This window comes from Emys orbicularis, chromosome 7 (assembly GCF_028017835.1).
Source record: "Emys orbicularis isolate rEmyOrb1 chromosome 7, rEmyOrb1.hap1, whole genome shotgun sequence".
Classification (NCBI taxonomy): Eukaryota; Metazoa; Chordata; order Testudines; family Emydidae; genus Emys; species Emys orbicularis.
In genome coordinates this window covers 61,972,251-62,116,429 of record NC_088689.1, presented here as the reverse complement: position 1 = coordinate 62,116,429, position 144,179 = coordinate 61,972,251, and positions in this window count along the sequence as shown.

Sequence of the window (144,179 nt, the reverse complement as noted above, 5' to 3'; positions counted from 1 at the left end):
AATGGATTTAGGAGGTAACCAAATATATTTATGAAACTGGAGAAAATCTAGTTAGAAAGAAAGAAGGTGGTCGAGGTCAGTCAAAATGGGACAAGGCATGGTAAACCACAACTTCTTACTAACCCTCCATGTTCATGACCCTTCAGTGGAGTAAAATGCTCCTTGTTTCTAGGGAATGTTGTGTTACTTTTTATTTCTAATATTTAGACCCCTTAGAAAACCTTTTAAGAGACCACAGCAAGAGCAAGGGACTGCGAGTCAAGGACTCAGATTCTGTTTACTCGAGGCTGATGAGATGTGACAGTGCATAGCTGAAACTGGCACGTAAGGGTGAACTCGGAACTAGAATCTATTTGACAGCAGCAGATAAAGTTCATAATATGTTTAATTCAAGGCAAACAGTCAGTGCCTTTCCTGAAAAGTCTCCACTGATTCTAGTTCCCATCCTGCTACTGACTCTCTGATCATATTTAACCTCTCTGTGCCTGTTTCTTCAGACCTACTTCTGTAAAATGCTTTGAGATCCTTGGATGAAAAGTGGTACAGAATATCTTTGGGCTTACCTACTTCCCTCCAATGCATGGATGATGCCCTTACTGAAGATATTTTGGGGTCCAGACATCTCGCATTTCATCTGTGACATTAAATTGCATTTGCAGGCCTTGTCTCCTAAAATCCTGATTCCCATTCAGAGTTTATTGTTCCAAATTCTATATATAGCAAACATCTTGAATGTTGGTATCCTAAATAACTTTACACCTGTCATACTTTTAATCCTTTTGGTTAAATCATGGATGTATATTACAAACAGGAGAGGTCCTTAGGTTGACCTGATATTACACTCCTTTTAATCTCTTACCAAGAAAGCTGCCGCTAAAAGTAATTCTGAAGCAATTTCCTATCAAACAAGCAGGCTTATCCCCAACTTAATGACTCCATACCTTAGCCAATAATCTCTGGTGTGGAACTAAATATCAGATGCTTTTAGAAAATCAAAGTATACAATATGCTTCCCTTGTCTACTGTAGCAGCTATATCACCGGAAAGAAAAATCTCTACAAAGTTAGTTAAGCATGACCTCCCTCACATAATAAACCAATCCTGACTGGCTGCTAAGTGATGGCTTCAAGGTGCTCTTTGATTCAATCTTGGAAAATTATTGGGGACAATTTTACTATGACAAATGTATAATGGACTTGTTTATGTTCATTGGGTGTAGCTGATGTGTTCTTTGGTTTCCTTTTTTTAAGTGTTTTGTTTTTGATGCTTTACTGTTCTCTATGCTCTGTTCTGAAATTAGCAAATGTTTATAGCACAGATTTTTAAATTAGCATCCTTAAATATGCCCACAAAATTTGCTGTTGCTTCACCAGATGCGTCTTTCCCCATTAAACTGCAGTTACCACATATAAACACTCATTCTGCATGTGCACAAAATGTAGAAATATACACTTATGAGTTTTTTTTCAGGAAAGCCCAATGTAAAATATGTCAAATGATTTAAGGCAAACTTTTTCTAATCTCCTAATGGGTATATGGTATCTAAGGGTATGTCTACACTGCAAAGTTGTTGACAAAACTTTTTTGTCTTTCACGGGTACTTAAAAAAGCCCCCTTGCGAAAGACAAAAGTTTTGCAGACACAAGTGGCAGTGTCTCACCTTTCGCTGTCCCCCGTGTCCCTCCCGGACTCCAGTGCCCCTTTCTTTTGGGGGTTGCCCCCTGGCAGTACCCCCCACGGTTTCCGGGAACCCCCACCCACTATACCCACCTCACCTCAGTATAAGGCTACTGCCAGTCACCATCTAGCCCCCGTTCACAGGGGCAGACTGCAGTCTGTAAAGGCCACTCATCACAGGCAAGGGGGGGTTTGGACCTGCTGCCTCCGCCTACCCTTGGGCTGCCCCCTGCAACCCCAGTACCTATTTGGCCTTGCACAAGGCCGACAGCCTGGGGAGTTGCCAGGCAGGAGCTCCCCAGCTCCTCTCGCCTTTCCCTAGCCCTGCTCCACCTCAGGTATGCTCCCCAGCAGCCAGGCCCGTCTCCCCCCCACAGCTAGAAGAGACTCAATCTCAGCCTCTGGCTCACAGCCCTTTTATAAGGGCTAGCTGAGATCTGTTCAGGGCATGGCCGCAGCTGTGCCTGCTTCCCCAATCAGCTTGGGAGCTGCTTGCCCCAGCCACAGCCTTCTCCTGGGCTGTTTTAAACCCCTCAGGGCAGCAGCGGGTGACCACCCCGCTACAGAGTCGCACTACACCAAGGGCATCTATATTCAAAGAGGACCCTTGCTGTGGATCTCCACAATTCTGCATGGACGTGGAGTCCACACCATCTTGATGGCTCCACCACTTCTTCCTGGGACTGTCCCCTGGATATGGCATCTGCCCATCTTTAGGAAACAGAGCAACAGGCATGGTGCTACTTGTGGAGGAAGATGGTACTCACTGTGAGGATGCTACAATGTAGCCCACAGTGAATTTATTCAAAAATTGAAATGAATATTTGTGGGAAATTTGTTGCACTTGTTCACCCAGATTTCATTGTAGGGGGTGTGTAAGCTATTTTTTCCTCATCTGAGGCCAAATCTTAGAGGTGGTGACCCAAGAAAACTCCAGTATCAGTGAAATTTCCCCTTGTCATACTGAGACCATGTATATCAGACAAAATATTAAAGAGAGAGGAAAACAAAGTGACCTCCCACTGACTGGGGGAATTACAGAAAGAATGTTCTGTATGTCTAGGCCTCTGTCCAGGAAAAATCCAGTATAGGCCTCTGTGTGATGTCACAAGAGAACTCCGATAGCAGTAAAACAAATACATTTCAGCTTGTTTAAGGCCAAATATAAAATAAAAATAAGATGGTTTCCATGGTAATTTAAAAAAGGAAATAAATATGAGGCCAGTTCTTGTCAGTCAAACACAGGGACTAAGCAGAAAAGATTTTTTTCCCCCCATTAGACTTTTCTAGATGGTTCATGGGCTCAAGTGAAATAAGAATGGCCGTATTGCATCAGGCCTGGTCTACACTACGAGTTTAGGTAGACTTTAGCCGCGTTAAATCGAATTAAGCCTGGACACGTTCACACGACGAAGCCCTTTCTTTCAACTTAAAGGGCCCTTTAAACCGGTTTCTTTACTGCACCTCCGACGAGGGGATTAGTGATAAAATCGGCCTTAGGGGGTCGGAATTGGGGTAGTGTGGACGGAATTCGACGTTATTGGCCTCCGGGAGCTATCCCACAGTGCTTCATTGTGACCACGCTGGACAGCACTCTCAACTCAGATGCACTGGCCAGGTAGACAGGAAAAGCCCCGCGAACGTTTGAATTTAATTTCCTGTTTGCTCAGCGTGGAGAGCACAGGTGACCACGCAGAGCTCATCAGCACAGGTAACCGTGATGGAGTCCCAGGATCGCAAAAGAGCTCCAGCATGGACAGAACGGGAGGTACGGGATCTGCTCGCCATATGGGGAGATGAATCAGTGCTGGCCGAACTCCGAAGCAGTAAACGAAATGGCAAAATATTAGAAAAGGTCTCCAAGGCCATGAAGGAAAGAGGCCATAACAGGGACGCACAGCAGTGCCGCGTGAAAATTAAGGAGCTAAGGCAAGCCTACCACAAAGCCAGAAAAGCAAGCGGAAGGTCCGGGGCTGAGCCACAAACATGCCGCTTCTACGCGGAGCTGCATGCCATTCTAGGGGGTGCAGCCACCACTACCCCAACCGTGTGCTATGACTCCCTCACTGGAGAAACACACAGGGAAGAGGGTTCGGAAGAGGAGGATGGAGGAAATGTAGATAGCTCACAGCCGCAAGGAAGCGGAGAAACCGGTTTCCCCAACAGCCAGGATATGTTTGTCACCCTGGACCTGGAACCAGTAACCCCCGAACTCACCGAAGACCCTGAGGGCACACAGGGGACCTCTGGTGAGTGTACCTTTGTAAATATTACACATGGTGTAAAAGCAAGCGTGTTTAATGATTAATGATTAATTTGCCCTGGCAATCGCGGCCAGTACAGCTACTGGAAAAGTCTGTTAACGTGTATGGGGATGGAGCGGAAATCCTCCAGGGACATCTCCAGAAAGCTCTCCTTCATGTACTCCCAAAGCCTTTGCAAAAGGTTTCTGGGGAGGGCTGCCTTATTCCGTCCGCCATGGTAGGACACTTTACCATGCCAGGCCAGTAGCACGTAGTCTGGAATCATTGCATAACAAAGCATGGCAGCGTATGGTCCCGGTGTTTGCTGGCATGCAGACAACATCCATTCCTGATCGCTCTTTGTTATCCACAGGAGAGTGATATCATTCACGTTCACCTGGTTGAAATGGGGCGATTTTATTAAGGGGACATTCAGAGGTGCCCGTTCCTGCTCTGCTGAACAGAAATATTTCCCGCTGTTAGCCACGCGGTGGGGGGAGGGGTGAAGTGATCATCCCAGAGAATTGGGTGTGGGGGAGGGGAATTAGTTGGGTTTGTGCTGCATGTTAACCCTGAAACCGCAGCCCCTCCTTTTACATTGCAAACCCATTTTAAATGGCCAACCCAACGGGTGCTTGGTATGGGAAATGAGAGCACTACTGTTTGAAACCATTCCCACATGTTAAGAAGGTTAAAAAAGCCAAAAGACTGTGTCTTACCATGGCTGCCTGCAAGCTGAAATCTGTGGCCTGGCACTGCGTGAGTGATCTCTCACACCAAACCGGCAGGCCCTCAATATAAGAGGAAAAATGCGACCTTGTAACGAAAGCACATGTGCTGTGTAATGTGAACAGCAAAATTTAACGTGAAAGAGTGTACCCATTGTTCTCTAAAATGTGTCTTTTTTAACCACCTCTCCCTTCTCCTCCACCAGCTGCAAATGTTTCTCCTTCACAGAGGCTAGTGAAGATTAGAAAGAGAAAGCGAAGGAAACGTGATGACATGTTTACAGAACTACAGATGTCCTCCCACGCTGACAGAGCACAGCAGAATGTGTGGAGGCAGTCAATGACTGATTATAGAAAAGCCCAATATGAACGAGAGGAGAGGTGGCAGGCTGAATCGCGGGATGAACAGAGCAAGTTGCGGGCTGAAGATGATAGGTGGCGTCAGCTTGCAGACAGAAGGCAAGAGTCGATGCTCCAGCTGTTGGAGCATCAAACTGATATGCTCCAGCGTATGGTTGAGCTGCAGGAAAGGCAGCAGGAGCAGAGACCGCCGCTACAGCCCCTGTGTAACCAACAGCCCTCCTCCCCAAGTTCCATAGCCTCCTCACCCAGACGCCCAAGAACACGGTGGGGGGGCCTCCGGCCACCCAGTCACTCCACCCCAGATGATTGCCCGAGCATCAGAAGGCTGGCCTTCAATAAGAGTTACAGTTTTAAACTGCAGTGTGTCCTTTTCCTTCCCTCCTCCCCCACCCATCCCGGGCTACCTTTGCAATTATCCCCCTAGTTGTGTGATGAATGAATAAAGAATGCATGAATGTGAAGTAACAATGACTTTATTGCCTCTGCAAGTGGTGCTCGAAGGGGGGAGGGTAGGGGAGGGTGGGGTGGTTGGTTTACAGGGAAGTAGAGTTAACCGGGTGGGGGGGAGGGGCGGAGGGTTCTTCAAGGAGAAACAAACAGAAGTTTCACACCGTAGCCTGGCCAGTCACAAAACTCATTTTCAAAGCTTCTCTGATGCGCACCGCGCCATGCTGTGCTCCTCTAACCGCCCTGGTGTCTGGCTGCGCATAATCAGCGGCCAGCAGATTTGCCTCAACCTCCCACCCCGCCATAAATGTCTCCCCCTTACTCTCACAGATATTGTGGAGCGCACAGCAAGCAGCAATAACAATGGGGATATTCTTTTCGCTAAGGTCTGAGCGAGTCAGTAAGCTGTGCCAGCGCGCTTTTAAACGCCCAAATGCACATTCCACCACCATTCGGCACTTGCTCAGCCTGTAGTTGAACAGGTCCTGACTACTGTCCAGGCTGCCTGTGTACGGCTTCATGAGCCATGGCATTAAGGGGTAGGCTGGGTCCCCAAGGATAACGATAGGCATTTCAACATCCCCAACGGTTATTTTCTGGTCCGGGAAGAAAGTCCCTTCCTCCAGCTTTCGAAACAGAGCAGAGTGCCTGAAGACGCGAGCATCATGTACCTTTCCCGGCCAGCCCACGTTGATGTTGATGAAACGTCCCTTGTGATCCACCAGGGCTTGCAGCAGCATTGAAAAGTACCCCTTGCGGTTTATGTACTCGGTGGCTTGGTGCTCCGGTGCCAAGATAGGGATATGGGTTCCGTCTATGGCCCCACCACAGTTTGGGAATCCCATTGCAGCAAAGCCATCCACTATGGCCTGCACGTTTCCCAGAGTCACTACCCTTGATATCACCAGGTCTCTCATTGCCCTGGCAACTTGGATCACAGCAGCCCCCACAGTAGATTTGCCCACTCCAAATTGATTCCCGACTGACCGGTAGCTGTCTGGCGTTGCAAGCTTCCACAGGGCTATCGCCACTCGCTTCTCAACTGTGAGGGCTGCTCTCATCCTGGTATTCTGGCGCTTCAGGGCAGGGGAAAGCAAGTCACAAAGTTCCATGAAAGTGCCCTTACGCATGCGAAAGTTTCGCAGCCACTGGGAATCATCCCACACCTGCAGCACGATGCGGTCCCACCAGTCTGTGCTTGTTTCCCGGGCCCAGAATCAGCGTTCCACGGCATCAACCTGCCCCAGGAACACCATGATTTCCAAATTGCTGGGGCCTGTGCCTTGTGAGAGGTCTATGTCCATGTCCATTTCCTCATCACTCTCGTGGCCGTGCTGCAATCGCCTCCTCGGCTGGTCCTGGTTTTGCTTTGGCATGTCCTGGCTCTGCATATACTCCAGGACAATGCGCGTGGTGTTCATAGTGCTCATAATTGCCGCGGTGATCTGAGCGGGCTCCATGATCCCAGTGCTAGCTATGGCGTCTGGTCTGAAAAAAGGCACGAAACTAGTATCTGACGGACCAGGGGAAGGAGGGAGGGAGGGAGGGGCGAGTGACGACATGGCGTACAGGTACAGGGAATTAAAATCAACAAAGGTGGCTGTGCATCAGGGAGAAACACAAACAACTGTCACGCAGAATGCCCCCCCCCCCCCAAGATTGAACTCAAAAGCCTGGGTTTAGCAGGCCGTTGATTTCACGGAGGGAGGGGGGAAGCAAATGAATACAGAACAAATCTATTTTTTACATCTTAAGACGACGGTGCAGCATGACTGATAGCCCTCGGCATCTTCTGGGTGCTTGGCAGCAAATACTGGGCGCTTGGCAGTTATGATGACGATGGCCTTCAGGCCTATTGCACGATCTGCTGCTCAGGGAAGACTCTGCTAATGTGCAGTGATTCAACAGGGCGCTTGGCAGAAAATGGCATACTACGACTGATAGCCATCATCGTCATTGTGAAGGCAGCAGAATATGACTGGGGGGATGGGGGACATACGGAGTTCCAGCCACTGCTGTACGACGAGGACGGTTACCAGTCGTAATAAACCATCTACTGCCAAAAGGCAAAAGGCAAGGGCTGGTGCAATGCAGCCCTACGGCTGCCAGCCCCACAGCTGCCAGCACCCAGATTGCCGATGAAGGCTACCAGTCATGCTGCACCGTCTATCGCCAAAAGGCAGTTAGCTGCTGCTGCTGTGTAGCAATGCAGTCCCACGTCTGCCGGCACCCAGATGACATATGGTGACGGTGAGCTGAGCTGAGCGGGCTCCATGCTTGGCGTGGTATGTTGTCTGCACAGGTAACCCAGGTAAAAAGGCGCGAATCTATTGTCTGCCGTTGCTCTGACGGAGGGGGAGGGGCCTGACGACATGTACCCAGAACCTCCCGCGACACTGTTTTGCATCATTCGGGCATTGGGATCTCAACCCATAATTCCAATGGGCGGCGGAGACTGCGGGAACTGTGGGATAGCTACCCATAGTGCAATGCTCCGGAAGTCGACGCTAGCCTCGGTACTGTGGACGCAGTCCGCCGACTAGAGCACTTAGAGCATTTTATGTGGGGACACACACAATCGGCTGTATACAACCGATTTCTATAAAACCGGCTTCTATTAATTTGACCTAATTTTGTAGTGTAGACATACCCTCAGACCAATGGTCCATCTAGCCTGGTATACTGTTCTCTGTTCATTCCCTCTGAAGCATCTCGCACTGGCCACTCTCAGAACAGGGCAGTTTTGAGTGATCCACCCCCTGTTGCCCAGTCCCAGCTTCTGGCAGTTGGATGTTCAGGGATATGCATGCAGCCTTTATCTATGAGATGCCATCTGAAAACTACTCCTGCTGAACTGTGCTGACCCTCCTGGTTGCACAGAATGGGCTCAAAGAACCAGTACTATAAGAGAAACACCATGTAATTTCTATCCTGTGATCTATCCCAACAAGCATGCACACAAAAATATACCAGGAACAGCTTGAAATATTTGTGGGTACCCAGCTAGAGCAAAAATATAATCCTCAATGTTTCCACAGTTAATAGGCACAGATGTCAGACTCAAACTAAATCTGATTTGGAGTACCCTGGTGGTTTGAATTTAACAATTTATACTGCAGCAGTGAATCCAGGAGTAGTTTCCAGGCTAGTATTAAATAGACAATTTTATTTGTTTAATGTGCAGATATGACCAAGTGATATGTGGGATTCCACATTTATTTCTTCTCAATGGCTTCCATATTTGTTCCATTCCAAAGATCTTTCCTAATTGCCCAGCTCTGCAAACTCAGCCTAGAATCTGAAAAACTAACTGTTCATTCTGCAGTCAGATCTCAGCTGGCAGTTCCTTTGGGGTGGGAGACAGAACCAAATCCAGTTTACTTGTCCATAGTTGTCTTGGCTCTGCATGGCTAATGAGTAAAATTTGTGTTTTCTCCGTTATCACTCAAAACTCAGGAGTAAAATCTTCTTTTCTCACTTATTACTCAAAGTAATATAGGGAGCAGAATATTGTGCATGTAATGTGCCATGTTTACATAGTTGCTTTCTTGACTATTGCTATACTTTCCTAGTCTACTTTTCAGAGAAATACATTGACTGAAAGAAAGTATGTAAGGGAAGAGTGATCAAAATCTAAAAGCACAACTCTAGTACTCAATAGCATCAGTGAATGGGGAGATGGGAGAGGAGTTATTCAAATAAAAGCATCATAAGAAAGATGGTATTTTAAATAAATGTAGCATGGAAAATCAAGTGTTTGCTTGATTTTTCAATGGTGTCATTTTAAGCACTGGCACCCTCTGAATACTTCCCGACTCACTACTCTTCTGCTCATATGGGACAGTTATTGTAGAGGAAGTGTTAATAGTATGGATTTACCCATTAAAACTAGTGAGCAGTACATTTGAAAGCTGTGATCATTTATCACTTTGATGTAGATCTCTCCGAATTTGTCATCTTGCCAATTCCATCCAACGAGAACCTCTGTTCCTGCTGCTGTTGCGTACTAACCAGAATGATGTCAGTGCTGCGCACATACAGCTGCAAAAAGTTCTCTCTCAACTTCCTCTGTGTCTCCTTCCATGTGGGTCCCGTGCATAGCGGGATCTCCCTGTGTTCATTCACAAGGCCCCTACATTGTCACAACTGAGTGTGTTTCTTAAACACCCTTTTCTGCCATGCTGCTTATAGTGAATCAAGTAGGTTGTATAAACAATCCCCATTTGTTGTTGCTCTTCCTTTAACCTCTGTCTACCTGTTTGTCCTTAGACTGTGAGCACAGATGATTCCTTCTTGAATTCTGGGAAGGTGCCAAGCACTTAATGGGCGCTACCATAAATAAACACAGAACTGAAGATTTCATTCCAGCTGTGATCCAGAAATAGCCCCACATCCCACAGTTTGGATGTGGATCCTTGGGTGCTTAGATTAACTCTTCCAGTTCAATCCATTGCACAGAAAGGCTCAATCCACAAAGTTCAAATCCAAAACTGGGTTTTGAGAGTCTTGGGACTTGAGCCTGCAGTTTGGATCTGACATTCCAGTTCAGACCTGTCTCTAATTTGAATGAGCCCAAAAGTCAGTCACTAAGTTTCATGTGGATTCACATTAAAATCATGTGGCATGGCAAAATTCTCTCACCCTCACACAATAAAACTGTCCAACGCTGCCCCGGGTTCAGAAACTTGAGCATGAACCTTCACATGGACAGAATCTGAGTTTCTAGTTTGTCACAAAACTTCAGAATCAGACAAATGTCCCAGGATTTGTGGTTTCATTCCAACCACGTGATAGGGCTTTATATCATACTCTTTGAGTTCTCTGTTTTATACTGAACAGAATCATAATTCTGGCTATTTATTAAGTCTGTAACTGTTTCATACCCCCTATCAAGTACAGTGTGTTGACTACCTTGGCAGATGGGAATTTATATGGTTTCCATGGTTACAATAATAAATATGATGTTGATCTGCCCAGAGTAGCTCTTGTTTTTTTCAAAAGAGTCTGTATGTTCCTTATTTGTGGTCCTTGAATTTTACAATGGATTTCTTTTTTGCATATCTTTGTACAAATGTTTCTAACCAGACAGTTTGGAGTAGTCCTTTCAATCACAGTAGCTTTAGTGACATCACAATTTCTGTATGATTACATGATCGTGCGTGTCTTTAAAACATGGTAAGTAGTAGGGGTGAATTTAAAATATGTTCCATTCGTGACTTAACAGATGCTACCCAAGTAAAATATACCCAGACCTTCACAGAAGTAACAGATATAGACAGTGATGAATTGCAATTTCTCTGTTTTTATTATATGTAGGGAATTATACAATTATATTGGTCACTGGAGCTGGTTGAATGAGGAAAATGCTAAAAAAAAAATTGCTGGTTGCTCAAATTTCTGTAAGCTTTTTAGCAGGAACCATGTTTTGTATTTGTGTACTGGGGTAAAGAGAGGGATGCTGAGGTAATATTAGGTTCAACTCTGACAATCCCTTTTTTCAGCCCTTCAGTTGAACTTTTTGCTGAAGTACAAGCCAGAGTTCTCTTTCCAGAAATCATTAGACAGAGTTAAACCTCTAGGCTATTGTATGTAAAGCCCTGAACATAGCTGTTAATAACTGTTCTCAGTCAGCTTCAGAGAGAGAGAGTACCATGCAATTTCTTAGTAAACATGCATTTAATATACATAAACATTATAAAGAGTATTTTGAACTACTTATGAATAATTTTTAAACAAGCTACTCGGTAGTAAGTCTACCAGTCCTTATATAAACTTCCCCACTGTGTTGCTGTTGCATATATTTAAACGCAAAGTTTCATCATAACACTGACACATCTATACATTTAGAATACATCATCTTTCAGAAATGATTTCTCTATAGTGTGGCCGTAACACGTAGAGTGAGTGAGTGTGTGTGTGTGTGTGTGTGTGTGTTTGTGTGTGTCAGTCACCTGGATTCTTCGAAGTTTGAGTAGTATGGTAGCATCTCTGCTCTTTCTAAACACTTCAGAGCCTTGCCAGCAAACAAAAGTCTGGGGATCCTTATAATGTGCCGTCATTTCAGCCCTAGGTTTAATAGTTGGCTAGTTTCCTCAGTTGATGTATCCAAAATGGTATAGGTATTGGAGTCATCATATAAAATAGCCCTTCCATGATAAGGCTCTCATTTTATAAAGCACTATCTTTTATCCATAAACCCAGCTAAGACAGGTAAGAATATTATTTATATACCTTCACCTCACCACTCTCTCTTGAACTGGGACCAAATCTCAATGTAAGGCTGTTAGCTAATTACTAAATGTAAGTCCCATAAACTATGTAGCCCTGGGGCTGATAGATGCTTCCCCTCCCAGTTTGCCCTCCAGGTCCAGAAAACACACCACAGTGGCTCAAATATTATCCAAATGTAGAACTTGCCTTGTAAGTAAAGATGAAATAACAGCTACATGTATCCAAAGTGGTACAGAGATTGGCACCCAGCCTCTCCACAGAAACATCTCTTGGTCCTGCATGAATCAGCCACAGAGTTAACAGGGCTGTCTTTAACTCCTGTATCTATTACTTTTCCCCGCTGAGGTTTGATTAGCTCAGTTCTCAAATGGCAAATATGGGTGGGACCTTCAAAACTGCTGCCTTGAAATGAAAACTTATACAACTTCAGACAGAGGTGTTGGGCATGTCTAGTAACTTCTGGAGGTTTCTGAGCTCTTCTAGCTCAGTTGCCACAGAGGATTCCAACTAAACTCCATGTCTCCGCCCTACTGCTTCTCTACCTTTTGTTGGACTTTAAAAAAATAAATAAATAAAACACTGCAATATAAAGCATGTGGGTTTGTCATGGAGGCTCAGTAGAGGCCCAAGCTCCAGCCCGAGAATTCAGTCTGAGAGTGCTCCAGCGCTACAGAAGCAAGACCCAAAACTGATTTAACCCAGGAGCAGAGTGTTTCTGGTGGAGTAACTGACTGAAGCTTTTGTTTGTTTTGTGCTGGCCTTTCTATTAAATAAATCAAGTCCTTTAATGCTCTTTAATACTAGAAGGGCCAGCCTGGATTTATTTATACCCTAGGTGAGGGGAAACAGGCAGGTGCTCACGTGCAGCACTGCATCTGCCCACAGGAAGTGTACTGGAGTGACTTCCATGCCATTACAGAATTACATTTGTACAGTGCCTAGCACAATGGGGCACCATTGTAGACCTATTAACCCTACAGTAATAAATAGTAATCCTTTGTGCAGAGCTGACTGGATAATAGGCAACATTTAGTCACAAATACGTTATCTGACAATGGGGGGGGGGGGAATAGCTGAATTATTTATTAATACTAGTCAACTAGCTCTAGTGGTCACCATTAAAATTTTAACAATATTGCCTTTTACACGATTGACCTAAAGGCAGCAGTCCTTTAGTGAAGGTCATAGTGCAGTTAATGGAAGTCTATGCAACTGGCATATAAGCAATTTACTTAGGAATGTAGAGACACTTTCATCTTGAGGATCTCAAAGCATGACATAGAAATCATGGCGTCAAATGTGGTAGCTATTTACAATGCAAAGCAACAGTCGTTCTGGGCAGGAAGTGAAGACAAATACCATGCCCAGTTTAAGTGAGAGAGGGGAATTTCAGGTAGGCAGAATGTCATTAACCATAGGGGAATCTGACCAGAATACTAGAACAACAATACACGAGAGACCTGTGCCATGTTTTAACTGACCACAGGTGACCACCAATGTAATGTTCAGCAAGCACTCAGGTGAGAAGTTACAACACTTTTTTTTTTCTTAACTGCACAAGCAACCATTTCAGGCTGACTTTGCCCATTTTTCTGAACACATCTAGTCCACACTAGGTAGGCTCACAGGCTTAACACAATTTACTCCATGCTAGTAATTGAATATTTCTCTTTACTGTCAGGACTTTTGTTTCTGCATCTCATCTTGAAAGCTGGCACTTCCAGTATCCCAGCTCTTCCACACACTGTGCTGAAGGCATTGTTTCCATACACAGCCTGATTTGGGAGGAAGTGTCAGATACTTAATCCAACCACTACCAGCTTCCAGTAACACCTGACTGCGGGGTTCTTTCTCTCATCCAAGTAATGACCAGGCTTGATCCTGTTTTAGATCTGACAGAGGCACAGCTTGAGGTAGTGATATGGTTGTGGACTGAAACAGCAATACTAGCAAACAAAGTATGATGATGACTAGAATTACAAGATAACAGATGGATTATTTTGGGGGGCTGGAAGCATCCTTCCTAGCTAAGCTTTCATGAGTAGCTGGTGTGGTGTGGGGGACTATGACTGTATAACACTGTGAACTCCATTTTTGTATCCTAGCTTCCATTTTGTGTGCTAATTGGCATTGTGCAGTTCTGTGTTGGGGGGAAAAAAGCCCGATCTTGATGAGGTCAATCTATTCCAGATGCTGTCCTGCTAGGGAAGCACGTGGGACACTTCGGAGAGGACTAACAATGAGAGGGCCATCAAGAGCTATCCACCTGAATGGCTCTCAGTGACTCGCCTACTCAGGGGGCAATGGGTTTGCTTCATGTGGGACTCACGTTTTGGGGGATTGGAATTTCCCAGCTTGGGCTCAAGGCAAAACAGGATCAGAGACCATATTTAAGGGAGATGCTCTCTGAGAATGGTAGAAATCCACTGCCAAATGCCAGAAGACCAGACTGGAGAGAGAAAAGAAAGCAGGAAGAACTCTGCATACTATTGAAATGCTGACCAAACCTCAGACTCGCACTCTGGGGTGAGATCAGAGTAAGGTTGAGGGGGAGATGCACACCTGGAATGCATTATTTTGCAAAGATCTGTAATTCCTAGTGCTTTCTTAAGAGTAGAATGTCTATGGTTAAGAAATTCCTTTGTCTGTGTTCTTTTCTTGCCTGCCACCTTCTCCCTGAAGGTGTTAATTAAGAACACCCACAGCAATGTGGAGTGTATATGAACAACTGGGAGTTGAAGAGGTCTAAGGTACCATCTCAGGTGGCTGGGATGTAGAGCCCCATGTCCCAAGAAAGAGTGACAAACATGAGGTATGCACCTGGGAGCATTCCTGAGATCCAGGGTGAAGAACAGTGACCCAGCTCTGCCCAGACACAGTTAACTTAGGATCATGTGGGATTCAGTAATTGAATACATTAGCAACAAATGGGGACTGGGCCAGGTTGTGACAGTGGGTATGTAGTGGGATCAGTACCTGCCTCTAATGTTTCAGAGTGGTAGCCGTGTTAGTCTGTATCAGCAAAAAGAACGAGGAGCCCTTGTGGCACCTTAGAGACTAACAAATTTATTTGAGCATAAGCTTTCATGGGCTAAACCCCACTTCATCGGATGCATGCAGTGGAAAATAAAGTAGGAAGATATATATACACAGAGAACATGAAAAAATGGGTGTTGCCATACCAACTGTAACGAGAGTAATTAATTTAGGTGAGCTATTATCAGCAGGAGAGAAAAAACTTCTGTAGTGATAATTAGGATGGCCCATTTCCAACAGTTGAAAAGAAGGTGTGAGTAACAGTATGGGGGGGAAATTAGCATGGGGAAACAGTTTTTACTTTGTATAATGCCTAGATCTGGGAGCAATGGAAAGACTCCAATTGACTTAGCTGAGCATTGGAGCAGACCCCAAGTTTTATAGAAACAAGAATCTCAAGAAAGGGGAAAATAGTACTCTGTCTGAAAGCAGAAGAAATCTTAGATTTTGTAAATAAATGAATACTGGGTGTATCTTGACACTAACAGCATAACTAAGTCTTGTTTTAAAACAGAGATACTGGAAGAGCCAGCATCCTTGGATGGAGGAGTTTCAACATCATAATGAAAAGATGAAGTGTAGTTATTCCTTTGTAATGTTGTTAGTAAGCCCCTTGGATATTACAGGCAAACTCTTTTTCTTATGTCTGAGATTCTATACTTTGTAAATCGTATTACATGTCAATTTCATGTAACTGGACATATTTCTGAACTTTGTTCCACAGCATGGATGGCTCGTCTTCTTTTGGAAAACATAATCTAAAGTTGTACTTTTGAGCTGGTACTCGTCCTTAACCTTAAGAATAAAGAAAGGATACTATACTACAAAGAATCTGCCCTTTTACTGCAAGTAAAAATAACTGAATTGAGTGATTCTACCTCATAATGATCAGCTATTTACTGTAAGGCTTTTTTTTTTTTTTTTTTTTAACTCAGAGCCTTGAGATATGAACTAAACTGACAAATTTAGAGTGCCTAAAGGAGGCCTTAAAGAGGGTTGGGAATTACTGATGAAACCAGTTGTACACAAAATAGCTGGTGAGAAGATGTAACTCAGTACACTAAACTCTTTGTGAGTCTATAACAAGATGTTACCTCTGCCTGAAGTTGTCCTTGATTAGCAGAGTGCCACAAACACTCAGACACAGGGGAAAGTCATTAGTGCACATTGTTATTTAAAGAGATACTTTGAGAATGGTTAGGAGACTATGAACTACTAAAAACATCTGATACTACTCTCATAAGGCATGTAAGATAGGTAGTAACCCAATAAACCACATAATAACAATTAAAAACACTTATCAAAAAGACCACAAAGTTCTTAGACTGACTCAGAAAAGAATGTCGCTGTAATTTGGGGATGGGTTCTTAACTACTTTTCCAGAAGGAGGAAAGAACCATAATGTACTGGCAACAGTGCATCTGATGAAGTGGGCTGTAGCTCATGAAAGGTTATGCTCAAATAAATTTGTTAGTCTCTAAGGTGCCACAAGTACTCCTGTTCTTTTGGCAACAAGAAAGTATTAGCAAAACATGTGAACAATGGTGATCACATGGGACAAACTACAAAAGGGGGAGCCAAATCTAGCAAAGATCTAGATACATGTTTAGTGGAAATAGTATTGGGGGATATTAGTGTATACAGACCCTAATCAGGATCTGGGTGAGCCTATGTGTAGAGTTAAATCCTGGCCTCATTGACTTCACTGGGGCCAGGATTTCATCCATGTACTTATTTTCTAATCACATAGTTCTGAAACCACAAATGTGAATTTTCTTTTCTTCCCTCATGGTTACAACTTTCCTTCCGTACTTCCTGTAGTTGAAAGGCTGTTAAGCATGCACACTTTTTCTGATATTTCCTTCTTCCCCCATCCCCTGTGCCCAAGTGGGGATTTTCCCTTGTTATGTTGCATATGAGCCTCATTGTTGAGCCTATGTGAGTTTTACTGTTTTTTGCATGAATACAGTGTGTGCCTCAGTTTCCCTGAGTGCTGCATGGGGTGAAAGTAAGGCGGTACGGTGTACCGGTAAAAAGTGGCCGCCTGTATCGGCCTGTACCGCTGACTTTAAAGCACTGCCACGGCAGCGTTTTAAAGGACCCTGCTTAAAGCGCTGCTGCAGCAGCGCTTTAATGTCCCTGGCCCTTTTGCCCCCCCGGTCCACCGACGGGGGGGGAGAGGGGGCAAAAGGAGCAGTTACCCCGGGGCTGGCGATTTAAAAGGGCCCGGGGCTCTGGCCACTGCTGCTATCGTGGCAGTGGCTGGAGCCCCAGTCCCTTTAAATTGCTGCTGGAGCCCCAGGCGGCATGGGCAGGCTGTCTGGGGGACGCTGAATCCCCACCCCTTCCGCCCAAGGCTCCGCCCCTTCCAGGGGGGTAAAGCTGCTTTTCCCCCCTCCCCCAGCTGTACCGGTAAGAGAGAAATTTTTCTTTCAGCACTGGTGCTGCACCAATGCCTCGGTGGTGGGAATAAGTGTGTGTGACTTTGTCTAAGACCCTCTGGGGCAGGTGAGGCTGCTCCAGCTGCCTGCATGTATGCTCTGGCCGGTGCCCTTCGTAACCTGGGACCCAGGAGGGGGATGCAACCAGGTGATGGCCAAGTGACTATTTGCCTGGGAAGCAAGACAAAGACAAGGAGGAGGAGCAACGGGGGGGGGGGGGGAGTCTGAGGTTGGGTCGCTGGAAGCTTCTCAGTCTGCTTGCGGGGGATGGGGAGAGGGGGAGTCCAGGGCATCTGGCCTAGGATTACCCAAAATGGACTTGGCTGAAAGTCACTGATTTCTGTGCTAACAAGCTCTGTTCTATGCTGTGTTCCTGTCAACTAAGAAACCCTTCTGTTCTACATGCTGGCTGAGAGTCACGTCTGACTGTGGAGTTGGGGTGCAGGGCCCTCTGGCTTCCTCAGGACTCCAGGTGGACTCACTGCGGGAAGTGCACAGTGTGGAAAGGGATGCTGAATACTCCAAGGTCAGATCCAGGAAGGTTGAAGCTGTGTAAGCTTCTTGCCCTGGTGACAGTATGCTCAGAGAGAGGGAGGCACTAGATTCCTGGCTGACTTCATACAGAGTAGTTCCAGAGCATTGCCCAGTGGCTCCGTGACAACTGGTGACAGAGGTGGGATAAACTGCACCCTGTGGAAAGAGCATCCTGCAATAAGTGACTGGTGAGCAGTAAAACGAAGGGGGGGTAGCAAGAGACGTGCGTGCTGAAGGCTCAGAGAGGTGTGGTTCCAGGAGGTGGAGGAACCTACGGCTTAAACCTGAGAGAGAGTGGACCCCCAAGAAGGGCTGTCGCACTGAAGGGGTTCCTCCCAGGGACTGTGGGGAGCTGAGGGAGCACAGGCCTGTGAGTCCTCCACAACTTGGGAAGAGCGAAGAGATGGCCTATAACCATCTCCTTAAGAAGGACATTGTAGAGTTGTGCAGAGAGAGAGAGGGCTGTGCATTGGAAAGTTCACCAAGGCACAGCTAATTGCTCAGTTGGAAGAGGATGATCACTCTAAGGAGCCGGTTCCTGACCCAGCTGGGGCTGTGAGAGAGGCTGGGAGCAGCCGGGCATCCCCGAGACCTGCATTCCTGACCAGCAGGTGGTCTCCCTTGGGTTCCCCGTTGGTGGATCTGAGACGGATGGAATTGGAGCTGAGACTGAAGGAGTCAGAGGACCACGAGAGACAGGGAAGACATGAAGCAGAACAGCAGGAGAGACAGCGGCAACATGAACTAACGATGGCTGAGCTGAGAGGCAGTGGGACCATCCAGGGGTGAATGGGGATGGACCCCGTGGTGCCGATTCTGCAGGGAAACTCTATATTAAATTGTTGCCCTAGGTTAAAGAGGGGGGAGATATAGATGCCTGTCTCACGGCCTTTGGGAAGTCTTGCAATTGGAACCAGGCTGACCCTGCAGATAGGCTCCGGTGTCTAGCTCCCTTTCTGGGTCCCAAGGCCATAGAGCTGTTTAGCCAGATGGGCAGGATGGCAGATTCGCTCCCACTCCCGGCCCCAGCATCTATGTCTGCATGGACTCTCCTGGGCTCAGGTCCCTCGGACCCCCAGTGGGAGCGGAAGGTGATGGTCAATGGGGAGACATTCCTGGGCTGACGAGATCCTGGGATAGAGAGAACTGTTGTCAGGCCCCGGGTGATGCAGCCTCACCAGATGCTGAGGGGCTGTGTGACCTGGATGAAGGTCCTAGGGATGAAGCCATTCACCCTGCTTATGGCCCAAATTCCACAGGAGGGGTTGGGCTGGCTCATAGTTGAGGTTCTCCAAGATATCACCTGTGACCTCCTGTTGGGGGATGACTGTCTCTCTTTGGGACAGGATCCAGGCCCTGCTCCTGTAACAGCTGAGGATTTGAATTTAAATTTGAACCAATCACCTGAGACTGAAGCAGTCAGTGTAAATGCAAATGACCTGGCTGGCATGGGGGAAGAGTTGTTAACCTCAGGTGCCCTGCCTTTCTGTAATCAGACCCTTGGAGCTGAGTGGGATAGAGAGATGCTCCCTACCCCCTTGAACATGGGGGAGGTGGCTCACGCTGGCTCTGATGCTATGAGCAAAGTAGCGGGCTTGCTGCCTGCCCTCACTGGGACAGCAGGGGTGAAGCTGAGCCTGGGGGGATCAACGACCCCAGCTGAGTGTGGGGAACCACAGCCAGGGCCGAATGGCTACCAACTAGGGCTGCCTTGTCCAGAGGTCCAAGAGACCCCACGGCAGGGGGAAGCCGCTAAAAGGATGCTGCTGGTGACGGACCCACTTGGTCAGAGGGTGGCCAAGATCAAGATGCATAGGCGCCGAAGCACCCACGGGGAAAAATTAGTGGGTCCTCGGCAGCCAAGCTCCCCTCGTCCCGCCTCCTCCCCCTTGGGTGTGCCGCATCCCTGCTCCTCCACCTACCTCCCAGCACTTCCCGCCTGGCCGCCGCCAAACAGCTGTTTGGCCGTGCCGGAGGGGAAGGGGGAGGAGAGGGAACGTGGCATGCTCAGGGGAGGAGGCAGGGAAGAGGCAGGGCCGGGGCGGGGATTTGGGGAAGGAGTCGGAATAGGGGCAGGGAGGTGGCGGACTTGGGGTGGGGACTTCAGGGAAGGGATTGGAAATAGTGCGGGGCAAGGGTAGATGGGGGCATGGCCTCACTGAAGGGATGGAGTTGGGGCAGGGCCGGGGGCAGAGGGAGGTCGAGTACCCACCGGCGGGAGCAGAAGTCGGTGCCTATGTCAAGATAGGGGGTCTTCACCAAAAGATCCTGAATCCCAGCGCTCCAGTCTGGAAGGCTGTGACCGCAGGCAGCGAGAGGGAACTAGTTTCACGCCCCTCTCCAGCCGCTGAATTCCAGGTTGAGTTGCGGAAGGACCCCTCCTTAGAGAAGCTGAGGGAATTTGCTGACCACAACATGGCGAAACCCCTTGGGGAAGGCTGCAGGGAAAGATTCCTGTGGGAGAAGGGATTTCTGTATTGGGAATGGGCTCCCCCAGGGGAAGTGGAACTGTGGGGGGTCCGGAGGCAGCTGGTGGTCCTCCAGAAGTACTGCCGCAGGCTACTGGCCCACAATGTCCCTCTCTCGGGACACCAAGGGATCCAGCACACCAGGCAGAGGCTGCTACAGGTCTTTTACTGGCCCAGAGTCTGTGATGCTGTCCAGCAGTACTGCAGGTCCTGCAACCTCTGCCAGAGGGTGGGGAAGGCCTGGGACAAGGGGAAAGCAGCTCTGAGATCCCTGCCTGTCATAGAGGAGCCTTTTCAGAAGGTGGCCGTGGACATAGTGGGGCCCTTCAGCAAGGCGACCCAGGCAGGGAAGAAATACATTCTGGTCATAGAATCATAGAATATCAGGGTTGGAAGGGACCTCGGGAGGTCATCTAGTCCAACCCCCTGCTCAAAGCAGGACCAATTCCCAACTAAATCATCCCAGCCAGGGCTTTGTCAAGCCGGGCCTTAAAAACCTCCAAGGAAGGAGACTCCACCACCTCCCTAGGTAACGCATTCCAGTGCTTCACCACCCTCCTAGTGAAATAGTGTTTCCTAATATCCAACCTAGACCTCCCCCACTGCAACTTGAGACCATTGCTCCTTGTTCTGTCATCTGCCACCATTGAGAACAGCCGAGTTCCATCCTCTTTGGAACCCCCCTTCAGGTAGTTGACGGCTGCTATCAAATCCCCCCTCATTCTTCTCTTCTGGAGACTAAACAATCCCAGTTCCCTCAGCCTCTCCTCATAAGTCATGCGCTCCAGACCCCTAATCATTTTTGTTGCCCTCCGCTGGACTCTTTCCAATTTTTCCACATCCTTCTTGTAGTGTGGGGCCCAAAACTGGACACAGTACTCAGATGAGGCCTCACCAATGTCGAATAAAGGGGAATGATCACGTCCCTCGATCTGCTGGCAATGCCCCTACTTATACAGCCCAAAATGCCGTTCGCCTTCTTGGTAACAAGAGCACACTGTTGACTCATATCCAGCTTCTCGTCCACTGTGACCCCTAGGTCCTTTTCTGCAGAACTGCTACCTAGCCATTCGGTCCCTAGTCTGTAGCTGTGCATGGGATTCTTCCGTCCTAGGTGCAGGACTCTGCACTTGTCCTTGTTGAACCTCATCAGGTTTCTTTTGGCCCAATCCTCTAATTTGTCTAGGTCCCTCTGTATCCGATCCCTACCCTCTAGTGTATCTACCACGCCTCCTAGTTTAGTGTCATCGGCAAACTTGCTGAGAGTGCAGTCCACACCATCCTCCAGATCATTAATAAAGATATTAAACAAAACCGGCCCCAGGACCGACCCTTGGGGCACTCCGCTTGAAACTGGCTGCCAACTAGACGTGGAGCCATTGATCACTATCCATTGAGCCCGACGATCTAGCCAGCTTTCTATCAACCTTACAGTCCATTCATCCAGCCCATACTTCTTTAACTTGGCAGCAAGAATACTGTGGGAGACCGTATCAAAAGCTTTGCTAAAGTCAAGGAATAACACATCCACTGCTTTCCCCTCATCCACAGAGCCAGTTATCTCATCATAGAAGGCAATCAGGTTAGTCAGGCATGACTTCCCCTTGGTGAATCCATGCTGACTGTTCCTGATCACTTTCCTCTCCTCTAAGTGTTTCATAATTGATTCCTTGAGGACCTGCTCCATGATTTTTCCAGGGACTGAGGTGAGGCTGACTGGCCTGTAGTTCCCCGGATCCTCCTTCTTCCCTTTTTTAAAGATGGGCACTACATTAACCTTTTTCCAGTCATCCGGGACCTCCCCCAATCGCCATGAGTTTTCAAAAATAATGGCTAATGGCTCTGCAATCTCATCCGCCAACTCCTTTAGCACCCTCGGATGCAGCGAATCCGGCCCCATCGACTTGTGCACGTCCAGTTTTTCTAAATAGTCCCGAACCACTTCTTTCTCCACAGAGGGCTGGTCACCTTCTCCCCATACTGTGCTGCCCAGTGCAGCAGTCTGGGAGCTGACCTTGTTCGTGAAGACAGAGGCAAAAAAATCATTGAGTACATTAGCTTTTTCCACATCCTAAGTCACTAGGTTGCCTCCCTCATTCAGTAAGGGGCCCACACTTTCCTTGACTTTCTTCTTGTTGCTAACATACCTGAAGAAACCCTTCTTGTTACTCTTAACATCTCTTGCTAGCTGCAACTCCAAGTGTGATTTGGCCTTCCTGATTTCACTCCTGCATGCCTGAGCAATATTTTTATACTCCTCCCTGGTCATTTGTCCAATCTTCCACTTCTTGTAAGCTTCTTTTTTGCGTTTAAGATCAGCAAGGATTTCACTGTTTAGCCAAGCTGGTCGCCTGCCATATTTACTATTCTTTCTACACATCGGGATGGTTTGTTCCTGCAACCGCAATAAGGATTCTTTAAAATACAGCCAGCTCTCCTGGACCCCTTTGCCCTTCATGTTATTCTCCCAGGGGATCCTGCCCATCTGTTCCCTGAGGGAGTCAAAGTCTGCTTTTCTGAAGTCCAGGGTCCATATTCTGCTGCTCTCCTTTCTTCCTTGTGTCAGGATCCTGAACTCGACCATCTCATGGTCACTGCCTCCCAGGTTCCCATCCACTTTTGCTTCCCCTACTAATTCTTCCCTGTTTGTGAGCAGCAGGTCAAGAAAAGCTCTGCCCCTAGTTGGTTCCTCCAACACTTGCACCAGGAAATTGTCCCCTACACTTTCCAAAAACTTCCTGGATTGTCTGTGCACCGCTGTATTGCTCTCCCAGCAGATATCAGGGTGATTAAAGTCTCCCATGAGAACCAGGGCCTGCGATCTAGCAACTTCTGCCAGTTGCCAGAAGAAAGCCTCGTCCACCTCATCCCCCTGGTCTGGTGGTCTATAGCAGACTCCGACCACGACATCACCCTTGTTGCTCACACTTCTCAACTTTATCCAGAGACACTCAGGTTTTTCTGCAGTTTCATACCGGAGCTCTGAGCAGTCATACTCCTCTCTTACATACAACACAACTCCCCCACCGTTTCTGCCCTGCCTGTCCTTCCTGAACAGTTTATATTCATCCATGATAGTACTCCAGTCATGTGAGTTATCCCACCAAGTCTCTGTTATTCCAATCGCATCATAGTTCCCTGACTGTGCCAGGACTTCCAGTTCTCCCTGCTTGTTTCCCAGGCTTCTTGCATTTGTGTATAGGCACTTAAGATAACTCATTGATCGTCCCTCTTTCTCAGTATGAGACAGGAGTCCTCCCCTCTTGCGCTCTCCTGCTTGTGCTTCCTCCCAGGATCCCATTTCCCCACTTACCTCAGGGCTTTGGTCTCCTTCCCCCGGTGAACCTACTTTAAAGCCCTCCTCACTAGGTTAGCCAGCCTGCTGGCGAAGATGCTCTTCCCTCTCTTCGTTAGGTGGAGCCCGTCCCTGCCCAGCACTCCTCCTTCTTGGAACACCATCCCATGGTCGAAGAATCCAAAGCCTTCTCTCCGACACCACCTGCGTAGCCATTCGTTTACTTCCACGATTTGACGGTCTCTACCCAGGCCTTTTCCTTGCAAAGGGAGGATGGATGAGAACACCACTTGCGCCTCAAACTCCTTTATCCTTCTTCCCAGAGCCACGTAGTCTGCAGTAATCCGCTCAAGGTCATTCTTGGCAGTATCATTGGTGCCCACGTGGAGAAGCAGGAAGGGGTAGCGATCCGAGGGCTTGATGAGTCTCGGCAGTCTCTCCGTCACATCGTGTATCCTAGCTCCTGGCAAGCAGCAGACCTCTCGGTTTTCCCGGTCGGGGCGGCAGATAGATGACTCAGTCCCCCTGAGGAGGGAGTCCCCGACCACAACCACCCTCCTCCTCCTCTTGGGAGTGGTGGTCGTGGAACCCCCATCCCTAGGACAGTGCATCTTTTGCCTTCCAATCGGTGGAGTCTCCTTCTGCTCCCTTCCCTCAGATGGGTCATCTACTCCACTCTCCGCATTAGTACCTGTAGAGAGAACATGGAAATGATTGCTCACCTGTATTTCCGTTGCTGGTACATGGACGGTCCTCTTTCTCCTTCTGGAGGTCACATGCTGCCAAACTTCTTCATCATCCATCTGTCCCTGCTGCGCTTGCTCTGAATCTTCAGAACATTGTGGCCGTAGAAGCAACTCCTGACGTCTGTCCAGGAAATTTTCATTTTCCCTTATGCAACGCAGAGTCGATACTCGTTTCTCCAGACCTCGAACCTTCTCTTCCAATATGGAGACCAGCTTGCACTTTGTACAGACAAAGTCGCTTCTGTCCTGTGGAAGACAGACAAACATGGCACAACCTGTGCAGGTTACAACAGCTGATCGCTCACCTTCCATATCACCTTCCTCTTAAGAGCTTCCTCAGCTGTTGCAAGAACTACTCAGAGAAACCTGCAGATGAAAGCCTCAGTGAGCTCTCCCCAGGCGAACTCCCTCTGTTAGCCTCTGCTGTTCGCCGCTCAGCTGGTTCGCTGCTGACTGCCCTTATATACGAGTCAGGCCCACTCAAGGCCCACCTGGAACAAAGCACTCCCAATTCACACTTTTCAAACAAACAAGCAAGCAATCAAGCACACGGTCAAACTGACAAACTGTCCCAGCAACAGACACTCAGATACTCACCAACACAGCCCCCCTAATGCAGCACTTAGCGTACCTCCTCTCGGACAGCTCCCAGGCAAACTCCCTCTGTTAGCCTCTGCTGTTCGCCAGTCGGGGTAGATTTTGTTACTCTTTATTCAGAGGTGGTGGCTCTATTCTCCATCAAGGCAGACACTGTGGTGGACATGCAACTGACCATCTTCAGTAGAGGGGGGGTTCCCCTGGGAGGTCCTTACAGACCAGGGCTCCAATGTCATGTCAGCCCCACTCCAGTGCTTGTGGGAGAAGTGTGGTGTCCAGCACACCTGGGCCTCGGCCTATCACCCTCAGTCCAATGGGCTGGTGGAGAGATTTAATGGGACCCTGAAGATGATGCTCTAGACTTTCTTGGGCCAGCATCTGCAGGACTGGAACAAGTGTTTACCCCACCTGCTGTTTGCGGACAGGGAAGTGCCCTAGGAATCCATGGGATTTACTCCTTTGCAGTTACTGTATGGGAGGAGAATGAAGGGACCCCTGGACTTGGTGAGGGACCAATAGGGAGGGGAAGGCCTCTTCAGATGGAGAATCAGTGGTGGAGTATGTACTGACTTTCCAGGAAAAGCTTGCAGAGCTCACGGATCAGGCCAGGGAGAACCTAGCCGGGGCCCAAGGGAGGCAGAAGGTCTGGTACAACCGCTCAGCACGTGCCCGCTCCTATGTCCTATGCCCTTCACCTGCAGCACCAGTTTTAAATTGGAGGGTGGTGAAGCACCGGAATGGGTTACCTAGGGAGGTGGTGGAATCTCCTTTCTTAGAGGTTTTTAAGGTCAGGCTTGACAAAGCCCTGGCTGGGATGATTTAGTTGGGGGATTGGTCCTGCTTTGAGCAGGGGGTTGGACTAGATCAGTAGGTCTCAAACTTTTTTACTGGTGACCCCTTTCACATCGCAAACCTCTGAGTGCGACCCCCCCCCCCATAAGTTAAACACACTGTTTAATATATTAAACACCGTTATAAATGCTGGAGGCAAGCAGGGTTTGGGATGGAGGTTGACAGCTCACGACCCCCCATGTAATGACCTTGCGACCCCTTGAGAATCCCTGACTAGATGACCTCCTGAGGTCTCTTCCCACCCTGATATTCTATGTCATCAGGGACCAGGTGATGGTTCTCATCCGGTTGAGAAAGAATAAGCTACCAGGGATGGTCCCTTCAAGGTCATCAAGCAACTGAATGAGGAGAACTACATGGTGGAACTGCCCAACCGGGCTCACAGCCACCAACTGTACCATGTCAACATGATGAAGCTGTACTGTGACAGGCAGAGGCTGGTACTGGCCATATGTGCACAGTGGGAGAAGGGGGAAGATCCCCTGGTGGGTCTGTTCCCTGAGACAGGAGCCAGCCTCCCACTGGAATCAATTCTTCTCTTGGACCAGCTAACCCCTGCCCAGCACGCAGAGATCCGAGAGGTGCTGCATTTCTACCCGCAGCTGTTTCCCAACTTGCTTGGGCTCATTAACCTAGCTGTCCACTGGGTGGAGACAGGAGCCAGCCCTCCCATCAGTTGTTCCCCATTCAGAGTAACTGGGAACACAGCCCAGGCCCTGGAGAGAAGGGTCAGAGTCATGCTGGCTTTAGGGGTGATCCAGCCATCCACCAGCCCGGGGGCCTCTCCCGTGGTGCTGGGCCTCAGGAAAGAGGGGTCGATCCGATTCTGTGTGGCCAATTGGAAGCACAATGCTATCACCATGTTTGGTGCCTGCCTAGGGTGACCAGGTGTCCGGTTTTCGACCGGAACACCCAGTTGAAAAGGGAGCCTGGCGGCTCCGGTCAGGCCTTTGACTGTCTGGTTGCAGCGGAGCAGGGCTGGCAGACTCCCTGCTAGCCTCCGCTCCCTGTGCCTCCGAGTCCCTGGAAGCAGCCGGCGTCTCCCCTCTCTGGCTCCTACGCATAGAGCAGGGGTGGGGAACCTAGGGCCCGTGGGGCAGGAGCCGCGAGCAGCAGCTTGTCCCGCTGTGGGGGGAAGCCCTGAGCCTCTGTGCTTCCCTCCCCTCCTCCCCGCCGTGGGGCTGGAGCCGTTGCGCTGTCTCGTCCCACTGCGGGGGGGGAAGCCCTGAACCTCTGCCTCCCCGCTCCCCAAACCTCCCCACTACAAATCCAGATGGATTTTATAGCTGGAAGGAGCTTCAAGCACAAATGCTAACCTACAACATGGCTTCTTATTGCCAAACCACCTGGACTTTAAAACAATTTATGTGCTTAACAGCTAATGAGCAGGATTCATTGCTGGCTTTCAGGCCTTTCTGTGCAAAGGTAAACTGAAGTCCTTTTCCACACTGCAGCATTCCTCAGAGACTAGATTTAACTGAGAATCCTCCAGAAGTAACACACACCCATATTAGGGCTGAGAAATTAGGGTTAATAGGGGACAAGCTATTGCAATCTGAAAGCCTGCAGTACAGTAAGGAACAAACACACGCAATATGGAGCTGCTTCCCACCAAATTATTGCAACCATGCTGGAAGCACATAACTGGGCTCATACCCACTAAGTGCTTTCCAAGGGTCGAGATGCTCAGCTGTTGTGTGTGTCTTCACAGCCCCTTGCCCTGGAATGGGAACTTCAGGCCCCACTATGTGCAGTGATATATCACACACACAGAGACACACACACTAGTTGTAGCAATGATCACACACACACACACAGAGCAGCTGTAGTAGCAGCAGCAACACCACCGCCCACAGCACCTTCCTCCTGGGTGGGATGTGGGAGCTTTACCTGAGCCTGCTCTTCTCCCCCAGCTTGGGCAAGCTGCTTTACACCCACACCCCGAATGCTTTTGGAGGCGTGATAAATCACACACACACAACAGCAGCCTCTCCCCCTGGTGGGAGCCCCAAGCACCAGGGCCCCCTGGAGCCACAAGCTCGACCCACTGCAGGGGGAAGCTCTGAGCCTCCGAGGCCCCTTCAGGCCAGTGTGTGGTTCACGATTGATTTGTTTTCTGTGTGTCAATGGCCCGTGACAGAAAAAAGGTTCCCCACCCTAAAGCCCGCACCCCCAGCGGGAGCCCTCACTCCCTCCCACACCCAGCCTCCTAAGCCAGCTGGGGGAGAGCGAGCGACAGAGGGGGGGAATGAAGAGAGTGGGGGCGGGGCCTCAGAGAAGGGGTGGGGAAGGTCAAAGCTGTGTAAGCTTCTTGTCCTGGTGACAGTATGGTCAGAGAGAAGTAGGCATGCTCCCCCAGAGTCCTGGCTGGCTTCGTATGGAGTAGTTCCAGAGCATCGCCCGGTGACTCCATGCCCCTTCCCTTTATACTAAATTCCCCGTTCAAACCCATGAACTGCCTGTTCTTTCCTGTGAGATAAATTTCCTCAGAGAGCTGTGTTTCAGAAGAAAGAGAAATGGGTTCAGAACTTGGGAAGCCTGCTAAATCTGGTTTTTATGTAGCTCGATAAACACAATTTTCACTAGGGCTCAAAGTTCGTAGTAAACTCTGAGCCTAGCTGTCACAAGGACTCAACAATCAATATTTTGTTCTGCTAGTCTGTTTAGAGTCTTCTAGGGGCAAAAATCAAATCGTTTGGCCTGATTGTTATACAGCCTCCATATGGAAGGAAACCCCCTGGAAAGTACATAAGCATTAACTTAGCTCCATCGTGTGATGAGCTGATGTTCCTTTTCTCACTGAAGAGCATAAGAAGTTATATGACTCTTGATTTGAATTTTTTTGGCGGGGGCGGGGGGGGGGGGGCTGACCAAAATACCTGCTAATAATAAATCCTATTAACCTCAGTTATAGAGATGGGTGAAGACAGTGACGCAGACAGAACATAGTTACTGGTCCTTCACTCCAGGGGAACTTCAAAAACTGTTCCTGCTAGAGTCCTCCAGGACTAAATGCCAACATTTGTAAAGTATGGCAACTTGCTAATGGACAGAGGGGACAAATGCTGATGACCGCATATTGGGCTGCGTTAGTAGGAGCATTGCCAGCAGATCAAGGGAAATGATTATTCCCCTCTATTCGGCACGGGTGAGGCCGCATCTGGGGTGTTGTGTCCAGCTTTGGGCTCCCTACTACAGAAAGGATGTGGACAAATTGGAGAGAGTCCAGCGGAGGGCAATGAAAATGATTAAGGGGCTGGGGCACATGACTTACAAGGAGAGGCCAAGGGAACTGAGCTTGTTTAGTCTGCAGAAGAGAAGAGTGAGGGGGGATTTGATAGCAGCCTTCAACTACCTGAAGGAGGGTTCCAAAGAGGATGGAGCTAGGCTGTTCTCAGTGGTGGCAGATGACAGAACAAGGAGCAATGGTCTCAAGTTGCAGTGGGCGAGGTCTAGGTTGGATATTAGGAAACACTATTTCACTAGGAGGGTGGTGAAGCACTGGAATGGGTTACCTAGGGAGGTGGTGGAATCTCCATCCTTAGAGGTTTTTAAGGCTCGGGTTGACAAAGCCCTGGCTGGAATGATTTAGTTGGTGTTGGTCCTGCTTTGAGCAGGGGGTTGGACAAGATGACCTCCTGAGGTCTCTTCCCACCCTAATCTTCTATGATTCTATGACTCAATCACAGCTAACAAATCAGGACCTGTCCTGTGGAGCAAGAATCAAACCACTTAGGACAATTTTGCATTCTGTTTTGGAGTAGTTTGTTTCCATTTCCAACCCAACGACATCCTTAGGTGGCAGACTGAAGCAGAGTCCAGAAGAAGAACACACAGTAGTTCTTCTCGTCTTCCCATTAAAGATTATCAATAGCTCCTTTGAGGCTGGGGAAGGAAAAAGTTAAACAATTTTTCTTAGCAGAATATTTATATCTAAAATTCCAAACCCCTCTACGCTGGAGAGAGAGAGAGAAAGAGAATTTTTGGTCCTAATTCCTCCTCTTCTTGTTTGGCTCCTTTATTTTCTGCTTTTCTTGTTTAGTTGGTTTTGTTCTGGGACAGAAATGCTCAAATTCTCTAAATGTGTTTTACATCATATTGGGCCTAGATATGTAAATGCTTCCTTCCGCACCGAAGTGGGAGGATCCAAAATCCAGGGAGAGAGAGAGGGAGAGATCTGTGCTGGTCTTGGTAAGGACCAAAAAGCTTGTATATCACAATTTGTTCTAGTTAATATCATAGAGCATTTTAACAGAGCTGTCTACAGTTCCCTGATCTCTCCCGGCAGGCTGGAGCCCAAACTTCCAAAATGGAAGATGAACTTTTGTCTCTGTGCCATACACCACATCCTTTTGCAACAGTGACACCTGCTCTACACAGTCACTCCATGACTTCTCAGGGAGACTCAATGGTTATGAAGGAGGGTTTCTTCAGAGGGGGAGGGCATAGGACCAGTAGATGACCCTTCACTGCAACCATGACCATCACCACCCCAATCATTCTGCAGGATTTCCTTTCAGAAAATCATTTTGCCCAAATCAGTATTTTCTCCCCCTGGTTCCTTCTAGTTCAGACACATGTCCCTCAAAGGAGATGAGGCGGATGGGGAGAAAGAGCAGTGTTGGAGGCACCTGCCCACAGAGATCTGGAACAACATCTTGAGTAACATTTTGGGATGTTTGCAACTTGGATGGGTTGCATTCCCTGGTGGTAAGGGGGCACTCTTTGTAGTGAAGGATAGTCCACTGTGTATTCTGTTTGGGGTGTCTGTCTCACTTAGAGCTCAACCCCTGATCATTTCCCTGTGTGCCTTTCTGTAGCATCATGGAAAGCATAGGAAATCCCTTTATGGACAGTCATGACTATATACGGAGGCATTTCTGAGAGTTAGTCCTTAATATTCATGGTCCTGTGGATACCTAGATCTGTTACACACACAGCAACACCCTCCCCTTATCTTCCCTCCTAACATAGTACCCTTCCCCCCAAGGAACAAAATGCAGAAATTCCATTTGCTGGTCCCTAGGTGGATAGTTTTCAACATAGAGGATGGCTTGACCTTTCATTAACAAATACACACTGTCAAATTTTCTAGTAAGTCTCTCCTGCTACTACTAAGTAACCATCCTACTAATTCATTGAGGCAGATATCTGAATGAAGGGTAGGCATAATAATTGTTCCTGCAAGGAAATGGACCAAAAATATGTAATTTTAAAAAAAAATAAACCCAAGTCTCTTTACTTTTTGTTAACCGCTGAGATAGAACACATAAGTAGCTCTCATTTAATCTGATGTGGATTTTTTTTTTCAAGTGAGCAAACTGAGATCCCTATGTGGGAAGTACAGCTTTTATTCAAACACATGATGTTTAGCAGTACACCTGTCAACTTCCCTTTAAAACATTCCAATTGTGCCAATTTCAGTGGCAATCCTGAAAGTGGGTGGTTGTGACTTTCATTGTTCTCATCAGAACCATGAGCAGTCATATCAGCATTAAGTAATGACATCCTAGAGCTGACAGGCTTCCAAAATCTCTTTTGTCTCACAACCAGTACAAATTCTTATAATTGATTTGGATTGTGGGGCTGGTAATATAGCACTGACTAGCAATTAATGCTAACATTTTCGTCTCATTTCATGCTGTCAAATACTCGACACTTTTTTTATGTAAAAGATTGTCAGGTATAAAACCATTTGTCTCATTATATGTCGATTTGCCACCTCCCCTTCAGATCACTGTCATGAGTGATGCAGGTGAAGCTTCCACTTCTTTTAACTCTTAGCTCAGTGGTTATATGAGAGGAATTTGGAAAGTATGTACCTATTTACTCTTGTAAATAAATCAGATCAATTACCAATACCGCATCATCAGCTGAAGACACATGAGAAACACCTAATGATTGTTTGTATTCAACTGTGTTCAGAAATGTTTGTTTTGCATAAATGAGCAAACATTAAAGACATGTCCTTTATTAAGATGCCATCTGGAAATGGGGATGTGTCAAACCATGGATTATGCTTGCTGACATATAACCCACTAAGGTGCAAGGCTCTGTGACAGGTCCACCTGAGATGCAAAGTACCTGCAATCGATGCTCTACCTTGCCCAGAGTCCATAACAGGCTTGGAAAGTGAGTTGTACTGCCTCAGGATGAAGTGTGTAGCCAGAATGGGTAGGGGGGTGATGATTCAGGGCCATTAAATGGGAGTTTTATTGTTGACTTTAGTGGAAGCAGGATCAGAACCCCAGAGCATCTCTTAGGCAGCCTTTGTGGAAATTCAGGCTGCCCTCTCTTGGTGAAACTGCAGTGAAGGCTGAAGAGTCATCTCTCCAGAAATAAGCAACAGAGGGTCCTGTGGCACCTTTAAGACTAACAGAAGTATTGGGAGCATAAGCTTTGTTGCTTTTTACAAATTCAGACTAACACAGCTACCCCTCTGATACTCTCCAGAAATGAGACCCTCTGTGGTGTGCCAGATGCCTGTTGATGCTTGGGGGTACAGTATTCCCCTCTACTCAATATGAATTAAGTCCATTTTTGTGAAACTGGGCTGGGATTCTTTTAGTGTTGCATAAAGTCTGGTATGCAACAGTCAGAGTCAGTTTAATAACAAACTACCTCAAAACTCTGTAATCTTTCTGGATGTTCCTTTACCTGTTGAGTGTATGTCCTATTTAGCTGATTCAGGACTTGATTCTGAAGTCCCTATTGAGGCATTCGTTGGCTTCATTGAAAGTTGTGCTTGAGTGATTCGGTGCAGGCTAGGCACCTTTTAACTGATCAGTGTGATGCTATCAGGTTTTCTACAAGTATATAGTTGTTAAAATGGGTGTTCTCTATTTATGAAAAAGGTTAGCGCCTTTGCAAGCCCACTGAAACATTTATTACTGTTGTTTCTACTAGCATGGAAAATTTTTGCACATATGGTAGAAAAACTGCTCTTGCAATCGCTTCATCTCTTTCACCTCAACTTAGGTATGTGCCAGTGTCAAACAGTACATGTCGGTTTCAAAGAGTACTTTAAGAAATTAAAACCATGACATGGAAAGGAATACAAGAACTCCTGATAAGACAGGGATCATGAAGAGCCTCTAACAGATGTGTGAGTGCCTGCCATCTAGAGATATTATTGTTGGGCCTTTTTGAGTATCAGTGGTCTTTGCACACAAGTATTGATGGGAGCAACCGGTATACATCCCGTATCAGTTGACAGCACAGTGGACTCCACAGCCTAGCTGTAGATTGCTCATTATTTCTTCCTCCCTATATTGATGACTCTGACAGTCCTGGCTCAGGGGTTGGTTGGTAGGGTAGCATCACGTAGTGGTCAGGGCTTAGGCCTGTGACACGCAGAGGGCTTGTTGGTAGGGAGCCCGGACCCTCACACTCCACTAGGCTCTGACCCAGGGCCTTTTGAGGGCTGTCAGTGCTGTGACAGCTGGGGCTGCTTAAGGCTGCTCTCCCTGGACCACTTCCTATCCCCGCCGCAATTGTCCCAAGGTTGCTGTCGGGGTTAAGGTGGCATGAGGATTGTCTGCTCACCACAAGGTACCTTCTGGTGGCTGCGTGTAGCGAGGTCTCTCTCTTTCTCGGGCAGCCACTGCCACCTCCTGCAGTATGGCCCTCCATATGGGGTAGTCCATATGAGAGGGAGAGGGGAATGCTTCCCTCTCAGGCTCTCTCTGTGTCAGGTCCACACTCCCTGAGTGGAGGGACCTTTGGGCAGTTGTTTACGGAGAGATTCTGCCTTCCTTCAGCTCTTCTGTCCTGGGGCAGCAGGTCACAGGTCTGCTCTCTTCCTGGGCTGCCACCAAATGAGCAGCTGCTCCTCTAGTTGGTGCATTTACTGCAAGCGGGGCGGGGTGGGGCTGGCTGGGCCCAGAGCAGTTCTTTAACCCCTTGTTGCCCAGTGCGAGATTTGTATACCCTATCCCAATGACATTTTGGAAAATGTTCTGTGTCAATACTGAGCTTTATATTCTGACAATAGTATAATGATGTAGTCGGGGCATCTTAACCCATTTTTAAGTTTATTCAAAAATAGGTCTAATTTATTGTTAGCACAGCTGTGTACCACCTTGTGCTGTGAACACTAGGTAAGCAGGGTTGCCTTCGAACAGCGTTTCGGATGGGAGACCCGAAAGAAGCGCTGCAGGAAGTGAAGCTATTGCATGAAGAAGAAGCATATTTCAGGGCTGGGCAAGCAGGGCCAGGGGAAAGTCCTTTGAGCTTCCCCAAAATTCTGACCAAACAAGCCATTTGAAAGATACAATATGAGGGAGGAGATATATAATAATAATTTAGTTCAAATCCCACCTCACCCCATCCCCACCTAAGAAACACATCACTTTTTTCCCCACTGTCCCCAGAAGAAACTAATCTCTTCCTCCTCCCCCAGACCTCCAGAAATCCATCTGCTTCTGTCAACTCTCCCCACAAAAATCCATGTTCTCTCTTCACCCCACCACAATCCATCTGGTTTCTCCTGCCTCCTCCCTTTTCCATCTGTCCCCCCTCCAAACCATCTGTGTCCTTCCACAATTTGATCTCCAAATCTCCATGAAAATTTCTCCAGCACGCATGTGGCTGTAGAGGAGGGAATCTTCTGCTCTGTGAGTTGGCTGTGGGCCGCAGTACTCCAGGAGGGTTGTGGAGCAGAGGAGCTGGCTTCATCAGCTCTGGTGCTCTGCAGAGCAGGAATGAGCAGTAACCACTAGCAGATTCTTTTACCTGTGTGAGCTTCCTGAGTCAGGCCTGCTTCACAGGCTGTGACTGGTGGGCAGCAGAGAGAGGCTCAGATGTTAACTTTGCATGCAGGCAAAAGAATGCAGCACAGGCCCAGTGGCCTAAGAAAAGGCTGGTGGTCCAGTCCCATTGCTCTTCCTTCTGGATCTGTACTGTGACTTTGCTGCTCATAGACACGCAGCCTTTAGATGATCATGATGATCTCCTCTAGCCTTAGTCTGACCTCCTGCACATTGCAGGCCACAGTACCTCACCCACCCACCTCTGTAATAGATCCCAAACCTCTGGCTGGGTTACTGAAGTCCTCAAATCATGATTTAAAGACTTTGAGTTACAGAGAATTTACTTTACCTCAAGCCTTCAGACATAGGTGCCAACTTTCCTTGGCGCCGGTGGGAGCTTGCACCCCCTAGGACTGCATAATCCTTTTTCACATCCGCATCACATTGGTGGCTCATAGTCATCCTGTGATCGACCAATACACCCAGCTCTTTCTCCTCCTCTGGTGCTTCCAACTGATATGTCCCCAACTTATAGCAAAAATTCTTATTATTAGTCCCAAGTACATGACCTTGCAGTTTGCACTACTAAATTTCATGCCATTTCTATTATCCCAGTTTTCAAGGTCATCCAAATCTTCTTATATGATATTCTGGTCCTTCTCCTGTATTGTAAATATCTCCCAACTTTGTGTCATCCACAAATTTTTATCAGCACGCTCCCCTTTTTTGTGCCAACATCTTTAATGAAAATGTTAAATACAATTGCTCTCAAGTCCAGTCCCTGAGGAACTCCACTAGTAACCTCCCTCCAGCCTGACATTTCACCTTTCAGTATGGCCCGTTATAGTCTCCCCTTTAACTAGTTCTTTACCCACCCTTCAATTGTCATATTATTAATCCCCATCTTCTCCAATCTAACTAATAATTTCCCATGTGGAACTGTATCAAATGCCTTACTGACATCCAGGTAGATTAGATCTACTGCATTCTCTTTGTCTAAAAATTTGGTTATCTTTTCAAAGAAAGAGATCAGGTTGGTCTGACATGATCTACCTTTTGTAAAACCATGTTATATTTTATCCCAATTACCGTTTACCTTTGAGTCCTTACCTACTTTCTCTTTCAAGCTTTGTTCCAACACCTTGCATACAATTGAGGTCAAACTGATGGGCCTGTAGTTTCCCAGATCACATTTTTTCCCCTTTATCAGAAATAGGTACTATATTAGCAATTCTCCAGTCATAGGGTACAACCCCCTCCTCCCAAGTTTACAGATGCACTAAAGATCCTTGCTATTGGACTTGCAATTTCATGTGCCACTTCCTTTAATAATCTTGGGTGGAGATAATCCAGGCCCCCCAATTTGGTCCCATTAAACTGTGTTTGCATTTGACTTCCACCTCAGATGTGGTAATTTCTGTTTCCATTAGCCATCCTGCCACTACCTCTAAGCTCCTCATTACCCTTATTAAAAACTGAGGCAAAATATTCATTTAGGTATTGGGCCATGCCTAGACTATCTTTAATCTCTACTCCATCCTCAGTGCTTAGTGGTCCCACTTCTTCTTTCCTCCTTTTCTGTTTTGTTTATATGGCTAAAGAACCATTTACTATGGGTTTTAATTTCCTTTGCAAGGTCCAACTCTGCTTGGCTTTTGGCAGTTCTGACTTCTCCCCTATACTTTCTAACTTCTAAGTGGTAGTTTTCCTTACTGATCCATTCCATCTTCCATTCCTTGTAGGCTTTCTGCTTTCTCTTAATAATATGCTTGAGATGCTTATTCATCCAGTTTGGTCAGTAACCCTTCCCTACTAATTTTTTCCCCTTGCTTGGGATGCAATCTTGAGATAGTTTCTGCAACTTTGACTTCAAGTAATTCCAAGCCACCTCCCCATTTAGATCCTTGAGTTCATCAGTCCAGTCTACTTCATAACTACTTCCCTTGATTTTTTTTTAAAGTTTGGTCTTTTGAAATCAAGGACCTTAGTTTTAGACCTATTTTTTGTTTATCTTTCCATTTACTCTAAACTGAATTAGTTTATGATCACTTGAACCGATGTTGGCCTCTACAACCAGTTCTTCTATGAGGTCCTCACTACTGACCAATACTAAATTTAAAATGGCATCATCTCTTGTTGGTTCAGTTACTGTTTGGTGGGAAAAAATCAGTCAGCTATCCCATCCAGGAATATCTGGGCCCTACCATTATTAGTAGTACTTGTCCTCCAATCTGTATCTGGGAATTAAAGTCTCCCATAATCACACAATTCCCAGTACTATTTATTTCATTAAAAATATTAAAGAGGTCTCTATCCATATCCACACACAAAAAACAAACTTAAATTTTTTTCTCAAAGTTTTACTGAAAATTTTTGGTTGGGTTTGATTTTTTTTAACCTTTCCTCCTTCGACCTTTACTTCCCTCCCACTGCTTTTTCCATTTTGCAACTAAAAAAGAAGGGAAAAAATCCTAAACTGAAAAATAAAAAAGCAAAAACTGTTCAGTTTTTGTTAGAAATACTTAACATTTAAAAAAAAACAAAATATTTTTGTTAAACTTTCAGGCCATTTAATGAGGGAAAGAAAGTTGAAAAATTTTGACCAGCTTTGGGTTCATTGAAGATCCAATAGCATTTTTTAAAACAGTAAAGGTGTTAACCTGGATATCATGGCCAGACTTTCATTCTTTCAACCCTATCAGAAATTTTCACCACTCTTTCATCTGGAGAAGGTATCCCTCCACTTCCCATCCTAGCACTGTTGTGCAGTTTTGCTTTACACTGTTAAACAAGTTACTTGTTTCATTCTTACAAAGCGGCAGAATTTTAGTGGTGGAAGAAGAAATAACTTCAATACTAAGGTCAACATTTTGGTGCCTCTTGCTTTGTTCTTCACTGCCAAAGTTGTCTAGTCGGTATCATTGACAAGAGAACTAGAGTCATAGCTTCATCAGTGTCTTCAAGTATAACAGACAACATAAATGAGTGTGCTGTATATAGCATCTGGAGGGGGACTCTGAATTAATGTGTTATGTAATTTTAAAGTCTCTCTAATCTCTTTCCTTTGTACACAAGTGTAGCTACTTTAGAAAATCCCAACTGAGCTAAATTATGTTAGATGGAGTCTAATGAAAGCTTTATTTCTTGCTGTTAAATCATATTTTATTTAAAAAGCAAACCCACTGCAAAACAGTATTAAAATGGCATACGATGCAACTGCTTGGAATTCACCATGCTCACTCTCTCTCAGTAATATGCAAAATGGTACCTTCTTCCAACCATTCTGCTATATATAGTGAGGATATATTGCAGCTTATTACTATTATAGCGTATCCTTAAAAGCAAGGTTCTTTTTCAGACAATCTCAAGCAAGCATTTATCAGTTTTATTCCTTTAATGACTCAAACTTCTTTTTTCCATGATATGCTATTTGGTACATAGGATTTTATGGATTTAACAGTTTTATTAATTTAAGAGGTTTCCACTGAGCAGTAAAATGGTTCAGTATGACAAAGAAAGTATCATAAATGAATTGATTTGTCACCTATCAGAATGTGATCCAGCAGTGATTTCATTATTGTGGTTATTTCCCTTCAATTATCTGCAAACTTAAAATGCTAAATAACATCCCCATATCAACTGAGAAAAAAAATCCCCTGAAACAAATGTGACCGGATTTCACAAATTTCCTTCAGATTATTGATGCCTCATATTAATTTGTATTCCTTAAGGCACAATCTTCCTGGAGATAAACAAGATATTTTATTCAAATGTTTTGTGTGAGTTAGGTCTTCAAGGCAAAAGGCAGATAAGCTGTAGAATATTTCAGTACAAAAGCTGGAACACACAATAATGCTGTTATAGAGAACTGCATGTGTCCAACATTCTATGGTTTTGCTGTAGGATAGAACTTATACTGCTCATGTTACCAATTAGATCATAAAGATCCAATATAAATACAAGGTGTTCTTATTCAGGAAGTCATAGCAGTAGAATTTAAGAAGTTGTTTTTGACCTACAGGGCTGGAATTTTCAAAGCCGCAGCCCCACTGAAATGCAACAGGATTGAGATGCTGAACTTCCTTAGGCTCTTTCAACAATCCCAGTGTAAAGCTCTAAATTCCATAGGGCTCTGGCTATCTAAGGGACTTGTGCAGTGGCTGAGAACCACCATGCCAATTGCTATCGTTGGAGACACTTGAGCTCATGCCTCCTGCTGGGCTGACACAACTTGTTGCTGTCTCCACTGACTGCAAAGTCATATTTAACGTCATGTTAGTTAACATGATTCCTCAAGGTCATGTTCTACCACTACCTCATTTTCTAATGAAAACAAATCCCAGGAATGGTCCTCGACACTTATTTTTATTAATTATTTGTATTGCAGTAGTGTCTAGAGGCCAGGGCCCCGTAATGATAGGCACTGTACAAACATATAACTAAGAGATGGACATTATCCCAAAGAGCTACATATGAGACAGCAGGTGGATGCAATTAGGACAGGAGAAGCACAAGGAGCCAGTGAAATGAAACTGGGCAGAGATTTATAGATTGAAGACCAGAAGGGAGTGTTATCATCTACTCTCGGCTCTTGCTATACTACCTCACTCTCAATAATTTCTGCGTGGAGCCTATAACTTCTCTTTCAGCTCTAGCTTATCTTTTAAAAAAGCATCCAGTCTTTATTCTGACTTCATGATGGAGAATCCACCACAGACCTTGGTAAGTTGTTCCATGGTTAATTACCCTCACTATTAAAAATTTAAACCTTATTTCTAGACAGAATGATTCTAGTTTCAGTTTCCAGCCATTTCATCCTGTTATACCATTTGCTGCTAGATTAAAGAGCTGTCCGCTATCAGAAATCTATTCCCTATGTAGGTACTTGAAGACTATGACCAAGTCATAACTTTCTCTTGGATAAACTAAATAGACTGAGTTTCTTAAATTTCTCCCTGTAATGCATGTTTTCCAGACATCAAATCATTCTGGTAGCTCACTTCTCATCCTTTTCAGTTTTTCCACATCATTTTTTGAAATGTGGATGCCATAACTGCTCACAGTATTCCAGCAATGGTCTGAAATGGTGTGTACAGAAATAATACCACATCACTACTCCTATTTAATATTCCCCCTGCTTATGCATCCCAGGGGTGTGTTACCCTATTATCTACTGCTGAGAGCTTATTGGTTGGTTGTTTACCACCTACCCCTGGTGTATCTTTTTGTTGTCAAACATAATGTGAAGGAATGACATGGTCACAGTGGGTTCCAAATAACTGTGTTTACTAATTATATACAACATGCAAGGCCTAGCTACCTATATATACTGCTAGTCTAGCAGGGTTCTGGTGGCTTCTAAAACAGACACCAATCTCTGTATCATCTGCAAATTTTACCAGGAATGTTTGTATGTTTTCTTCCAGATCATTAATGAAGATATTGAATAATATTGAGCTAGGAACAGCTACCTACAGGACCTCACTAGAAACTGAATGACGATTCCTCATTTACTTTTTGTGATCTATCAGTTAACCAGTTTTTAATCCATCTGTGTCTACTAGACTTGGACTTGCTTCCCTCTTGAGTTCAACAGAACCCAGATTTCTTGACCTTCAGGACACACTACAAGGCTCATCTCTTTCTGGAAAGATGAGATAAGGGTTTGTGGGGAGCCGTATGCAGGCATTAATTATTGGATTTGTCAAGGTACTTAAACTGGATTGCACTATAATTATTATTGCAGTTTGGGAGGCAGCAGTAACTTGTCTTTAAAGTTTTATTTGGTTGCATAATTATAATGTTCAGTCTGAGCACCTAGGATTAGGATAGTCACTTTAAAAATCAAAGTAAATACCTACATAAATATAATCGTTGTGTGTTACTAGCATCTAGGCACACATACAGGCACACATACAGCCATAGTGGTGATGGGGTGTGTGCGAAGTTCTTACTAGGCATACTGTAAGATGACAGAGTACAAGGACTAGTAAGGGCACTGAAGATGCCCACTAGTGCTGTCTCTACTGCTCCACACAGGCAGCCACCAGCAGCAGCACTGGGTTAGTGGCACTGCTTTTCCATTAATACCTTTGATGCAAAACCGTGTACTCAATGTGATATGACAGCGGACACTTAAATGTGTAACTGAGCCCAAACAGTTGGGGACCTTATCTCTGCAAAATCTATTCTCTTCTCTTCTATATAGGATCTTATCCCATGCTCATCACTGTGGAATCTGAATGCCATCCAGTAGTGCATTAAGCAACGTGACTAACATCTGTCACAGTTATTTGTTCTCTCATTCTCTCCCCAGCGAGAAGTGTGAACAATGGAATGTCTTGGGTTGGTAGTGGATTTTGTTGTCATTGTTGGGTTTTCTTAATATAAATATACTTGCTGTTATGTGTTTATATTAGAGAAGGCAGTCAAGGAGATTTGTCTTGCACTTGGATCAGAAGTTGGTATGGTTTGTGATGGTCCTTAGTTCCTGGGGGAATTCATTCCACAGTCTCCAACCACCACTAGAGAAAGTTCTGTCTCCCACACAGAAGAGTTTTATAATTATTTTTATGTGTTCCATTGTGCCAGAGAAGTGTAGTTGTCTACCATGATCTTCATCCTGGAGTTTGAGGCTTTTTAGGTACCTTGAGCCCAGGCCATGCAGTGCTTTGAAGATCAGGACTCGAGACCTTGAACTTGATTAGAAATTCCAAGGGAAACCAGTGTAGAGATTGGAGGTTTGATCCATTTGCAGTAGCCTGTGTTTCTGTGGAAATGCTGTACTGTATTCTGTGCTCATTGGAGTTTCCTACATGCTGAAGGCTTCATGCTCAGGTATACTGTATTGCTGAAGTCCAGCCAAGAGGTGATGAAGGCATGTACAACTGAAGCCAGGTCTTCATGTGCAGGAGAAGATGATGTGTCCTTACCAACTAGAGATGATAGAAAGTGTTTCTCTGGTATGCTGCTGTGTGAGAGCTTAGCGTCAGTGAGGAATCCAAGAGTGCTCCTAGACTGCAGACTGAATTGACCAGTTGTGGGTGTGTATCTTCAGCCAATGGAGATTTGCACCATGGCTGCAACCTCTTCAAAATACTTTCCTCTCTCTAAATCATGTCAAATAATTCTAGCTGAATATATATATACAGGAAAAAAAGGTGGGCTCCAGTATGGCTCAGATGGAGTGGAGACATCCTCATGTCAGGGCAAACATATTGACGTATGAGCAGCAGCAAGATGGCAAGCCACGGTTGAGAATGGGCACCATATAGCACCATGTACACTCAGGCTTTTTCCTGAGTACCATCTATGCAAGGATGATGGCATGTGACTTCTTGCCCTTCCCCCATCTAGAGGTAGAAAGCTTCTAGAAATTGACGGCTGCTGCTGAGCCCCAGTGGCAAGTGCCATGCCATAGTTTTTCCCCAGTGAAAAGGCTGTGCCATGGGTTTGCCAACAATTCAGATCTGCCATATGGCAGGCTCTTGACAGCTGTGAGGGCAGGCACAGGCATCTGACTACAGACATGTGGACTGGTGGACAAACCTCTGAGAACATGCCCAGTAATTCACACAGCAGGGTACACATGAAACAACACACCGCCAGCAAATACTGCAGGAACTGCAATTGTCATAGAGGAATGGTTGGGGTCATGCCAGTTTCCTTGTTGGCAGGTTCAGCTGTGAAGATAAGATAAAATGGAAATGGAAATTAAACCAACATCTTACACCTACAGGTGTGTAAGGATATCTGTGCCTATGTGCTCTGTGTAAGGAGTGAGGTATATTGGCTGCAGTATGGGGACGCTTGCATGGGATAAACAGAGGTCTTATGTCTCCAACACTGTCAATCTTTTGCCTTTCACCAGCTCTTAGTTCTTGGGAGGCAAGGGAGAATATTAGAAATCACACAATAATATATTTAAAGAGGATTTTTCCCCAAAAAAATTCTGGACTCACTGAGTTGACAAAGATCTCATTCTTTTAATCTATAAAAGCTTCCAAAACTATATTGAAAATGACAAAATAAAACATCTAACGTGCAGTATGGCTGTGCAACATGAAATTGCATGAGACAGAAAGTCTGAGCAGATCATTGATACATTGGTGGGATAGAAGAATTAAGCTGGTGAATATCACACTAACATAATATAACACTAGATCAGAACTATGGAATATATGGCATTTAAGTTGCAAAGACGGGTGTATTCGTGTCATGTTGGTTTTTCCTATTGACCTTTGCTTTCACATACTGGTGTATGGTTACATCAAACTATTCATGTGCACTAATTCTATGTTTCATTGGTGGGGTTGAAAGATGGGAAGAGACAGATTGAAACATGGGGGAAATGACTAAACCTGAAATAAATTCAAGGTGAACGATGATTCCAGCTTTCTACCTTGAACGTTTCATTGCCTCCCTGACCTCTAAGAGCTCATAAAGCTTTATATTATGTGTGGCATTAAAATAGCCTGTCTAGTGCTACAGAGAGTATCTGCTCAAATTACTTCTGTGACACGTAACAAATGTCTCCATTAGCCAATATCTCCATGTCAGAACATTTAACTTACCTGGGATAGGTTAATGCCTCAGAAAACTCACAAGTCAGATGAAATAGCTTAGAACCTTGTGTCAATGTAACTGACTGGAATTTCTCAGCAACCTCTAAGGAGTTGACACACACAAATTAAATCTCTTGAAAATGTTGCCAGTTATCTTCTGACAAATTGTTATTCTCACTCTTCACTTACACTGTTCAAAATTTAAAACATTTTTGATTGTTAGTATGTACCTTTTTCTCCAATGACTCATTTTGCTTTGCTTTTATCATAAGTATTGATTCCAGATGATACAACAAGACCAGGATGTATTTAGAATCTCAGTGATGGTGGCTGATCTGTGAAAAATTACTTATCTAAATCAGTTACTACTGCACGTGGTATATTTTTTTCTTTTGAAGATCCACATGGTAAACTCTGATAGTTGCTGGATGTTAAATGGTGCTATATAATACAAATACACACATGCATACAGAGAGAGAAACCGATATCTCCAGCAACAAACTAACGTGTTTATGGAGAATAGGTAGCAGCATTTTTATCTCTTGTTGTTATGATTACTATTAAACTAATATGCTTCATTTCCAAAATAAGAGCTAGCATAAAAGTGAGTTCCTTCTCTTAGGAATCATGATTTACCTGTGTATGTTGATTAAGAAAATAAACGTTCTTGAGATTTGTTTTGGGTTGGGTTGAATTTTTAGCTTTATCAATTATAGCAAACAGGATTTACAAGCATCTGAAAGCTGTATGTTCACTCTACAAAATTAAATGATTTCCTCCACTTAGTTCTCTCACCATCTTATCACAGCAGTGATTTCCACTGTTGCCGTCTTCCTTCTATAATTTGTTAAAATTGCTTGTTTTGTCTTGTCTTAAATTAGATTGTAAACTCTCTGGGGCTGGAGATCATCTGTGCTTGTACAGCACCTAGTGGAAAGCCCCAATCCTGACTGCAGGCATTAAGTGTTAACATAATCTAAATGATAAATAATAACAATGACTTTTTACCAATTATCCTGTTTCACCTGAGAAAACACCCAATCTGATCTCAGTGGTGGGCAAACTTTGAGGTCTGTTTACAGATGTAATCTGCCTTGGTTGGTCAGCCTTTATAAAAATAGGGTTACCATACGTCCAGATTTTCCCGGACATGTCCGGCTTTTTGGTCTTCAAATCCCCGTCCAGGAGGAATTTCCAAAAAAGCCGAACATGTCCGGGAAAATAGGGAGGCATGGTAAGGGGATCCCGAGTGCGAGTGGCTGCAGCAAAACTTACAACTCCCGCGATCTGCCGAGGCACAGAGGCGGCGGGCGGCATCCGAGCACACAGCCGCCTCCTCCCCAGGCTCCAACTTTCCCGGCTCCCGCTGCTCTCCACTGCGCACCAGGGCCGAAGCAACTTCACCAACGCAGCAGCAGCCGGAGTCCGGGAGGGAGGAGGGGGAATGCTCAGGGGAGGGGGCGGAGTTGGGGCAGGGACTTTGGGGAAGGGGTTGGAATGGGGGCGGGGAAGGGGCAGAGTTGGGGTGGGAGCCCGGTGGAGTGTCCTCTTTTTTCAGTGTTGAAATATGGTAACCCTAATAAAAATTACTACTTTTTTGTTCTGATGAAATATTTTGTGATGGAGGGTTTTATTTTCTGTAGTAGGAATTCCTCTGGACAGGATCCATGTCATTCTCCATGTGCCCCACAGCAATAAACACACTATCTGAACTTAGCCAATAATAAGGGTAACTAATATGCTTATAGCTTACTGTAGGGTGACCAGATGTCCTGATTTTATAGGGACAGTCCCAATATTGGGATCTTTTTCTTATATAGGCTACTATTACCCCCCATCCCGTCCTGATTTTTCACACTTGCTATCTGGTCACCCTAGCTTACTGTGATGGTTTTATAACAACATTGCTCAGTTGAGGTCAGTGATGCTGGTGGATGTCTGTGTGCTTTGTAAACATGGAACTTTTAGCCATGGTCTCATAACAGTTCAGTTCAAGTGCAAAATAGCCTTGAATTAGCATATCAAATACATTTAATCTCAGGAGGCTGCTTTTAAGGTTACTATATCTATTGGCAATGATTTCCCAAGCTGGTTCTTTCTTTGTTCCTTCATGTTTATTTTCCCCTGCAGTGGGAATTGGCGCATGAGCAGTATAAACAATGGACCCCGCAAACCAAGGTTTGGTCAGGTTACAGGCAAACTTGTAAACATCAGATCAGGTTCATGGTGGAATTTCGCTAATGCTATTTGTACAGCCTACTCCTCACATCACTAAATACTTCCCCAAAAAACATCTTCCCCACACCAGATCATGTTTAGAATACCCTTCTCACAATCTGATCTTCAGAGGAGAGAAGCTGAAAGGGGAATTTTGTGAGTTACATGTGACAATGTCCCATCCTACCAGCCGGGACACCGCCTGCAAGCTGCTCTGGGCATGTAATCAGTAGAGTGATGCACAGACACTACCTACAAGCAAGAGACAGGCAGGGTCTGAAAATGAAAACTACATTTAAAGGGTTGAGAATAAGCTTTATCATTTTAAAAATGATAATAATAGCAGACTTGCTGGCCCATAGCAGTTGACACCAGGCAATCCAAAGTGAAGTTAGAGATAAAATGCAAGATAGCAACCCTTTAATCAATCAGAAGAAAACCAGGACCTGATTCTGAGTTCACTTACACTTATGCAAATCGGAAGGAAGATAATAGAATGTTAAACCAGTGTGAATGGAACCAGAATCCAAGTCCTTAAGCAACCACATTTCAAATTACCTTAATCCCATGGATACATCTTTTTTTCTTTTCATTTGTTGTAAACATTCATCTAAAAGTGATCTGTTTCAATCTTCCAACCTTTTAATACTTGGCATATTTTTCTATTTATGGCACATTTATTCCCATGTAAAAAATTAGAGATTAAAACAATGAAAAGGAAAAATAATCTTTCCTTTGGTGATTACCTAACTCTGCAAGGTGCATTTCTAATGAGAAGAATGTCTAGTTTTTATTTATTGAATGAAAAAAGACTGTCCCAAGGAAACTAAGGAAACACTGACCAGACCTTTGCTATGAGCTGTAAGTATTAACAGAGCTGTTTGCGTATTAGTGTCATATTCCATTACTACTTCTCTAGAGCTAAAAGAAATCCTAGCTCAAGTAGTGGGAAGTGTCTGAGGTAAATTATGGGCTATATAGAGAGAAATATGGCCTGTTAAAAACAGTCCATTCTAACAAATAGTCATCTTGTATGTTAGATTTTAATTGTTTTGAAAGTGGGAGTTGGTTTTGAAATTAAGCAGTGAGTAGCACTAGATATAATGCTAGAGCACAGAAGAAGCAGAGTGTTGCTGCCGTGACTTAAAAATCCCTTTTTTAACATATAGGGTCAAATTTAAAAAAAAAATTCTCTAAAAATGTTGGCATCTTCTTTTTTTTTTTTTTTTAACCTCTCAGTTTTGTATGTGCAAGAAGTAGGATTTATGTGTGCCAAGATACAGCTCCTGCCCCAGCCTACAATCCCTTAGGTGAGGAGGGCCTTTCACATGGAACAACCAGTGCAGTTCTGCTGCATCGGGGAGAGGGATACAGTGTCATGAGCCAATGTGCAGGGCATGGAGGTGAGGTTGAGTGAAGGTCAGCAGAAAACACAATCTTCCTATTTGATAAATGTAGCTGATGTTTCTCTATGAGCCTTGTCATGGTCACACGGTAAATTTACCATAGGCAGATAGTACCTTTTGGTGACCTCCCTATACAGTGAAAAACTGTCACTACAGCATCTTCCGTCAGGCAAAGGAGATAACGTCTAATCATTAATCCTGGGCATTTATCTAGGAGCAGAAGACCATCATCCTGTGACAGCTTTCTATTACATGGGCATCAAACTCTTAAATGCAGTTACAGTCCCATGGTAAATTGTTAGACAAGCAGGAGTTACCTAGGAAGTTGCTTTTCAGGCAGGGGAGGGAGAAACGTTCTTAAAGTAGTTGGATTCCCTGATAGTTATTTCCCTCTCTCTCTTTTTTGTCACACCCTTTCAAAAGTTTGAAAACAAAGGTCAGTTTCAATTATGCCCCAGTCCATTTGGCAAATATGGATTTTCCACGTCCCACCCTTCAGCCTTATGTTCCTACTGGAGCTTGATAATTAATGTGGGGGTTTTGTTTGCTATTTTAGTTGTTTGCCAGCATGATCAGCAAAGGCCAGACACTGTTCTGGGACCAAGTTTTGTTAGTTTACCTTGCTTCTGCATGGCCACAAGAGCACACAACTATGTTTTTGTGTAGGTCTGATGTAAATAGTGGCTACTTCTTTTTTCTTTTCATTTCTTAGACCTGGAATGGTGGGTGATTCCCAGCCTGGGGAACACCTTTTTTCCTCCCCTCCAGATTATCTTTTTATTATAAGCAGAGCTGGTAGAGAATAGTATATAATTTTGACCAAAAAAATTAGAATTTAAAATTTTACATTTTTCTCTATTGGATCATAGCCAAAATAACTTTTCTCTTTTTTGGTTAAAATATCGATTTTGACCAGCTCTAAATGTAGGTCACATTTTCCTCCTCTATTACTTTGACAAACACAAGCAATAGACTTCAGAAAACTTAATCAGTAGGAGATCAGAGATGTGTCAATGTTAAGTGGAGGTGGCAAATAGAGTTAAGTTTACTCAACTTTCACTAAAGCGGTTGCCACTAGGGGTGCCATTGAGTCAGGAGCCCCACCCCTTGTCTCAGGTAGCTGCTAAGATGATTCTTATAGATGCCTAAGCACTTGCTGCATAGAGTGGGAGACTACATCAGTGTCTTAGCCAGCATCCTCTCTTGCATATACACTGTGCCCAGCTGCATCATGCAGGAGTCAGACCTGGAGCACAGGGGCTGCTCTCTCTGTGCATCCCCAAGGAATCAACATACCCCAAAAGAGGAGTCAGAGGGAAAGAGAAGGGGCCACCATGGCTCCAACCTCCCTTCTCGGGAGGCAGTAGAGGTGGCTGGGCAGAAAGTGCCAAGTGTGTTGCACCCTCAGGAGGGATGTTGTAACAGGCACATTTCATAGTATGCTAGGAGATCATCCTTCCTGGTGTTCCCCTTGCGGCAGTGCAATTTGGAGTCACGACTTGATGGCACAAGTGAGCTCTCAGTAAAGTGGAAGCTCTATGCATCTGAAGCCAGAATTTCTGCTTTAAGGCCCAAATTCTGTGACCAAATGCTGAGGCCGAATAACTTGGCTGGTTACTGGACGCAGGCTGTGAAGTAGGAGCAGAGTAGGTTCTACACCAATTGCTTCCTTGCCGTCTCCAGGGGTTTGGAGAATACGGGAAATTTCAGGTAGCAGCAGAACTTCTGACCTAGCCCCAGGCCCTCTTAAAATACCCCACTCTTAAGCATTAATGCAGGGAGCTGGATTCTGAACCATGCAGGGATGGAGAAAACCTCTGTGCGATCTACTCAGATTGTGCAATGGTATGGTGTTCTGTACATAGTGGGAGAGGCAGGATCTGCCTCAGTTTGCCTACACCATTACTGCACTGCCAGAACTTTGCAGCTTTCTCCTAAAGCATTTTGCAATAACTTGCATGAGAAAGGCATGACAGAGTATTCCATTGTGTCCTAATGTAGCATGTTCCAAAACTGTCATTGTATGGTGGAACCAGAAACGAAAATGCTGAGTGATCCTGAAACTATTAAAAAAATCACTCTGACACTCGAGAGTCAAAATTGTAGCAACCTGAAAGAGAAATTAAACCTGACAAACTCTCCAAAGAGTAGTACAATGAGATATTATCAGACACTGGGCAAGAAAAGAAAATTACATTCATACACTGATGAGTGAGAAATCCATGGCAGAGCAATATAGCAGAGCCCTTTGGACCTATCTGCCATGGTAGGATTTAAATGGATGCATTTTACAAATAAAAGTAATGAGTATCAAGTTATAATAATGCTGCATTGTTATATTTGCTGGTTCTTCTGTTAACCTTCTGAGGTCAATTTAAGGTTATACAACATCTTTTGTTACACATGGAAACAGTTGCCCTGCTGCAGCCTTCTATTCATTAATGAATTGTCCTAAGTGATCAAAGAAGCAATCCTCAGGTTAGACTTTCCTATTGACATGACAAAGGGAACTGAAGAACCAAATATGCATATATATTTAATAGCAAATTTTCTCCATGAAGATAATAGATAAAGTTAGCAAAAAAGCCAGGGGGGCTACAGAGTTCAGAGAATTGTTGCACTCACACAATGGTGACAAGTACATTTTAATTAATAGAAATATGTTGCCTTTTGGTTTGAATCAAGACCAGGATGGTAGTGCTCAAAAGCTGTCCCAGGCCAATGGCATTGGTGATCTGTCTGAAATACATGAGTGCTTTTAGTCCAGGTGCAAGCTAGGATTTGCAAGCTGAATCTAATTTTTCAGGGGAATTCCATGGTCCATAAGCAGGGCTTGTGGAACAATCCTGAGTCCCAAAACCACTTCAGAATCCCTTGCCACCTGATGTATTGGCAAACATGCTGAGGGTGTTGCAAAATATCATTAAGATTCATTTCCAATATCATGAAGGAGGAGTTTGTCCCATCAGAATTTTCTGCTCTAATTACAAGAGAAAAGTTGTATTTATTGAGTTCTCTAAATGAAAACTCTCTTGTAACCTTAGTGCCAAGGGCACATCTCGAAGTATATTGTGCACAGAACATTTGTCTTTCCACCTAGTGTACTAGAACCTTTTTATTTTACTCATGCAATCTTAAATCCTTCACGTCAGATCATATGATCATAAAATCAGTGATGCTGGAGTTCCCTAGGAAAGCATTAATTTTGGAAGCAATAATGTTTCATAATTGTGCTTAATTAACTCTTAGAATTGTTTATCTAGTATTGCAGCAACTTGGATGTCAGAAAGCTGAGTTTTCTTTTGATCAGCCATTTCTTTTTACCTTCTTATTTTATTTGTGTGTTACAGCTGTGGATAAGCACTGATGTGCTGCTTTATATCATCTCAGGTGTGTGTGGGGGAAAGCCTTGTGAGTTATGAATATGTCATCTTCACTTGAATACATTGATACATTCCATATGTTATTGACTTTCAAAATGCATACTGATGATGAAGAAGAAGCAACAGAATAGAACCATTTAGAGAGAAACCTGAACTCTACTGTTCACATCTGAATGATTATATGAACATTTCCAAAGTTTGAGGGAGGTATAAAGGTAGGATTCATCTGCAAATACAGATCCAGACTCAAGTGTGCTTCAGACCAATTCAAGGGTGCTTGGATCCAGGGTTTGGGTCTGGATTCATCTCTATTTATCTGAGCTAGAATCCAAGATAAATCAAACCAGAGAGAGAGAGAGACGGAGAGAACTCACTGATGGAGCTGGTGATGAGTCTTCAATAACTTCAACAGAGAAACTGAAATAAATTCAGCAATACCTTTACTTACCTGTTTAGCACAGTCAGATATACAACATGAAGAAAATGCAGCATTTCTCTTCATGCTGCATATCTAACTGTATCAAATAGGTGAATACATCCCCCAGGGCACCGCATCATTATGCTGTTTCCCCTAGGATGGTCGAAACCCCAAGGATCCGGAAATTTTGCAAACGATGATTTTTCCAAGGAGAGATGAACTGCAGTAAACTTTTTCACCACAAGAATAATCCTGTGTAAATCTAGCTTTGGCACTGGAATTTGATGTTCAGATGCTGCAGAATTTTAGGTCTCTTCTTTGCAATAGTTTCCTCAATATTCAAGTAGTCTTTGATTAAAACATTTTTTTTGTGTGTATAGACAGCCAGCCTTGCCCCCAAAGAGTTCTAGGAAAATTCAGCTGTGACCGGGGGAAGTCCTTGTCCTATCAATGATTCAGGAACTAGAAATTATTGCTGTTCTATGATAAAGTTGGAAGTGTTGACACATTTATTGACATCATATAAAGCATGTCACTGTGTACAGTACCCAGCACAACTGGGCTCTGATCCTGTTTGGAGTTTGCAAGTGATGCTACAGTACAGCAAATAATACCCGCACCATACAGAGGCACCCAAACTTGGCCACCATTGGCAACTTTTCAGGAGCTCAAGGACTGCAACACCTGCCCACAATATTTATTTTTCTCAAAATGAGAAAACCTGCTAGGTATGTATAGGTTCAAAAGAAACCATCACTTCAATGTGTTAATTACACTATTGACAGACTCTTTGTAATGGGCTCCTTTGTTAAAAATGGCACAGAACTGGCTGAAAACATGGGCATTAGAAGCAAAGCTCATATAAGAGAAATAGGAGAAATCTGGAGAGAGGTTGTGTGTGTTCAGCCAGGAATTCCTTAGATACTAACAAGAATGCAATTCCAAAACCAATTCAGATAATGTTTCTAGAAACGCAAAAGCGACTGTGGTGTGTTGGGGGAGAAGGAGGGGAATTTTAAACTCCTTTATGCCTCTCTGGTGATCTTATGACTTACTCCTCTATGGATAATTCCAATGATCCTTTTACACTGTAAATCTTCAACAGAAAGGCTTGAAATTCCTTTTTACTGTTAAAAGCTGGATGGTCGGGGTCAGATGAGTCCCTTCCCTCCCTCTTTCCCCAGACAATGAATATTTTAAGAGGCCCTATCCCCCTCGTTATATTTCGTTTTTTGTTATCTGCTCTTTTTATGTCCCTCTTGAGCCAGGAAACGAAGAGGTGCATGAAACTGAATTGTATAATTCCGTAATACAGATTTTAAAGGAAAAAAGATATTTCTTTCCTTGTGCGTTCTCAGAAGAGTGACCAATGTCTAGTGAACCCAGATGAGGTTGTATTGCAGATACATACAGTGATTGTTATATGTTACAGTGCTGTCTTCTGAGCATATCTGAGAATATTGTGATTCACAAAACCGAGAATATTGTGATTCACAAAACCAACAATATTTTGTATCACAGAAACTGATGAAAATGATTTTGAAAACCCTATAAAATGCATTTAACTTGAAATATATTACAATATTTCTTGGAGCATGTTTCAGATCTTGTTACCATTAATGTGCCCATGTACTATGAATAATAGACATGTTACAAATCCACTCTTTCCTTAGATGTGTCCCCTCTTGAATACCTGTCATGAATTGTGATTGGATAACAAATACAATTACAGAGAAGACATGTCAGATAGTTTGCGGGACAGAGGCTGGGAAACTTTGTTGATTTATTCCAGCAGCAGTGCTTTGAAAGATATAGACTGAGATTCTCACATGAGTCTAAATGAATTGGGTACCCAAATCCCTTAGGCTCATTTGAAAATCTCCACCTTAATCAATAAAACTGTACCATACAACAGTGTTTCTCTAAGGTTAAACTACAGCTCACAACACTCATCATGCTAATTTCTATCATCTTTAAAACCTAGCCTCCCATTTAGCATCCTGTAGGGACAAAGGTGCAGGTACGTGCAAAAACAGAGGCCTGATTAAGGCCTCTTTAAAAATCAGGCCTTTAGGGCATAGTGTAGCAAAGGATATTACTTGCTCCTGGGCCTGCAAACCCATGCCTGCCAAGACCACCTTTGAGCATCCATACTGCAAGAGCTACACACATCTCATACTTGCGTACCTGTGTCCACACTGGCACTGCTTTGACACATATTTGGAGCTAGAATTTCTGGGCGATGCATTCCAGGGTTCTTAGCCTGAAGCCACTCTAGGGCTTGGTTTGTGGTGCATCATGGGAGAACTTGTCTGTCCTTCCCAAGCCCCCATGCAGAAGCATTTTTAGCCTGCCAACACATTTACCAGATGCACTTCCAGGTCTGCTTCCTGCTCTTGCCCGTTCCAGCAGGGCCGGCTCTAGGTTTTTTGCCGCCCCAAGCAAAAAAAAATTTGGCTGCCCTCCCGTCCCAGCCCTGGGCTCCTCGCCGGACGCCCCTGCTGCCCCAGCCATGGGCTCTTCCCCCCCACCCACACCCCCTGCCGCCCCAGCTCTGGGCTCCCTCATTCCCCCCCACCATTGCCCCACACACACACCTCCTGCCGCCCCAGCCCTGGGCTCTCTCCCCCCCCCACCTGCACCCTCCTTCCGCCGCAGCCCTGGGTCACTGGTAACTCGCTCCCATGGCAGGTCATTCAGCAGGAATTTTAGATGTGCACAGAACATAGACAGGATTGGTTCCCATATGGTTACAGAACTGCAGTAAAGTGGAACAATTTTCAGCTTGTGTGACTGGAGGATATCTGGATGCATATTATAAGACTGTCCTACATAAATGAAGAAAAGTTTAGGTGCCTTTATTATTCTTTTGTTCCTCTCTTTCTTTCTATGGGGAATTTGCCAATGCAATGTCACTGTCTTCCTTTTAAACAAACAAACAAACAAAAAAGGCAATGGCTGTTGAAAATTCCTAATAACCACTGGGAAGCATTTCTTGCTCAATTTTATCCTACTTTTTCTACAGCAAGTTACAGTGGATCAGTATATTTGATTTGGGAGAAATGAAGTAACAGCTGCCCAAACTGAGCTTGAGCACTCCTGAATTTTGAGGTGTTCAAATCTGGAAGGCAGGTGCTGGGGGGAGGGAGCTGTGGCTCTGCGGGGGAGCATGGCAGCATGTATGCAGCAGTGTGTCTGGCGCTGCGTGGAGCCAGACATGCTGGTCTGAGTGGCACGGTAAGGGGGCTGGGGGGTTGGATGGGGCGGAGGTTCGGGGGGGGGGCAGTCAGGGGACAGGCAGCAGTTGGATAGGCATGGGAGTCCCGGGGGTTTGTCAGGGGACAGGTGGGGGGGTCCTAGGGGGGAAGTTGGGGGGGTCTCAGGAGGGGGCAGTTGGGGACAAGGAGAACGGAGGCTTAGATAGGGGGTGGGGTCCGGGGGGCAGTTGGGGCAGGGGTCCCGGGAGGGGGTGATCAGGGGACAGGGAGCAGGAGGGGTTGGATGGGTTGGGGTTTCTGTGGGGGGCAGTCGGAGGGAGTGGATGGTGGCAGGGTGGGGCTACCCTCCCTCCCTGTGAAGTGTCCTATTTTTTGAATGTTAAAATATGGTATCCCTACCTTCACAGTGCAGCTCTCCATTCACTGCAGCATGAGGTCTCAGCTACCTCACTCCCTCCCCCTCTTTCCTGTTGGTAGTGGCCAAGGGAATGCTGGGAAATGTAGTTCTTTCCCTGCTCCAGGGCTGACTCTATAGGCAGGGAGCTAACCAAGGAACTACAGCTCCCAGGGCCCCCTGTTGGTTCTCAGCTCCCATGCTGGATCCCTGCCGCCCCTGCAAATGGGCTGCCCCAAGCACGTGCTTGCTTTGCTGGTGCCTAGAGCCACCCCTGCCGTTCCAGCCAGGAACAAGCCATGGATCCAGCACCAGTGGAAAAGATTTTCCTGCATGCACTGTCATAGCAGGAGCCACATAGGGTCTATGAGATGAGTTCTGGACATTTCAGCAGCAGTTTCTGTCCTTCAGAAGGTAGTGGCAGTGGTTGTAAGAGAAGGGATGCAGGCATGGCAGCCGTGGCACAATTGAGGTGCCTGAAGCTTGCTGTCTTAGCTGCTCATGCCCCATATGTAAACCAGAGCTTCTGGTGTACAGAGTGGTGGACTTCGTCATCATGCAGAACTTGGATGACTAGCAGTGGCTTCACAACTTCCATCTGAGGAATCAGACCTTCATGGAGCTGTGTGAGGCGTTTGTCCGACCCTCCAGCACCAGGACAGATACATGAGGGAAGCCAGAAACAGGTTGCCATAGCCACCTGAAAGCTGGTTAACACAGACTGATGCAGGTCCATGGCTAACCAGTTTGGTGTTGGCAACTCAACTGTGGAGGTTGTCTGGTAGTGGAGGCTTCTTGAGGCAGTTAGAACTGTGGTTTGCCTACAGGTGATGGGCATAACTAATGTGCCTGAAATAATAGCTGGCATTGAGAAAATGGGCTTTCCAAACTGCACTGAAGTCATGGATGGCACTATGTGCCCATAGTTCACCCACCACAAGGAGCACATGAGTATGTTAACCACAAAGGTACTACTCCTATCATTATGCAGGCCTTGGCCGACCATAGGGCTAGGTTCATGGACACTAATATGCAATGTACTGGTAAGGTGCATGATGCCAGCAGGCTGAGGAGATCTGGCATTTATTCTTTAGACAAGAAGGGAACTTATTCCTTCCAAGTTGCAGAGTAATCAGTGCCCACTGTGATTTTAGGAAACCTTGCCCAGCATCTACTCCCATGGCTCACGAAACCATACCTCAGAGGGCCTGGTAAAAGAAAGTTTAAATACACACTTAGCAGTTGCAGGATTATGATGGAGTGTGCATTTGGCTCAAGGCAAGATGGTGCTGTCTATAAAACTGTTTGGATGCCAGTGTGTCCAATCTCATTGGTATTATTGTGGAATGCTGCACCCTGCGCAATATTGGTGAGGAAAAAAGCTCATGGAATGGGAGTGGTTCCACTAGCTTGCAGATTTGGTGCAGGCAGTGAATAAATGTACCAACCATTACTAGGACTGACTCCAGCTGGGCAAGAAAAATCAGGATTGCCTTGTGTGCCCATATCCGAGCTTTGCAGGGTGACGTGTGGGAGGGGATGGGAAATTTTGTGGGCATTGCAGTTTTTGCTCAGTGTATCTTTTAGGTGAGCAGTGCAGTTTATTTGCTACTGCTTGTATATGGAATTAGATTTCTATGGACTCAGATTCTTTAACAAAACTTGTATACAACTTTATGACTCATCCTTTTTAAACCGTGCACTGAGATGCCAACACATAGTGCAGCCACAACAATTTGTTAACATATAAAGATTTTGTCTCTTGCAGGCATCCCAGCTGCCAGCAAGCAAACAAAAAAAGTGCAAAATGTTGTAAAACTGGCTAACTATGTACAGTGCAACTGGTGCAGTCTCGCTGGTGGTGGAACTGAATGTCTACTGTGTGCCTGTTCTCCTTGCCCCTGTTAGAACGCAATGTGTGGGTTATCCATAATTGTACGGGGGTGGAGTGTGCAACATACATCTGGCTGTTCCACTCAACTGAGTGATTCAAAAGTCTTCCCAACCCTGAGCTGTCTATTGGCTGCAGAAGGTGGTAGCATTTTGGGGACTGAGCTGAAGCTGGAGGCCATGAATATAAGCAGCTTCTCAACCAGGTCCTTCTGTTATGTTCTGTCCTCCTCCTTCAACCTCATGTTGGAGGAAATGCAGTACCATTCTCTCCTTCTGCTCAGCTGTCTCCCTCTCCTTCTGCACCTTCCACTCCTCCTTCCCTCTCTGGTACTCCATTTGGCCGTCTGTCTTGGCCACAGCGTCGTGCAACATTGAATCCCTGAACCGTCTCCTTCTCCCAGGCTGGTTGAGTCCACTGCTCAAGTCCTCGGTAGATGCCTCAGTCCATCAGAGATGGAAGAGCCTGCTTACACAATGACAGATCACGGTATTTGTTGTCCACGGGGGGGAGAAAAGAATCCCCACCACCACTCTTACATCCTGCTTCATGCCAAGGCCCCAAGTTGATCATTTTATCACCTTGGTATATTTAATACATTCATTACTCACTGGCCTGTTAAGAAGCAGTGGCTAGCTGTGTTGCCAGCCCACAAATACATTATGGGAAGAATTACATAATTAATTATTTTAAGCAAAAAAAGGGGGGACTGGGTGGAGGGCAATGATCCTATCAAGGGGCCATTTACTAATATTGGTTTCAATATTATTTCAGGCTAGGGAAGCCTTAGAAAAGACAAATCTGCTTGAGGTGCCAGACTGGAAGAGGGGGTTCTTATTCCAGGAATACCATCTATCTAGGCAAAGGAGATTTTTGGCATCAGTTGACCTAACAGCATATCAATGAATGGAGGGAGCTAGTGAGCTACAGAGGCAGCCATTGCAAGTTTGTCCTGCTCAGGAATCTTCTACTCCATGGGATGATTGCAAGCCTCACCAGCTAGCAGTGGGTGAAAATTCAGACAAACATTAAGTAGGACCCCGAGCGATGGAACTGAGCTCCCTTACCACCCTCACCAGCATGCTGCGATGAGTCAGGAGTTCCGGAAACCAAACATCGCTATCTCCAAGGAGCTTCTTCACCTACTCCATCCACTGCGACCCTGCAGCAATGCTAGCAGCTGTCAAACCAGCATGACAACAGAGTTATAAAGAGAGCAGTCCATGCAGAAATATGCGCTCAAGGTAAACTGTAATCCTGAGCCCCTTTTCTAACAATGAGCAGATATTTAGTAAAAATTAACCACTAGTGGCTTGTTAGATTTTTTCCCCCCTCCCCCTCACTTGGAATCCAACTTGGATCCCATATGATGGGAAGGGAGGCCAGGGAAATGGCATAGCTTCCGCCCTCATCTGAAACTAAATCAAACCCCCTGTATGTAATATCCACTATAACAATAATTGCATTGGTCATAGTCCAGAAATCTGCACTTCTGACCATTATAACAACAAAGACGGCAGGCACCGCTTACCAGGTTCTGGTTCCACATGCTTCTGGGGTGCTGCTCCCTGGGCCCATCCTGAACACATCTTCAGCACCTGAGCCCAGGATGTCCTCTAGCCGATGCTAGAATGCAAAGTCCCCATGTTGTCTCAGGTGATGGACTGTGGAGCCCCTCTCCATAACAAACAGCTTGATTTGTGTGTGCAAATGCTACTTGGGTGTACAAATCAGGGGGTTTGGACACTCAAAATATGAGTCTTTATTTTTAAAAATCTCACTATTTTTAAGCCAGGCTCATCATTTTTAGGGGACTGACTCCTGGTTGCTGAAGGCTTAATGGTGGCAATACTGCCTACACTCACAAACACACACACTATTCTTCCTTTTTTGTGGGGGAGGGGAGGAGGGCGAGACAGTGTAAGGAACTCCTCTGTTCCAACTCCGTATTTCATTGATTTTGTATAACTAAGCCTGAAAGATGGAGCCTTCATTTTCAAAAGTGACTAACTTTTTGAATTTTTAGATGCTTCAACTTGAAACACTTCAAAATGGGCCTGATTTTCAAATAGTGGGTGGTCAGAACTTGCTGAAAACCAGATGCTCTTTAAGGTGTTTTAAGTTGGGCACCCGAGAATGGAGCCACCTAAAATCATTAGTCACTTTTGAAAATGTAGGCTATGATGTTTTGTAAGATTAAAGTGTAGCATATGTAAACATATAGGCTGGAATGCTGAGCATACACATTATCCTTTAATGAGGGACTTGCAACGTGTCTTGTCTTGTCTTTGTCTTATATTTGCCTTAGAGCCCAACCCTACAAGCATTTATTATCCAACACAATGCCTACTACCCATTAACTTAATTTATTAAGGGTCTTGTTTATTTTGCTATAAATTTATGCAGCTTTTCAATGGGACTCTTTATGATAGCTAGCAATGCTCTGATCATGTTTGCACAATCAGGCCCTTAGATTATAAACTGTTCAGAGCAGTAAATTGTTCTGTAAATTTATAGCATTCTATCCACTTATATGCAACTATATACATGTTCATGTGGTAGGCTGAACAGTAGAACCCCACTATGCATTCTCTGTGTGGGACTTACTTGGTGCAGAAGGCTTTGAGATTAACTTTACCCGACTAAAATTACAATGGGGACATGGTTCTACAAGGTGCACCTGGCCCTGCTTCAGCAAAGCACTTAAGCACATGCTTGAATTCAAGCATGACTCACAGGCTTGAAGCATATGCTTCAGGGCTTTGCTGGATCAGAGACAGAATACTCAGCAGGATCGAAGCCAAAACTAGCACCACTAGAATCATAACTAGTATTCAGTCTATTGCCACTGCAATTGTTACTAGTGTTCAGTTACTATACTCCTACTGCAGTCATTGCTAGTGTTGAATTACTATACTAGTACTATAGTCGTTAATGTTCACTGTCTTTTAGTTCAGGGGGAAATCGCTAACCTCCCTGCTGTCTCTTCAACTTTGACTAATAAATCTTTGAGGACACTGAGGCAGCCCTTTCTGGGTCCACAAAAAAACCCTTAAACCCTGGAACCGGGAAGGAAATCCAAGTGTTATCTCAATGGCAAGAATCTTATGCTATAAGGAAAGGTTTCTTCAAGTCAGAAGCAGGTTAGGCCAGTTTGGGTGGGAGAGAGGAATTGCTGAGGGTGGCTGGTTTTTATTTTTAATTCACTTTTATTTATTTATTTACTCTGAACTTTTCAAAGGGTGAAGACAAAGTCTGAGAGGCGTCTCTCTGTCAGACACAGCAAGAAGCTATGACAACACATCACAGTTTTAGGATAAAGAATAATTGCAGCAGCTTGTAGAATGTCAGTTTTGAGTTCTTAAATTAACCACATGATTAAAGCACTGCTGCATTGCAAAAGATTTCACACATTTGAATTGATTGGAGTTGGGGGGGGGATGTATATGTGTTGCTTTTACTCATGACTCAGAGTGCAAGTTCACCATTCATAAAGAAAGTTATCAACTCACATGGAATACAGGCTGGCACTGACATAGGGTGAAGGCAAGTGCAGACATGGGAAGCAAATACAGACATGAGGAACACCCAAGATGTATTAAAACCAAATGCCCAGCTGGAGTTACAATTTAGAGAGCTCAGATTTTCTTCCACCCTGTTACAGTCATTACTGTAAACTTTTTTTTTTTTTCCAGGAAGATCTAACAGTAATTCCAGTGCATTCCTATATATCAAGGTATATGGTGTTAACATTCCAAGAAAACTTTGTAGAGAGGAGCATTACCAGGACACGTGCCATTCCTCACAGTGCAATACAAGCCACCATGGAACCTTCTACAGTTTATTAAAATATCAGGGAATCCTAGAAGTGGGAAATAAAGCTGCAAAGAGATCAACAGAAGTAAAGATGAAAATCTCTGGAAATCTGTCTGGATGTCAAAAATCATTAAATATATGGCCCTGCCACAGTACTGTTGAAACCATGTTTAAACATGGCTGTTGCTAGCAAAAGTTGATTGAAAACATGTTGAGAGTGGGAATTGTGAACATTTTTCATCAATATTTGGATGGAAAACTGCATCAAATTTTGACGTTGGAACAATATTGATCACATCTATTGCTGGAAGTTTCTCTGGTCATTGTGGACACGGACTTTTTTCCTCTCTGAAAACTATTCAATCAGTCACCCATGGGGCTAGGTGGTAGCATGAATCAACTACCATGATTCCAAGAAAAAATACCTCTTTGGAGCACCCGGGCTAGAAGTATCCTGGAGAAAAATGATATGTAAATGTGACTGTTGCTAGGCCACTTTTAGACATACTGCGAATTGGGCCTTAAGAGATTGGGCCAATCTTTGTATTACTTACAAGGGTGTAAATCTGGAGCAGCCTCACTGCCTTGATTTGGAGTTACCCATGTAACTGAGAGCCAAATATGGCCCACTATGATGAGTGTGCGTATTTGGGCTCTATGTGATGGAGCAGTTGGAGAGCTGAAATCCCGCATGGTTTATGATGGCATAACCACAGCTGCAGTATTTCAGGCAGTAGAAAGACAGCCAGGGAGGAGGATGCAGTTGTGCAAAGTGGCCTCCATCTCTTCCAAAGTGGTATGGAGGGACCCAGCACCAGCCTGGAAGAAGGCAGCGCTATAGTAGCAAGGGATGTCCTCCTCCACTCTACCCCCTGAGTAGCTTCCTTGGTCAGGGCCCCAGCAGAAACTAAAGCTACCCCCTGCTGACCATGAGGTAGGATTGGTGGCATTACCTCTTGGGTGCATCCTCCTAAGCTGCAGTGGGTCAGGTTAATGCAGGGAGTTGTAACTTACACCTCTCCGTGAGCAAGCAGAGCCTGCTGTACAACCAGTTACGTCTGTGTCTGCATAATGGTTGGAAAAACTAAACTGAAAATAAAGAAGAAAAACTGCTGTTCATCTTTGCTGAAAGATGTAGCAGTTGCAGCCTTTGGCTCTGTTCTCATCACAGCAAGTTGTGACAAAATTACCTCACATAACCTTTTGTAAAGGATCCTCCTACTGGCTGACTGTTTCCAAGGAGCAAGCCACGTGCTTCTGTTGTGTAAGCCAGAAAGTCCTGATTCAGCACAAAACCCAATAATGGAGAAGAAAAGGGGGTGGGGATTTTTCCCCAGAGCAGGACAGGAAACCCAGTTAACAAAATGAGGCCCCTACAACTGCTTCTGATGATGAGTTTTAAGAGTGAACCATGACTGGTTCTATAGCTATTGGCTGGAGCAGGATAATTCTAGCTAAGGAAGAGGCAAAGCAGACGTCTCATACTGGTTAAAGATACCCACCCACAACTGGTCAGTTCAGCCTGTTGTCTAGGAGTAATCTGGGATTCCTTGCTGATGATGAGCTCTCATGTAGTAGCATCTGCGAGTAATGATTTCTATTATCTCTGGTTGGCTAGGAAACTCCATTCTATTCTGGCAGACAAAGACCTGGCTTCAGTTATTCTGTTGGTCACTTCTTGTCTGAATTACACCAATGCAGTACACCTGAAGTCTTCAGCATTTACTGAGGAAACTCCAACTAATTCAGTACTTAGCAAACTCCAACTGCAGTACATCTGCTCAGCAAAACAGACTACCATAAGCCTATGAAGCCTGTCCTCTTCTCTCTGTGCTGGCTTCCCATAGTATTGTGAATCAAGTTCAAGGTCTCAGTCCTTCACAGTGCTCCATTCACTGTACGCAAGATATCTGAAAATCCATTTAAAGCTCTGGGACAAAGACCATGGTCAACAACTACACTCTCAACAATAAGATTAAAGCTCATCTGTGCCAGAGACAGAACTTTCTCCGGGGGCAGTCCAAGACTAGAATGAACTTCCCCAGGAACTAAGGACCATCACAAACCTCACCACCTTCCACTCCAAGTGCAAGGCACATTTCTTTGACCTTGCTTTCTCTAATATAAACACACAGCAACAGGTATAATTATATATATATATTTAAAAATAAAGGTACACCCTTACCAAATCAAGACACTCCCCTGAACACAGTTCTCTCTCTGGGGAAAGAATGAGAGAGCAAACAAGTGACAGATGTTTAGTCATGTTGCTTAACACACCACTGAAAGCACTCAGCTACTACAGTGATCAATGTGGTATAAAAACATATATAGAATAGAGCCTAGTTTACCCTGTACACTTTTCTCAGGTCTTCCTGGACACTCTTTCCCTAATGCCTCTCTGCTCTGCACCAGAGCACAAGATTCCACATGTCCTATTTTCCTAAGTATTGTGATGAAACCAAGATTCCCTCCTTCGTTTCCACTAGCAATTTATGCAACAGTGAACTCTTGAACAGTTTGTCATTTATGAAGTCTGACACTAAAAGTTTCCTAGACACTGATTCCATCTTTCCCAAGACAAGTCCCTGAACAACTTTACAACAGAGAATTTTAGGGGCTTTGGGCCTGAGCCAGTCAGACTTGAGTGTTCAGCACCCTTTAGGACTAGGCCCTGAAGTGCAATCCTGGAAAGAGACAAATTCCTCTAACAAGGCTTCTGCTTCATCCAGTACTTTTTGTCAGTTAAGTACTTAGATTCCCTGACATTCACACATACACATTGGACTAGGTACACGGATACTTCCCAGGGCCAAAGCATCTCCAGTGTAGCTGCATGTGCCACTTACAGTCTTGCACTGCCTGGATCTCAGTGAGTGTTCTGTAATCATGTTGCTGGATGTGATAGTTTGAGAAATCTCTCTTTGTGAAATTTGTGAATTTTGGTTGATTTTGTGAAGTTGCTTTGTCACCGAAGGTCTCACTAGCGCATCAGGGATCTACAATCTATCCTGAAGGACGATCCCTCACTCTCTCAGACCTTGGGAGACAGGCCAGTCCTCGCTTACAAACAGCCCCCCAACCTTAAGCAAATACTCACCAGCAACTACACACCACACAACAAAAACACCACACCGGAACCAAACCTTGCTACAAACCCCGGTGCCAACTCTGTCCACATATCTATTCAAGGGACACCATCATAGGCCCTAACCACATCAGCCACACCATTAGGGGCTTGTTCACCTGCACATCTACCAATGTGATATATGCCATCATGTGCCAGCAATGCCCCTCTGCCATGTACATTGGCCAAACCAGACAGTCTCTACACAAAAGAATAAATGGACACAAATCTGACATCAGGAATCATAACATTCAAAAACTAGTAGGAGAACACTTCAATCTCTCTGGTCACTCAATAACAGATCTCAAAGTGGCAATTCTTCAGCAAAAAACCTTCAAAAACAGACTCCAACACGAAGCTGCAGAACTGGAATTAATTTGCAAACTAGATACCATCAGATTAGGCCTGAATAAAGACTGGGAATGGTTGGGTCATTACAAAACCTAAACTTAATTTCCCCAATACTAATTTCTCCCTACTGTTACTCACACCTTCTTGTCAACTGTCTGTAATGTGCCACTCTCTTACCACTTCAAAAGTTATTTTTCCTCCCTTGGTATCCTGCTGTTAATTGATTTATCTCATTAGACTGACCTAACACTTGGTAAAGCACCCCCATCCTTTCATGTATTTATACCTGCTCCTGTATTTTTTACTTCATACATCTGATGAAGTGGGTGATAGCCCACGAAAGCTTATGCCCAAATAAATTTGTTAGTCTCTAAGGTGCCACAAGGACTGCTCGTTTTTTTTCACTGTATATTGAATCAGTCATTTGCTACCAGGGCTGGTGTCACATCTCCCAGGCCTGGAACAATGGAGAGGCTTTAACCTGAATAGCCTTCCATTCAAATGGGAGGGTTTTAGAACAATGGGATTGCTGTAATCTACAGAAGAATCAATTCTCCCCAGGTTGCTTGCAGGAGGAGGGGTTGGATCAGTGGGAAATTCCCAGGAAGAATAAAGAAGGAAGACACAAGGTGTTAGAACTGGCTTCTAAAGACACAAACTCTGGGAGGTTCAGGGAGCACTGACAAAGGGACATGCTCTGTTAGCTGGGGACTCTTTCAATGCTGGACCTGAACAAGCTAAAGAGAGCTTGCTGCAGGAGTGAGAGTTGACTTGGTAATCAGAGAGAGAAGACTGAACTTGGGGAGTAGGACCCAGGAGATGATATATGGGGATCCATGAAGGCGCCAACCAAACCCAAAGAAAACTCAAGAGTGGTGAGGACTTCGAAGCAGGAATTGCATTGTTTTTTATTTTGCTTAGATCTGTGTCTCTCATATGCATTATCTGAGTAAAGTGTGATTGGGTTAGAAATTCCTCTGCAAAATGTTTTTTACTTGCTTCAGCTGACACTTGTCCCTGAAGGGTTAAACTATAAACTGCACTGTATGTTGGTGAAGCTCTGGGGAGGGTGTGTTTGAGTGATTGGGGTGGCTTGCGGGGTCAGTGCTGGTCCTGGGGCCCCAGGACAGCTGGACCATGGGACCCCATTCCCTAGAAGTGTTACCAGGCAGAGTCTATTCTTAGGAAAGGTACCTGCAAGGCCAGAACCAGAGACTGTAGCTAGAGACTACCAGAGGAGGTTAGAAGCATACCGATCCAGCATGTGGCTCTGTACACAGCTGCCTGGTGAGCATCAAGAAGGGGAAGCTCAGCCAGGACTATGACACTGGGGCTACGTCTTCACTACCCGCCTGAATTGGCGGGTAGAAATCGATCTCTCAGGGATCGAATTATCGCGTCTCGTCGGGATGCGACAATCGATCCCCGAATCGACGCTTGTACTCCAGCAGCGCAGGTAGGAGTAAGCGCCGTCGACGGGGGAGCCGCGGAGGTCGATTTGCTGCCGTCCTAACAGCGGGGTAAGTCGGCTCGGATACATCCGTATCTTAAATCGACCACACACACACACACACACACACCCCGTAGTGAGGACGTAGCCTGGGGCACATGCAAAGCCTTGCAGAACAGAAGGGTTTGAGATTGCTGGCGTGTTTTCTCCATTGTAACCTGGTCCTGAATGCTTTGCTCTCCAGTTCATTTTCTCAAGTTAGTGTCTAAATTTTCCAAAATCAGAATGTGGAGATTTTTGTCCTTATTAGGCATATTGCTTAATTGTGTCTGCACTTCTGAGACTTTCTTTGGACCTTTTCCACTTTTATTCTCCATCTCTCTCTCACACACATACACATGCTCTTTTTTTGCTGGATTCCCAGGTTGCTGGATTACTGGATTTTTTCAGCGTTACATTTAAATCACATTTCAAACCCTTGACTGAAAAAATGTCTTAGAGAGTTAGGAAGTGAGGTTGGATGCCAGACATACACAAATGTTCTTGCCCTTCTGAATTTAATTAGGGATTTGTATGAAGCTCCTTCCTCTGAGGGCTTGCTCGAATTTGGAAGCTTATAACGAGAAGATGTTTTCATTTTCATGCTGATGAACTTTAAGAACAATAGTCTGACAGTATCACTAGTGTCAGAGGCATTCTGGGTTAAAGCTAGCCTGGCAGTTGCCAAAATATTGTTTTCTCCTCCACCTACCATATGAGAGAAGTTTTAAATGCTCGGTGTAATGTCCTGGAAAGATGCCATGTATGGTCATGATAAGGAAAATTATAACAGAAAAAAGATCTCCCTGAAGAATCTGCCCTAGGTTTTACACAAGAGCCTTTGAAAGTTGGAACAGGACTTTTTCAGTGAGTTCTAGATAGAAAATGCAGATACTGTAGATAGATATGTCTAATAAATTTACTGAGTATTTGCATATTAGTTCTCTAAGCTGTCAACACTCTGAGACTCACCACTGTAAGCTTTTAAATTACTTTTTCTCTGTGCTGTTTATTTGGTCAGGAATTGTTCGTTATCCAGTTGGACTTGCATTCTGATAAGGGAGAATCCTATTACAACAAAAAACGTGGAAGTTATGGTACTGTGAAACACACCAGGGCTGGCCCACAACATTTTGGCACCTGAGGCAGGGAGCTCAAATGACACCCCCAATCCCCCTCGCTTGGACCAAAACTTTGAAAGGTCTCAATTCTGCCTTCTTCCTGTTCTACTCCTCTCATGGTATTGCTCTTCTACCTACCCCAATAGAGGAGAACTAACAACTTAAAATGCCTTGTTCAAAAATTTTAAGTAACACTTAACTTTCAAACGCCTGAACAGCAAATGTAATTTTTCTCATCTGCATAGTAAACACTGGCATTTTTATCTGTTTGAATAATCAAAGTGGTGCTTTCCATACCTTCTTGGTTGCAAAGATTTGAACTGCTTCCTGTTAAAGGTCCACAGTCTGGGCCAGCTCATGCTCTATTGAGATGGTTGCAAGGCCAACCAGCCTCTCCTGTGTCATTGTGGAGTGTAGATGTGTTTTTATTAACTTCAGCTTGGAGAAGCTGCGTTCTCCACTGGCAACTGTTACAGGAAGTGTTAGAAGTATGCGCAGAGCAACAAAAGCATTTGGAAAGAGGGTGGTCATCTTATTTGTGCACATATATTCCAGTACAGCCTTTAGAGTTGATCCTGCTGAAATGTATCTTGAAAGGCTTTCAGTTCATCACCTAAATCACTCACATCAATATCGCGCATGTCATCATGTATCAACACTGTCTCTAGTGCCCTGCATTGCTGGTGTAGGTCTTCTTCAGGTATAGTGCAGAGTTTTGGAATATCATACAACATCCCAAATATACTGCTGTGTTCCTTGAGCTGCATGAAACATTCTTCAACTGACTGTATTGCACAATCTAGCACCTGGTTAAAGAATTCAACTTTGAATTGTTGTTTGGGGTCTCTTATGGGATTATCCCGTGCCTCGTAATCAAAATGTCGTCTTCTTCGGTGACTCTTGTATTCTTGAATGGGTGGGAAAATAGCTTCAGTGTGAAGTTCCTCTGCCAACTTCTGTGCACTCTTCAGAACGTTTTGAAATCCTTCATCTGACCAGTAAGAATGTAGGTATGACTTTGCTTTGTCCAGTTGTTCCATTGCTCCAGATATATCAAGGTCAACACCTTGGAGTCTCTTGCTTACAACATTTATTTCAAACAGTATGTCATGCCACAACACTAAGCCACACAGAAATTTGAAGTTATGTATGTTTCTAGTGATTCCATTTCCCTCTGCCACTGTTCTCCCACAAACAGTTCCTGTCATAGCATTATCCTCCATAATGGCAACTATGACATCATCTATCTTCCCAATTTGGTGTTTGATAGGTTTTATCGCCTCCACTCGACTTTCCCATCATGTGGCACTTAGGTGGAGTGTCAGAGAGGATGTTCCCAGATGTGGCTTCAAAATTTGCCATCGATGAGTTGATGCAGAGAAAAATACATAGATGCTTTAAATTACATTAAAAAATGCAGCAGCCTCACTAGAAGCTGATGCTGCATCACTGATCACCAAGTTCAATGAATGAGAACTGTATGGGACAAGAAAAGCTCGAGGGTTTTACTCTCAGATCCATATCTGCACTCCCCTGTTCTTTCCTCTCATGTTGGCACTATTATCGTAGCCCTGACATCTCATGTCAGCTATCGCAATTCCCGTATCTTCCAGCTTTTTAAGAAGCACATTTCTCATACCAGCTCCTGTAGTATCATCAATGTCAATAAATTTTAGAAAATGCTCTCTGACAGTCACCATTGCAGGGACATTTTCACTAGGTTCTGTTGTTGTTACAAAAAGTACCATTAAAGTCATTTGTTCTGCATGGCTGATGTCAGGTGTGCAGTCCAGAATAACAGAGTAATATGTTGCTGACTTCAGATCTGCCACAAATCTTCTGTTTGACTTTTGTTGCCAGTAACTATGATCTTATTTTGAATTGTTTTTCCAAGGTAGTGGTGTGTGTACATGTCTTGGGTGGTGACTCTTCTTAGATGCTCCTGGAGTACAGCATCAAACTCAGCCATCAGCTCCACAATTTTAAGGAAGTTTCCATTGTTTGGCACATACAGCTGATCTGAAGTGCCACACGGTGCTAGGTTTTGGGTAGCAAGCATTCTCACAATGGCAATGAGGCTTTTCAGAATATTTTGCCAGTAAAGAGACTCTGATGCAACCTTCTCTTGATGCTGATCATCTATGGTGGCCTTTAACCTTAGTCTCATCTCAAACTCTTTCCACCTATGGAATACTCTCTGGTGATTTGCTCCCTTCTCATGGCATGCCAGATTTCTAGCCAGATTTTTCCAGTCCTTTGTTCCTGTAGAACCCAATGTGGCTGGAACATTAGACTGGAAGAGTTTGCAACAAAAACAGTATGCATCATTCTGGGTTTTTGAGTACATAAGCCATGGCCTCTCCGCTTTGTCACCATTGGGGATTTCACGCCAGTAATGTGTTGGATGGAAACTTCTATTTTCATTGTCTTTGGGGAACATGAAGTTTTTCACTTGCTGTGGCCCATGCAGTACAAGGAAGCCCCTCAGGCTACTGCTCAAGTGGGTCCACAGTCCTGGATCATCTAGACTTAAGGAACTAAACTCAGCAGCAGCTGTTTCTTGCGCCTCCACCACACTCTTCTCTGATCTACACTTTTCTTCAGGAATGTGCATGGTTGCATCCATTTGAGATGGAGATATGGATGCTGCAGTAGCTGCCAGGTCACCTGCACTCTGACTAACTGGAAGATCAGGCATCTCCTCACCACTCACATCCTCACTGGGGCCGGAAGGCTCACCGTGAATATTTGTGTCTATGTATCTCAGGAGAGCTCCTTCCTGCTTAGATAGAAAAGCTTCCTTTGCTTTCTTTCTTTTTCTGAATGCTGCCCTAGAGGGGCGTTTTCTTCTTTCACTCATGACTGCTGTTCTCTGCCAGCTATGGTGGCTCTCAACACTCAATTGAAGGGGACAAATAAGCAGGCTGGTAGCACGGCCTGAGTGAGGGAAGATACCAGTGGCTTAAGGGCCTAACGGGCTCCTATTACTTCAGTTGGCTGCCTGTTTTCCTCAAGTGGGTTCAGGGAAGCAGCAGGAAACAGGAAGGTCCCTGAGAAGCTGGTGTTAATCAGTCCAGGCTCCTGGGGGTGCTAGAGAGGTACATAAGAGGCTCTTCCTCCTCCTGTCTGTCCCTGCAGCACCTGCTGTTTTCTGTTATTCCCTCTCACCTTTTCTCCTGCCTGCCTGTTATGTCTCTTGTGTCCCCCTTCCTCCAGCACAGAACTCCACCATATCTCTGCATCTTGAGCAGAGAGAATACATATGCACCAGCAGCAGACACAATTTTCTACACTCTGGGTCCTAGTGGCACCCCGCCCCCCAGTCTGGCACCTGAGGCAGACGCCTCAGTTCACCTCATGGTAAGGCCAGCCCTGAAATACACTCACCTGTGGGTTACAAGTCCTCCTCTGTGCCAATCCCCAGGAGCTGTGACAGCCCCCAGTTACAGATCATTGACTCTCTAGTTCATGCTGTACAATCTCATGCTTTTAGCTCTGGAGGGCGCTGCTTCAATTCTAAGGGTATGTCTACACTACAAAATTAGGTCGAATTTATAGAAGCCGGTTTTATAGAAATCGGTTGTATACAGCCGATTGTGTGTCCCCACACATAAAATGCTCTAAGTGCATTAAGTCGGCGGACCGCGTCCACAGTACAGAGGCTAGCGTCGACTTCCGGAGCGTTGCACTGAGGGTAGCTATCCCACAGTTCCCGCAGTCTCCGCCGCCCATTGGAATTCTGGGTTGAGATCCCAATGCCTGAATGATGCAAAACAGTGTCGCGGGGGGGTTCTGGGTACACGTCGTCAGGCACCTCCCCCTCCGTCAGAGCAACGGCAGACAATCGATTCGCGCCTTTTTACCTGGGTTACCTGTGCAGACAACATACCACGCCAAGCATGGAGCCCGCTCAGCTCAGCTCAGCTCACCGTCACCATATGTCCTCTGGGTGCCGGCAGACGTGGTACTGCATTGCTACACAGCAGCAGCTAATTGCCTTTTGGCAGTAGACGGTGCAGTATGACTTGTAGCCTTCATCGGCGATCTGGGTGCTGGCAGACGTGGGGCTGCATTGCACACAGCAGCAGCCCCTTACCTTTTGGTAGAAGATGGTATATTACGACTGGTATCCGTTGTCATCGTACTGCAGTGGCTGTCAATCATGGGCACCTGGGCAGACATGCTCAGTCCTAGCGAACTGTCTTGATGATGATGGCTATCAGTCGTAGTATGCTATTTTCTGCCAAGCGCCCAGTATTTTCTGCCAAGCACCCAGAAGATGCCGAGGGCTATCAGTCATGCTGCACCGTCGTCTGCCAGCTTAAGATGTAAAAAATAGATTTGTTCTGTATTCATTTGCTTCCCCCTCCCTCCGTGAAATCAACGGCCTGCGAAACCCAGGGTTTTGAGTTCAATCTTTGGGGGGGGCCATTCTGTGTGACAGTTGTTTGTGTTTCTCCCTGATGCACAGCCACCTTTGTTGATTTTAATTCCCTGTACCTGTACGCCATGTCGTCACTCGCCCCTCCCTCCCTCCCTCCATCCGTCAGATACTAGTTTCGCGCCTTTTTTCAGACCAGACGCCATAGCACTGGGATCATGGAGCCCCCTGAGATCACCGCGGCAATTATGAGCACTATGAACACCACACGCATTGTCCTGGAGTATATGCAGAGCCAGGACATGCCAAAGCAAAACCAGGACCAGCCGAGGAGGCGATTGCAGCGCGGCGACGAGAGTGATGAGGAAATTGACATGGACATAGACCTCTCACAAGGCACAGGCCCCAGCAATGTGCAAATCATGGTGTTACTGGGGCAGGTTCATGCCGTGGAATGCCGATTCTGGGCCCGGGAAACAAGCACAGACTGGTGGGATCGCATCGTGCTGCAGGTGTGGGATGATTCCCAGTGGCTGCGAAACTTTCGCATGCGTAAGGGCACTTTCATGGAACTTTGTGACTTGCTTTCCCCTGCCTGAAGCGCCAGAATACCAGGATGAGAGCAGCCCTCACAGTTGAGAAGCAAGTGGCGATAGCCCTGTGGAAGCTTGCAACGCCAGACAGCTACCGGTCAGTCGGGAATCAATTTGGAGTCGGCAAATCTACTGTGGGGGCTGCTGTGATCCAAGCTGCCAGGGCAATCAAAGACCTGGTGATATCAAGGGTAGTGACTCTGGGAAACGTGCAGGCCATAGTGGATGGCTTTCCTGCAATGGGATTCCCAAACTGTGGTGGGGCGATAGACGGAACCCATATCCCTATCTTGTCACCGATGCACCAAGCCACCGAGTACATAAACCTCACGGGGTATTTTTCAATGCTGCTGCAAGCCCTGGTGGATCACAAGGGACGTTTCACCAACATCAACGTGGGATGGCCGGGAAAGGTACATGATGCTCGCGTCTTCAGGCACTCTGCTCTGTTTCGAAAGCTGGAGGAAGGGACTTTCTTCACGGACCAGAAAATAACCTTTGGGGATGTTGAAATGCCTATCGTGATCCTTGGGGACCCAGCCTACCCCTTAATGCCATGGCTCATGAAGCCGTACACAGGCAGCCTGGACAGTAGTCAGGACCTGTTCAACTACAGGCTGAGCAAGTGCCGAATGGTGGTGGAATGTGCATTTGGACGTTTAAAAGCGCGCTGGCGCAGCTTACTGACTTGCTCAGACCTTAGCGAAAAGAATATCCCCATTGTTATTGCTGCTTGCTGTGTGCTCCACAATATCTGTGAGAGTAAGGGGGAGACATTTATGGCGGGGTGGGAGGTTGAGGCAAATCGCCTGGCCACTGATTACGCGCAGCCAGACACCAGGGCGGTTAGAAGAGCACAGCAGGGCGCGGTGCGCATCAGAGAAGCTTTGAAAACGAGTTTTGTGACTGGCCAGGCTACGGTGTGAAATTTCTGTTTGTTTCTCCTTGATGAACCCTCCGCACCCCCCCCACCCGGTTCACTCTACTTCCCTGTAAACCAACCACCCCACCCTCCCCTCCCCCCTTCGAGCACCACTTGCAGAGGCAATAAAGTCATTGTTACTTCACATTCATGCATTCTTTATTAATTCATCACACAGCTAGGGGGATAATTGCCAAGGTAGCCCGGGATGGGTGGGGGAGGAGGGAAGGAAAAGGACACACTGCAGTTTAAAACTGTAACTCTTATTGAAGGCCAGCCTTCTGATGCTCGGGCAATCATCTGGGGTGGAGTGACTGGGTGGCCGGAGGCCCCCCCACCGTGTTCTTGGGCGTCTGGGTGAGGAGGCTATGGAACTTGGGGAGGAGGGCTGTTGGTTACACAGGGGCTGTAGCGGCGGTCTCTGCTCCTGCTGCCTTTCCTGCAGCTCAACCATACGCTGGAGCATATCAGTTTGATGCTCCAGCAGCCGGAGCATCGACTCTTGCCTTCTGTCTGCAAGCTGATGCCACCTATCATCTTCAGCCCGCCACTTGCTCTGTTCATCCCGCGATTCAGCCCGCCACCTCTCCTCTCGTTCATACTGTGCTTTTCTGTAGTCTGACATTGACTGCCCCCCACGCATTCTGCTGTGCTCTTTCAGCGTGGGAGAACATCTGGAGCTCCGTGAACATATCATCCCGAGTCCGCCGTTTTCTCCTTCTAATCTTCACTAGCCTCTGTGAAGGAGAAACATTTGCAGCTGGTGGAGGAGAAGGGAGAGGTGGTTAAAAAAGACACATTTTAGAGAACAATGGGTACACTCTTTCACGTTAAATTTTGCTGTTCACATTACACAGCACATGTGCTTTCGTTACAAGGTCGCATTTTTCCTCTTATATTGAGGGCCTGCCGGTTTGGTGTGAGAGATCACTCACGCAGTGCCAGGCAACAGATTTCGGCTTGCAGGCAGCCATGGTAAGACAGTCTTTTGGCTTTTTTAACCTTCTTAACATGTAGCGCTCTCATTTCCCATACCAAGCACCCGTTGGGATGGCCATTTAAAATGGGTTTGCAATGTAAAAGGAGGGGCTGCGGTTTCTGGGTTAACATGCAGCACAAACCCAACTAACTCCCCTCCCCCCCCCACACCCAATTCTCTGGGATGATCACTTCACCCCTCCCCCCCACCGCATGGCTAACAGCGGGGAATATTTCTGTTCAGCAGAGCAGGAAGGGGCACCTCTGAATGTCCCCTTAATAAAATCGCCCCATTTCAACCAGGTGACCGTGAATGATATCACTCTCCTGAGGATAACAAAGAGCGATAAGGAATGGATGTTGTCTGCATGCCAGCAAACACCGGGACCATACGCTGCCATGCTTTGTTATGCAATGATTCCAGACTACGTGCTACTGGCCTGGCATGGTAAAGTGTCCTACCATGGCGGACGGGATAAGGCAGCCCTCCCCAGAAACCTTTTGCAAAGGCTTTGGGAGTACATGAAGGAGAGTTTTCTGGAGATGTCCCTGGAGGATTTCCGCTCCATCCCCATACACGTTAACAGACTTTTCCAGTAGCTGTACTGGCTGCGATTGCCAGGGCAAATTAATCATTAATCATTAAACACGCTTGCTTTTAAACCATGTGTAATATTTACAAAGGTACACTCACCAGAGGTCCCCTGTGTGCCCTCAGGGTCTGGGAGCATGCCTTGGGTGAGTTCGGGGGTTACTGGTTCCAGGTCCAGGGTGATAAACATATCCTGGCTGTTGGGGAAACCGGTTTCTCCGCTTCCTTGCTGCTGTGAGCTATCTACATTATCTTCATCCTCATCTTCCTCGTACCCCGAACCCGCTTCCCTGTGTGTTTCTCCAGTGAGGGAGTCATAGCACACGGTTGGGGTAGTGGTGGCTGCACCCCCTAGCATAGCATGTGGCTCCGCGTAGAAGCGGCATGTTTGCGGCTCTGCCCTGGACCTTCCGTTTGCCTCTCTGGCTTTGTGGTAGGCTTGCCTTAGCTCCTTAATTTTCACGCGGCACTGCTGTGCGTCCCTGTTATGGCCTCTGTCCTTCATGGCCTTGGAGACCTTTTCTAATATTTTGCCATTTCGTTTACTGCTATGGAGTTCAGCTAGCACTGATTCATCTCCCCATATGGCGAGCAGATCCCGTACCTCCCGTTCGGTCCAGGCTGGAGCTCTCTTGCGATCCTGGGACTCCATCACGGTTACCTTTGCTGATGAGCTCTGCGTGGTCACCTGTGCTCTCCACGCTGAGCAAACAGGAAATGAAATTCAAACGTTCGCGGGGCTTTTCCTGTCTACCTGGTCAGTGCATCTGAGTTGAGAGTGCTGTCCAGAGCGGTCACAATGAAGCACTGTGGGATAGCTCCCGGAGGCCAATAACGTCGAATTCCGTCCACACTACCCCAATTCTGACCCGCTAAGGCCGATTTTATCGCTAATCCCCTCGTCGGAGGTGGAGTAAAGAAACCGGTTTAAAGGGCCCTTTAAGTCGAAAGAAAGGGCTTCGTCGTGTGAACGTGTCCAGGCTTAATTCGATTTAACGCTGCTAAAGTCGACCTAAACTCGTAGTGTAGACCAGGCCTAAGTGTGGTAGCCAAGATGGTGGCCATCACAGTAGCACATAGGCACGGGGGGATAGTCAAAGAGAGAGTCTCTAATGAATAAGGCTCTCAGAATCTCCTTTTTAAAAATCCAGGCCCAAACATCTGTTCATCCATTAAACCTTTATTGGGATTATGAATTCCCAGACCCCACAGAAAGGACTCAAAAGGTTCAAGAACATGTCAGCCAGATTTGGAGTTTGTAATGAAATATGAAGTAAAATGGGTCTAACTTGCCATGGGGTTATGGTTTGTAATGATTCAGACGCCTCTAGTCATAAATTTGGAGCACTCATCCTCCTTTTTTAAGCCTGAGATTGGTTTTCTTCAGCATAGTACAATAGATCACACAATGGTACTAGCTTATTGTACATGCCAAATTCAAATAGTAATATTAGCTATATATGCTTCATCCACACAGGGAGTTTACCCTTCCTTTCTGATTTGGATTTTAAAATATCTTTGATTAATTATAGAAATAAATTAATTATGTCAAAAATCCAAGTTTTTTTTTCTTTTTCTTTTTCTTTACTCTTTGTGCCTGGGGAATAGATTCCAAGTAATATTTGGGAGAGAAATGGCCTTTAAGTCAAGAATAAAATATTTAGGCCAGAGCTTTGGATGCTGTAAATCAGCATAGCTCCATTGACTCCACTGGACTCAATGGAGTTACACTGATTTATCTCATCTAAGAATCTGGCTCTTTATTTTTTCTACTATCTTTTGGTAGCCACCCATTTTTAGACCTATTAAATTACTCATGCTGGACTGAGCCTGTTGATCCACTTCTATTTGCTACTGTGGGATTTGAATTTAGCTGAGCGCCATGGTGCACAAGTGATAGGTCTTGGTGAATTTGGAGGCATTTGGTGGATTCCCTCAGAGTGGAAATTATTGGGTCAAATTCTGATTTCTGAATCTGATACAAAGTCTGAATATGTGACATTGTCAGCAACATCAGCATCTGGCCTCATTGTTTTCACAGAGCAATTTCACTTTATGGGAAGGTTCAGTATCACCAGAATTCCATTTTGCATATTTACGAACAGTGAACTGGTGTGTTTGACATCTCACAGCGTGAACCAACATCCATCTGGTAAAGGGAGTCTGAAAGCTTCATTACTGGAGTGAAAAGATTGGTTGAACCTTTCTGCACAATTCTATTCCATTCTATGATTATAATGATAGTGACATACTGGAAAATTTTGCATTGCAATATGTAAAAATAATGATCAAAGAACAAATGGCAAGTAGTACTTAATTGAAGCTGTTTTCTAAATAAAAGTACTACTACTTCATGTGGCTTAAAAGTGGGGGTGATTTCTCTTGATTTTGATTATTTTCCTTTGAAACTTACATGATAAAGGAATGGCTACTAAACCATGTGGCTACTTTACAAACAGTAAAGTTGTGGCTATTAAGTGAATTACTAAGTGAAGATATACTATCCTTACAGTTAGTTCTTTGGGCCTAATTTCTCATTTACACTAAGGCAGGTGTACATTACATGCATGTTCGTTAAGGCCACTTCACGTTGTTAGAATGGTATAAAGGGGCCTTACTGTAACTGAGAATCTGGCCACTTATCCACAGGGAGGGCCCCGATTTTGGATTAGGTAAATTGTGGAGTAAGTGATGATGCACGTAACCTCTTCACTGCATTATTCAAGGTTGCTGGGGGGTTTTATTAAATTGACAGTGAAAGAATGACTAGTTGAGAGTTATGAGTTGAAGCATCATGTATCTTTCTCCACATTATAGGCCTTTTGCTGAGTTTTGAAAAGAGTCCTCAGGCATTTTTCGTATGCCATTCTGTTTATTATTCCATTATGTTTCTGATGATAAGTTGTAGAAGAAGGTTGAAATGTCTGTTAATCTTCTCGAGACAGACCTGCTGGTTCCAGTATGATCTGACATCACCTGTAAATGCTGTGGCTGAAGTTGTTTGGTAGTAAAAACTGATAAAATTGTAAATTTAAAATATGAAAACTATCCTAGCAAATGGACGCTTTCTATGATGCTAAAAATATTTCCTCTAAGCTTAAAAGAATCTCATTATTCAGACTGTCCTGTGATAGCAGAGTTTTCTAGTTCTGTTACCATATGAGCCACTTTGATGTGTCATCTTATGACTCTGAACTTTGCCTGCCATAACGAACAGAGCCAGCATTTGGTGTCTGCGAAAGCTGCTGCCCTGCGATCCCCTGATGTAGGAGAATTAAAAATATAAAGGACAGAGGCAGGCTTAGAATTTGTTTTTATCCTTCTACCTCCTCCAAACCAACTAACTCCTGTCTACAGTGATCCATGTTACTATTCATGGGGCTGGCCTATGAATTTTGGGGAAGGTTACTGAGATGACTCTTTGGGATACACCCTTAATGCAAGTCTCCTTTTCCATACAGGGTATACGTGTGAGAAGCAATCCACAGTTCTACTACAGCTTCCTGCTGAAAAAGGGCAGCCCAAGTGCTTGTCCATTTCAGCCCTGGCAGTTGGTTTATATCAGTTTACGTTCTCGGGTTATTTTTTTTTTTTTTTGCAAGGCAAAGGGCTAGGAAAATTGCCTTTTTTTAATGCAGTTGAGATTACATGTAGAGATTCCCCTCAAGCCAGTTACAGGAGAGACCCAGGCCTGGTTGGTTGACTAGTTTTGTTTGTTCATTTGTTAGTGGGATTCTAGCCCTTTTCCTTGGGGATGAAGTAGAAGAAGCCAAAGTAAGCTAATGCTTAGGGTTGAAAGCAAAAAAGCAGTGGGACTCTCCTGCAGTGAGTGCTTGGGGAAACCTAAAATTCCCTCCCCACCCAGAGAGCGCACACACTTCTAATATAAAATGTGTCTATTAAAATTAGCATGTGAGTTTCCTAGATATTTGAGGGAAGAAGGGACCATAATGACCATCTAATCTGACCTCCTGCATAACACAGACCATAGAATTTCACCTAGTGATACCTGTATCATGCTCAATAACTTGTGCAATCCCTGCACTGAGCCCCATATGTTGTGGAGCCAAGTAGCAGCAAGCACAGGACAGTTTTGATCCATCAACGCCTGGGTCACAGGCCCCAGCATGCGCTCACTCTGCCATGCTGCTGACTCACTAAATCACTAGAGAATGGAAGCATAGTATGGTATTAGAGTGCTAAGCAAGGATTTGAGGGTTCTGGCTTTAATTCCCTGGTCTTCCCCAGACTACCTGTAGGACCTTGGGCAAGTCACCTTTTTGAGAATAAATACACTGCATATTGTGAGGTACTCAGATAGTACTGTAATAGGTGTCCTATATAAGTACCTAAGATAAAACTAGAGTGGAGAAAACACTAGAAAATGTACTATAAGGATGACCTAACAGGGCTTTTCCATCTCTAACTTCCATAGGCCTTGGTGTTTCAGAAGTTCACACAAGTCCATCACAATGGCACTGGCTTTATTATAATCCTTTAACCATTTTATATATAAGCACTTCTTGGGCATCAAAGGGCTTGTTTACATGAACATTTAGTTTGACACAAGCTATGATGCAAATCTAATGGGCACTAGCCAGCTCTGGACTAATTGTCCATGTGGACCCTGCTGACGCACATTAACAGTTTGTTAATGCGCTTTGATCTACTCTGATTTCAAAGTCTAGATCAAAGCACATTAACAAACTGTGAAAGCAAGTCAGCAGGGTCCACCAGACAGTGACCCTGTAGCAGGCTTGTGCAGGGGTAGATTCACACCCCAGCTTGCCACAAAGTAATTGTTCATGTAGACAAGCCCTAAGACTCTTATCACAGTAAAAAATCACCTTAGGTCTTCAGGTATGTGCTGAAACATAGGTGTGTTGCTCAGGATATACAAATGAGTGATATGGCCAAGGGGATATTGCTTGACTTTGGTCTATCTGATTATATGCAACCTTAACCTTGCATTAATACTGTTGTATATACTGTGATAGACCCAGGCCAGTTGGGTACAGCAGAATAGCAGAAGGCAGATATACTGGCCACTGGATTAACAGTTTTCTGTTCCCTGACTGACCAGAGCAGGGGCTGCTCCAGGCTAATGAGAACATCTGACTCCAATTAACCTGCAAAGAGTCAGGTGAGGCCATTAAGCTAATGTGACCACCTGACTCTAATTAAGGCCCCGCTGATACTATAAAAAGGGCTCACTCTAGTCAGGCAGGGGAGAGCCAGGGAGCCAGAGGAGAGGAAGTGTGGCTGAAGGACTGGTTAATGAAGACACCCTCAAGTTATTGATAAGGGAGCCCTAAGGTAAGGGTGAAGAAGGGAGAAGCAGGAGAGCTGTGGGGAAGTGGCCCAGGGAAATGTAGCAACTCTGGCAGTGAAAGGTTGGCTGCTAACAGCTGCTACCATTAGGGTCCCTGGGCTGGAACCCGGAGTAGAGGGCGGGCCCGGGTTCCCCCCAACCCACCACTACAGGAACCCCTCCTGGGAGGGGAAGTCAGGCCCCTGTCAGGACAGGAGGCTAAACTGTTCTAAAATGAGCCCTAGGGACAACAGAGACTGTGGGAATTCTCTCACCAACCTCCTTGCTGGCTTATGATGAAAATGGCTCAGTAGACTGTAACCCTGGCCCTAGAGAGAGAAGGGCTACGTGGAGGGTCACAGAGAGCCACTGAGGCTAGCATATACCGCCTAGAAGCGCAGGACCCACGGGGACAAGGTCAGAGCTCTGCCACAATACATAGACAGGACACTATACATGCATTAAAAACATCTCTATCTATCTTATTATGCTTCTCAATATCTTTCAGAGCCTAATCCCTGGCCCGGATACAGCTCCTTTGCACTGCTCTGCCTCCTTGGGGTTTCACCTGTTGTAAGGTAGAACTGCAGAGTTACCACCTCTCCACATGGCACTCAGGTACATGGAGGGAGATACATAAAACTCTTTCCCAGCTATGTTCTTCCAGAGCTGAGATTTCTATTGATTAATCATTGATTTTGGTTTTATGTATACCAGCCAATGAAAGCTAAATTTCAACCTAAAGATTTTGGACAAACAAAAGAAAAGGCTATCATTTTTGCTCCTGATGTCTCTGTTTCTCAGAACTACATTTGGAGTGGAGCAAGGGTTGTTTGCTGCAGAAGAAGCATAGTAAGCACTATCTAGTTTTTGGGGGGGCTGGTTCACAGGAATGGGTTTGTTTGAATATGAAAAAACATCTATAAAGATGTATAAATGCATGCCCACTACTGGAAAAGCACCATCTGACATGAGAGCTTACAACAGTGCATGTCCCTCGTTCATTAGGGCTTTTGAAAGGACTTTCCATATCTTCTGCAAGACGTTTTGTCTCATGTCAGTTTGGCTGATGCAAATATTACTTACGCTAAAATCCTTAATGTGAGATGCTCTATAAAGAGGTTGTTTCATTTAATAACATTCATTGCATTAGTTCCCCCTGAAGTAATCACTTTGATGAGAACACACTCTGGGTTCCTTTATTTGATCTGGGAATAAAATTATCATGTCTTTACATTAGTATCTCCTTTTTATTTATTTTTTTCTAGGAATAAATAAACATGAAGCTGTCACTGCAGAGCAGGCGCTGCCTCTCGGCTGTTATACACCTTTTGATTTTCACGTTGAGAGAATTTTTCTACACAATGATCCCTTTTAAGTGTGTTAGAAGCACTGTGTTTTCTTGCTTTTCACTTTTTTCCCATGTAGATACATGGGTAGCAACAGACAGAGAGGCTCCTACTGTCCCAGTAAAGGTGTCTTCTTATCGAGTTTCCAATCTTTCCTGTAGAACTGGTTGAATTATTCATTGTGAAGAAATTACTCGATCATTGGTATTATGGTAGCAACCAAAGCCACCAGTTGGGTTTTGGGCCCCTTTGTACTGCTCAAACATACTTAGGCCCCAATCCAGAAAAGTCATGCTTAACTTAACTCACTCTGAGAAGTCTCATGGACTTCAGTGGGGCTACAGGATAAGCACAGGTCTCAGTCTTCACAGGACTGGGCCCTTGGATTGTGGGATCTCCAAGACAGAGGGAGGGAGGGAGTTTAGCTTTTGAACTGAGATGTTTCTATGATAACTAGGACACTGCAGCACTGAATAAGGAAGAAATGTTGGTGAATGATGCTTTATGGCCTGCAGGCAATGATGACAAGAAGAGATGTCCTCCCACAGTGGCTTTGTGGGCTAACAGAACACAATTGTCCTCTCAGCAAGAGGCCACGCACAACCATGTAGGGGGGCATGGATCAGCGATCACATCATGCTCCCCGTCAGTACCCAGCCCAAGCTGGGGATGCCAATGATCCAACCAGAGGACCAAATTTGATGATGAATCCTGGTCACATGCAACCTGAGGCATGTTGCACATATGCTAAGAAGACCTTGTTATAACTTTTGTTATTGGGGAAGGAATGTTTGCTTGAAAATAGTACTAATAACTTGTATTAATATAACATATTTCAGCTGGAGGATTGACCCCAAAACACTTCCTGCCGGATTTTGACACTCTTCTGGCTGCTTTGCATAGGGGATCAGTGGAAGTCATAGAGCTACCACAGATGTTCCTGTGCCAGCATCTCCAGCCTTTATCACAGGAGCATGATTGGGGGTCACATCTAGGGCATCTTTAGATGCTGGTGATCCTGGCCTGGAGCACGGTAGCCTTTTGACAGTGCACACTCAAACTGCACAAGTCTTCAGGCCAGGCAATGAAGAATAATACTATACCTAGTAGAAACTGTAGGAGAAATGTCTCTACCATAGGCAGAATATAGTTACTCACATCAGTATTAATTGAGGATACCACAGACAAGCTGACTGGAGATTTCATAAGAATGGCTATACTGGATCAGACTAATGGTCCATCTAGCCCAGTATCCTGTCTTCCAACAGTGGTTAATGTCAGGTGCTTCAGAGGGAATGAATGCAACAGGCAATCATTAAGTGATCAATCCCCTGCTGTCCACACCCAGCTTCTGGCAAACAGAGGCTAGTGACACTCTGAGCGTGGTGTTGCATCCCTGACTATCCTGGCTAATAACCATTTACCATGAACTGATCTAGTTCTTTTTTAACCCAGTTATAGTTTCGGCCTTCACAACATCCCCTGGCAATGAGTTCCATGGGCTAACTCTGCATTGTGTAGAGAAGCACTTCCTTGTGTTTGTTTTAAACCTGAAGCCTATTACTCTCATTGGGTGACCCCTGGTTCTTGTGCTATGTTAAGGAGTAAATAATGCTTCCGTATTTACTTTCTCCACACCAGTCAAGATTTTATAGACCTCTATCATACCTCTCCGAGTTATCTCTTTTCCAAGCTGAAAAGTCTGTCTTTTTAATCTCTTCTCATACAGAAATTGTTCCATTCCCTTAATCATTTTTGTTGCCCTTCTCTGTACCTTTTCCAATTCTAGCATATCTTTTTTGAAAGGGGGCGAGCAGATCTGCACACAGTATTCAAGATGTGGGCATACCATGGATTTATATAGAGGCAATGATATTTTCTGTCTTATTATTTATCCCCTTCCTAATGGTTCCCAACATTGTTAGCTTTTTTTACTGCCCTGCACAGTGAGCAGATGTTTTCAGAGAACTCTGAAGATCATTCTTGAGTGGTAGCAGCTAATTTAGACCCCATCATTTTGTATGTATAGTTAGAATTATGTTTTCCAATGTGCATTACTTTGCATTTATCAACATTGAATTTCATCTGCCATTTTGTTGCCCAGTCATCCAGTTTTGTGAGATCCCCTTGTAGCTTTTCTCAGTCTGCTTTGGACTTAACTATCTTGAGTAGTTTTGTATAATCTTCAAATTTTGCCACCTCACTGTTTATCCCTTTTTCCAGATCATTTATGAATATGTTGAACAGCACTGGTCCCAGTACAGACCCCTGGGGTACACCACTATTTACCTCTTTCCATTTTGAAAACTGACCATTTATTTCTACTCTTTGTTTCCTATCTTGTAACCAGTTACTGATCCATGAGAGGACCTTCCCTCTTATCCCATGATTGCTTAGTTTGCTTAAGAGCCTTTGGTGAGGGACCTTGTCAAAGGCTTTCTGAAAGTCTAAGTAGAGTATATCCACTGGATCACCGTTGTCCAGGTGTTTGTTGACCCCCTCTACGAATTCTGATAGATTGGTGAGCCATGATTTCAAAAGTCATGTTGACTCTTCCCTAACAAATCGTGTTCATCTATGTGTCTGATAATTTTTTTCTTTACTATAGTTTCAACCAGTTTCCCTGGTATTGAAGTTAGCCTTACCGGCCTGTATTTGCCGGGATCACCTCTGGAGCCTTTTAAAAAATTGGTGTCACATTAGCTATTCTCCAATCATCTTGTATAGAACCTGATTTAAGTGATAGGTTACATACCACAGTTAGTAGTTCTGCAGTTTCATGTTTGAGCTCCTTCAGAACTCTTGGGTGAATACCATCTGGTCCTGGTGACTTCCTACTGTTTAATTAATCAATTTGTTCCAGAACCTCCTCTAATGACACTTCAATCTGGGAAAGTTCCTCAGATTTGTCACCTAAAAAGAATGGCTCAGGTGTGGAAATCTCCCTCCCATCCTCTGCAGTGAAGACTGATGCAAAGAATTCATTTAGTTTCTCCACCTTATCTTCCTTAAGTGCTTCTTTAGCACCTTGATCGTCCAGTGGCCCCAATGATTGATTAGCTGGCTTCCTGCTTCTGATGTAACATTTTTTGCTGTTAGTTTTTGAGTCTTTGGCTAGATGCTCTTCAAATTCTTTTTTGGCCTGCCTGATTATACTTTTATACTTGACTTGCCAGAGTTTATGTTCCTTTCTATTTTCCTCAGTAGGGTTTAACTTCCAAATTTTGAAGGATGCTTTTTTGCCTCTGATCGCTTCTTTTATTTTGTTGTTTAGCCATGATGGCACTTTTTTGATCCTCTTACTATGTGTTTTAATTTGGTGTGTACAGTAAATTTGAGCCTCTATTACAGTGTTTTTTATAAGTTTCCATGCAGCTTGCAGGCATTTCACTTTTGGGAGTGTACCTTTTAATTTCTGTTTAATTAGCTTCCTCATTTTTGTGTAGTTCTTCTTTCTGAAGTTCAATGCTACTGTGGTGGGCTTTTTGGTGTGCCCCCCCCTCAAGGATATTAAATTTAATTATATTATGGTCGCTATTACCAAGCGATCCAGCTATCTTCATCCCTTGGACCAGATCCTGTGCTCCACTTAGGACTAAATCAAGAATTGCCTCTCCTCTTGTGGGTTCCAGGATTAGCTGCTCCAAGAAGCAGTCATTTATGGGGTCAAGAAATTTTTTCTATGCATCCCATCCTGAGGTTTGACATGTACCCAATTTCAACGTAACATTATACCCAAAGGCTAATAAGAAGTGGCATATTGCTACTGTCTTCCTGTGATCATGGAATTAAAAGGCTGGAAAACATGGGTTGGTTTTCACATAGCATTTAAAATCTCTTGATGTTCTGTAGAGCCAGACGTACACTCCAGTAGGAAACATAAACCCCATGGGCTCACTTATTACAAAAAAGAGGCTATAAAGTTGTCAGATATAAATATTGCAGACTTTAATTCTTTGGGAACATCAGTTAGAAAAACTGGCCTGCATGTTTCCTGAAAGACCAAACTGTGGACAACCTAAATCATCATGAGGGTGACAGGAAAACTTGTTTAAATGAAACTTAATTATTTCCTGCTCTCCGTCTTGTTTTGAAGATATCTAGGTACTTTTGCCAAGCATGTTGCTATGTTGCTATGGAGGCTCAGAGGATTAGAACTGGAGATATGAAGCCTTTGTGACACCTAAAGCACCATTTCTAATCCAGACTAGGTAGGTGTTGTTCTGTTGGTCTTTACTGTCTGATAGCTATTAGAGACCTCTGTGAGACGAGTTGATTATATCAGTACAGTTTGTGTTAGACTGGTGTCACACCACAAGAAATTGCCATTACACTTAGCATTCTTACTGGACAGCATCTGCAAAAAAAGCCAAAGATTTATAGAGAACAGAAACCTTGTCACCCTAGGATGGGCTCCCTCCAGATCGGGTTTGAAGCACACTAGGAGAGTATGAGCTGTTTGCTTCATCTTATCCAATTGTCTTCAGCACAAAAGCCAATGTGCTCTCTTGTTCAGATCACATCTGAGTGGCCCACCCAGCAGTGGGAAGGATGTCAGTGTACAGAGCAGGGGCAAAAGTAGATACCACTTCTCCCAGAAAGGATGGAAATGCTGCTGTTGTCCTTTGTGGCCAGGCAAAGGGGCATACAGAGAAATGTGTCAGGTTTTTCCTCAAGCACTGTAGCTGTCAATCTGATACTGTTCAAGCACATTAAATTCACTCACAATTATAAAGAGGCAAAAATGGCGGTAGCGATGAGGGGCTAACTATGAGTGAAGTGCAAGGAACGTCCATTGAAACTAAGGGTATGTCTACACTACGAGAGTAGTTCGATTTTACTTAAAGCGAATTTGTGGAACCGATATTACAAAGTCGAATGTGTGTATCCACACTAAGGACAGTAATTCGACTTTGTGAGTCCACACTAACGGGGCAAGCATCGACATTGGAAGCGGTGCACTGTGGGCAGCTATCCCACAGTTCCCGCAGTCCCCGCTGCCCATTGGAATTCTGGGTCGAGCCCCCAATGCCTGCTGGGGCAAAAAATGTGTTGAGGGTGGTCTTGGGTAACTGTCGTCATTCAACCCTCACTCCCGCCCTCCCTCCGTGAAAGCGCGGCGGGCAATCAGTTCGCGCACTTTTCTGGTGATTGACAGCGCAGACGCCACAGCACTGCAAGCATGGAGCCCGCTGCGATCATCGCTGCAGTTATGGCCGTTGTCAACACCTCGCACCTTATCATCCACCTTTTTCAGAGGCAGATGCTGATAAATCGGGCGAGGAGGCTACAGCAGCGTGGTGAGGACATTAAGTCTGAGAGGGGCACAGACCTCTCACAAAGCACGGGACCCCGCGCCGTGAACATCATGGTGGCAATGGGTCATGTTGATGCTGTGGAACGGCGATTCTGGGCCCGGGAAACAAGCACAGACTGGTGGGACCGCATAGTGCTGCAGGTCTGGGATGAATCACAGTGGCTGCGAAACTTTAGGATGCGTAAGGGAACTTTCCTGGAACTTTGTGAGTTGCTGTCCCCTGCCCTGAAGCACAAGGACACCCGGATGCGAGCAGCCCTGACTGTCCAGAAGCGAGTAGCCATAGCCCTCTGGAAGCTTGCAACGCCAGACAGCTACCGGTCAGTCGCGAATCACTTTGGAGTGGGCAAATCTACCGTGGGGGTTGCTGTGATGCAAGTAGCCAATGCAATCGTTGAGCTACTGCTGTCAAAGGTAGTGACCCTGGGAAACGTGCAGGTCATCATAGATGGCTTCGCCGCGATGGGATTCCCAAACTGCGGTGGGGCTATAGATGGAACTCACATCCCTATCCTGGGACCGGACCACCAGGCCAGCCAGTACATTAACTGCAAGGGCTACTTTTCAATGGTGCTGCAAGCACTGGTGGACCATAGGGGACGTTTTACCAACATCAACGTCGGATGGCCGGGCAAGGTTCATGATGCTCGGGTTTTCAGGAACTCTGGTCTGTTTAGACGGCTGCAGGAAGGTATTTACTTCCCGGACCACAAAATAACTCTTGGGGATGTGGAGATGCCTATAGTGATCCTCGGGGACCCAGCCTACCCGCTAATGCCCTGGCTCATGAAGCCCTATACAGGCGCCCTGGACACTGAAAAAGAACTCTTCAACTACCGGCTGAGCAAGTGCAGAATGGTGGTGGAGTGCCCTTTTGGACGTCTCAAGGGGAGATGGAGAAGCTTACTGACTTGCTCTGATCTCAGCGAAACCAATATCCCCATTGTTATTGCAGCTTGCTGTGTGCTCCACAATCTCTGAGAGCAAGGGGGAGACATTTATGGTGGGGTGGGAGGTTGAGGCAAATCGCCTGGCTGCTGATTACGCCCAGACAGACAGCTGGGCGATTAGAAGAGCCCAGCGGGACGCGCTGTGCATCCGGGAAGCTTTGAAAGCTAGGTTCCAGAGTGAGCAGGGTAACCTGTGACTATTAAGTTTGTTTAAACAGAAGCTGAACCTGCCCCCGTTTCTTTACCCAGTTAATGTTGACTATCCTCTCCAGTTACCAACCCCCTTCCCCCCCTTCCAACACACCTTTAAAAATAAATGAAACTTTGTTCATTAACACCGTTTTCTTTATTAAGGATTTCGTGGTAAAGTGTTGAAACTGGGACGCAGACTGTGGTGGGGAGCGGGTGTAGTGATGGAAAGGACGCTTCTAAACTCGAGGAATGACAGGCTCCTGCTCCTAGAGCGGTCCGCAGTGGTGGACTGGTTGTTTCAACGGAGCCTGCCACCCCTCCTTTTCGGGACTCTGTGTGTGGGGGCTATGTGACTTTGTGGCGGGGGAGGGCAGTTACAGATCCCCTGCTGCGTGGCTCTGTCATCCAGGCTAAGGACCGCTGCATAAGATCTGTTTTTCACCCTCCCCCGCCACAAACTCACATAGCCTCCCCACACAGAACATGAAAACCACCTCCCAGACTGACCAGGGTGCCTAGTGACTGCAATGTGTGTGTGACCTTCTGCTGAACCTGCCCCCGTGTCTGTACCCTGGTAAAGGTGACTGTCCTCTCCAATTACCAACCCCCTTCCCCCCCTTCAAACACACTCTCCTCTAAAAGAACATGACGGAAACAGTAATTAACAGAAACGTATTTTTTATTAACAACTACACAGTTAGGGGATGAAACTGGGACGGGGGCTTGGGTGAGGTGCTTTTGGAGTGAAGGAAAGGACTTATCAAATCTTTGGGAATGAGAGTCTTCTGCTACTTGAGCAGTCTGCAGCGGTGGAGTGACTCTTTTCACGGCCCCTGCCGCCCCTCCTTCTTGGGACTTTGGGTGAGGGGGGGATGGGACTTTGTGGCGGGGGAGGGCGGTTAGAGATAGACTGCAGCGGGGCTCTGTCCTCCTGCCTCCGGGCCTGCAGAACATCTACAAGGCGCCAGAGCGTGTCTGTTTGCTCCCTCATTAGTCCAAGCAGCGTTTGAGTCGCCTGCTGGTCTTCCTGCCGCCACCTCTCCTCCCGTTCGCTGTGTGATCGCTGGTATTGCGACATGTTCTCCCTCCACTGGGTCTGCTGGGCCGCCTCAGCTCGGGAGCAGCCCATAAGTTCTGAGAACATCTCGTCCCATGTCCTTTTCTTTCGTCGCCTGATCTGCGCCAGCCTCTGGGAGGGGGATGCCGGGGTAGCTCGGGAGACACTCGCAGCTGTGGGATGGGAAAAAGGGAGTGAATTCCTCACAAAGATACAGTTTTGCAAACAATGAATATAGTCTTTCTCTGTGAACAAGACCATGCACAGTACCTATCACATGCGCACTCAGTACAAGGTCAAATTTTCGGCCTTCCCATTGAGTGCCTGGGGTCTTGCTGTACAGATCACACAAGCGGGGCCGGACAACGGAATTCGGCTAGCAGGCGGACATGGTAAGCCGTAGACTTTTGGCTGCTTAAAGCTTAATTTATAGCAGTGTCCTCCTTTCACGTTCCAAGCAATGCTCCTAGCGTTGGCCAGTTCCTGCTGCCGGCAATCCGGCCAGCATGAACTCTGCCCCTGTCCCACCCCCCTCATGGCTGTCCCCGGGAAAGATCCCTGCATGCTGCCCCTGTCCCGCCTCCACCGCGTGGCTGTAAACCGCCGGTTACAGTCATGTAAAGGAACAGGCAATCAGTCCCAATACTAACATTCCCCTAATTCAAAGCAGGTCACCATGAGTGATATCACTCTGATGAGGATTTCGGAGACAGAGAAAGACCGCATGCTGCGTGAATGCCAGCAAACACCAGGGCCGTATGCCGCCATGCTTTGCGAGGCAATGATCCCGGAGTACTTGCTGCTAGCCTGGCGCGGAAAAGTTTCCTACCATGGAGGACACAATAAGGCCGCTCTCCCCAGGAACCTGATGCAAAGGCTTTCACAATACCTCCAGGAGAGCTTCGTGGAGATGTCCCAGGAGGATTTCTGCTCTATCCCCGTACATATTGACAAAATTTTCCAGTAGCTGCACTGGCAAGGACTAAAAACTAAAGCGCCTAGGGCAAACTAATCATGAAAAACCCATTGTTAAGATACCATTCCTATTCTGTTCAAAATAAATGTTTAAAACACTTACCTACTGATCCTTCCCCTGATTCACGGTCCGGGTTACCGCCTTGGGAGGGTTGATAGGGGATCTCCGTGAGGGTGATGAAGAGATCCTGGCTGTCGGGGAAATCAGCATTGAAAGCGCTGTTGACTGCCTCGTCCTCCTCATCTCCTTCCTCATCTTCCCCGTCCGCAAACATCTCCGAGGAAGCGGCCATCGACAATACCCCATTGTCAGAGTCCACGGACAGTGGTGGGGTAGTGGTGGCGGCCGCACCTAACATGGAATGCAGTGCCTCGTAGAAACGGCATGTCTGGGGCTGGGATCTGGAGCGTCCGTTTGACGCTTTGGTCTTCTGGTACCCTTGTCTCGGCTCCTTGGTTTTCACACGGCACTGCGTTGCATCCCGGCTGTATCCTCTCTCAGTCATGGCTTTTGAGATCTTCTCGTAGATCTTCGCATTCCGTTTTTTCGATCGCAGCTCTGAAAGCACGGACTCATCGCCCCACACAGCGATCAGATCCAAGACTTCCCGATCAGTCCATGCTGGGGCCCTCTTTCTATTCTGCGATTGCATGGTCACCTCTGCTGGAGAGCTCTGCATCGTTGCCAGTGCTGCTCAGCTCGCCACGAAGTCCAAACAGGAAATGAGATTCAAACTGGCCAGACAGGAAAAGGAATTCAAATTTTCCCGGGGCTTTTCCTGTGTGGCTGGTGGCTGGTCAAAGCATCCGAGCTCGGACTGCTGTCCAGAGCGTCAACAGGGTGGTGCACTGTGGGATAGCTCCCAGAGCTATTAGTGTCGAATTCCATCCACACCTACCCTAATTCGACATGGCCATGTCGAATTTAGCGCTACTCCCCTCGTCAGGGAAAAATACAGAAATCGATTTAAAGAGACCTCTATGTTGAAATAAATAGCTTCGTTGTGTGGACGGGTGCAGGGTTAATTCGAGTTAACGCTGCTAAATTCGACATAACCTCCTAGTGTAGACCAGGCCTAACAAGGTTAAAAGTAAGAGGAACCATAGATCAGCTTTCATTTGTAATAAAGAGTCTTGTAATGAACATTTAATATCAGTCAATTATCTTCATTATCAAGGTCATTATTAATGGGACAAGGTCAAGTTTTTTTGTTTGTTTGTTTAGACAGATTTTGTGTTTAAGTTTATACTTCCATTCCATTGATATAACGTGGAAATGTTCTTTCTCTATTTAAAAAAAAAAAAATTGACAAACATTAGGGTTCTTACCCAGTGTGTTTCTTGTGGCTTTCGGGCTGACTTTTTTTGTCTGTGCCAGTTTACTATGAAAGCTTAGGAAGCTTGCTGCTAGTTCACTCCTATCTCTATCACCAGGTGGCATTGCAGGGTAATTTTGCTTTGAATTAGTAAAAAATGTAACCCTTTTTTCATGGCTTAAATATAATGCAAATATAACAAACGGTTCTCGGGGGTTTGTAAACGTAAACTCCCTTTATCTACTTAAATTTTATCTGTCGTAAATAAAAATGAACTAGAGAGTATATCCTGCGCACTCTGAGAGTGAAAGAAACCTAACAGGAGCTGAGGAAAAGGACATGAGAGGACAATTCAGCAATCAGTCACCAGCTGAATTTCCTTACTATTTACTTTCAAAGGGCAAGAAGCAGCCAGGACTTAGGACTGAGAAGCTCTGTGAAACATTCAAGGAGCAGAAGATTTTAGACACAAGCAAACCTGGTATTGTAAAGGGAACTGACTGAAATCTTAAGAACCTTGAACTGGGACCACTGGGGCTGTATTATTTGAGAATTACCATTATAACTGTATCAGTTTATTAAGCTATACCAAGATAAGCACTTTTAAACCAGTTTAATTGCACCTACACTGGAGATTGTATTGCTTTGATTATAATGATTTGAAACTGATATATTTACAGTGGTACAAAAACTAGGTGGAATCCTGGCCCCATAGAAGTCCATGGCAAAACTTCTGTTGACTTCATTGAAGCCAGGATGTGTGTGTAGACTAGCCCCTAAATTAACAGGAGTGAAACAGAGCCTATTGTCTATAGTATGTCACTTTTAATAGCTGAATATGAATTAACTGATCAATTGTGCATTGCCCCTTGTATTCACTTTACCAAAGGTGCATCAGCATGGGAAATGCCTTGTCTTCACAAAGCATGAAACTATTAATGGCAGGGAAGAATCAATCCATAAACCCCCTTCCCCCCAAAAATGAAATCCATAGTTTTCTTAGGTTTGTCCTAAGAACAATTTTTGTACTGGCGTTGTTCCTTAGGGGTGTGACTTTTATCACCAGTATACTTATACCAGTACAACCCCTAGAGTGGAAGCAGTTAGAGAGAGAGAGAAAGATAGTTTATTCCCCTTCCCATATGAGAATAAGCTATACTGCTATAGACACATTTATACATCCAAACTGGTACAGTTAAAACAGTACAACTTTTCTGTATAGACAAGGCCTTTAGAAAAATACCTTTCTGTCCTTCCCACTGGATAGTTGCATCCCAAGCAAAAGAATGAGTTACAGTAAGGTGTGTGCAAATGAAGGAAATGAGAGAAGTCAATTGGTAGGTACATTTTATCTTGTCCATGATGGCTGTGATTTTGTTGTCGTTTATAAAAAGTAACCTCACCACCGCTCCCAGCCCCCACACACATGCTCCTAGAAATCAAGTTAAGGAAGAGCGTAACTCCCATTCCCACCTTCCTGTGTTTTCTCTGTCATCCAGAGTGAGACATATCTCCTGGAGATTGATAGATGCGTTAAGATCAGTTTACACATGAAAGGGTAATTGATCCCTGGACATTCCACAGACTGCCGTTCACAGTGTATGTTGTGCAATTTCAGAAGTAAATCAGAATTACGAGTTATATCTCGGGAGGGGGGGAAATAGAGAAGGGAAAAAAAGGAACTTGTCTCCTCCTTTCACCTCAGAAAACATGTTGTGTTAGAAAAGGTGTTAACTGCCGACACGTTTTAACTGACATGGTGATAAATATGACTTAGTATCAATGTTTTCTCCATTGAGTACACTTCTATCTCCAAAAGCCTGAAGAGATTCCCACTCGTCTCTGTAGGATTTGGCTTGGGCTCCTTAACCGGGATGAGTTGTGCCAGTACTACTAAATGGCCTCTGGGACTGATACTGCTACTGCCACGGAGGTATTTATTTATGTAATAACTTGTTGGCTGGTGTGGCAATGAGGAGCCAGAAGCAGCAAGATTCAGCATCATCCATTCTTTGTCATAGATCCCTTGCAAAGAAGAGGGAGTTGCAAAGGGAAGCTCCCATAATGATGATAACTGCAAATTTTGGATGAGCCTTTACCACCAAACATTTCCTCCCAAACAATCCCCACCCCAATCTCTGTCCTCTTGGGAACCAGAATAAAGAATCATTTTTAAACTGTGAGCAAGTGCTAGCAGCAGCTGCTGCTGTCCTCAAAGTGGGCAGCTAAAACTGACATGTAGAAAATAGGGGCTAGAGCTAAATAAGGGCTAGAGTACAGATCATACTGTATCTGACTCTAAACAGACCCAGCAAAACCTACCTATCCAAACTGAGAAGCCTTCACTGCTCTGCCTGATACGGAACACTGCCAACTTTACCTAAACGTTCTGAACGTAGCCAGCTGTTACACCAAGTTATTGCCTGGTTGGTGTTTGCTCCTATTGCTGCATTGCAGCTTTTGATGCGCTATCCCTCCATCCTAGAAATGAATGAAGCCAGGCAAAGTTTTCTACTTTCCCCAACAGTACCCAATGAAGAGAACGTTCTAGGAGGAGGATTATATGAGGATTAGCTCTGTTTCCAATTTCAGCTGTAGTGCAAAATATTACAAGTACTTTAGAAGCACCTCAGAGCCCTGAGTCCCATCATCTCCAAATTATCACCTTGAACACTCAGTGCAATAGAAGGACACAATGGTAAATGCTCACATTTCAACAATAAAAAAAAATTAGGTTATTCTCCCTCCTTTGGCCAGAATCTAGCTACTAAAGTAACGTGAAACAAAAATAAAACTGAAGGGGCTTTAATACTGATAGGACATTTTCCCTTCGCATGCCCTCCTTTATTAGCACTCACAGACACTTGAACGGGGAGTGCTGCATCAGAGCATCAGCTGTTTTTCAAGTTTTTAATTATTCATTTCCTGTGTTCTTACTGGTAGTCCAACCACAGCCAGGACTCAGATAATAAGTGGCTTTGCACCTATGCCAGCTTGGGTTTAACTCTTCTTTCTACACGCTAAACAGCTCAGAGCTGTGATTATTCCCTTGCTGGCACATCTCTTCAGAATATTCTGATTTGAGGCCAACAAAATAAAAAAGAAGTTGGACAGGGATATGAGGCAGGTAATTCTGCTGCTATTGCAAGTGCTGGACACTTAGACCTATCATCTTCTAATGCTTTTCTACAGCTGCTGGTTGCCTGTTCAGAATGAAACAAATACACTGTGGGGGGAAGGAGAAGGTTGAGTTTCTCCTGCTAAAATAGATGTTGTCCAACATCCATATACCACCTGGTGCCCTTAACCAAAATGTTCTCTCCTCCTAGGTATTGCTTGCCTTGCTATTCATGGGTTGGTTGGTTGCTTCCTACCGCCTCAGAGGTGACTGCATTTCAGTGGTCCTGTATGTGTATTATAGCATTAGACCAAATTCTGAGCTCTACATTCACTTTTTCCTGAGCTCAAATTCTCATTGGAGTTGACCTGGCGAAGGGCTCAGCAAAAATGACAAAGGGCCTCAGGATCTGATCCACAATGTGCAAAGTGCTTTGGGATCCTAGAGCAAACTGAAACTCTTTTTACAATATGTTTCTCCCCTCCCAATTCAATCCTATGTGCAAAATCATTGGCTCCGGAGTATCCAGTCAGAGAGGAAGCCCTGTACAGTATATTGGACAACAGTAATACCTTCATGATTTGTGAACAGAAAACATAAAAGGCTACAGAATATCAGACTTCCAGCTCCCTCTCATGGCAGAGCACTGTTGTAGTGGTAATTGAACTCGGGGGCTGTGTGTGTAGTGCACCCCACGCACAATCAAGCTAACTTGAATTCAGGACCAAAGCACAAGAAGCTAATATGTAAAGGGACTGTGCCATCAGTGAGTAATAGCTCCTCTCAGTAAGGAACCTAGTGGTAATAATGCAGACATAGCTCTACCAGCAGATTAATACAGGATTAGCAATGGCAAAATCTATTCTAGTGAAGACCATCTGTGACATAGCTTTAGCTGCATAAAAAATATGTACTTCAGCACAGATAAAAACTTTATTGCTGCATATTATCTATCTATAGTCCTTAAGGTTGGGGATAGTTTATTTTAGTCTTTAATATTTTGATACCAGATTAACTTGCATGAGCACCTGTGCTGTGATTCCACTCCACTGCCTCTGCCCTTCACTGTTTGCTGATTGTGTTTATAGGCATTCCGCCCTATAGAACGCTTTCCCAGATTGTAACTCTCCCTTTATGAAATATGCAGGAACTACTATTGCTTCTTTTTCCGAATCCATCGTTAAAACGTGATGTAGAATGCTGGGGCTCTCATTATTCGTCTTCTGTCCTGCAGAACCATATGTTGCCTTTCCATAGGTTAAGACACCTACTATTGATCCTGTGTTCTGCAGAGCACCCATTGCATCCCTGTGTCCTGAAACACCCACTGCTGGCAGTACCTTGTAAAGAGCATCTGTGATATCACCAGACGTGGAAGTGCCACAACTGTCATCTTGGCAAAGGATTAAACCCAAGGACCTCGGGAGCTAAAAGAATACGACACTACAGTTTGTGCCAAAGGACCAAGTCCTGCAGCTGCCAGGGATGAATTGGGCTCAATATCTGTGTTATTTTAAAATGTATAATGAGCTGGGCTCCCTGCCTGAAACAGTCAAATCCCCTAATCTAGCCACTTCTATTAGTGACTTTTAAGACACTAGTTCTATTTTTGGTTTTAAAAAAAAGAAAAAAATTTAGTTTTTAAGCTCTTTGCTTCAGTTATTCTTTTATTTTCTTTTGGTTTTTTCATGTTTCTGACAGGGGATGTTCCCTCGGTGAGGGCTTGATCCAAAGATGATTGTAGTTAATAGGTGCTTCCCCACTGACTTGAATGGACTTGAAGACTGCTCTCGAGCCAGGGCCTGTTGACACTCCCTTTAAAACATCTCATTGTCCATTTTCCATTTACATTATTTCAATTGGGAGGATAGAAACTGTGCTTCCTTTAGGAATCAGTCTCTAGGTCTTTCAGCTGTTTTAGGGCGTTATTTGAAGCTGTTTGTTTTTAATAAGAATGGGTGATTTGGAGAAATAAGCAGCACCCTGTTGAAAGTGCTGGTTTTGCATCATGGTCCCCTTTTGTTCAGCTGAGGTGCTTTGTCACTGCAGTCTGCCACGGGTAATATTCTTTAAGGATTGGTGAGATTCTTGAAGAGAATCCATGTATGTGAGAGTTTGTGGTTCTCGTTGTAGCTGTCTGTCCTCCCTTTGTCTGGTGATGTTGACCTGTTTTTGAGAGAGAAATGCTCAGCCCTGGCCTGTGGTTGGGGACTGGCCTGGGACTTGGGAGACCAGCATGCAATTCCTTTCTATGTCAAAGATTTGCTGTGTGTGGCATTGGGTGAGTCACTTTGGGTATGTCCATATTGTATTGTAAATCTGGATCTGTGGGACTCAGTGTCTACATATAAAAACACTGCATTGTAAAACTCGGTTAACAATTGCTTGACTTGGGTCTCACAGCCAGGCTAATGTATCCACACTGTAGTATACAGGCCTTCTGACTCAGGTCTGGGGCTTGAGCGGTGTCCATGTTGCAAAATGACAGGACTTAGACCCGAGTTACAGTGGGACTTGGGCTCTGACTCACCCACCCCCAGTACGGTGCTAGGATCTGGATCCTGAGTGTTTGCTGACCTGAGTCAGACTGATTTGTGTGTGTATGGCAGGGGGCTTGGGCTCAAACCTGAGTCAGAGCCCAGGCTTAATGTGTAATGTAGACATACCCTTAAAGTACATCTACTCTGCAAAGAAAAAACCCATGGTAGTGAGTCTCAGAACCCAGGTCAACAGACCAAGGCTAAAAATAGCAGTGTAGACATTTCCACTCGGGTGGAGCTCAGGGTCTGAAGCCCAGTGAGGGGGATGGGGCTCAGAGCCCAACTGCCAGCCCAAGCGGGAACATCTACAATGCTATTTTTAGCCCTGTAACTTGAGCCCCCTGAGCCCAAGTCAGTTGACCCAGGCTCTGAGACTCGCTGCCATGGTGGGGTTGTAGTGTAGGCATACCCTTAGTCTCTCTGGCCCCACTCCTCAAAGGTACTCAAGCATTGCTCTGTTCACCACTACAACTCCTAACCACTAGGCCAGTGGCCATCCAGTGGAATTCTCAGCCCTGGGTGAGGCTCCCAGCATCCCTGTAAAAGGTATGCGGAGAGTTAAGTGCCTAACAGTGGGATGTTCAGAAGCCAGGGAGCTGCCTCTCCAGGAGTGAAATGCCAAGGAGAGGTGGTGAGAAAAGAGGGGCTTAGGCACCTAAGCAGCTGACCTAGTGTGCCTGGCTGATGAGGCAGATAGGTACTTCCCTCTGCTTGAGATCCTCAGCCACAAACCCTCTCATGGAGTTAAGTATCTAAGCCAGGTTAGGTGAATTAGCACATGTACTAGGAGCCAAAACTGTGTTTCTCTCTCTCTCTCTCTCTCTCCAGCTCATGCTTCATATCTCTCATACTCATCCTACATTTCCCTGTGCCCTTGGCAGTCTTTTGTGGGGCTGCCATGCAGCACTTCTACCTATTGGTGTCCTGCAGCTGTAGGGTCTGATCGGTATCAGGTCTGAGGCGTGCTCTGAGAACAGCTACAGGATCGGGCCCTGCTGAAGAGAAAGGCATTCCCCCCCATTTAGTTTGAGAGCTTCCGCTTGATCTAGGGCTCCAAGCGTTAGGGCTTAGGCAGCTTTGCAAATGCTGACTGGTGGGAATGTAGGCACTAGCTAGATGACAGCTGAGGTGTGGTTTGGAAAATAATCAGTGGCACCAAAATGGTGGAATTGGGTGCCTGAAGAGAGTTGCCTAAAAACCTCTGTGGATCTGTTCCTCTGTGCAATTCTGATCCCTATCTGTAAAATAGGGACAATTCTCCCGTCTCACAGGAGTGTTGTGAGGACAGCGATGGGAGCTCTATAAGCATCTACACAGATTAAGTATAGCGGCTACATTTGCGAGTTATGTTTTTATGCTTGTTCAGTCAATTAGAAATATTCAGAACACCTTTCAACAATTTGCAGCAAGTGAGTAAACTTGATATGTGCTGGTGAGTATTGTGTGAATCTCTGTTGGGTTAGCCTTTGCCTCTTTAATTATAGGGTTTCTATTTCTGAGAAGGTAGTTTGACAGAATTGTTCCAAACTAGAATCAAATACAATGAGGCCTTCATTTTGTATCAGAGTCTGAGTCTCACTGTCTCTGTAAAGATCTTGGGGTCCAAGCTAAAAGATCTGGGGCCTAAATCATTGGAATTCTTTTTAAAGCCAAGTTCGGTTGTAATTCTGGGAGCACTTCATAAGGAAAGAGCCTTCCCCTATCTTCAGGAATTTCTAGTCCTCTTTCACCTTTCTACATTATCTCTGAGTTTGGTTTAAGGAATGAGGCCTTAAATATATTCCAAGGACCATTAAAGTAAGGCCATAGCTGCACAAAGGGGATTTAGCAGGGCTGAGGATGTGGCCCTAAAATGCATCATTATACAGCCAAGATTTCTGGTTCTAGAAGAGTTTCTGGGAGAGAAGGTGATTCTCCACATACTAGTCAGTATACAATTATTATTTCTTCCTAGGGGACAGGACTGGTCTATTGCATAAAGGATTTGTCTACACTATGCAGCTTTTAGGGACATGGCTGTGCTCCTGCCAATAAAGCGCTGTTCACACCGGCGCTTTTCCTGGACAAAACTTTTATCTTTTGGGGAGGGGTGTGTTTTTTTAACACCTCTGGATGACAAAAGTTTTGTCGTTCACTTGCCAGTGTAGACAAAGCCAGAGAGAGAGAGAGAGAGAAATAAACAAGTTTTTTTTTTTTTTTTTAAGGAATAACAAAGATCTGTTAAATACCAGAGTAGGAAATGAGATTGATTAAAATCAGAATGTATTCAGTTTCAATTGCAAGTTATTCTAGGAAATGTAAAATACAGATCTTTTAATTAGGGTGATGCAAGAGATTACTTAAAATCAAAGGCTCCAAACTTGCAAATATTTCCACACCTCCTGAGCTAAGCTCTGTTCCTGCACTGAGCTCCATGCATAGCAAATGGGGCTTCATTCTAGTGCAGCCTTATGCCCAAGGACAGCTCAGAACAGGATCTGGGCCTAAAACTGATTTTCTCCTAAAGGTACCAGAAGGAAATTTGAACATCGGCTGTCAACTCCTACTTATCTGGCATTTTGAGCTTAAAATAATGGCTTAATTAATCTCTTGTTCGGGATTTTGTCCTTGAGGTTTCTCAAAGACTCTTTATAAAAGATTTTTTATGGCAATGATTATATTCTTGTGGTAACATCTGAACTAAATATTAATACACTGAATCCTGGAATATGTCTTGAAATTAAAAATTAAACGATGGGCCAAACTTCCTGCTGGCATAATGCCATTTAAGTTAATGGAGTTATATCCTAGGGAGTTTGACTATACATATGTAGATGAGTTAATTTAAAATTTCTCCTGCTTTTGTTTTTGACTGAGGACATATGACCAGAATCCCAAATATGTTCATGATTTTTTCATATTATGTTTCTCATTTTTGATCCTATATTTCATTTTCTCAATTTGTGTTTAGAGGGATTTTTAAAATGTATAAAGAATATTAAAGAGTAAATAATATGTAGGGTCAAAGCCTGGTCTCACAGAAGTCAATAGCAAAACTCCTCTTGGCTTTAATGAGTTCAGGTTTGGCTGCTGTGTGGTATTGATCTTCCCCCTTCATCACACAGCTAGTAGCAGATAGCGGTGACATCACATCTTAGGTGTGCCCATGTAACTATCAATAAAGCCTTTATATTTTTCTAATCTCCTAACCCGCCAGACTGATTTAAGTGTTAGGAAACAGTTTGTGGTTTCACAGACCAAGAGGGGAGATGATTCAGTAGGATACAAATTCTTACACACTGAACGACCTGTAACCAAGCAATAGTGTCACTCCTTCTCCAATATAACAATCCCAAACCTCAATTCCTGGAATGAAATTCCATAGCTCCTGAATCAACGTACCTAGCACAGAGCCTGATCCCACCCCAATTAATCATTTAAGTACCCCGTTGAGCATTGCTGACTCCACATGCAGTCTGTGTCCCCATACAGCCTGGTTACCGTCTAGTTCCTAGCCGTGAGAACAGTGAGGAATTAATTGACTAGCTTTTGGAACAGATGACCAAGGGATGTGGTAAAATTCTCCCATCAATTTCAATTTAGGTTTGGATGTCTTCCTGAAAAAGAGATGCTGAGTCCAGTTCAACCAGAAGAGGTTGGACTTAACTCAGGAATCACTGGGTGAAATCCAATGGCCTGTGTTATGTAGCTGGTCAGATTAGAAAATCATGATAGTCCCTTCTGGCCTTATATTCCATAAGTAGGTAGAGTTTTTCCCCTGATCTCACATGAGTGTATCAAGCTGTAAATGGGTTCTAACACAATTGTTCTTTTGTGCAGAAAGGACACCCAATATGTCTGTTTCACTGAGGCTATGTCTACACTGCGAGCTAGGATGTGATTCCTCTGCTCCCATCAAGCTAGCGTGAGTATAAATAGTGATCTAGCCAGAGTGACACCAGAAGTGTGATTGAGCTATGTCAAGTATGTACCTGTTGAGTCTGAACTTTTGATGAGCTTAAACTTAACCCAGACTTGATGTCTCTGTCTGAAAGTTTTAATCAAAGCTCTGACCTGCTAACTACTCATGACACCCCCCCTCCCCTTAAGTAGCCATCTCCCCTTTTGTCTTTTTAAGTTTACATTTTAACCTGTTTTATCCTGTAGAATCTTGATTGATTATGCATGACCATTATGATCTGTTAATCACTTTGTTTACTTCTGTGTATAAATATTGATGCTCACCCCTAATAAACTCGCCATACTTACTCCGAAGCCTTTTAAGCTAAGGATAGTGTGAGCCCGTTGATCAACGAATTGGTGTCTGGTCTCTGACAGATTGTGAGCCCCATACCAACTCCGCACGAACTCGGGTGCTGGAGAGGTGAGTAAGGACTTGCTTTTTACCTAACAATTTGGGGGCTCGTCCGGGATTTCCTTCTGGTGCGGTGCCTCTGTCCAGTGGTCGGACCACTCATATATGAATTGGCAGGCGCCACGGGAGATTTCTCCCAGCCAATTCAATATTGACGGGTCGTGTACTGGACAGCAGGATAAACGCCAGTTGGAGGGCTCCTGTCAGACACCATGGGTCAAGGGACTAGCGTGCCTCTTGAGAGTCCGCTGGGGATTGTAAATAAGTTATGGAATGAAGGGAAACTCCCAGTACAGACAGGAATGTCTAGGAGGAAGTTGTACACACTGTGTGTAAGGAATTGGACTGGGTATACCGCGGTATTGGCCGACCCGGAGATGAGGTGGCCTTCGTATGGCTCTTTCGAACAGGCTGCCTTAAGAGGAGTAAGGAGCCAGATCGAAAAAGACCATCCGGGACAGTTATGTTACTGGTTTTGTTGGGACACAGCAGCAGAGCTGTGGAAATCTTTAAAAATTATGTCAGTCAGGTATTCTCCCGAGAGTGAATCCCCTCCATGTTATTTCGATGAAGGGTGTAAACCACGGTGTGTTTTGACTCGTCAGTTGGTCCCCACTGCGCCTGCCCCTATTCCTCCGCAGGGGGACTCTCTCCAGAGCGCAGAGGGGAATCTGCAGGACTCCAGATCGGAATCTCTGCAGAGGGATAAGGGGGAAATGGAAGGGCACACCTCGGGAGGAGTAATTACTAGGCAAAAGATCAAGCAAATGCAGCAGGATGCATATCCCTCCCCTGGGGACGCCCAGAGGGTCCGGTCGCATCCGCAGATACTTACACCAGGGACGAATACGCCCCTGCACCACCAGCCCAGCCCGTTCCTCAGGCCTGGATCAACTATGGGCAACAGCAGCAGCTGCAGCAAACTCAGCCTCCTCAATGACGGTACCCCGGGAGCGAAGGCAAACAATGTGATGGTCTTATTTCCTTAATGTCTTTAGCCGGCTCCTTCCTCACTTTCTCCCCTCCCAGCAAAGAGCCTCGTCTAACCCTTTCAGTCCAAGGACTGCCTGTCTCTTTCCTCATTGATACTGGAGCTACTTTCTCTTTTAAATCATGCCCCCTCTCCCTGGCTATCCTCTGAGGTTAAAACTACAACTGGGGTGGAGGGCAACCCACAGTCTCTGGGACTCACTTTGCCTCTAAATGTTATTTATGCTGATAAATGTTTTTCTCACCGTTTTCTTTTTTCCCCAGCTTGTCCGATCCCTTTGATGGGCCGGGATTTACTCTGTAAGCTTGAGGCTACTTTAACCTGCACTCCTGAAGGGGTAGGATTATTGATGACAGTGTTAGGAGATTCGGCCCCAACTCAGGGTAATTGGGAAACCCCCCCCTCTCTCTCTCCTGACCTCACTGACTTGCCTTTAACCCTCTGGGGAATTTCTGACACTGATGTTGGCCTGCTCCTTTCGGCAGAGCCAGTAAGGATTCAAGTGAAGCCCTCCTTAACCCCCCCGTCAGTCCCTCAATACCCCCTGTCGCTGGAAGCCCGGGAGGGCATCCGCCCCATTATCGAGGGATTCATTGCACAAAAGCTAGTCCGCCCTCAGCACACTCCCTGTAACACCCCTATACTGCCTGTCAAAAAGCCTCCTAAAAAGGACGGAGACCCTATTCGTTGGCGCTTTGTACAGGATCTACGGGTTGTTAATCAGTATGTGGTCCCTCTTCATGCAGTAGTTCCTGATCCAGCTACTATCATCAGCCAAATCCCCTGGGATGCTGAGTGGTTCACTGTTATTGACTTAAAATCAGCCTTTTTCAGCATTTCTGTGCACCCAGACTCTCAGTATCTCTTTGGTTTCACCTGGGAGGGACAAAGTTATGTCTGGCAACGACTTCCTCAAGGATACAGAGACAGCCCCACGATTTTCAGCCAATGCCTCCGCCGCGACTTGGAAGGCTTCACCAGTCCGCAGGGATCCACGTTAGTCCTATACGTAGATGACATCCTATTAGGTAACCGCGAAGAAGCTGCCCTCCGCATCGATGGTAAGGCACTTTTATTATACCTACACACCAGAGGCCACAAGGTAGACCCTAACAAGATTCAGTGCGTCTCACAGAAGGTCCGATATCTGGGCTTCCTGTTAACCCCAGAGGGGAGACAAATGGACCCAGTCCGCATAAAGACTATCCAAAACTGCCCTCTGCCAAACACCAAGAAACAACTTCGAGGTTTCTTAGGATTAATTGGCTTCTGTTGCCACTGGTTGCCGTCCTGCGGGGAGTTAAGCAAACCGCTCCACCGACTCACTGCTAACCTTGCTCCTGACCCTCTGCAGTGGTCCCCAGACACGATCCAAGCCTTTCAGTTACTCAAGGACAGTGTGGCCTCCTCCATGTCTCTCTGCCTCCCCCCCAATTACAGCAAACCCTTTCACCTTTTTGTCCACGAGAGGGGCGGAATTGCTAGTGGCGTCCTTACCCAGCTGAGCGGGCCCCACCATTTCCCGCTTGCTTTTTACTCTCAGCAGATCGACCCTGTCGCTCAGGGAACCCCATCCTGCACCCGGACTCTGGCAGCAGCTGCCCTGCTGATCACAAAGGCAAAGAGCCTGACCCTGGGTCATTTTACCACGGTTTGGACCTCTCATGCCTTGTCAGCCCTTCTGCGTAGGGGCACAACCCAAGTCTTTTCGGCCCATCGTCAGCAACAACTAGAGGCCGAACTCTTAGAAGACACTAACCTAATTTTTGAAAGGTGTGGGCCCCTTAATCCAGCTACCTTGCTTCCTGACCTGCCAGTCCTCCAGGATCAGCATGACTGTGTGGAAGTAGTTCATAGCATCTTACAGATAAGGAACAACCTGTTTGACGTGCCACTGGACAACCCTGATTGCATCCTCTTCTCGGACGGAAGCTCCTTCTATGTTGATGGCAAGCGTTTCACCGGTTATGCAGTCACCTCTGAATGGGACATTCAAGAGGCCGCCTCACTGCCAGGCAACTGGGGAGCCCAAGCCGCTGAACTCTATGCCCTGGCCCGAGCTTGCCAGTTGGCCGCTGGTAAGACCGTTACCATTTTTACTGATAGCAAGTATGCTTTTGGAGTTGTGCATTGTCACATCCAACTCTGGAAGTTTCGAGGTTTCCAGACAGCTGCCGGTAAACCCATTCAGCACCTCCCCCTCATCCACAAGCTTTTGGACGCCCTCCAAGAACCCTCGGTCCTGGCTGTAGTTCACTGCCGGGCCCATACTAAAGATGATAGCCCCGTCACCCGTGGGAATGCCCTGGCTGACGCCTCCGCCAAGACGGCTGCCGTCTTACCCTTAGCCATGCCCACGTTGGCTATTGTAACCTCCTCCTTTACTCCACCGCACCCCGTACCAGTACCCGCTGCTGAACTACAGTCGTGGGAGAGCCTCGGAGCCACTCTGGTCAAAGGGACCTGGCTTATGCCGGATGGCCGAGCCTGCCTCCCTCGCTCCACATACCCCGTGGCAGTTCGCTGGCACCATGATAAGGGGGGTCACTACGGCACGCACGCCCTTGTGGACACCATCGCTCGCTTTTGGTATGCTCCAGGCATTCAACCCTACTGCCTGTCAATAGTGAAAGCATGCAGCACATGTCAGCGTAATGGACCTGCTCCGCCTCTTAACAAAATTAAGGGTGGAAGACCTCCGCCTGCTGCTCCATTTCAACATCTTCAAATTGACTTTGCAGATATGCCAAAGGCTTTTGGGAAAAAGCACCTCCTTGTTTTGGTTTGCCCTCTGACTTCATGGGTCGAAGCTTTTCCTACTGCTAATTGTACTGCTGCCACAGTGGCGAAGATTCTCCTTAGAGACATTGTACCCCGTTTTGGCATCCCTCTCGTGCTTGACTCAGATCGCGGACCCCACTTTACTGGTCATGTCCTTGGCCGTTTAGAACAAGGACTGGGCATTTCACACTCCTTTCATACACCCTACCACCCCCAGTCTAGCGGGAAAGTTGAGCGTATGAATAGGGAGCTTAAGCTTACATTGGCTAAATACTGTCAGGAAACAGGGTTAAAGTGGCCTCAGGTACTTCCCTTGGTCCTGTTTCACCTTCGTACTCGCCCAACCCGTGTATTGGGATTATCCCCCTTTGAACTGCTCTATGGACACCCCCCTTTTCAAAGGCGGGGCGCTACCACGTGCTGATGTTTCACTATTGGGAGGGGATCATATGACCGTGTGCCAGTTTCTCTCCCTACAGGCTCGCCTCCGTACCCTTTGGAAAGCCTCGCAGTTTTCCCAGACTGTGCCGCTGGAAGAACAGATCCACCCGTTCCAACCAGGGGACTTCGTCTGGGCCAAAAAGTTCGTTCGTGGCGACACCCTCCAGCCAAGGTTTACTGGACCCCACCAGGTTCTTTTAACAACCCAGACTGCAGTGTTCCTGGAAGGACGCAAATCCTGGATCCACCACTCCCACGTCAAGCCAGCCGTAGTGGACCACAGTGACGGACCAGCAGCTCTTGCCACCACTGAGGACACTGCCTCTGACCAGTGGACCAGCTTACCTCTTTCAGACATCAGACTTAAATTGACTCGGAAAAAATGAGAGGACCTTTTATTCTGACAACTGTATGTTTTTTATTATGCCTTTTTAGTTTATTTTCTGCTTATGAAGATAATGCTTTTATTAGATATTCCCACGAGGTTAAAACTCGTATTTTAGGAAATAGAAGTAATTGCTGGGTATGTACTCAATTTCCAGTAAATGCAGAACAGGGACTCCCCTTCACACCCATTCCTCTGACCACTGCTAATATGACTTGGATGCCACCGGCTAGAGTAAAAGATCCAGTCCAACACAATCTTACATGGGACAAAACAGGAGTGCCAATTAACAGATATCTCAGGGTAACCAATCAGACAGGATCACTGTGTTTTGTTAAAGAAAAGGGGTCAACTTTTGTGGGAACAAGTAAATGCAACATGTATTTTAATGGCACCGCCTTTAGTAAAAATCTTGGCTTCAAGCCTTGCGCATCCCACTTATCCCATATGTGGATCCCTCACCCCGATCCAACTTTTTCATGGGTGGGCAAGCCTTCAGAGTCAGCTTTTAAGAAGCCCTGCTCAGATCACGAGGGTGTCCAACTAATTGTTAAGGGATATACGATTGCCTTCTACAACTGCTCAAGCAGTACTACACTGCACTTTGAAAACACCACTACCAAATTGTGCCTCTGCAGTTCGCACAACGACCCCTCTGCGTTACCAGGGGAACAGTGGTCCAACGGGCGGTGGGTTACCTCCTACTTTGAGAAATGGAATACCCGAAACGCACTGTATGGAACATACTGGGTGTGCGGGCCCAAAGCTTATTACTTTCTCTCCCCTGATTGGGCAGGGTCATGTTATTTAGCGTGGCTAACACTGCCTTCTCGCATCTCCCTCACTCCCCCTCATTTTCCCCACGTTCGTAACATCCGTGAAACCTTCAGAGATATTAATATCCGTGATGGTTTGTCGTGGCAGCAGTGGGCTGGTCTCATTAGCTTGAGGGGTGGTGTCATCCGTCTACAGTGACTACTAGAATCTTTAACCAATGAAACTGCGACCCTATTTGAGAATCAGGCCGGGGAAATGTCCCAGCTGCGCCAGTTAGCTTTGCAAAACCGAATGGCTTTAGACATAATGTTAGCAGCCCAGGGAGGAACTTGCGCCCTCATAAATGAAGAATGTTGTGTTTTTGTAAATGACTCCTACCCTGACACTTTTCAACGTACCAAACATCTAAGGGAAATGGCTAAGAACTACTCCTCTGGCCAGCCACCTTATGATTGGTGGGGAGCCTTATGGAATTGGCTGCCTGGATTTGGGTGAGTTAAAAAACTCTTGGTGGGTATTGTTGGGGCCATAGTAATCCTTATAATACTGTGTTGCTGTATTCAGTGTGTCCCCTCCCTCATAGACTCATGTGGGTCAGTTTATTCTTTTCCTACTTCAGCCAAACGCCTTACTCTCTTCGAGTTGGCCCAGGCTGAAATTGCCAAGCAGCCCTTGGCTCCTTAAAATGAGGTGTAGCTTTTGGTAAATAGTTATCCCAAAGCTACAAATGGAGGAATGTTGAGTCTGAACTTTTGATGAGCTTAAACTTAACCCAGACTTGATGTCTCTGTCTGAAAGTTTTAATCAAAGCTCTGACCTGCTAACTACTCATGACACCCCCCCTCCCCTTAAGTAGCCATCTCCCCTTTTGTCTTTTTAAGTTTACATTTTAACTTGTTTTATCCTGTAGAATCTTGATTGATTATGCATGACCATTATGATCTGTTAATCACTTTGTTTACTTCTGTGTATAAATATTGATGCTCACCCCTAATAAACTCGCCACACTTACTCCGAAGCCTTTTAAGCTAAGGATAGTGTGAGCCCGTTGATCAACGAATTGGTGTCTGGTCTCTGACCGATTGTGAGCCCCATACCAACTCCGCACGAATTCGGGTGCTGGAGAGGTGAGTAAGGACTTGCTTTTTACCTAACATACTCACCAGGTTCAGGCGGGTTTGTACTTGTCCTGAGCCGTGCCTCTGCTGCTGCTACCCATGCTGCCACAGCTAAACTGCTATTTACACTCACACTAGCTCAATAAGAGCTTAAAATGTAATCATAGCCTGAGTTCACCTGCCACTCTGCCTCCCAGGAAGCTGTCCAGGAGGAAATCCCAAAGCACACTGCACCATGTGAAAAGCACCCACAGAATTCTGCCTCTAACTCCAGCAGCTGAGGCAGTATGGGATAGCTGCCCACATTTTCCCAGAACATCCCATAACTGGCTGTACAGCTTAGTTGGTGTGGACAAGGCAACACAATTGACCTACATTTGTGCCAGGAATATTGCTGCCAATCAGGTGCATGGAAACATGTTATCTTAGCTGTATCCATGTTCATGAGCATGTTCAAGGCTGGTTACAGTTAACATAGTTTTATTTGTAGAATGGATAGGGCTGGAGAGAGTATTATGGTGATTTCAAGTGTGGAAAAGCAGCATGAGCAGACAAGCCCATAAACCACAAAGATCCTCTTTCATGCAAATGTCCTTAGTGTTCAGAAAGAAAAGGAGAAGAGAAGTACAAAAAAAAGTATGAAATATGATCAAAACTTTATCGAGGTAGAATGTCTTTCAACATTTTCCATGGGGGGGGGGACGGGGACGTAACAGGGGGGACAAACAGTGAAGGGAGAGCAGAAGCTGCTTGCACCACAGTGCAAAACCTTAAGTGCCAAAACAGTGTTCCAGATTTTCTTTAAAGGGGCTGGCCCATAACTCAGTCCTGGTGCACTGCAGTTCACTCTCAGCACTGTTTGAAATTCAAGGTCCTTGCGTCTATTAGCAGAAGGACCCACTATTGAGTTAATGGGTTTTAATCAGCATTGAAATGCTGACACAGAATACCAGTTTGATTATTCAGTTCTGGGCCATATGTTTGATAGTAAATGGAGGCAACAATAGCAGCAACATCAATTATTAGGGGTTTTTTTTTATTAGCGATAAAGAATTTTTTTAACTACATAATCCAGGCCAGCATATCTAGGGAATAGGGGGGAGAAGCATGGGAGGGGGAGTTTATGTAGCTTGTGCAAAAAAAAAATTAATGCACATGTGACATAAAGGGTGGAGAAAGGAAAAAAAAACTGCCATGCAAGGGACAACAGAGATAAAGAATTATGGTGCATGTGTAATGCAGGGTTACAGACATACCAGATAAAATATATTTACCCACCAGCTCACAAGCTTGACCTCTCCTTGCACCTACACTGCCGTTATTCCAGGCCAGGAATTAATTCATACAGAGTCATGTGATGTTTTCGTAATGCAGGCAAGAATAGTACTAAGGTGAGGTGATCACCATAATTACACTGTAAGCTTCTAATGCATCTTTCATCCAGGAATCTTAATGCATTTTATGAACACAGGTTCCCATAGGATCCAGAGAGGTATTATCTGCATTTTAGAGATGAACAGACTAAGTGCAATAACAGGGTCTGATAGCAGCTCATGTAGACATACCCAAGTTAGCTTTAATCTAGCTAACTTGGATACTGGAGCAGTGACGATGCAATAGGACGGGCATCAGTGCAGGCTAGCTACCCGAGTAATTACCCAGAGTCCCAGGAAGGCTTGTACAGCCTGCAGTAAAGTCCATGCTGCTCCTCTTCTTTGTTCTAGTATTTCAGCTAGTTAAATTAAAGCGACCTTGGGTATTTCTACCCCCACAAACTGCAACCGTGACCCATGATTGCAATGTAGACATAGCTGTGACTTGTCTACACAAGAAAGTTGCATTGGTTTAACTGAAGTTGCAATGTTAAATCAGTTTAGTTAAACTGGTGCCACTGTGTGTGTTGACACACGTAAACTTATTGAAACCTGCCTTATGTTGGTTTAGCTTGCCTCTGTAAATTTGTAAAGGTGGTTCTACATCAGTACAAGTATATCCACACAAAGGTTAAAAGGAGGCAAGCGTAAGGAGGGAAAAGGAAGAGAAATGGGGAAAACACAAACATGTTCAAATTTTCAGTTATTTTTCTCTCCAAAAATCTGAAAACTTTTGATTTTTTTCTTGAAATTTTTCAAAATAATGAAAACGTGTTACTGATCTACTTCCCATTTTCCAAAGGGCTGTCTTACCCACACCTTCTGATACTAGCTCATGGAATGAGGGCTAATAATGACCGAGGAAAAGAAGGACCATAGTGTGGGTTCGCTGCAGCAAACAGAATTAGCGTAAAGGACAGGTTCCTGGGCACATGCCATAGGGAAAGACAGATTATTGTGCAAGAGGAAGATTGTTTTGTAGGCGACATAGAACACAAATGGTTACTCTCTGTGTGCCACTAGAAGTAATGGATTACTCTGCAAGTGACAGTGGCGGAAGGGGAGTTTTGTGCTTGTGTCACAGAAGGAAAAGGATTACTGTGTAAATGATACTGGAGGGAAAGGATTAGGCTGCATGGGATCCAGGAGAAGAGAGGTCATTGTACATACGTCACGGGAAGAGCAGGGTCATGTGACATGGGGTGGAAAGGATTCTTTGATAGTCAAAAATAAAATGAAAAAGAGAAGAAGGATTATTATTGTGCTAGTGTCAGTGGAAGACGAGGTTCCTTGTGTGCAAAAATAAATTGCTGTTACCATGGGAAAGAGAACACTTTAGTTCAAAAAGAAGTGCCAGGATTTTCCTTTGATGAAGACCTGTCTACACTGAATCTGGCACCACTCATTAGTTTAAAGGAATACACTGTTCCCACAGATAGTTAAAGCAGCGACTGAATAATGGTAGACATTTGGCCACCTTGATCTCAACTTCTCTACAGTTAAAGAGTTGGCTTCTGTGGTGATTTCCCCCGCCCCACCCCCTCATAACAAAAAAAAGAACTGCCCTGTTGAATGAGAATTTTGTTTTCAAAGGTAGAAAGAGAAAACCACAGACAAGGCAGAGTGTGATGTGCAAGCACTGTAGCTCTGACGAGCTTCCAGGGCTTTACTTCTCAATTAGCTTTCCAAACTCTAAGAAGGATGGTTCATCTCTCCATATGACCAGGTTTTGCTGAGAGGCAATATAAGTCTAGACAGCTGAGGTTTTTCTTTCCTCTAGAAATCACTTCCTTCTTTAAAAAAAATAACAAACTAACCAAGGAATCAATAGTTCACACTCTTCTTACACGTGGAGATGAGTTTAGAATTCTCAGTATGCTGCCAATGGACATTTGTATTTCCACATCACCAAAACCACCCCGCACTTTGGCAATCTGTTATCAGGAGTTGCAAGGAATGGAACATGTTATTGGTCAAGGCTGTGATGCAGTGTGTTATATTTGTGTGGAGTAAGGAGGGGTAAGGAAAATGGGGAAACTTCTACTCTTATTTTGTCTGGTTCTAGGTCAGGGCTTCTCAAACTTTTTCACACCTGGATCTTCCACAGTTGGCTACTCGCAACTTATCTTTGGATGCAGCTCAAAATTCTTTGCACCAGTTCCTGTTGCTCTTCAAAGCAGGTGACACTGGAATTGGAGTAATGGTTTATGGGTCACTTTTCAGCCAAAAGCGGCCCTGCTAATTCCTTGGATCTCAGGAGAACTGTATCAGGGATGAATTTGTCCCCCTCATGTCAAAGAGGAGGGGAAACTGCTGTTGCTGTGCCAATCTGCTTTTGCAGAAGCCCAGAAAGAGGTCAGGAGAGCAGTATCAAGACTTCTCCCCACAAATAAGTGTTTTGGGGGGTGGAGTGTATGTGCAGTTCATCCTGTGCTGGGGGCTGGAGGAGAGTGCATTGCAATCAGTGGTGGAAAATGAGCTGCTCTGTGTCCACACATTCTGGGCTTTTGGTGCCGACTTTGAAGGAAAAATCAAATATATTGATCAGATTTCTTCAAAGCTGCTTCAGTAAAGTGGCTTGGCTGGTGGTAAATTCCTGCAGGGTAGCCTACAGTGACTTGACAAGCCCCAGTCACCAGGAAACCCGAATCTGCTATCTTGACCTCGTCAGGCAAGTATGGATCTTTTTTTCCATCCTGGCTTTCTGCTATACGTATCTGGCGATGGCCTATTTATCCAATCTGTCTCTCTCCAAGTGTTGTTAATCTGACAGCTAAGGCAGTGAGAACCCTGTAGGGTTCAGTTCATGAAGGGGATTACAAACCAGTCCTTGCACTTCAATTTGAAGTGGTTCAAAGGAAACCAACACCTGAAGCTTAGAGTTTGCTTAATTCAGAGGAAACCTCTACTCATGCCCTCTCTTCCACCCTCCCAGGGCCGGCTCCAGGCACCAGGCAACCAAGCTGGTGCTTGGGGCGGCACTTGGAGGGGGGCGGCGCGGCGCTCGGGCCGCCGGGGAGAACGGGGCCACAGCCGGGCTCGCCGCCCTCCCCGCGGCGCTCTGGCCGCCCTCCCCCCCCCCCGCGCCCTCCCCCCGGCTGCCGGGGGGAGAGCGGCGAGCCCCTGCTGGGGCTCGCCGCCCTGCGCTCTGGCCGCCAGGGGGAGAGCCGAGCCCCGGCTGGGGCTCGCCGCCCTCCTCCCAGGGCTCCGGTCGCCCTCCCCCCCGGCACCCTCCCGCCGGGGGGAGAGCGGAGCCCTCGCCAGGGCTCGCCACCCTCCTCCCAGGGCTCCGGCTGCCCTCCCCCCCGGCGCCCTCCCCCCGGCCGCCGGGGGGAGAGCGGAGCCCCCACCGGGGCTCGCCGCCCTCCCCCCTGGCGCCCTCCCCCCGGCCGCCAGGGGGAGAGCGGAGCCCCCGCCGGGGATGGTCGCCCTCCCCCCCGGCACCCTCCCGCCGGGGGGAGAGCGGAGCCCCCACCGGGGCTCGCCGCCCTGCCCCCGGCGCTCTGGCCGCCCTCCACCCCCCCCCCCCGTGGGGGGGGGGGGGGGGCGGCCGGAGGCTTTTTTGCCTGGGGCGGCAAAAAAGCTAGAGCCGGCCCTGCACCCTCCCCAGCAATCTCTACTGCAGATGCATTTCTTACACAGATGCTTTCAACAGGCTGGATTCTGATACTCTACTCACATGGAGAAGTACTTTGTTTCACAAGTACTTCCGTTGTCCAAGTCACCCTTGTGACCTATTGCTGGGAAAGAGGGCAGCTCTTCAGAAGAGAGGTAAATTGGCTGGGAAGAGGAAGGTTTGCTAGTTTCCCATCTCAATGTGTGGTGGAAGAGAGGAACGTGTAGAGGGGAAAATCAATCCGTTTGCTGAACTTTCTCAAGCATGGGCTGAAATTCTTGAATCTAGAGAACTGTAAGCCCAAAGTTCAGTTTGAGGTGGGTTTGATGTGAATATTTTGCACAACTCCCAGTGGCAACCACCTAACACAGTGGCAAATGCTGTTTTGGATGTTGTTCTACCATTGCAGAAGAAACAGAGAGCGGAAATAAGGTCTTAGCTGGCAAGAGTTTTGGACTGAGTTTCCTTCTAAGAATGTGACACAAATTTAAGGCTGACGTTCTGCATTTAACTCAAGCTGTCATCCCTCTGGTGGTTGTTTTTTCTCATAGGCACCTGAAGGCCAGAGTCTGCTTTGAAGCTTGTGGCTTTTGACAGTTTGTATCTCTCAATCCTCAGTGATGCTGCTTAAGTGCAGCACTTTCAATGCATTGGTATGGACTAGGACAACAGAGGGGGGAAAAAACCTCTCAGACATTTCAGGTCTGAATCAAAGCCCAGTGAAGTCAATGGGAGTATTTCATGGACTTCAATAGGCTTTGGATCCGGACCTAAGGACCAATGTAAATCAGAGTAGGTCCATTGCCTGCACAAGAGAGAGCTGATTTACCCCAGCTGAGAATTTGGTTTTAAATTACATGTTAAATTTGAAAAGTGCTTATGCAAGTTAAAGGGAACAGAAATGACTTAACAACTGGACTGATTTTTAAAACCATCTCTAATAGAAGCTGTGCCAAATGGTCATAGTTAAATTAGCCATCATGCAAAATTCACCTATTTTGGGAGGTGGTGGGGGACTCAGAACTCAGTGCGCATTTCCCATAAAAGCTTTTGAGTGACTCTAGGACCATCCTGCATTTTGCACTGGAATTATGTGAAATTCAGATTTGATAGGAAGCTCACTAGTTTTGATTGAGTCATATGAATGTGAATCTCAGAGTGAAATTTGGTGCAAACCCTATCTAAGACTGGAAATGTGCTCATCAATTGCAGGTAAAGGAAATTTCACATAACTGTTAATCACAAATGATAATACGGGGTGGGCAAACTTTTTGGCCCAAGGGCCACATCTGGATATGGAAATTGTATGGTGGGCCATGAATACTCATGAAATTGGGGGTTTGGGGTGCGGGAGGGCTCCAGCTGGGAGTGTGGGCTCTGGGGTGGGTCTAGAAATGGGGAGTTCAGGTTGTGGGAGGGAGCTCCAGGCTGGGGCAGAGGATTGGGGTGCAGGAGGGGAGGGCTCAGGCTAGGGATGCGAGCTCTGGGGTGGGGCTGGGGATAAGGGGTTGAGGGTGCAGGAGGGTGCTCCGGGCTGGGACAGAGGGGTTCGGAAGGCGGGAGGGGGATCAGGGCTGGGGCAGAGGGTTGGGGCATGGGAGGAGGTCAGGGGTGCAGGCTCCGGGTGGTGCTTATCTCAAGCAGCTCCCAGAAGCAGCAGCATGTCCCCCCTCTGGCTCCTATGTGGAGGCGTAGCCCGGTGGCTCTGCGTGCTGCCCAGTCTGCAGGCACCGCCCCTGCAGCTCCCACTGGCCACAGTTCCTGGCCAATGGGAGCTGTGGGGGCAGCGCTTGGGGCAGGAGCAGCGCGCAGAACCCCTTGGCTGCCCCTAGGCGTAGGAGCCGGAGTGGAGACATGATGCTGCTGCCGGGAGCCACGACTCATGTGGAGAGGGGTAAGCCCCTGACCCCACTCCCCGGCTGGAGTGCTGGAGCAGGGCAAGCCCCAGATCCCGCTTCCTGGCAGGAGCTCAAGGGCTGGATTAAAACATCTGAAGGGCTGGATGTGGCCCCTGGGCAGTAGTTTGCCCACCCCTGTGATAAGAGAATAGCAACGCTGGGCACAGAGCCCCAGTGGTATAGATTCCCCATTGTGACATTCCCCTCTGGTGTTATCTGGACCAGTGATCTGCTAGGTCACTCCAGTCCTTGACTCTGGGATCCAGACTTACCCTGCTCTGCTGTGAGAAGCCCCACTCCTGGGCTGTTCACACACAGCCTCTGGCATGTAAGCTGCTCCCAGCTACTTGCAACTGAATGACACTACCCAATAGCTCCAGTCCTAGACGCAACCCTAGGAGCTTCCATCTTGCAGTGTCCAGTTATGCCCACTGGACGCTGCAAGCTTATACGAGTTCGTCAATTTAACAAAGAAATTGATATGTACCAGGCTTGTTATCCCAAGGGGAGCCTCTGACACGCTTCAAACCAAACGCATTGCTTCAGGTAGAACAAACAAACAGATTTATTATCCATAAGGATAGATTTTAAGTGATTATAAGTCAAAGCACAACAAGTCAGATTTGGTCAAATGAAATAAAAGCAAAACGCATTCTAAACTGAGTTTAACACTTTCAGTGCCCTTACAAACTTAGATGCTTCTCACCATAGGCTGGCTGGTTGTTCTTCAGCCAGGCTCTTCCCTTTAATCAGCGTTTCAGTCGTTTGGTGGTGGTGGTGGTGTCTGTAAATGTAGGTGGGAGAGAGAGAGAGAGAGCATGGCAAACGTCTCTCCCTTTTATCTTGTCCTGTCTTCCCTCTTGGCTGCCGCCTGCCTTCAGAGTCAGGTGAGCATTACCTCATCGCAGTTCCAAACTGACCAAAGGAAGGGGGATGACTCCCTGAGAGTCTTAATAGATTCTTTTGTTGCTGCCTAGGCCAGCGCCCTTTGTTCCTGTGAGACTCGACTGGGTTTGTCGCATCCACGCCCTGATGAGGTGTGAATTGCCCCTCTGCTGCTGGAGAGCTTTTGTCTGGGCTTGCTTTAAGCCATGAGGATACATTTTCAGCCTCATAACTATATACATGAAATTATGACCTATAACATCACTGTAACAATTACGATAACATCACTATAACAACCATGCTCAGTGCATCATGAGCCTTCCGAAGACACCCAACATGACAAACTTTGCATTGGATACCACACAATCATTTTATAAAGATGAACATGGGGGTGTAGGCTGTTCCCTCGAGGTACATAGCATCACACCCATGGAGAGGGTTATTGTAGTGGTTGGGCAAAACTGGGTGGCAGGGGCCAAGGAGAGGCTGAGGAATGTACTGATTTGGCCCATCTCTGTAGCTGGGGCTCCATCCCCTTGCAGTCATCTTCCCGCAGTTGAACCCCTAAGGAAAGGCAGCAGTGTAAACTGCCCCTGCATTTCTGTTGAGTAAATCCCCACCAAGGGGGGGGTTCCTGCGGGGACAGGAAAATGCTCTGTATGACCTAGGCTGAATCAAGGCCTGACTAGAGATGAGTTTGAGGAACAAAGTTTAAACCCTGGTCTAGGTTTTCCCAAAGTCTAAGGTCTTTGGACCTAAGGTTTTAGTTTAGATCCATGTTTAGATACATCTGAACCCAAAACAACTGAAAATGATTTTCTCAGAGATTGTGTTTTCCCTGTTACAGATGATGGAATCATTACCCCTTAAAGCTGCTTGCCCTTCATTGTGGAATTAGTGACTTCATCAACACCGACAGAACAAACACAGCTCCCCAAGCTTAGAGCCTGGCAGGTAAAAAACTTTCCAGGCAAAAATAAGGAAACATTCATGGTAACTGAAGGCACCTACAAACTGATGATAAAGGACATGAAACCAACAGGCCAAGTTCATCCCTGGTGTAACTCCAGTATGTTTCCAATTCAAACAATGGAAAGTGGGGGGAGGGGCGAAAAGAAGAGAAATTCTTGGTAGTAAATATGATTAGATGAAGCAAACAGCAAAGGCACCACTCTAACTGCAGTTCATCATACAATGAGTTTCTTAACAGCTTGGCCATTCAGAGGGCCTGTACTTTGGCTCAGAGCTATGCCAACAAAATAAATCAACTTTACATACACAACTGTCAATCAAAACGGAATCTATAAACCTTGAAGGCTGAACCAGGAGAATAAATTAAAGGGTAGAAGGAAAACGAGGCATGAGTAGGTCGGTAGGATCAGGACAATGAAGAAAAGAAGGAAGGAAGTATTGCTGAACTAATACACAATGTACCTAGGCGTCTTGAATGGAATCGACAAAAGCATTTCTGTAAGCAAGGCTCCTAATGCTGTCACATCCCTCTGGTTTTAATGATACTAATGGGATCCACTGGAACTAAAGGGTGAACTGGAATACTTATTTAATTAATTAAATATATGCCCCTCCCACCTACCAGTTATTATATATAAATATATATACAACTCACTATGATCCAAATCCTACTGTTCTTATTCAGCTATATTCAATTTGCACTGGGATCAACAGTTTTGACTGGTTGCAGGCTGCTGCATCTGGTCCTGCCAAGTTCTATGCATTAGGGACCATCTGTGAAATAGACTTTACATTTGTGATTGCAGTTTTGTGCACACAAGTGAGGGGGTGGGGGGGACCAGGAGAAGTGGTGAGTGGAATGATGAACAGACTTCCTCCCTCATGCTGACACGAAGGCTGACAGACTCTGAAAAGAGGCCTGCTTGTCAGAGACCTGTAGAATAGAGGGGCAAAGCTTGGACTGTAGGAGTCCACTGCTAGCCACAAAGTGGACCAAGCTGTTCCTTGAGTATGCTCACAATGGCATGACTTCAGCAATGCCAGCCTGTAAATCAACTGTAGGCGCAGAGTTAACTTGGAAAGAATATTCTGTTGTCTTCCCTTCATATACTTACACCACATACCTCATGATGGTATCAAGGCACCTAATACATGTATCCTAGCACCTGAAAATTTGTCTGATATTTAGGTTAGCAGTTATTTGACAAAGTCTTCTTAAGAGGGATGAAGGAGCAACAGCCCAAAAACAGGCAGTATCTATTTGCAATTCTGTGATAGACTTTCATGAATGAAGTAGTGTTTTCCAGTGTTGCCAACTCTCACAATTTTATCTTATAGTATTTGGCATTTTTCTTAAAGTCCCAGCTTCTAGAGTCATGTGAATATGTGAGACTCTCACTTGTATCAAATGGAAACTACATTTCTGGTCCTCAGAGTTGTGGAGGAAATCATGAGAACATGATCTCAATGCACCCCCAAAAGACTCAGAAACTAGATGGCAACTTAAAAGAACCCAAAATATTTATTTTTTTAAAAAATATCTCATAATTTAGAAGCCAAGCTCTTATTGTTGAGAGACTTGACTCATCAAAGTTTAGGGCTGGCAATATTAGATGTATTGCTAGACTAATCTCAGCAAACATGATCATTTGAGCTGGTCAAAAAAAATAGGGTGTGGTTGGGATCATGAAAAATATTGCCAAACAGAATTAATTTTTCCCCTTAAATCAGAAATTTTAAAATTGAAAAAAATTCCACTAGCTCAGTAATTGGTTAAAAATGGAGAGAACATTTTGTGAAAAAGTCAAAAATGCCCAGAACTGTTTGTGAAATTTTTAATCAAACATTTCATAATTTCAAAACTTTTGACCAGTTCTAATGCACACATTTGGCTAACTTAATTATTACTCCAAAACATGTTACTTGTTTTAAAATGTGCAATGAAGAGGTGATTGATTTATGTCACAAATTGCTTAGAGACTGTTTAAAAACGTCTATTTTTATCTTTTGTTGATAGCCATCAGTGTACTTTGTGTTGTATAAAACAGGGACAGATACAGGCCTTGCCCACAGAGCTTACAGGCGTACTAGCTTCAATGGAATTACTCACGTGGATAAAGTGTGTGCGTGTATGCAGGACTGAAGCATAACATTCCAATACTGCCAAAACATATTACCCAGAGTAGTGCTTTAGTAAGAGTAGTCACATTGATATCAGGGGCAGCGGACAGAGGTTACTAAGGGCTAGGCTACACTGGCAACAATAAAGCACTGCTGTGACAGCGCTTTAACGTTCCTTCTGGTCATGGCACAGCGCTGGGAGAGAGCTCTCCCAGTGCTCTAAAATAACCACCTCCACGAGGGGCGTAGCTACCAGCGCTGTCTACTCTGGTGCTTTACAGCACTGAAACTTGCTGCGGTCAGGGGGGTGTTTTTTCACATCCCTGAGCGAGAAAGTTGCAGAACTGTAAATTGCCAGTGAAGAGAAGCCCTAAGAGTAGTAAGCATTGCTCCCAGTACAAATTCAGGATTGGACCTGTAATTATAAAATTGGTGTCCATATTGTAAAACAAATGCATGGCATTCCATCCCATTATTTGGAAATACTTGATGTAACCCATCTGTATTTATTTTGTTAATATGTAACTGCACTTTTATTTTTCTTAGCTATATGTATCATAAATACTTTATGTCAGACACAGATTGTGAAACCCTAAGTAACACCATATTCCAAAAATATCTGTGTTGATTTCAGTGGAAATGCTCATGCTGTAATGTACTATCAGTATGCGGATGGAATTCACAACCTGGCTCTTCATGAAAATTTGTGAATGAAAAACCTTGATTGTCATATCAAAGTTAATAAGCAGAGCTGGTCAAATGTTCTGAATTGGAACAAAAACAAATTTCAAAATCACAGAATTTCCCACAAAATGAAAATTCCAGTTTCTGCACAGCTTTTATGAATTAGGATTTAAATAATGGGTTTAATCCTGTTTTATTGTAGTGTGGAGGAAAGCTCCCATTGACTTCAATGGAAGCAGAATCAGGGTCAATTTGTGTTAAATTAAGGACCAAATTCTGCCTCAGTTGGGAATCACATGTTTGTATGCATGGAGGCAGAATGCTCATATAGCCAAGGGTTCAGGATTCAAAGAAATCCAGCATGGAGTTTTGCACGAAGTAACCCCAAAATCCCATGAGCATGTATTTTATGAAAATTTATTGTGATAAAAAGCTTCACAAGAAAATCTGAGTTTTGATCTAAGGGGGAGAATTTATTTAAACTTTTTGAAAAAGTTTAAATAAACCGCTTGCTAGGTTCTCTGGAACACTGGGGGAAGGCAGAAGGAATTTTCTCACAACAAACACTTCGGGATTCTTTAACTAAACTACTGTGCCTGTGGCATGATTTTAAGTTACTTTTTTATTTAATACAATTTGTGTTATTCTTTGTGTAATAGGTCCTGCTCCAAAACCATCTCTGGTTTGACTTCACTGACTCCAGTGAAATTACATCAAGGATGAATTTGGCCTTGTGGTGTTTTTCATAGATTATTTATTTGCCTTGGAAACCAGAATTGCCTACAATTAGCTCTCGATCAGTTCTAAAAATATTGGCATCCAACATGAAAAAAGCAACTAAAAGCTAAGCTGAAGAATTCCGGCTTGTGTTTGTACCTGTCAGCCAAAAGTAGTGCAACTCTGATAGTGGTTTCAACTGATAATTCTAGCAGAAATGAGCTGGCCTCTGAACTGAGTGAATTAAAATTAAGAAGCAGCACATGCAAACTAACAACCTAAATTCTCCACTCAGAGACGTGTGAGAACTCCCATGCATTTGCATGTCAGACACAGGGCCGGCTCTAGGCACCAGCAAACCAAGCACGTGCTTGGGGCGGCACATTTTCAGGGGCGGCATTCCGGCCATTCTTTTTTTTTTTTTTTTTGCTTTTTTGCCTAGAGCCAGCCCTGGCAGCAGCAGCGTGTCCTGCGCAGGGGGCGCCCTGGGGCCGCTGCGGTTTGTGTCAGGGAGCAGCGCCCGCACCTTGTGGCCGGGCTGGCTCCGAGCGCAGGACACTCGGGCTGGGGGCCACCCCACAGGGCACATGGAGCCGCTTGCAGGTGCTGCAGGGCGGCCGCCCCCCAGCGCCACAGCCAGGGCTGGGCGAAGCGGCCTGAGCCGCCCAGGGGCTGCGGCAGGGCAGCAGCAGCAGCGGGGACATAGAGGGGACCGGTGCCCGGGGTGCTGCCGTGAGGGGCCTGCGTCCCACTTTCTGGGGCTCCGCTCCCTCTGGGGTTGCCCTGCCTCTTCAGCCCCCTGCTGGGGCGGTCCCCCCGGCTCTGCCCTCATGGGTCCCGGACGGTCCTGGAGGCGGGAGCCCCGGCTGGAGGGACCCTGGGCTGAGGCGCGGCCCGGGAGCCCTGCTGCTTACCCTGATCCTGCTGGCTGGAGGCGAGGGGGGAGTGGCCGGAGTCAGCACTGGTGGGGGGGAGCCCAGAGCTGGGGTGGCAGGGGGTGCAGGTGGGGGAGGGCACTGGGGGGGGGGAGAGCCCAGGGCTGGGGTGGCAGGGGGTGCGGGGGGGAGCCCAGGGCTGGGGTGGGGAGCAGCCAAAAAATTTTTTGCTTGGGGCGGCAAAAAACCTAGAGCCGGCCCTGGTCAGACAGAGAAGTGGTATTTTTAATATATAGACTTGGCTTAGAGCTAGTCTGTCCTCCTGTACATATGTATACATTATGTGTGACTTCACTGCAAGTTGCTCATGGCTGTCTGAAGGTGGGGAATTTATCCCTATACTGTGAGAGTTCTCATTTCAAAATCTGAAATATAAGGGTTTTTTTTAAATCACAAGAAAGGGATAAGAGGGTGAAAGAGAGATGGTATTGGCCCATGAATGAACTAATGACCTGTGGAGGTCAGTTTTAAAGTTGGTCTATAGGATACACATTGTGACACATGACATTGTAAGGCAAACAGTACCATCCATCATCAGCCCAAAAGATATTTCAGTATGCTTTCAATGTACTCCAGGATGACATGGACCAGCCTTATGAAAACTGGGATAGTGGTATCACAGGTTGTTCAAATTAGAGTTGGTCAAAAAATAAAAAAAGTGGGGGAGTGAATTTCCACAAAAACATTCAGGCTATTTTTTTCATTTTCATCAAAAATTCACATTTCAAAGTTTCCTTTCCAGCTGTAGCTAAAATAAACCACCTCATGATGGCCTTGACCCTGAAAACATCTAGTCTAGTGATTCCCTGAGATGTATCCAGAAGGGAAAGATACATGTCGCAAGATCCAAGCATGTGGCGCTGGATTCTAATCTCATTTACATCAGTATAAATCCAGAGTAACATCACTGAGGCCTATGGAGTTACTCTGGATTTACACCTCCCAGTGTAATCAAGAGGAGAATCTGATTAATGTTGGTTGGAAATCTTTTTTTGTTTTTGTTTTTTTTCTGTAAAAAAAGATGGAAACATTTTTTTTTTCATTTTCTTCTAATTTGGGGGGGGAGGAGAGGGGAGGGGCCTTTTCATCAAAAACCTAAAAACCTGGGTGGGGGGGGAAATCTTTTGGGGTTTTCAACAAAAACCTAAAAAAATTGATGAAAATGGAAGCTTTTTTGCACTTATTTTCCATTTAATTGAAAGGCCATTTTTCTGTAGAAAAACAGGTGTTGGTGGCAAATTTTTGACCAGCTCTAAATCTGACTCATAATTCACACAAATAAAACAGTGCTAAACTGAAATTCAGGAATGAGGGAGCTAGTGAGAACAACCAGTTCACACATGTGTTCCCTTTCCCTGAGATTACATTCAAGGACAGCTGTAATTTGAAGAGGAAGGATGTTCCAGTGGTTAGATTGCTAGCTTGGGACATGGGAGAGCTGGATTCAATTCTCTGACGGACCACAGACTCATCTTGGACAAGTCATTTAGTTTCTCTGTGTCTCAGTTCCCCCTCTGTGAAATGGGGATAATAGCACTGCCCACCCTCACAGGGGGCAGTGAGGACAAATATATTAAAGATTAGGAGGTTTTCAGACACATAAATGTAACGATACCAAGGCCCCAGTTCAGCCAAGTTTTGAAGGGATTCAGTGACTTGTGTGTGCTAGCTCAGATGCTTAAAGTTGAGCGCTTGCTTAAGTGCTTTGCTGGACTGGCCCCCAATTGTTGTAGTAAAGAAAGTGTCTGCTTTCACCCCCATGTATGCAAATGCTACTTTTCTTCATCAAAATAAATATTTGTTAAAAATACATGCTGAAAATAAACAACGTGGAGCTAATTTGGCACTCAGCTACACCAGCATAAATCTGGCGTGACTGCCATGTAGCTGAAAGCAGAACGTGCTCCAGTGTGTTCAACTAATTCATATTTCTGCCTGGGCTTCTACTAGATGCAAGAATTAAACAGTAACTGCATGATTTAGGAACCCTCCTTCGTAGCCTGCCACATGTACTGATGAAGAAATGAAGCTTTGAGAGTATTTCTCATTAAAAGACATCTTTTAGCAAAAGATTTGGATTTGATGGGTACTGCTTTTCTAGTACCCAGCGCTGAAAGCTCTGCAGCTTATTACGACAACAGTGCTAACGGAAATCTGCTTTTGAGCCATTGATTACCATCTCTCCCCTCCTCTTGCTCTCTTTACCTGTCTTTCTTTCCTCTGTTGCCTGAGGGCACAGTTGGCTTTCTGAATGCACTTCCTTTTTCTGGGGATGCTTTGATTGCATCTCCTATTACTAAGGGGTGGGGGGAAACGCAGCAAGGGGTGTGAGCGGATTTGTTTTTACGTTGTGGTCTTTTAGTGAAATGAAAGTCATTTAAAAAAAGAAAACATCAAGAGGCTGCAGCTCCTGTAAAAGCCATTCCATGGCAGCTGAGTGCATCTGCTTTTTCTCACCTCTAAAGCAAATCAATATGGCTTTAACTGATTTCCCTGCTGTCTAGTTTTCTTATGTTGCACTGCTGCCATTCCAGTCATTCTATTAGCTGGTCATTCCTACCTCCTCTTTTCACCCGCGTGCTCTCGCTCTCTCTAGCTCCTCCTCTTGCCTTCTCTTACTTAGGCACACACACAAAAATAGTGGAGTTCACTTTTGCTTTCACATGTGATTCTCTTTCTCTCACATACCCTTTCTACACACACACACACACACACACATCATATTGCCCAGCTGATCATCTGCTTATCAGGAGTTTTTTTTCCAGTGTTGTAGTTAATGATGAAGTGCTAATGCTTCCTGGTGCTTCTGTACGGCAAATGTTTTCTAGCTTTAAAAAAAAAAAATCCATGACATGTCTGAGTGCGCTCTGCTCTTTTTATCTTTTTCCCACCCCATAGGAGCAGGAATTGTTGAGAGTAAACATGTCGCTATTACTATAAAGGAAAGGCCACCCAAAATTCTGATTGAGCATGGACTGAAATGCCAGTAAACTCAATTCAGAACAGCACTGTTACTGTCCCATTGTTCTAGACACTGTATAATTTTGGATATGGTTTGTTCTGATCACTGATTGTATAAGACACCCTCAGAAGTGCTTATTTATCATCTAAGGGCAGTGATTTATAAGTGATATGTCCCAGGGAAACGGAAGCTCCAGGAGTACAGTGAGTTCAGCTCAAGAGTCCTCTGAATCCCCTTATCACCTCAGTGCTGCACATAAACACAATAGCTGTTTATTCCATGCAGAATTCTTTAGTTTACCAATTCGAACCTCTCTAGGTAGTATAATCATATCCTTTTTTAAAGTTGTATATATTTCTCTCTCACTTTTTTCTCCATTAATTGATGCTTTTATCTGACCATTCACGCTCTTAAAGTAGTTAGGAGATAATTACATGGGTCTGATTAATTTATACTGTCCTCTGCATTTGAGTGGCTTGCTGGAGGTAAGTGTTCAGACTATACCAAGGTGCACATATGGGAGGGGGAAAATGTCTGGTGTTACAATGTATTGTCAAAGAAAGCAGGTGTCACTTTTGTGAAAGGGACAAGAAGATTTTGCAAAGCTTTGTAAAATAAATAGAGGATCCAAGTTCAAAAGTTCATAATTTGGTGAAGAAAGCAGAAAACTATCTTTCTGCCAAGGAAAAGTGGAGGGGTCAGCTTAGGATACCTGCCTACACACACCATGTAGCAGTTTACTCCACCGGAAGCACCACTGAAGTGAACAGGACTGCTTTTGGAAGTAGCCCAAATGGGTATGCTAATATATGTGGCAAAGGCCCAAAACGAAGGACGCAAAAATAATTCATGCAGATCCCTTCTTTTAGTGTCAATGTCTCTAACCTCAGTTTCATGACTTTACATTTCACATATAAATGATTTTCCCCGGCAGGAGTGAGGGAATGGCAAATATGTGTGGAATGAAGGTAATTTTGGGATTAACATGGGTGACTTCCCTCAAGTGCAGTACACTTGAGAAGTACGTTGTGTAATAAGATGCTATTCCATGTCAGTAAAGGGAGCAGAATCTAGACCTCAGTTAGCTGCTCTTTTACAATGGCATGCATTAGCCAACATACTCTTTCACTAGAGAAGTCACAGAAAGACTGCAATTAGTATTTGGTTACTTTAGAAAAATACCAACACCTCCACCAAAAAAAAAAGGTGCAAACTTCTGACTTGGCTTTAGTCCCTCAGTTTTTTTCCTGCAAATATTTGTTTGCCTGTCGGCAAGACTTTTTTCTAATCTTCTGCCGTTGTTCCAGAAATAGTGTTGCCCTCTCAAAGCATGTCAAAACACCTTAAAGTAGTTTTTTCTCAGCCAAGCAGGGTTTGCTTACCTTGTGTATATGTGTTTGTTTAAGTTAACATAGCTACCATTAATGCATCGACTGGTCACCCAACTCCATTATGCACTGTTGATGTTCAGCCTTTGTTGACAGAATTAATATTACACAGCAGATCATTACTGTTTCTGGCTAGCTGAGGTAGCATGTATTTTTATTTCGGGGGCCATGTGAGTATTTGATGGGGTGAACATGATACATCAGGAAAAGGAAAGGGACCATGAGACAAGGAAATAATAGGTAGTAACAGCCAAGGGGATTGCTAACATATAGAACATGTGGGAAAATATAGGTATATTACATCCCCAGTTCCATAATGGTTGTTGTGTCATTGCTTTCACTAGTGTGTCTGTGCGTGGCTATTGGTTTCATTGCACTTGGGTCATAAATGAAAGCCATCTAATGGTAATGACCATGGTGCCCACCCTAATCATGCATTTGAAATATGAATAAAAATAATTTATGTCATGTGACTGCTTTTTAACTAGCTGCTTTCAAGACTTTAGATCAGGATTATAAAAGACGTGCATTTATAAATTATTAGCCTTGAGCACATAAGCACCATATACTATGGGGAGCACTTTTGTAGCACTTTAAATTAATTTATTGTTATTCATTCCAGCTGTCTGTGATGTAAACCTTTGGCTATAAATTTGTACCATCATCCAACACACCATTAAACTAAAGTGGTGCCTGTGCTAGAGCATATAATAAAACATATGAATAAGATTTCTGTGGGGACACTTTTTTAGCTCTCCTCTCAGTTAATGACACCAGAAAAGTGAGCTAGCCTAGTCACCTTATAACTATTCATTCATTAAAAACCGGCGGGGCAGGGGGAGCGTTCTGATTGGTACTTTTATTGAATTCTGACTTGATGTTTTTCCTTTGCCAGATTGTTTCAATTCAAACCCATCTGAAGTGAAGGACTTTGGCAGAATCCGTCATGAAGTCACGGGCTAATACTGCCAGAGGCTTTTGTCTGACCTGAACATTTCAGTAGTGGAAATAGCTCCTGACCATTGAATCACAGAACAATAAGAGCAGAACAGTTTTCTTGCTCTTATCTCCTCCCTAGGAGAACATTCCTCCTGCTCCAGACCCCCACCGGGATGACAACCCTCTGTCTGCATGACTGATATCCAGCATGTCTTAATCTACCAAACCACATAGCTGTATCCAACACTGGCCCATTGGGATATGGTTCCTTAAACCTCAAAGCAAATTGCAATCGCACAATAGCATGTCAGGTATATTTAGAAGCAGCTGATGCCCTCTCCCTTTCTCCCCCATCCCTCTCTCTCTCTCTCTCTCTCTCTTTCTCTCTCTCTCTCTCTCTCTCTCTCTCTCTCAAACACACACACACACACACACACACATTACATTATCCTGTGGTTTAGTAATCCAGGAATCCCGCAAATGAGTGAATCAGTGACAATTTTTGTCAGAGTTTGTGAAATGTAACAGCCACGGACTTGTGCAGAACACTCGCAGCTTTCATTGACTGCAAATATGAGTTGCAGTTGCTCAGAACTTCTTGGATTCAGACCTTTAATCCTGATATAAATATATAAACATAGAAACAAATATATTTACACCCATCTGGTAAGAATTGTAAACTAATTTAGTAGTTCGTAGCTCGTAGTGCCAGATTTGCAGCCAGTGGAAAGTGGCACAGCCCTTTGATTTACACCAATGGAGGATCTGTTCCATACGTCTGAAATCTAGATCTCGCTAGCCTATTAGCAGGGTATTTTTAAAAGGGTGGTTGGGGTCCCAGCATTGAACAAATATTTTGATTATAACTCATCTTGTGAATCTAAAGATGGATTTGAGACATGAAGTTCAGCTCCATCTCTGATGCTGACCTTGCCCCAAAGTTCAAGGGTCTTTGGATCTGGGAATTTAGTTTGGGATCATCTCTAAAGAAATCCAAACAAAGAATATCTGAACTACTTGTCAAATTGTGGTTGTCCTGAGTTAGACCAATAGCTGGAATTCACATGTGAATTAGCACTTTGGCTATTGGGCAAAGGAAAAATACTGTAGATCCCAGAAGGTTTAGCATCCAGAAGCTGGGCTGGTTATCTGAACTAAGCAAATTTTGAATCATATTCAGCCATGACTCCAATGAAGTAACCTGCATACACAAGGCTGAATTTGGCTCTCTAGAATTGATCCAGAAATCTCAAGCTTACAGGAGCTCTTGCAAGATTCCTGGTACTTTGTGAATGCATTCAACCCATAAATAACCTTTTTTTCATTCTATTTTGGCATGTCCACTGCCAGATCCTGCAAGTCAAGAGCTGCACAAGAATGAAAGATAACCGGGGGGCAGAGAGAGAAATCAGGACTGGGACAGTTCTGTGGCTACATCTAGGTAATGAGCTAGGGGTGTGATTTCCCCTGCTCATGTACACATATGCTAGCTGTCATTGAGCTAGCATGAGCATAAATGGCAGGGTAGCCACGATAGCATGGCTCACAGCAGTGGAGGCACAGCTTAGCTAAACCAAGTATGTACCCATAGGGTTCAGGCATGTTTGTACTCGTCGTGGCTAAGCTACTGTTACCCGTGCTACCGCAGCAACACTATTATGTAAGCTTGTGATAGCTCTCATCAAGCTAGTACAAGTATGTGCACACAAGCAGGGGAAATCACACCCCTTGCTCATAGCATAGATATAGCTCAGGTTGTGTGACCATGTTACACCTATCTCTGAACAAAACATGAACAGATATTGTCTTGTTCGCCTTTTATTAGTTGCGCTGAGAAGAAAGAGGAGTACAGTTCTGACACAATCTGCTGCTCTGATTTATGTCTGTGTAACGGATGCAGGGGCATTACCAGCAAACAAGGGGTTAAGCTCAGTTCAGCTGCTCCCTTACCTGCATAGGTGCTTAGGACTAGGACTGTAAATTGGTTGCTTTAAAAGCACTGGGGTTGAGTGTATTTTGTGGAAAGCTGGCCAGTTTGTATGCAGTTGTCAAGCTAGGTTTAGTCTTAAGGTAGGGAGTGTCTATTCTGTTTATGATAACTTATTTGGCTTTCTTGTTTAGCTATTATCTCTAGAAAAAATGTTTTTGCTGGTTGTAGCTGTGTTGGGGTGTTTCTTCCCTTCTCCTGAGTCATTCCATCCTCCTACAGTTTGCTTTGGATCCATGCAGTCTCCACATTCAGGGTTTCAGTTTGTGTACAAAAAGGCATAGATAAGACAGTTTAGTCAGTTTGCAGCATAATCACCAACTTTTAGTGTATGTGCTATCAAAGCCCAACCCCACTCTTTCTGGTAAAATGGTGGTGGTGGTTTTTGTTTCAACTTCCTGAATTTGGCACAAAGGAAGAAAACTCAGTAACTTGCCAAAAAAATAAATAAATGTGTAATTATATTCAAGGCCACTTTTTTAAATTCCCTGTTTAAAATGAACTGATCACCAGGTGTAATTATGATGTCCTGAAACTTAAAATACTGAAGGGTAAGTTTAAAAAAATAAGTATGTAGGCCCACTTCTTAGAGGGTTTCCTTAGAGCAGGGGTCGGCAACGTTTGGCACGCGGCTCGCCAGGGTAAGCACCCTGGCGGGCCGGGCCAGTTTTATTTACCTGCTGACGCGGCAGGTTCGGCCGATCGCGGCCCCCACTGGCCGCGGTTCGCTGTCCCGGGCCAATGGGGGCGGCGAGAAGCCGCAGCCAGCACATCGCTCGCCCGCGCCGCTTCCTGCCGCCCCTGGCGAGCCGCGTGCCGAACGTTGCCGACCCCTGCCTTAGAGGAAGAAATGACTTTGAGAGACTGGAAATCTCTGGGTTCAATTCCTACCTTTGCCACAGATTTTCTATGTCCCCCTTGGCAAATTGCTTCAATTATCTCTGCCTTAGTCCTCCCTCTCTAAGATAGGGAGAATGCTTACTCTGTGTGTCTTTCTATTTTGCCTGTAAGCTTTTGGGAGTAACGACTCCCTTAATCATGTGTATGTACAGCTATTTTGGTTAGGGTCTCCAGATCTATTTGTAGCACAAATAAGAAATAGTGGCCCTCTTCAATTTCCAGACTCAGACAAATTGCAGTCATATGCCATGATTTCTGTCTTTCCCTCTCTGTGTTTCTCTCTGTGTTTCAAAGATCCTATCCTAAGCTGCTGTTATAATAACCACCCCATACTACCTAAGAGCCCCAGGGGTGGCCTAGGACCCCATTGGGCTGGGTGCTGAACAAACACAGAACAAGGAGTTGGTTCCTGACCCAAAGAGCTTCCAGTCTAAGTCTAGGACAACAGATAATAGGGAGGCAGATGGGGAATACAAGGAAACCATGAGACAATACTGGTTAGAGGAACAGGCATGCACTAGAGAAGGATCGCCATGGCAGTTATATGCTGGTGTTGATACTGCTGTCAGAATGCATTTTAAGCCCTACTTCCACAGCAAGCTCTCCTGGATTCTGTGCTAGGGAATGTTAATTACGGGAATGCAGTTTCTTGTTTTCTGGGGTATCATAACTATTAATTTGCACCATGTGGAAAACACTTTATATTCTTTTTATTAAAGATTGATACAAGCAAATTGCAGTGTAAAGTATGCAATACAAAAATGAAAAGCGCTTTTTTTACTGGGGTCTTTGGAATAGAAGTTGAATGTTGATACATTCATCTTGCTAATCTAATGATAGGCCCTCATGCTTCTGTTTGTCATTAAGGAAACAATTAAAAATGGCTGCTCCCACACATAGAAAAAAGCAATTAGCAATCCAGTGTATTGTATGTCAATAGGATGATGCAAACACTCCTAGATTCACCATGAGATATGGAGTGACCGGAGGAGTCTGACAGTATGTGGAGTCCATTTTGAATTGGAGGGAGGGGGGTTAATCTGTTTTATTTAAATCTAGAAAATGTTTAGCTCTAAGAAAACTGCTCCATTCTCCAGCAGGAAGCTGAGTCTGCAATCAGGGAGTAATTCCACTACCACTGTTGTCTTATAGGATCAAAAAGAGGTCATGAATTACTTCCTACATTCAGATTTACCCTTTGCTTACTAGCAGATTTTTAGGTGGTTTCCTCACAGAGGTTTCATGCAGGCAGGTCTAGGGATATTAGCAATATTAGTTTTAATCCTGCTGCAAAAGATGCTCAGGTTCAGATTTTGAAAGGTATTTAGATGCCTGAAGATGCAGATAGGTACCTAGGTGCTGTTTAAAATGATAAAAGTCCTAACTCCTTAAAAAGTCAGCCACAGGATTTCAACTGCTCCTTCAGCTTATCTCTCACCCAGTCTGTTCTGAGTTTTGGTGTGTTCTGAATCTCTCCCCTATGCACACACCCCCAGTCACAATACCCTGTCAAATCCTCTGTCACATGGTGCTGGGCAGAGGCTAATAGGTTATGTTTTAGGTGTAGCTTCTTACAGCTGACTTAAGTGGCGGACTCTGTCACGTTACACTCGATATTCTTTATGGAAATATGCTTATGATATGTATATGACATAACTGAGATATACTTTATGCAACATGTCCCATTAGCAAAGACAATGGACTATGAAAGAGCGTAGTCTTCCTGTGGACGCTCCAGATAGCCTACGAGTAATGGCTGCTACAACCCTGCAGAGACATGGGTCTGAGTCACCTGGTACTGGACCCCCGCCCCTTGGAATGCCAGTGTTCTTCCACTGGGAGACAAAGGGTTCCCACCATACACAAGAGCTATATAAGGCAGGGGAGTGACATCATCGTGGTTCTCCTCTGCCTCCCCACCCAAAGAGATACTGAAAAACACCTGGAAGCAAGAACTGAACTGGGGGAGAAGGGTTGAGCCCAGGCTGGAAGGGAGTGGAACTACCTGAAGTTTCAAGCTGCAGGCCAGTCCTGTTGGCTTTCAAGACTCTCTGTAATCTGCCTGTGACAATATTTAGGATGAGAAATTTACTATTTGTAGTCAATTTCTTTAGTGAATCAAGATTAGTTTGCATGTTTTTGTTTATTTACTTAGTAATCTGCTTTGTTCTGTTTGCTATCCTTTTAACCACTTAAAACCTGCCTTTTTGCGTTAATAAAATTTATTTATCATTAAACCCAGTTTATGCAATTTCTAACTGGGGTGGGAGAGCAAGGAGCTGTGGATATCTCTCTTCACATTGAGGAAGAGGGTGAATTTTTATGAACTTGCACTGTGCAGATTTTTCTATACAGTTCAAGACAGTATTATTTTGGGTTTGTCTCTGAAAAGGGGTGTGCACATGAGTGCTGGGGGAGTCCTCTCTCACAGAGCTGACTTCAGTCTGTGTCTGCAGCTGGGTGTGGCCCTACCTATGTGTGTGTGCTGCAAGAGGCCAGAGAGCCTAATTCAGTAGAACGGGGACGGAATCCAGGCTGGTGGAGCAGGAGAGGCTCAGTGAAACCCCAGTACATCAGGTGGCATCCCGGATGGGGGGGTCCAACCATCACAGACTCATTGACACATCAGTTTAAAGGGGTTTTAACTCAACCCATAACAAGGTTTTATCCAGCTTTAAAAATCTCTCTTCATCCTCAAGCCAAGATGACACTGTCACTTCACATCAAACTGCTATCAGACGGATTCTGTGTTGCTTAGCACCCTAGGGGAAGTTATAGCCATAGGCTGAAGCCCTAAGACCTGTACAACAGGCACAGCCCAGCCCATAGGAGGAGAAGGGAAAAGGGGGCTTTGTCACCTTTGCTTTCCTGATTCTGGGTTGCTCCTGGTGCTGAAACAGTTCTGAGGCTTGTCGACACTTAGTGGTGCAGCAGTTAGTGAAGACACTACCTACACCAACAGTAGGGCTTCTCCCATCAACATAGGTACTCTACCTCCCCGAGAGGCAGTAGCTATGTCGACAGAAGAAGTCCATCTACACCCAGAGTTAGGTAGCTATACCATAACTACGTCACTTAGGGGTGTGGAGTTTCCACTGATCAACATCACTGTACCAACACAAGTTGATAGTATAGACCAAGCCCTGCTATAAAGCAGGTAGCTTTGCGAGGAGCAGCTCTAAATTACAGCATCTCTTCCAGGACTACCACTGGCACAAGCCAGAATGGCCATAGTGTGATGTGTGTTATAGCCATGCCTCAAATGCCCCTCCATTCCCTGGCATAACCCCTCTGCTGGAGCTTGTGAGCAGGACAGTGTATGGTCACCTATGGTAACACAGTGCCTGCATTAGGGAAATTCTCCCTGGTCCCATTGTAGGTGGTTCACGGCCAATGTAGTGAAGAGGGAAAATCTCCGTAATACAGTACAAATTGCTCTCATGGCCATCTTTCATTACCATATATTGCGCATTTCTGAGTTCATCTACAGTATCGTTGGCTTGATCTCTTCATTGTTAGAGGAAAAGGCAGCAGGACAACCATAATGCTGAAGCAGGAAGAGACAGGCATATACGACAGGAATGTAGGTGACAGTGGCACGTAATAAAATGGAGAGATTGAACACTTATACCTTTTATATGAATGCACTGCCACAGGTTCTAGGCTGGATTTTAAATAAACTTCCCTCAAAATTTTAAATTGTAGGTTAATAGAAAATCTTTTTAAATATGTCAAACTATCCAGACATCAAATTATAGTTCTTCAAAGCTATTAGACAATTCTGTTAGGCCATGACGGTGGTCTGGGACAAGTGTCACTGAGATGAAAAATGCATTAAGACAAAATTGAAAGGGAGAGAGAGGACTCTTACAAAATTTGAAATGTCTAAAACTCTTCCTCCCTTGCTGTAGTGAGACTAGCAAACAAACTGAAAGGCTTTGAGCAGAGATGGACCCAAGTTGGAGCCAAACTTTTCCAGCAGTTGGGGTTGTTTGGATTAGAGGTTTTAGCTTGGGTGGTTATAGAAATAGGAGTCAGCAGCAAAGTTCAGATCCAAAGTTCAGCTGTGGTTTATGTAGACAGCATGGGCAAAAGATGTCATCTTTAATTGTAAGTTTCCCTGCCTGATGCATAAGCAGCTGTGAGGGTGCCACCATTTTGTCATTCTGATTCATGAGTCACTGAGGCCTCTCTCCGATGGACAACTTATACTAGTTTTTCCTGGTTTCCCCCTGTTCCCTCAAACTGAAATAAAGGCCATCGAGGTTGAATGTGTTACTCTTTGTGTGGTAGAACATAATGGGGCCTGACTCGAATTCAGGTGCCTAATTCAATGTGCTTCTGATAAGCACTCAAAGGGCGGGAGATGCTTATTACAGTTATATGAACCACTTGCACCAGAAATCTGATTATTCAAAAACACTACAAGAATAGCTTTTATGTTGGCAATTTGGAACTTCTGTTGTTGGACAGAATCTAGAAATGTAAAGACCATGAACACTAAGGAAAAAGTTAGCCAAACTTTTTCGAATGTTAAATGTGGCAGTTTGGCTTGAATGTTGGATGCAGATACAGGTAGGGGGAGAGGGCCTAATTTTGATCTGACTTTCACCAGTGTCACTTAACTTTGAACGCTGTTATGCCTGACTTACACTGGTGTAAGTGAGGTCAGAATCAACCCCATAGTTTTAGGCTTCCTTCTCAAGTACCAAAGGGAAATAAGGCCAGCTCACCACATGAGCCATTTCAGAAACCAACTAAATCAACAGATTTCCACTAAAACAAAAGCCAACACGTACTTGTATTAGATATTTTTCCAAATACAATTAATGAACTAAACATCAAATCATTTCTTATTCTAATACAAATACTGACACAATGTCCTGCTAATATTTAAAGGAGAGGGACAACAATATTTCATCATAAATCACCTTAATTAATTATATTTGCTCAGATTTCTGTACAGTTAGCCATTAAGAACGCCAGTGCCGTACACTTCATTTTCTCAATATTATTGTGGTATTCAAGATGAGGGTCAAATAAAATAACAAAAACCAGTGAATCAAAACATTTAGGCAAAACTTTATGAATAGGAATCTAAAGTTAAATATGGACTCAGGAGTCTGATCTTAGATTGTATTTTTGAAAATTTTGGCTTTATACTTTGCAAAATTATCATATATATAGATTTTAGAAGATCCCTCAGCACCAGATACTGTTTCACTATATGAACAATCACTTTGACAGATAATTATTTTCTAAAGTCTGTTACTAGATTTGAGCCCTGATTAAGCAAGTAACTTAAGCACATGCCTAAATTTAAACATGTTAATAATCTGAGGTTAACAGAATGTGTTTTGTCCACAACTGTCCACTAGGGACAGGACTGAGAACTGAACTGGTTTGCTGACAAACTGTGGGATAACACCTTTTAGACAATACTCCATGGTTTGGACTTAAACTGGTAACCTAGGAGTGAGAGGTATTATGTTAGTAATTTCTTAAGCCATCCAGTCGCCCACTCAGGTGTGGATAAATGCTCCTTGTACCAGCACTCTGTATCTATATGGGGGAAAGTTGGAAGTCCCACAATAGAAAGTCGAGTAAGTAAACCGTATGTCATCCTTTAGTAGCTTCTGAGAAACGGCTCAGAAAATAAACATGATGAACATATTTATTTTTCAGTATCAGAGTGAGTTCCCTGCAGGAGGTTGAATAAGTGGCAGACACACTGATCACGTGACAGAATTTTTGAAGAAACACAATTTGGCTTTCCCACAGGTAGCCCAGATACTTTGAGAAAAGATGCTTTGAGAATGGGTGTAGAGAAATCATTGGCCCTGCAGTATTAATTAGACTGAATGATGGCCATCACCATTAAGGAAGGCCATCACCAACCGCACCAGTGTTATGTTAATCTTTTGGGTAGGCTTTACGGTACTGATGTGATGAATAACACCAGTTATTAATTTTTTTTTTAATTTGGCCCAGATTTTCAAAGGTATTTAGACACGAACTCCCAATGACTTCAATGAGATTGACACCTAAATACCTTTTAAGAAGCTGGGTGTTTCTCTCTAGTCATCATCAGTGCTGATTAAGTTGAGAAATAAAACCAGGGGCTACCGCTTTTTCCACAAGAGGTGGGATATTAAATCCAGTGTCCTGGCCAAATTCGTGTTCTGCCTAAGTCCTCCCACCCCACCATCCATGTTGAGTAGATGCTATTGTATACTTCTATACAGTTCCCATGTTTCACCTCAAAGGAAGTTGCATTTGAGATTAGTATTTATTTATTTGTATTACAGCTGTGCCTAGAGAGGCCGCAACATCAACTGGGGACCCCCTGTGCTAGGCATTGTACAAGCACATAGTAAGAGATAATCTTTGCCCTAAGGAGCTCACATTCTCTCTAGACAAGACAAGTGGTGGGAGGGAAAAGAGACAGACAGAAGATGCAACTCCTCCAAGTTCACTCAGCAAGTTCGTTTGTAGAGCCAAGAGTAGAATCTGTCTTTTCTGCATCACAATCCTGTACCCTAAGTACCACACAATACTGTTTCCCTGGTACAATGATTGCACTGATCCTCATCTATAATCGGCAGGTCATTTTCAGTGAGCACAGCAGTTTGAGGTTCTCTGGGGTACAAGGCATTATGCTAGTATAAATTATTTTGCTGGGACTTCCACTTAAGCAGCACAACACAGCACCTTTTTACATGGGGAGGAAAGATTTTAAGTAATGCTTTGTGCTTTTTCTTAATGCACGTCAAATAATATGCAGAGAAATAATATATGGACGCAAACCCACTGGTTTTGATTGTGGTTAGCCTGATAGCTCTGGTTTGCTTTAAATGGAAGCTGACGAACAATGGTTTAAGAGGAGAAAAGGAAAATGGCCAGTGCTGAGGTCAATCAACCACTTCCTAGATCCAGCTGTTTTGGTTTATTTTTTTAATTAAGTTTGGCTTAAATTAATGCTGACAGTTTAAAGAGAACCCTTTCACCTATGTAGCTTACTTTACATCTGAAACCAAGTCCTTTCTGTCTGATTGCATTTCGTCACAGGGCTCTCCATTAGGATCCTAACAGCCCACAGCTTCTCCTCATTTTATTTTGTCATCTTTGTGCTCTGCAGTTGCCCTCTGCCCTTTTGTGCCCATTCCAACAAAGCGCTGAAGCCACGGCAATAAGAAACAAAGTGTCTACTAAATGATCATTCATGCTGCTGGAATGTGAGGTGATGAGGAACTGCTAGACCAGGCGCATAGATTGTAGATTCTGGGTCAGATCCTGAATTGGTGTAAATCAGCATTGCTCCATTGAAGTGAGGGGAACAATGTTGGTTTAGGCCCGCTGAGGATCTGATCCACTGTCTTGGGCTCTGGCCAATGGCTGATACTCTGAATAAAGACTAAATCCCACAAAGCCCCTGCTTAGCAGGATATTATACCATGAGGGTAAAAATTCCTTCCTGATCCAAGGTAGTAATTCAGACCCTGAAGCATAAGGATTAGTAACTCTGGAAACAACTATCCCAGGTGTACACAGTTGAAATGCAGGGAGAGAGACAAATGTAAATATTCGTGTTTTAGGCGAAAGCCAGCAAAAACAAGCTCTCTTCAGGTTCCATGAGATGCCATATGTGCAGGTGCAGCCATGCACATCAGCCTGATGGCCTTCAGCAACTTGTGGAATCCCCACCCAGCTCCTACAAACTGCAGCCTTTCTGCAAAGAATAAATGCCATTGTGATGCTGCACTCCATAATATTTTATGGAAATATGCTTGAGTGTGAATATAATGTAACTGGAATATGCTTTATGGAAAAGGTATCTGGTAGGGTGTCATTACAAAGCTTATAATCTACTGAGTGTGTTCATCCTATTTGTATGTATGTATCATTCCTGTATATGAAGCTAGAAATATTAAGTATAACTCTGAGGTCCTATTGTAATTATGCAAAGTGTGGGCTATTAATGATGGCCTAGAATCTTGATGGCTCCCATTGACTAGGACAATTGGTTGTGAATGGGTTTATTTACCTGAAAACCTTCTGGTGTACGTGTGCTGGCCAGCCCATGGGTAATGAAGAATGAGGTCTCACAGGACATGTGACCATATCACATGATACTGGAATCCATCTTAAATCTGGTACTTTTCCATTTTGAAGGAGGGATGGGAACCCAGAGAGAGACAAAGGATTCCCACCTTGCTGCTATAAAAGGGGGTGGAACAGAGCAAAGGGGCTGCCAGTCATGAGAAAACCCCTGGTTACCACCTGAGCTAGAACTAACAAGGACTGTACCAGGGGAAAGGATTGGGCCAGGACTAGGAAGGAGTCTAGACTGTGAAAGAAGCTTATTGGAACATCTCTGAGGGTGAGATTTTACCTGTAATCAGTTTCTTAATGTATTAGGCTTAGACTTGCGTGTTTTGCTTTATTTTGCTTGGTGACTTGCTTTGTTTTGGCTGTTATTACTTGAAACCACTTAAATCCTACTTTTTATACTTAATAAAATCACTTTTATTTATTAATTAACTCAGAGTATGTGTTAATACCTGGGGGAGCAAACAGCTGTGCATATCTCTCTATCAGTGTTATAGAGGGTGGACAATTTATGAGTTTATCCAATATAAGCTTTATACAGAGTAAAACTGATTTATTTGGCATTTGGATCACATTGGGAGCTGGGTGCTGGAGATAGGTGACCTGCTGAGCAGTTTTTGGTTAAAGTCTGCAGCTTAGGGGGTGTGTGGACCAGATCTGGGTCTGTGTTGCAGCAGGCTAGCATGTCTGGCTCAACAAGGCAGGGTTCTGGAGTCCCAAGCTAGCAGGGAAAATGGGCTCAGAGGTAATTCCAGCACTTCAGGTGACAGTCCTAAGGGGGTCTCTGGACTGAACCCATTACAGCCATCCCCTTCCGGAGTCTGGGTATATTAACATGAAGATCATTTAAACTCTACATACACCCGAGCCTAAGCCTTTTCCCCAGGCTTCTTTAGTCCTAAGGCCACAGTAACCTCACCTCGGATGGGGAGACCTGTGTCATAACTATAAAGGGAAGGGTGACAGCTCTCCTGTGTACAGTGCTATGGAATCCCTCCTAGCCAGAGACTCCAAATTCTTTTACCTGTAAAGGGTTAAGAAGCTCGGGTAACCTGGCTGACACCTGACCCCAAGGACCAATAAGGGGACAAGATACTTTCAAATCTTGGGGGGGAAAGGCTTTTGTGTGTGTCCTTTGTTTAAGGGGTTGTTCGCTCTTGGGACTGAGAGGGACCAGACATCAATCCAGGTTCTCCCCATCTTTCTAAACAAGTCTCTCTTATTTCAAAATTGTAAGTAAAAGCCAGGCAAGGCGTCTTAGATTTACTTTGTTTTCTCAACTTGTAAATGTACCTTTTACTAAAGTGCTTATCTTGTTTGCTATACTTTGAACCTAAGACAGAGGGGATTCCTCTGAGCTCTTTAAGTTTGATTACCCTGTAAAGTTATTTTCCATACTGATTTTGCAGAGATGATTTTTACCTTTTGCTTTAATTAAAAGCCTTCTTTTTAAAAACCTGATTGATTTCTCCTTGTTTTAAGATCCAAAGGGGGTTTGGATCTGTATTCACCAGGAGTTGGTGAAAGGAAGGAGGGGGGAAGGGTCAATTTCTCCTTGTTTAAAATCCAAGGAGTTTGGATCTGTATTCACCAGGGAATTGGTGAAAGGTTTCTCAAGGCTTCCCAGGGAGGGAATTCTTAAGATGGTGGCAGCGGACCAGAGCTAAGCTGGTAGATAAGCTTAGAAGTTTTCATGCAGGCCCCTACATTTGTACCCTAAAGTTCAAAGTAGGGATACAGCCTTGACAACCTGCCTTTGTCTTCAGGATGAAATCTGAACAGCCACATTAGCATCCATAGTTGCTAAACTGCAGCTCTTTGTATGGAGCCAGCACCTGATAACAGAGCAATAAAAGAATCATGTCATGCTGCTAAAGACTGAGATGAATTTGTGACAGATATGGCAATTTCCTACGGTATCTTTGGGAGATCTTATTGAATTAAGTTTAATTGGCTTTGGAGTCCGTTGCATTAGAAATGCAAAGTTTATGTATTATTGTAAGATTGTATGTAACTTCTCTAGTGGGGGAGACGTGGCCAATGTAAATCCTGGGAAGTGTTAGGAGCATCAAAGGACTATTTTAAACAATGTGCCAGACAAGAAGGAACTTTCAGGATCAACAAAGGTAAATGGGGTTCCTAGGAAATACCTGGGGGGAGAGTACTGCAAATTCCCACCTCCAGACCCAACCTTTTGAAGTTACACCCAGAAGCGAAAAGTATTGTCTAGCTGATTACCTATTCATGGTCTCTGCAGATCAAAGCCCCAGGCTGCATGAAGGAAAGGCTAACCTATGCATAGGGGTTCTTGTTCTGAGCTAAGGCTGTTAGGAACTTGTGATCACAGAAAAACCCCTTGCTGGAGTCTGAAGGACTGAATCCTACCAGAGCCCTTGTTGGAGTTGTGGGGTGATCCCTTGTAAGCTTATTAGCATGTGTGTAGAGTTTTTAATTTATTTTTAATGTTTCCTCTGCTTTCACTTTAAGACTTAATATGCTTGCTTAGAAAGGGCTGTGTGGTAACTTTTAACTGTGGGCACTTGCACTGTTTATAGCCTCCGAGGAGAATGCCTAAGCAGGCCTGCGTAGGCAGTCTGACTTCCTGGGGAACTCGCAGTGCAGTCAGGGAAGTGTGCAGCCTGAAAAAAACCATCAGGTGGGGGAGATATGCAGGTCTCTGCCCAAAATGTGACAGCTGAGGAGCTGGAAGCTTAGAGTGAGTGCCGTGGACCACGGAGCAGTAATACAGGTGCAGTACAGGTATAACAATCTTTTCGCTTGATATGGCTCTCAGTAAGCACTGAAACTCAAAGCACTGCTCACACAAAAATAAATCCATAAGGCTTGGTTGTGCATGGGTGTGTAAAGGGGAGAGTGTGCAAGGAGCCTTCTCCCATGTTACTGCATAGCATAATGGAATTCTCAGGCAAGTGTGTGTGTCTTTCTCAGAACCCCTGGAGGAACTCAGGTTGGGTTAGACAGAATGATAGGGGACTCTAGCTACTGATTAAGCCTTCCTCTCCCACTCAATGCAGGCTGTGGCTTCAAAGCCACAATATAATCTCTAGCAGTTAGGTCTTCTGATTCAACTGTTATAAACAGCCATTGTGGTTTCTGTTTCTGTTTATACTAGCCTTAACATGGAGTCACAGACAGTCCGCTTGGGTACTATGGTCTGTCTTGCCATCCAGGGGACTGTACCACTATGAGAGAGGGCCCCTTAGACCAAGAATCACACCAATATTCAGGTTTCTCCTGATCCCAAAGGACCAGACATTTACCCCAGGTCAATTGCGCTTTAGGTCTGGCACCAAAGACAAAGCTTGTAGCCAATGCTATAGTAAATATATGAAGACTGCTTTAATCTTGTAAATAACTCTCTATTTTCCTTTTCCTATTTAATCAAACAAACATAGACACATGAAGGAGGTAGTATAGGCTTCTATACTCAGCAAACTCAATTTGTCCCTTAGGGCTAATCCAAGCTCAGCATCTGGGGATCTCTTTCTTATGCCTAGAAACACTTTGTCTTCACAGAGTCCAAGCAGCCTAGAAATATCTAGTTCCTTTCGTTTGGGGTTTTTATCCCCCTCCTACCAAGTGCTTTGAGCTGCAAACTCAGCTGATGGGAGGAATCCACTTGCATGACTTATCCTCATGGGGAGAAGAACAGAATGGCAACAAGAGTCTTCAGTCATTTGGCTGACGATTCCTCAAAGCAGATGTGTGAAGTTTCCAGTTGTAAGATCTGCCTGTCTGCTATCAATGGGTCTCCTCTTTCAGCAGGGGCGTAATGATTTCTGTAGAAGAGCAGTTCTTCATGCTAATTAATGGCCCTCATCTGAATGGTGATTCATAGGGTCAGAGGCTCATAATACAACTGCTCAAATATTACACTACTGCGTGGAACACAGATATTACAAGTAAAATTAATGCAGGCAGCAACTCACAAGCATTCAGTAGTTTAAACACTACACACTTTCTTATCATTCTAATACCTATGTTATCAATATTAACCCACAAGTGAGCTGGACAGATTCCAGCTCTGTATCTCTGTGTCCAGCTGAGACATGGGGACTTTGGCATGAGCTGGCACCTGGCCTGCCAGTATTGGACTTCGCTTTGGGAGATTGCTATGATTAATCTCTTACTTGAGTTGCAGTTGCCCCCTGTTGCCCAAAGATTGAATTAGATTCCTGCTAAATGCCAAATTAGTGCAAATAAAGCAGCGACCTGCACTTACGGACCACTGCCTTGCTTACTAGCTTATAGCATGGTCCAGATTCTGATTCTGCTATACTGATGTAAAGCCAGAATAACCCCACAAAAGTCAATGCAGCTACTCTGGATTTGAGACACATGCAATGAGTATCAGAACCTGGTCTCTAATATCCCTATGGCTGCCAATCCACCACCCTCCACCAGAACTACATTTAATTTCAAGAATATACAGTACTTAAGGTTCTGATCCAGTGCTCTGTGAAGACAAAAGGATCCTACCTGTTGACTTCAGTGGACATCACATCAGGCCCTAAAGGGCTAGTTGACTCCAAAGTGAGCCGTGCAGATGGAATAAATCATCACAATGCCCATTAGAGCTAAACTAGAAGCATCACAGACTAATAGCAACTCTGAGCTGCCATCTGAAAACTTCAGATACTTCCCTTGGCTCAGCTGAGTTCTGCCCAGGCCAGCAGAAGCATTGCAGAGGGTTTTCATTCCCTATGGGGGCAAGATGAAATTCTTCATTAGGGAGAAATGCCCCTGTTGGGACATTCTAGCATGAGGATCTAAAGGGAATTCTCCTCAATTTTAGGGTATATCTACACAGCAGCGGGGAGCTTGTGTCCTAGGGTGGGTAGACAGACACAAGTTATCTCTATGTGAACTAGTATGCAAAACAGAGCAATGTGGCTGCAGTGATGTTGGCTAGACACCCAAGTACAATCCCATCCAGGCTGCTGGGTAGGTAGTTGGGTGGCTAGCATGAGCATCTCTAATGCCACCATAGCCACATGTCATTTTTAGCATGCTAGCTCAAGCAAAGCTCACATATGTCTGTCTGTCCAAGCTGGGAAGCATGCTCCCAGCTGCAATGTAGATGCACCCTTAGATGGCTGCTGGAAAAATCAGAGCAAAGGATTCTGCAAACCCTGTTTAGTTAGGCTCATCTTAAGTAACAGGAGACCTGACTGCAAAACTAATCACTCCCAGCTTCTGGCCAAAATATAAACACTTGGCGATACAATGTTACTCAATTACATCCCTACCTCCACTGTTGCATGTAGAGGTGTAGCTGAGACCACTGTGCTAGGCATTGCAGAAAAAAAAGTGAGAGACAATTCCTGTCCTGATCTACATATGCAGTAGTAGGAGAAAGAATGCATTATTATCCATGTTTTATAGCTAGGGGACTGAGACACAAAGAGATTGGCTTGCCCAAGGTCACACTTGAAGGCTTCAGCAGAGCAGAGCTGAGAATGAACCCAGCTCTCCTGAGTCCTAGTCCAGTGCTTTAACCACAAGACATTAGGACCTTGTTACAATCCCTGCTTCCATTTGTGTAATTGCTTTATTTAATGTTACTTACAATGGCTTTGCCTAACATGCGCCAAGACTTCAGTCTCTACCAGTGGTTTACATTAGAACAGGATTGCAAGGGCCACCACACACTGAAAACCAGTAGAGCTTTCACGTGCATGCACGCACTCTTCCGCTTTAAGGCTGTGATTCAGAAAGGTACTGACGTACCCGTGAAACTTCAAGCAGCATGTGGGACTACTTGCATCTTAGAGTTACACTTGTGCTTAAATATCTTGCTGAAATGGGACCAAGGCCTTCAGACAAAAAAGGATACATTTCTATTCAAAATGCTCTTCACTTATTTCATTGTAAATATTTTAACCACTGCTCTGCAGTGCTGTGAACCCAAACACCACAGCACCTGGAAACTGAAACCAACCAGACTATTTTCATTGTCCAAGCTCAATGAAATGCAAGAAGGAAACATAATAAATGTGAGCACTCGCTCTGATGTTTAAAATTCCATTTTAATAATCTAATGTATTAGTAACCTGAGGAAAGACATTATAAACTAGTAATATTTTGTCCATCTAGAGGGCCCAATCCAATTGCATTGATAAGAGAGAGACTCTCGTAGATTTCAAATGTTTTGTTGTACCCTTTATATAAAGCAAACTATTAATATATAAAACAGAATGACAATAGTGAGAACTGGAATGAGCCCATAGTGTCTCCCATTCATATCTCAAAACACTTGATGAGTATTTAATGAATTAGCTCTCTCAACACCCTGGTGAGAAGTAGAACTATTATTTCAAAAGAATGAATTGCCTTCATGGTATCCCTTTAAATTGAATGACACAATTGAATAGATAAGCATAGCATGAAACTTTTAGTGAGGAAAATTATGCCTAAAACCATTCCACCCCATTTCACTGCTCTTTTTTTTTTTTTTTTTTTTTTTTAAGTGAATAAGTACTAAGGAGTGATCAGTGTTGGAAATATAACTCTTCCATGCTGTTCCCCACCCTAGGAAAAAAATACTTAGCTGCATTATTACCGAAGCAGGTACCAAAATGAGAAGTTAAGGTCTGGGTCATCTTGTAGAGATCCATGCATGGAGAGAGCTTCCCATTCATGGGTCTCGTCTCCTTTTCTTTTCATGACAAGGGGGTATGGAAAGGGGAGGGCACGCCGCCTCTGAAGCACCATTCCTTTGCTTCCTTTGACCCATGTGTCTCCTACCGCCACCATGCTGACAGTTGGCAGAAGGGACACCGTGGATTTCAGGAGTCAAGGGTCAAGTGCAGGAGAGGATGGGAGATGTCCACAAGGAAATCTAAACTGGAAGCAATACTGCCAGTAAGAGGGAAGAGGGGGATGGGTGTTGAGTGGAGTAGGAGCTATTGCTGTGGGTTCTCATGAATCCACAAGAGCCATGTGGGCATGCCTGCCAAATTCCATAGCTCCCCTAACCAGTCACACCAATGCTAGTTAGAGGGATGCATTAGCCTAAGGGATAGAGTGCAAGAATTTGATTCTGGAGACCTAGGTTCTATTCCCACCTGTGACTGCCATGGAAATTTTGACAAGTCATGTCACCTCTCTGTACCTCTCTTTCCTTCCACCCTTTATCTACCCTGCTTTTTTGTTGTTGTTTGTTTTTTTGGTTTTTTGGTGTTTTTTTTTTTTTTTAACTCTAAGCTCAATGGACTGTCTCTTCTTGTGTTTGCCCAGTGCTTGGCCTCCTGTTTGAGGCATCTAGGCATTACATAATACTAACACGTGGAAAACTGCCAAAGAGATACCAAAGAATTTTCCTTCCCGACCTCACTTGGCACTCTCTGGCAGGGAGTTTCTGTGTGAGTGCATGATGTGACCACTGAGCAACTAGGCTCTACTCCATAAAAACTATCGGGAGGAAAAAGATAAAAATAAGCATCCTGGCTGGGCGGAATAACGGATACATTTGAAATATGTCTGATTTTGCTTTTCTAATGGACTTTGCTATTGCCCATTGGAATGAATGTATGTTCTGGCTACTGACGAGGGACTAGACCCTTTGGAAAGTGGGGTTTCGTGGTGAGGAGATCAGGAACAAACTCCAGGTCTCATGTAACAGCTTCACAATCCTGGGATTCTACATAGTGGAAGGGATGCGTTTCAGTGCAACTAAAATAATTCTTCCAGTTCAAATTGGGACATGTTTAATCTTCTTTGGACGTACTAACAAAAAATAAGCTGGTCTAATTTTAAAGGGCACTCTAATTGAAGTGACATTGGCACACACCAGTCAGCTCTGCTGAACTATTGCCATGTTTGACTTATGCATGCTTTACTTTTCAGAGCAGTTCACAAGAGAATGGCTGTGCACCTTCCTTGTGAGCAAAGCCCACATGGTCATGTCTGACAACTGTGCTGACAAACAAAGCGCTAAATATGTTTAAAAGAAGGAAAATTTACTGTAAAACTGTGGGGGTCCAGTCCACTCTTGGTGTAACTCTGTGTTTTATCAACTTTGGGTATGATTTTGCTTTGGAAAAAAATACTTTTAAAAGTATTGTGTGTCAATCACTCCACCTCTGATTTCTGCAGTTTATAAGTAGAATTTTTTTCTTCTTCTTAACTGGGATGTTCACTTCTCACACAACACTAGCACTAAAGATTCTGTAGGCCAATTGTCCACAATAACACCTGCGCACTTTCATTGTCTCCAAACCCAACCCACTAAAGGGTAATGGGTTGTCAATGAACGAGTCATTTGGACTCCCAGATTATTATTGTTGGTTATACCTGATCTCAACAAGACTCCAGGGTGCATTTACGAGGCTGGCAGTTAGGAAAAAAATAATTGTTTTATTAACTAACTAAAAAAATTTAATTTGGTGTGACGTTATCTGATAAAATATGACCATGTAGATCATTGTTG